The 144,179-nt window shown below is 44.4% G+C and overlaps 1 protein-coding gene across 1 annotated transcript; it reads right to left on the reverse strand.

Moving 5' to 3' along the window:
- Nucleotides 1-30,626: 30,626 nt before the first annotated feature.
- TXLNB (taxilin beta) lies at nt 30,627-100,245 on the reverse strand. The gene is made up of 10 exons (XM_085612474.1): nt 100,009-100,245; nt 93,199-93,630; nt 87,131-87,222; nt 79,875-80,045; nt 77,069-77,263; nt 68,853-68,972; nt 64,207-64,281; nt 62,942-63,034; nt 50,131-50,226; nt 30,627-36,113 (listed from the first exon to the last, which is right to left on the reverse strand). The coding sequence occupies exons 2-10, from the start codon at nt 93,614-93,616 to the stop codon at nt 35,442-35,444; spliced, it is 1,932 nt and encodes a 643-aa protein (XP_085468600.1). The 5' UTR covers nt 93,617-93,630; nt 100,009-100,245; the 3' UTR covers nt 30,627-35,441.
- Nucleotides 100,246-144,179: the final 43,934 nt, after the last annotated feature.

Consider the following 144,179-nt stretch of genomic DNA (forward strand, 5'->3'; position numbering starts at 1 on the left):
TGACCTAACTAGTCTCTAAAGTTGTAATATAAAATATGTGCTGGGGAGTGTAATGTTGCATATGCACTGTGACAAAGATATGGATCCCAGATTGTAATATGTATGGCATAGCACTGTGCATTATAACATAGGGATCGAGGAAGGCACGTTAGATGGGGCAATATAACCCGTGCGAAGGCAAGAGTGGCATGACATATTCACGGGGTGGTGTTACAGTGCACATGGGCTAGAGAGTGTCATAGCATATGCACTAGCTGGTGGAATACAACACAGAGGTGTGTGGCACTCGGCGGGCACTGATGGGTGTAACACAGCATTGGGCTCAGCCAGGAGCGCGCTGTGACTCTCAATTGAGGTTCGTCTCCTTTCCAGAGAGTAAAATAAAAAGTATTACACATCCGGCGGTGGATGTGTGTTTTATTAACCATGAGGGGGGTTATTTGCATAGTTTTGGTAGAATTTTTGTTGAATCCCCTTTGAATGGCTTGGTGTCCGTGTGTATTAAATGTGCCCGTCAATAGCTACCCATGTTTGTATAAATAAACGACAAGGGTGTCTACTTGGAGAGTACCCACCGGCGGGGGCGCCGGGATTAGGCACGGTAGGGCGTCAGACACGTCAGAGCTTCACTAGCGGTGTAAATACATTCCACGTGGATTCATTGTATGCATAGTCGCCTTTTAATGAATATCACGCAAATCGTAATGGTGATAGGTACATACGGTTTGTCCAGCATGTCCTAGGTGTTTCTATAAATATATTAAAAAAAATAATAATAAAAAAAAGGCCGGCCCCGTGGGATGGGGTCCCCAGGGCCATAAGTGGCCTGAGGAGGGGGGCAATGCAGCCCCCCTTCTAAAGAATAAAAAAAAAAAAAGGCCATGCCCCGAGGGTTGTGGTCCCCGGGGCCAATTAAGGCCTTGGAAGGGGGGCCACGCGGTCCCCTTCCAAATTTTAAAAAATAAAAATAAAAATTAGGGGGCAGACCCTGGGGGATGGGGTCCCCAGGGTCAATAATTTAGAAAAAGAAGGGGGGGCACACAGCCCCCCTTCTTAAAAAAATAAAATAAATAAAAGACTGGCATCATGCTGGAGGCCACGCCCCCTCCTTGCAGCACTCTGCAAACACGGCCCCTGGCGAGTTGTAAGTTGGGGAATTAATTCCCCTTCAATACTGAGGGTCCCTGAGGGCCAACTAGCCCAACAGGTATCTCCAGTATGCGCCAGGGAGCTGCGTTGCAGACAGGTGTTCTGAGGCCACACCCCTTTTTACACCTCTCTGCAACGCAGCTCTGTGGCGCTTACTGAAGGTACCTAGTGGGCTAGTTTGACCCTAGGGACCCTTAGGATTCAAGGAGACTTAATCTCTCAACTTAGAACGGCCACAGAGTGCGTTTACACAGTGGTGAAGGGAAGGGACGGGGCCTGAGGTGGCGTGTGCAAACACGCCCTGTGACGCGTTTTAAGTTGGGGAAATAATTCCTTTTCAATCCTGAGGGACCCTGGGGGCCAACTAGCCCACCAGGTGCTTCCAGTAAGCGCCACTGCGCTGCGTTGCAGAGAGGTGGTGCAGGCCGTGCCCCTTTTTACACCTCTCTGCAATGGTGCTTACTGGATGTACCTAGTGGGCTATTTTTCTCCTAGGGACCCTTAAGATTCAAGGGGACTTAATCTCCCAACTTAAAACGGCCATAGGGTGTGTTTACACAGTGGGGAAGGGAGGGGACGGGGCCTGAGGTGACGTGTGCAAACACGTCCTATGGCGCGTTTTAAGTTGGGGAAATAACTCACCTTCAATCCCTAGGGCCCCTGGGGGCTAACTAGCCCACCAGGTGCTTCCAGTAAGCACCACTGAGCTGCGTTGCAGAGAGGTGGTCCAGGCCTGCCACTTTTACACCTCTCTGCAACGCAGCTCTGTGACGCTTACTGGTGGTACCTTGTGGTCTAGTTGGACCCTAGGGACCCTCAGGATTCAAGGGGACTTAATCTCCCAACTTAAAATGGCCACAGGGCGTGTTTACACAGTGGGGAAGGGAGGGGACGGGGCCTGAGGTGACGGGTGCAAACACGCCCTGTGGCGCATTTTAAGAGGTAGTTTTAATCCCCCTGCCCTATTATATACTAGGGGCTTACAGAGGAGGTCATGCTAATCACAGGGGGACCCCAACGCATAGTGTTCCCTAGTGTATGTAGGTGTTTTCACTGTATTCTGAGTATCTTTTAACATACACTGGCTCTAGGACTGGTTAGTCAGACTCAGTTACCACCAGTATCCTTCTGAAAAAGTTGAGGGTAGAGGTTGATTTTGCAACAAGGCTTCATTCTGCTCTTCTGTTTGTTCTCTCTGCACGTTATCCTTCTTCCTGCACTTTTCTTCGTCTTTGAGGTCTTCTGTTGCTTCTTTCTGCATTTCTTTTTTTCTTTCTGTGCATTTTTTCTTCTTCACATGTCCTATCTCTGCAGGCATAGTTAGAAATTAGCATTTAAAAAACCTTTGAAATTCACTGAAAAAACCATAGGTTTCAGGCACGTTATAGTTAGGAATTAGCATGTAAAAAACCTTAGAAATTCACTGAAAAAACCATAGGTTTCAGGGGCGTTATAGTTAGCTGGACTTTTCACTCGTACAAAACCATTGAAATTCCCCCGTTATAGTTAGTTCAGCTAACTATAACTCGCGCGCCCGCAATGCACAGCTGATGATGTCACATATTACATCACTCATGAAATGGTCAGTGATGTCACTCATGACATCACTGATGATATCTCAAATGACATCACTGATGGCATCCCTGATGACATCATCCTTGTGATAGAGTGGCAGACCTCCTCTCACCCTAATATAACCTTTGATACACACATTCAAAAATAGAAACTAACATTTTCAAAACAATGGACATACCAATACCAGTTACAACAACCTATTCAGTAATTCTAAGATCCACATGCACATCCACTCATTCACCAACAGTCCTATACAGTCACTCATACATGTACTCACTCATCATATGTACTCATACACCTATACATCCTGTTACACAATGCCACTCATCCATAGAGTTACTCACACACATAGTCACTCATGCCAATAAAGAATCAAACATCCATTTACTTGCATATACAGTTAATACACACACCACCACACTTACTTCTACAGAAACTTACACATACTTAGTCTTTTAAACAATCACTTATAGAAACACATACTTAATCATACAGGAACTCTTCCAATGTCTCACTCTCACATATACTCACTTATTTACACCAATAGTCACATATACTAGTTTAAAACATATGTAGTTACTCATAAAGACACTATTGAGACAGTCATTCACTCACTAACACACCCATGCACACACTCATCCACCCATACAGTCCTGCACACATGCTGTCTTCAACACATACAAACAGTGAGTCACTCATTCATGCACCTATGCACTACGTAATACCCCCCACCAACCCATGCAGCCACTTATACACAAAGTGAGAGACTGATACAGATATTTACATATTTAAACATTACTCACTAAGCCATGTATTCACTAAGATACACTTAATCAGTCAGTTATACAATCAATTTTTCAAAAACAATTCATCCATTTAGACACTTATATACCCATTTATTCTTCCATCGACCTTGAGATATACATATATAAAACATATTTAATTTCCAGAAAAACACACATTTACTGGATGATGTCATCAGTGATGTCATCAGTGATGTCATCTGTGATGTCACTGACCATGTCATGAGTGATGTAATATGTGACGTCATCAGCAGTGCATTGCGGGCGCGCGAGTTATAGTAAGCTGAACTAACTATAACGGGGGAATTTCAATGGTTTTGTACGAGTGAAAAGTCCAGCTAACTAGAACACCCCTGAAACCTATGGTTTTTTCAGTGAAATTCTAAGGTTTTTTAAATGCTAATTCCTAACTATACCGTGCCTGAAACCTATGTTTTTTTCAATGATATATATATATATATATATATATATATATCAGTACCAGGCACATTCATCCACTTCCAGGCAGGCGAGAAGAAAGCACACGGACACCTAGTCGTGCTTCAAGGAGATTTATTCAAAGTCAGCATCGGCATGACATGCCATTACGCGTTTCGGCCAGCAGGTGGCCTTGATCACATAGAATAACAACCATACTGAACATCCTTATATACACAACACTAAGTGATCACATGGTGAGTGGTGTGGAACGACATAAAAGAAATCTGGATTAATCGTATTCAATTAAAAACAGAAGTTATCACTTGTCATGATAAATTATTGCGCACGTGTGCAAATACATGAATATGAGTTCTTATAAAGTGCAGATGCTTGTTGTGCAAAATTTAGCAGATTAAAGTGCAAATCGCAAGAATTTCTATGTACAAAATACGCAATAAAGTGCACAATATAACTAGTCACATAAGGTATATTCATAAAATGACCATATCTAAATACAGAAATAAATATGATATAATAAAACCCAGACCTAGTTGTTGAGGCACGATTGACAATATAAAATACCACGATATATTAAAGCAAAATATGCAATTGAGATGTCTACATTAGTCTGCAAAGAAAATCTTAACCCTATTCATGATTATTGATAAAATAAGAGTACAAAACATCCTTCTGCTCATGAACCAGAGAAACTACTATACTGGTAACAAGTATGTCGGTCGAATTTGTATTTGTTTTTTTAGTATATAAATACATTTTTAAAGTGAACAAAGTGCAAAAATGTGTGAAAATGATATAATAAAAGGATGAGAAAAAGACTAAAAGCAAAAAGAAGAAAATATTGATAAATGTGAAATAAACAGAATATTGAAATATACTACAAAGAACATCATATATAAATTCAATTACAAAAAACTAATTCAATAAGCAAATGAAATCAACCAGATATTGTGTTAACGTGTCTTCGGTAGCGATGGTCCCAAATACATTGCGGTAGATACTGCAAAAACCAAATTGTATGGGAGTTCAATTGGAAATGCAGAAGACACCAGTTTCAGGAAAGATGTATCTAACAACCAAAAACAGAGAGATAAAAATAGAAAGATAAAAGAGATAAAAGGACTAAAGACAGGGAACAATTGATCACATAAATAGAAATGGAATATCAATGGGCATCATCATGAGTCAAATTGAAAAACTGGTAAATACTAGTATAGCTATTTTCAGATACAGTTATATAAATCTTCGGTATTGTTAAGTCCCGTAGGTGCCTTACTGTCGAACTCAAGGATATACCTTGTTTCGAGTTGTCTTAGGGTTTTTTCTCTGTTGCCCCCTCTGCGTAATGCAGGGACATTATCAACCACAAAGTATTTAAGGCAACCTAAGTCATTGTTGTGGCACCTTTTAAAATGTCGCGCTACGGGATAGCTGGAATCATTATTAACGATGGCTCTCAAGTGCTGGAGGATTCTGACATGGGCTTGGAGTTTCGTACTACCGATGTAATTTAAACCACATGTACAGTTGAGAACATACACCACGAATTCTGATCTACAGGTGTAGTGGCCCTTGATTTGTCTTGCACTGGGACTGAAGGGAACAAAATATTCAGTGGTGTTTTGACCAAACTTGCAGGCCCTACAACTTGTGCACTTAAAAAAACCATTTTTCGGTTTGAGCCATGCACTGTTTGAGGGTTTATCCTTGTTTGATTTCATGAGATCTCCCTTCATGGTCCTGGCCCTTCTGAATGTGATTATAGATTTAGGGGGTAGCATAGGGGCCAGAACACCGTCAGTGAGCAGAATGGGCCAGTTTTTGTTGATAATGGCCCTGATTCTGTGGTGTTGTTTGTTGTAAGTCATGATCAGACGTGGGGCATCCGGAAATGGATCATCTGACCCTGGATCTGGTGTATTCGAAGTGGGGATGCTCGATTTGTCAATTAATAATGCATCTCTAGGCAGACTCTGCACTTTTTTATAAGCATCCCTCAAGATCCTCTCAGTGTACCCTCTTTCCCTCATCCTCATTATAGCTTCTTCTGAGCATCTTATTCTCTCCTCAGGTGAACTGCAAATGCGCTTAATGCGGAGGAGTTCCCCATAGGGGATACTTTTTATGAGATGCTGGGGATGGGCACTGCTGGCGTGCAAGATGGAGTTGCCAGCAGTGGGTTTTCTATAGAGTGTTGTCTCAATTTTGTTGTCAATGATCATATATATATATATATATATATACAACCACAAGAATCCTGTCTGCCAATCCACGGCAGAACCACAAGGCACGGATCACAACCAATCTCAAAAGAAGACTGGAACGTGATGTAGTGGAAAAAGCAGTGCAATTTTAATACCAAATTATCCACAGGAATACACAGGCATAGTGCCTGCCATGACGCGTTTCACTCGACACAGCGATACGCTTCATTTCGGGGGAACTGTTTAAAAACACAGAGTGTGCACAATTGGCTCTAAAAATGGCCACACCAGGTTAGTGAAACTCGAAAACAGACTAACAATCAGTACGGGTGATATGAATAAACATTATTGATATCAGTTCATCAGAATAAAAGGGAAAGGTTTTTAACTTGGTGAGTATTCAAATGTATGAATGTACCGTAAATAGATAGTGCTGCAATAGTGAATACACAGAATAATAAATGCATAGTTATTTCCAAAAGGCATGCAAGTGCATAATTTAAATGCAAAATACAATGATGAAATGGCCATCACAAATACTCATAGCATCACTTACTGTACAAAAATATATACAGGATAATTAGATGTGCAAATAGGCAAGATATAAAAAAGAGCTGCATTATATATGGCAAATCGTGAGAATATATAGCACTTAGCTTCAAGCACACGCACACATCCTGCAGCACATACGGGCCATTGTAAATAACGACCCAGCCTATCCTGTAGCCAGGCACTTCAGGGAAAAACATCGGAACAATCTTGATCATTTGCAATACTCTGTTATTGACTGCATACCGATCTCCAAAAGAGGCGGCAATAGAGAAAAGCTGCTAAGACAGCTTGAGAGTAGATACATCATTGAAGTCAATACCAAGGCACCGGCAGGGCTTAATGCCAGTGAGGACTTACACCACTTCCTATGATACACTGATTACTGGCCTCCTTCTCCCTTCTACTGATTTCTGTGTAAATACTTATGCTGTACCTTACCGCTCTCTGTATTCTTCATTGTATACATATGGATTTGTTCACTATTATGTATTCATCTTAGATACCTGTATATACACCCCATGTGCTGTACCAGCTATACCTCATTTTTGTACCATCTTACAATATTTTTTTGGTTGTTTCTTGAATAGCCATTTTCTCACTAGCGCTGTGATCTCTACTTTAACGCTATTCTGTTCGTTAGCATGGTAGACCTATTTCCATGCTTAATTAAGGGAGACCTATGTCAATTGCAATTATTTGTTAATGCCTCTAATTCCTTTAAGTTCATTGAGATATGTGACACAACCTTGGTCTCACGTGGGGTGAGCCTTATACCCCTTCCTTGGATACATAACGTTTTCTTTATTTCTAAAATCCCCCGCTTTCTTTTTATATTTTTTTATATTTATTTGTTATTTATTATTTCTTGCTGGGTAAGGTTGTTTAACCCAAACTGTAATAGTAAATTCTGGCTTCATTTATCTATAACCCTGACTTTGGTCTTCTTAGGGTTCGTTATCCTGACTTCTTACATTTACATTCACTCATAAATTGAACCACACATAGAGCACCGGTAAACCTGCGCCCACAATATCCAAGCGCCGGTTTTCTTTAAATGAGCGTGTCAGGTTCCCGACTGTCGGCACCACGTTATTTAGCTTCTGGTAAAGTACCACGTGCTTTCCCTTCACCTTCCCTCTCCCCTCTCTCCCTTTACTACACTTATTTAACACATACTGACTTATTTACTAATCACCATCTATGTGTTACATCACATTTGCCAAGCATTAAGTAGACGCTCTTTATTTTCTAAATAATTAATTACAATTATTTTATTTTATAAATCCTTTTTGACCAGCGCTCGCTCACTATTTTTGACAAGCGATTCCCCATACCTTGACACACACGCGCTATACTAAGATCTCCATCTATACTTAGCTTTGGCCATGTCAAATAGTACCCATGTCTGCCTGCTACATATTACACTAATCACCTTAATAGACTGGCTCTCTATTCATAGTGTAAAAGTTCTGAGCTCACCGCAACTGAGCATTATTTTGGCAAATTTGCCTCTGGAGCTCCATAGTCCTTAGTCGCAGGCACATAGCACACCTTGTTGCACTGCCATCAATCGTCCAACTCACACCAGTACTTCCTTTATTAGCCTCTTGTGCCACATGGCACAGTTAGTCTTTTTTCCATATCGCTTGATGAGTCACAATCCTGGACTTACTGTAATTCTGACAGTAAAGCATTTCTTTTGCTGTAAAAACTCACGGTCATGTTGCAAAACGTCTACTCACTGCATGAACATAGTAAAGTTACTATTCTTCTTATGTGTCACCATGTATGTGTATAAATATTACTCACTGCTATGCAGCCCAATGTGTGAAGAAGGCTGCATGTCTGGCGGCCGAAACGCGTCACTTTTGGATATCTTTATGTTGGAATAAAGACACTTGATTCATCATCGCTTGTGGAGTCTGTGCCTTGGTGTTGCACCGGTGTTACTCGACCAGCCCTAGCATTTTCTTTGGAGATATATATATATATATATGTGTGTATATATATTACCTACTGGCGGTCGCCAGTAGGTAGTTATAGTTAGGACCACGTTTCCATAGGAAATCCGCAACATTCTATTTTGAATAACTTTGGCGCCGGTCGACGAATCCTCGCGAATTTTTCAAAATAGGTGGGGGCGCTACGCTACGCTCCTACCCTGAAAGTCTCGGGGTGATTCGTCAAGCGGGGGCTGAGATAAAAGGGGGGTCCCAAAACGCGTTTTTCCCATGCATTTTTCCATAGGACCTTTAGACAGGGCTACAGCCCGAACGGCTGAACAGAATTACTAGAAATTTGGCAGAGAGGTAGTCCTCAGGTCAAGGAAGTGCCTTTTGTAGGTTTGGTGTAAATCTGTTCAGTAGATTCTGAGAAAATAGCCTTTAAATCAATATATATATCTGAGCCAGCTTACGGTGCGCTTACGGTACGCTTACCGTACGCGTACGGTGGCGTGCGCGAGCGCGATTCTGATTGGCTGTTACATCTAAGTAAACATTCGAATCGGTCGAAACCAGGAAGCGGCGGCCGCCATTTTCTCTCTCGCACTCTGAGGGGGGGGCTGTAAACAAAGGCAAAAAACATATAAAGGGGCTGTTTAGACCGCGCCCATGCACATAGCCATGTTAGTTGAGTCCTCAAAGATCCCCCAAGGCCAAAAACGATAAATTTTTATTTTTTGAAAATTTCGCCGATTACGCTTACCGTACGCGTACGGTGCGCTTACGCTAAAAATTTTAATAAAAAAAAAAAACACTCTCTGTGCATGGCATATTATTGTCATCACTTCCAAATTAAATTTAACAGATTACCTATCACAAGGAAGCGCATAATATGTCCTCCATGTGCGCACTGTGCGTAACGTGGGCACGCGGTGCGCGTAGCGCACTGCGTGCCCACCTTGCGTGTATGGCACTAACTGCGTAAAGTGGGCGCGCGGTGCGCGAAGCGCACCGTGCGCGCACGGAACGAACTGCGTTAAGTGGGCGTGCACGCCACGAATGGCGTAAAGTAACTTAGCATTTAAAAAACCGTACAAATTCACTGAAAAAACCATAGGTTTCACACACGTTATAGTTAGGAATTAGCATTTAAAAAACCTTGCTAATTCAATGAAAAAACCATAGGTTTCACACATGTTATAGTTAGCTGGAAATTTTACTGATAAAAAACCAATGAAATTCCCCCGTTATAGTTACTGTAGGCAACTATAACTCACGCGACCGTAATCCTCTGCTGATGACATATGTGTCTTTATGAAAAAAAAAAATTTGTAAAATATGTATGGCTAAAATTTAATGGAAGAAGACATGGGCAAATAAGTGTCTAAATACAGTATTAGCATCAGCAGAGGATTACGGTCACGTGAGTTATAGTTGCCTACAGTAACTATAAGTGAATATATATATATATATATATATATATATATATATATATATATATATATATATATATATATATATATATATATATTTATATCTATACACACTCCAAGGTGTGTTGAGGAATGAGGGGGTGTATCAATGTCTGTATTGATAATTTAGTGGGTGTGTGGCTGACTGTATAAGTGAGTGAGTAAACATGTCTTAGTGAATACATGGGTGAATGACTATTCTGTGTGAATGTCTACATTAGTCTGTCAGTTGGTGTGTAAGTGGCTGCATGGGTTGGTGAGTAGGTGGATGAGTGTCTATATGGGTTATTGATTAGTTGTCTGAGTACCTGTATGGGTGCCCGAGTGTCTGTGTGGGTGGGTGAGGGGGTATGTGACTCACTGCATGGATGAGTGAGTGGGTAATTCACTGGGTGTATGGGTTCATGAGTGCATCTGCAAGGGGCTGTATGGGTGACTGACTGTGCATATGGCTGTGTTGGTGAGTGAATGGATATCTCTGTGGTAAATGTGTAAGTAACTACATATGCGAAAGGCAGTATATGTGAGTGTTGGTGTATATAAGTGACTAAATGTGAGAGTGAGTGATTGTGAGAGTGGCTGTATGGATGAGTGTTTGCTTGTGTCAGAGATTGTAGAAGAGAGTAGCTATGTGTTAGAATCTGCATGAATAAGTGAGGTGGTGTGTGTATAACTGTATCGGTGACTTAATGACAGTGTTATTGATTCTTTAGTTGACTGACTAGGTGTTTGAGTAACTCTGTGGGTGAGTGACGGTGTGTGGGTGTCTGTATGGGTGTATGAATGCATATATCAGTGGCTGTATTGATGAGTGCTTGCGTGTATGAGTGACTAAATGGGTTAGTGAATGGATGTGTGTGTAGACCTATGAATCAGTGAGTGGGTATGTACTAACTGGTATTGATGTGTCTATGGTTTTGAGAATGCTAGTCTGTATTTTAGAGTGGGTGTATCAAATGTTACATTACGGTGTGAGGTGGATGTCATATGTGGCGTCATCAGCAGTGCATTGCGGGGACGCGAGTTATAGTTAGCTCAACTAACTATAACGGCCGAATTTCTCTGGTTTTGTACGAGTTAAATGTCCAACTAACTATAACGTCCCTGAAACTTGTGTTTTTTTCCAGTGAATTTCCAAGGTTTTTTAAATGCTAATTTCTAACTATAATGTCATGTGGTGTCCTGCATTTTGCATTTCTGTGGTTCCTCCTGTTGTGTATATTATGGTATGGAATGTTAGGTTTGTTCTGTGCCTCTATCAAGTGTAATGCTGTATTAGAATGTAGGGCAACAGTGGATTAGACCACCTCCTTCAGTTGGTGCTGATCCTCTGGGCCCGTTAGACCTATGTACTTTTCCTGCAATAAACTACGAGTAGAACTGAGCCTGCTGTGTACCAGATTTCTTCAATTTGGCGACAAGCATGGGATTTGGAGCTGATCTACTGGGCAAGTGTTTTCCTACCCAAACACTACGTCCTTAAGGTACTGTCTATTTCTTTGTTCCTCTACGGGCCCAGGGATTTTTTTTTCTTTTTTCAAGCACTCTGTTTATCTTCTCTTCATTTTATTGTGCTCTTTTGCAGATCTCCCTTATCACCCGCAAGAATTATTTGCCACTTGCCATTCGCTCGCTTTGGTGTTTCACTCTATGGATTGGCATCAACGTTGCTCTCACATGCCAACGTTTTGATTCAAATCATCCTCGCGAGCAGCTTCAAAGACTTTCCCTTTGAGTGCTTGTACACGTGCCTATGCTCACTCCTAAGCTACCCTCGCTGATTGCTGCCTTTACGTCACAAACCTTTGTTGCCTTGGAGACGTGTTCCTTCAATTCAATTTCAATTTCAACTTTATTCGATCATTCTTAGGCATGATCATAAAAGTACAGAAACAACAATACATTTAAAAGGTAAAACAACTCTCATAGATAACATATGGTAACCATTTCATCAGGATTCTTATAAGAAGAAGTTAAAAATCTTACAAAGATTCAGTTTATAAGTACTCAAATCTGCTATATCAAGTATACGTTTAAATGCAGAATATAAATAGTTAAATAAATGTACCTAAAAAGTTTTATAATCCCAAGATCTTCTGCCTTTTCCTACAAGACCATAGAAATGAGGCTAGAGAGAAGCAACTAGATGGTCTGGTAATGATTTTAAAAAGAATAGTGCAACCCTACATTGGACAAAATTATGGCTCTTTAAAATTGGTACAATGTACTTTTTCCTTTCTTTAAGAGACTGACCACAAAAAAACAGTATATGAAGATCTGTTTGGGTGGAGGACTTGTCACAAGGACAGTTGATCAGGTCCGAATGGTTATAAGTTTTCGATGGGAACCCTAGCATTAGTGGGATCAAATGTAAGTGAAATCGGAGTAATATAAATTTGTGTTGTGGTATTGTAACCTCCTCTAGGTAGGAGGATCCACCTGCCCAAGTAGATACGTGTTCCTTCATCTCTGGCAGTGACAGCTGCTTCTTTCCTTCGTGCCGTGCGCTTAGCCATGGGAAACTGCTCTGGCTTTGCTCCACCTACCCCTTCTCCTCTGCATTGGCTCATGACTGTGCTGTCAGCTTCCTTCAATTTCCAAACGTTTCCATAACTATGTCTTTGCTACATCAACCGTGGGAGATCGCTCTGGTCTGTTTCTTCCTTCTATGTCTTTTTGTCACTTCCTGTGTGCCTTTTTCAACTTAATAACGCACAACTGCTAGCACGCTAACTCGTCTTCAACGCATGTGGATTCAATGATCCATACACTTGTTCCTGCGTATGCATGTGGATGCAGCACGCATCTGCTAACACGCTAACTTTCTTTCTCCGCATGTGGATTCAGTGATCCACACACTTGTTCCTGTACATGCATGTGCATTCATTGATTCACACACTTGTTCCTGTGTTTACCCACTCTGACTAAACGTACAACAGATGGCATTATAACCTTGCTGTAGTTTACGTGAATTCAGTGATTCACACACTTGTACTTAGTCTGTATTCTTCCATTTCTCTTCTATTATTTCACTGTTCCTTTCTCATACTTTATATCTTTTTCTCTTTCTTCTCTCAATATTTTAACCACCTGTTGTTACATCATGCAATCTGTCACACCTCCCAGTTACTTCTTGCAAGATCCAGGTGAACCACCACTTAAGTGGCTGCTATGGTTTAGATCCTCTAATGCTTATCTGGGGGCAATTGATGGTATGAAATTCAAGCCTGATAGAAAACGCAGTCTTCTTTATTATTATTTAGGTGTGGAAGGCCAAAATGTCTTTGACCACTTACCAACCTACACTGGTCATGACAATGGTGATATGGACGAATACCAATTAGCACTCAAATAACTTACTGAGGGCAAAGTCAATTCGGTTGTGCATAGAAACACATTTTTCACTCGCGTTCAAAATCCTAATGAATTCATTGATACCTATGTTAGTGCTTTAAAGGTTTTAGCACGTTACTGTGATTTTGAGGATTTTACACCTCAACTAATCAGAGATCAAAGTGTTTGCAGATGCTACTCTAAGAAAATTCAACAGAAACTACTGTCTTGCAAGAATCCCTCTTTAGATGAAACCATTGACATCGCTAAAAGTATTGAACGCTCAGAATTAGATTCCAAACAGCTAGAGTTTAATGCTGTCTCCATTGTTGCTGCTACTAATTCCTGAAGTAACATTCAACAACCTTCCAGCGATGTCAAACCAAAAAAGGATAAAGACCAACCTGACAGAAGTAGTAAAAGTATGGCTCCTGCACGCAATCCTTCTGGTTTCCAGTGCTACAGGTGTGGTTCACCCTCCCAGCTATCTAATTACAGGAATTGCCCTGCCATTGCTCAGGAGTGCTGGAGGTGTAAGAAAACTGGCCATTTTGGAAAAGTCTGTAGGGGTGGTAAACGTTTTCCCATCAGAGGTGTTCAAGGGCATGCAGTTGTTGAGGGTTCTGAACATTTTGAAAAAAGAGTGGAAGAACTATCTTTACCAGTTGTTTCTGTTGAATATTTAGGAATTAACAACGTACAGGCGGAAAAGAAATATGGGGACCCTTTAGTTCATGTGTCTATCCAGGGTCATGAGATTTCCTTACTCATTCACTCTGGAGCTAGAATCACCATTATTTCTATTGATAGATACAAACAAACTTAGCCACACATGGTCTTGTTACCCCCAGATGTCATTACTACTGCATTTGAGGGCAGTAGAATTGACCTAGCTGGTTATTTTTGGGCCGACATATCCTTCCAAGACAAAACCATCCATGGTAGAGTCTATGTAGCGCTTAAAGCTATCAACGTTTTAGGATAGTGGCATCAAGCAGAATTTGGGATGATTATTAGACCAGGTGAGAAGAATCCATTTGCATTAGTTAATTCTGTTTCTGATTGTATCCAATGGAAACAAAAATTTGAAGGAATTTTTGAAAATAAAATTGGTAAAATCAAAGACTTTACCCATTACATCACAGGTCTTCAAACTTGGGGGCGCGCCCCCCTGGGGGGGCGTGGATGGGTTCCCAGGGGGCGCAAAGGCCTCTACAAACACATGTAAATGAAGACGTCTGGAAGTGCAGCAATGTTTATTTGCTGCATTTCCAGGCTGTCTTCATTTATTCCGAAGCCCTCAGAGTGCCGTGGGGCCAGAGGTCAGTGGGTGTGCTGCTGGGGGCTCGGCTGGGCAGTGTCTGGAGTCTTATTAAGACTCCAGCATGCCGAGTTTTTCACCTTTGGAAACTGGGCCCCGACTCTGCCTATTCCTTACATTTGTATTTTAAATTTACTGCTGTAGTGTTAAAATGCATTTAATGAAAAGGAATATAAAAAAGGGTTGCCAATAGAAAAAATGCCAGTCATGTATGTTTAAAGAGCCTGCAAAGACCTTGCTTTGACACTAAATAGGGTCTTAAATAAAGAAGTATGTATTCATTTGTAATTCGACTTTCTGTCTGTTCCTTTTATTTTCAGTCATGAAACATTCAGGCAGCCCTAGAACACATTTAAAAGTGCTTTATATTTGCTTTTCGAAGTGCGCACAGATAAGTGCTGAAAATAGGGCTTTAGGTGACTGTTTATTTTTGTACCGTCTGCAACAACAAAATAATGAGCTGACAACCCTAATCATAAGACTGGAAGTTTGTTGCAGGATCAGCACATTATTTATTTCCTTCACCCTCGATTCCCTGATTAATTCCATAATTGCAATAGTTTAACTTATATCTGAAACCCTACGCGCCGTCAATAACATGCTGATTAATTTCAAGTGTCTAGGAATTCACCCTGCATTCAGACAACTCAATCCTCATTCTCACCCTTCACTTTCAAGATCACCCTGCACTCACAGTGCATGGTTATGGTTTTCCCGCATTTGCCACATAATCCATCGTCTGCTGCATGATTTGCAGATTAAAAAATGCAGCAACACATGTTACTTCACAGTGGAAGGCCTTTTCTAAAGGGTGAATGGTCACCTTTCTGTTGCTTACTGCTATGTGTGGGTGTTAATGTGGTACTTATGCAGGGCAATAAAGGCCAGGACAATGTTAACAAGCGTAAAAATAGCAAAATGGTGCAGTAATGCTATCACAAAATATGCAGCATAATTTGCCTCTGCTTGCTGCAGAATTTAGTCAACCATGCTGCATAATTTGGCCTTCTCCTGCCGCATAATTCCAATGGCCCTGTTTATAGTGCTATGAGGTCCCAGCCTATGACAGAAAGCACTGTGAATATGTAAGTCATTATTTTAAAACAGTATTTACATACTCTAAGCTAGGCTGCTGCAAAATGATGCAGTGATTGAGATAAAACAAGCTCTTACAAAACATACTTTTTAGTAATAAGTAATCAAACTGTATCTAATGCAGACATTTTTGTAAGTGTCTCCACTATTCCAGATCCCAGCTGATAACTCCTTTACATTATATCTTAAAAAGAATAGATTGTTGCCACCATAAAGCTTTAAGCAGATCCACTGGAATTATTCAGCAGAAGAGGACAACATTATGCGGCAGGTTTGACTAAATTATGCAGCAAGAAAAGGTAAATTATGCGGCACAGTGCGCCACATTTTGCGGTTAGCATTACTTCATTATTTTGTCATTTTAACTCACTGTAACTCTGTAAGGGGAAATATTTCACCTCATTAGTACCAGTGTAGCACTCAAATATAGCAGGAAGCAACTACAAGATTACCAGTCAATCTTTGCAAAGGGCCTTCCACTGCTCCGGAACACTTCATCACGCTTTAAGTAACTTTTGTTCCGTTTGAGCTAGAATCACGTTTTTTTGGTTGAAATCTGCAGATTATGTAGCAAATGCAGTAAGCTGATAATTATGTGGCAAACGCTGCTGCTGCAGAAACTCATAATTCCATGGTTTCTTTTTTAACTTTCTGCACTACCACCACACACTTCGATTTGATGCAGAGGAATCTCAAAGTCAGTAATAACCATTCAGGGGCAGTTCTTTTGTGAAAGCTGAGTCCATGGGGTGGCAGGTAGAAGGCCAGCAGGGTTGCATTCAGATGCAGAGCCCTAGTCATCTCGATCCCTGGGACCTCACAGGAATGGTCTAGGAGACAGAGGAAAGAAGCGAGATTCTTAGATATTGTCAAAGAGAAGGCCCAGATTAGGGAGCACTGTATGCGGACTCATTTTTATGTTTACAAATAGTCAGAGACCGCTTCTTCAGAGAGATACCCGAAAGAAGGGGACAATATAAGATTTTGTTTAAAGGGAAATTCATTCGTGAAGCTGGTACTTCTGCCAAGTGTGCTAGTGGCCACTGCTGGTTATCATAAAGGGGCAGATGCAGCAGGACTGGGGCCCAGGGATTTGGTGGGTCCACTGCATCACAATTTTGACTGTCTACCTTTAAAAAAAGGGGCATCAGAGCTTATTGTCCTTTCAAGCATTAGGCCAGAGGTGATGATCCATCATGGTGGGGAAGAGGTAAAAGAGGCAGAGGAGATAGCCTGCTATTCAGGACTGCAGTTATCATTAGTGCAGCAGGTATAGTTGCATTGGGGTCAAAGAGTGTGAGGGGCTCACAACACCCCAATTATGGGGAGCAGTTTTTTTGGGATATCTGTTTTTGTTTGATGCATTTGCTGTTTTATAATCTCATATTTGGTGCAGTTCATAAGCTATACAAAAAGTATTCCTGAAATCATCTCATAAGCCCCGCTCCCTGCACGCAGCCATGTCCCTCCCGCTCCCCCAACCCTTGCCATAAAGAGGGGGGCCCAACCTCATAACATTTTGCTTAGAGGGGGCTCAGAGTAAAAAAGTTTGAAGACCTCTGCATTACATCAAGGTCAAGGAGAACATATCTCCTATTAAACACAAACTTAGGAATGTCCCACACAGTGTAAGGAACGATTTCACTGTTATGTTAAACAAAATGCTCAATGATGGTATAATTGAACATGTTGATGCCACCCATCGTTTTGGCCAAAAAGAGGTCCGGGGCCTATGTGTTGACCTAAGATGTCTCAACAAGGCCGTCTGGGTGGAGAACTTTCCATTACCACGTATTGATGACTTGATCACTGCCGTAGGTCAGTCCAAGTGGTTTTCGAAGTTGGATTTGCGATCAGCGTACCATCAGGTAGTACTAGATGAAACATCTCATCACTTAACAGCTTTCGTAACACCTGCTGGTACATTTCAATTTTGTCGCATGCCATTTGGTCTGGCCTTGGCAACATCTGTTTTTCAGAAAGTAATGACCAGAATGTTTCAGAATGTTCCAAACGTTGTAATCTTCCAGGATGACATTCTAGTTCATACTGATATAGAGTCTGAACACAATCAAGTGCTGGAACTAGTTTTGCCGACTCTTCAGTGTAATGGTGTGACCTTAAGAGAAGACAAATGTATCTTTTCTGTAAATGAGATTGAATATTTAAGTCACGTCATTACCAAGGATGGAGTCAAACTCAAACCTAGCATCGTTGAGGGTATCGTCAATGAACCACATCCTGTGGATAAAGACCAATTACGTTATTTTCTTGGGTTATGTGAATTTTATGCTAAGTTTAAGAACTTCTGGAGTCTTAACAAATGTTTTAGGAATCTGTCAAAAAAAGGTTCAGAGTTTATTTGAACGGCCAGTTGTCAAGAACACTTTGTTCTAATCAAAGAGTGCATTTTGTCTGCCCCAACCCTTCAAGCTTATGTTGAAGGATGAGATACGTTTATTACTGTAGATTCAATTACCTATGGCATGGGTGCTGTGTTATCGCAAATCAATGGTAGCAAGGAAATCACTGTAGGTTTTGCGACAAGGAGAATAAAAGATGTTGAGTTGAGATAAACTATTAGAATTCAACTTTTCTGTGCTTTACATTTCCGGCGGACTTCCTATCCAGGCTTCCTGTTGAGAATACTGAAACAAATCCTGAAATTCCTGAAGATATTGAGGAGTGTATCATTGCTAATGTTGGCGATACTGTCATTTGCTCCAACATGAAAGTCTGACAAGATGCCCTAAAAAACGATGCTACTTTGAAACAAGTCATGAATTTTGTTGTCAAAGGTTGGCCCAAGGAGAGATCTCTACCCATTGAGCTACAACCTTATTGTAAAATGGCACATATTATATATTTTTGGCCCCCGGGAGCCCATCCCCGGGGCCTGGCCAGCCTTTCCATTTTTTTTTTAATTTTGGAGGGGGGCCATGTGGCCTTCTCCTGAGGCCAATTATGGCCCCGGGGACCCCATCCCCCAGGGCCTGGCCTTACGTTGGGGACCACAGGGGGAGCCCCAATGCCCCGCGGTCCCAGCTGGATCCCCACCTCCTGCGGGAACCGACATTGCTTTTGGACAAGGGGAGCTGCTGACATGCAGCTCCCCTTGTCTAAAAGCAATACAGCTTTGCTTCATGGAAGCGAGAGCAGGTTTTCTGCTCTCACTTCCATGAAGCAAAGCAGAGTTTGCAATGACAGGGCGGGAGCAATGGTCCCGCCCTGCCATTGCAAACCACAATGTCCCAGGGGTGGGCACCCTGGGATATTGCCGGAGCCAACCCACCGTGACTCCGGCAGATTTAAAAAAAAAAACAAATTGGGGGGGCCTCTGGTTCCCTGTGGGACCTCCTGAGCAGGCCTAGGGAGGGGGGGGGGGTAAGGGTGTTCTTACCCTGCACCCCTTCCTTGTTTTTTCTTTTTTTTAAACTGTTTTCTTGTCACTCGGTGTTACCGAGTCACAAGATGGCTGCCAACACTTCTTGGTTTGAAGTGTTTGCAGCCAATCATAATGAAGCTTGTGATCAGGAGGGTTCATAAATCCTCCTAGGTCACCAGATATCAATATTTTTTATTTTTACATTTCTCAGGAACTACTGAACAGATTTACACCATTTAAAGCAAAGAGTGCACTCCGGACCAAGGGCTACCTCCCTGCCAAATTTGGTGTAATTCCATTCAGCAGTTCGGGCTGTAGCCGCAACAAAAGTTCCTATGGAAATTAACATGGAGAAAATGCGTTGTGGAACCTCCTTTTTCTCGGCCCCCGCTTGACGATTCACCCCAAAACTTTCAAGACAGGAGCTGACCAGACCGGGCCATTAGTTTTAAAAATTTCACAAAGATTCGTCAAACAGCGTCAAAGATATTGGCAAATCAAAAAACACTGTTCCTATGGAAACTGGGTCCTAACTATAACTACCTACTGGTGACCGCCAGTACGTAATGTGTACATATATATATATATATATATATATATATATATCAGGCTTTTGCTTGCACCAACGAGCAGGAGGAACTCGAACACGGACACAGGCCTCAAGCTGCCGCCCAATCTTCGATCTAGAAGCTGCCTGCTTGTAAATGCTTTTAGCAGTCCCAGTCACCACTGCCTAACGCGTTTCAAACAATCTTCATCAGAGGCTTAGGAGAAGGAGAAAACACGCCTATGCCAGACTTGCGGTATTTAAACTTTATTACTTGCGCGCCGTGAATCAGCTGCTCGTATGAGTCTGCGCATTGCATGTTGGTACCTGCAGTCCGGAGGGATATGAATATCCCCTTTCAAAGTCCGTGAAAATATTCTGCTGGCAATTGAGGCCCTCCGATGGGCCTTAACAAACAGGTAGGTTCCGCATTCATTGTCCGTGGACCACAAACTGAGGCTAGCTGGATGCACACCTCCGTGGCCCCCAGGTTCTTGGGGTGGTTCTCTCCCAGCGGCATGGCGGCCGCTAATAGATCAGGCTCTTGCTTGCACCAACGAGCAGGAGGAACTCGAACACGGACACGGGCCTCAAGCTGCAGCCCAATCTTCGATCTAGAAGCTGCCTGCTTGTAAATGCTTTTAGCAGTCCCAGTCACCACTGCCTAACGCGTTTCAAACAATCTTCATCAGAGGCTTAGGAGAAGGAGAAAACACGCCTATCCCAGACTTGCGGTATTTAAACTTTATTAATTGCGCGCCGTGAATCAGCTGCTCGTATGAGTCTGCGCATTGCATGTTGGTACCTGCAGTCCGGAGGGATATGAATATCCCCTTTCAAAGTCCGTGAAAATATTCTGCTGGCAATTGAGGCCCTCCGTTGGGCCTTAACAAACAGGTAGGTTCCGCATTCATTGTCCGTGGACCACAAACTGAGGCTAGCTGGATGCACACCTCCGTGGCCCCCAGGTTCTTGGGGTGGTTCTCTCCCAGCGGCATGGCGGCCGCTAATAGATCAGGCTCTTGCTTGCACCAACGAGCAGGAGGAACTCGAACACGGACACGGGCCTCAAGCTGCAGCCCAATCTTCGATCTAGAAGCTGCCTGCTTGTAAATGCTTTTAGCAGTCCCAGTCACCACTGCCTAACGCGTTTCAAACAATCTTCATCAGAGGCTTAGGAGAAGGAGAAAACACGCCTATGCCAGACTTGCGGTATTTAAACTTTATTAATTGCGCGCCGTGAATCAGCTGCTCGTATGAGTCTGCGCATTGCATGTTGGTACCTGCAGTCCGGAGGGATATGAATATCCCCTTTCAAAGTCCGTGAAAATATTCTGCCTGCAATTGAGGCCCTCCGATGGGCCTTAACAAACAGGTAGGTTCCGCATTCATTGTCCGTGGACCACAAACTGAGGCTAGCTGGATGCACACCTCCGTGGCCCCCAGGTTCTTGGGGTGGTTCTCTCCCAGCGGCATGGCGGCCGCTAATAGATCAAGCTCTTGCTTGCACCAACGAGCAGGAGGAACTCGAACACGGACACGGGCCTCAAGCTGCAGCCCAATCTTCGATCTAGAAGCTGCCTGCTTGTAAATGCTTTTAGCAGTCCCAGTCACCACTGCCTAACGCGTTTCAAACAATCTTCATCAGAGGCTTAGGAGAAGGAGAAAACACGCCTATGCCAGACTTGCGGTATTTAAACTTTATTAATTGCGCGCCGTGAATCAGCTGCTCGTATGAGTCTGCGCATTGCATGTTGGTACCTGCAGTCCGGAGGGATATGAATATCCCCTTTCAAAGTCCGTGAAAATATTCTGCTGGCAATTGAGGCCCTCCGATGGGCCTTAACAAACAGGTAGGTTCCGCATTCATTGTCCGTGGACCACAAACTGAGGCTAGCTGGATGCACACCTCCGTGGCCCCCAGGTTCTTGGGGTGGTTCTCTCCCAGCGGCATGGCGGCCGCTAATAGATCAGGCTCTTGCTTGCACCAACGAGCAGGAGGAACTCGAACACGGACACGGGCCTCAAGCTGCAGCCCAATCTTCGATCTAGAAGCTGCCTGCTTGTAAATGCTTTTAGCAGTCCCAGTCACCACTGCCTAACGCGTTTCAAACAATCTTCATCAGAGGCTTAGGAGAAGGAGAAAACACGCCTATGCCAGACTTGCGGTATTTAAACTTTATTAATTGCGCGCCGTGAATCAGCTGCTCGTATGAGTCTGCGCATTGCATGTTGGTACCTGCAGTCCGGAGGGATATGAATATCCCCTTTCAAAGTCCGTGAAAATATTCTGCTGGCAATTGAGGCCCTCCGATGGGCCTTAACAAACAGGTAGGTTCCGCATTCATTGTCCGTGGACCACAAACTGAGGCTAGCTGGATGCACACCTCCGTGGCCCCCAGGTTCTTGGGGTGGTTCTCTCCCAGCGGCATGGCGGCCGCTAATAGATCAGGCTCTTGCTTGCACCAACGAGCAGGAGGAACTCGAACACGGACACGGGCCTCAAGCTGCAGCCCAATCTTCGATCTAGAAGCTGCCTGCTTGTAAATGCTTTTAGCAGTCCCAGTCACCACTGCCTAACGCGTTTCAAACAATCTTCATCAGAGGCTTAGGAGAAGGAGAAAACACGCCTATGCCAGACTTGCGGTATTTAAACTTTATTAATTGCGCGCCGTGAATCAGCTGCTCGTATGAGTCTGCGCATTGCATGTTGGTACCTGCAGTCCGGAGGGATATGAATATCCCCTTTCAAAGTCCGTGAAAATATTCTGCTGGCAATTGAGGCCCTCCGATGGGCCTTAACAAACAGGTAGGTTCCGCATACATTGTCCGTGGACCACAAACTGAGGCTAGCTGGATGCACACCTCCGTGGCCCCCAGGTTCTTGGGGTGGTTCTCTCCCAGCGGCATGGCGGCCGCTAATAGATCAGGCTCTTGCTTGCACCAACGAGCAGGAGGAACTCGAACACGGACACGGGCCTCAAGCTGCAGCCCAATCTTCGATCTAGAAGCTGCCTGCTTGTAAATGCTTTTAGCAGTCCCAGTCACCACTGCCTAACGCGTTTCAAACAATCTTCATCAGAGGCTTAGGAGAAGGAGAAAACACGCCTATGCCAGACTTGCGGTATTTAAACTTTATTAATTGCGCGCCGTGAATCAGCTGCTCGTATGAGTCTGCGCATTGCATGTTGGTACCTGCAGTCCGGAGGGATATGAATATCCCCTTTCAAAGTCCGTGAAAATATTCTGCTGGCAATTGAGGCCCTCCGTTGGGCCTTAACAAACAGGTAGGTTCCGCATTCATTGTCCGTGGACCACAAACTGAGGCTAGCTGGATGCACACCTCCGTGGCCCCCAGGTTCTTGGGGTGGTTCTCTCCCAGCGGCATGGCGGCCGCTAATAGATCAGGCTCTTGCTTGCACCAACGAGCAGGAGGAACTCGAACACGGACACGGGCCTCAAGCTGCAGCCCAATCTTCGATCTAGAAGCTGCCTGCTTGTAAATGCTTTTAGCAGTCCCAGTCACCACTGCCTAACGCGTTTCAAACAATCTTCATCAGAGGCTTAGGAGAAGGAGAAAACACGCCTATGCCAGACTTGCGGTATTTAAACTTTATTAATTGCGCGCCGTGAATCAGCTGCTCGTATGAGTCTGCGCATTGCATGTTGGTACCTGCAGTCCGGAGGGATATGAATATCCCCTTTCAAAGTCCGTGAAAATATTCTGCTGGCAATTGAGGCCCTCCGATGGGCCTTAACAAACAGGTAGGTTCCGCATTCATTGTCCGTGGACCACAAACTGAGGCTAGCTGGATGCACACCTCCGTGGCCCCCAGGTTCTTGGGGTGGTTCTCTCCCAGCGGCATGGCGGCCGCTAATAGATCAAGCTCTTGCTTGCACCAACGAGCAGGAGGAACTCGAACACGGACACGGGCCTCAAGCTGCAGCCCAATCTTCGATCTAGAAGCTGCCTGCTTGTAAATGCTTTTAGCAGTCCCAGTCACCACTGCCTAACGCGTTTCAAACAATCTTCATCAGAGGCTTAGGAGAAGGAGAAAACACGCCTATGCCAGACTTGCGGTATTTAAACTTTATTAATTGCGCGCCGTGAATCAGCTGCTCGTATGAGTCTGCGCATTGCATGTTGGTACCTGCAGTCCGGAGGGATATGAAAATATTCTGCTGGCAATTGAGGCCCTCCGATGGGCCTTAACAAACAGGCCGATCTATTAGCGGCCGCCATGCCGCTGGGAGAGAACCACCCCAAGAACCTGGGGGCCACGGAGGTGTGCATCCAGCTAGCCTCAGTTTGTGGTCCACGGACAATGAATGCGGAACCTACCTGTTTGTTAAGGCCCATCGGAGGGCCTCAATTGCCAGCAGAATATTTTCACGGACTTTGAAAGGGGATATTCATATCCCTCCGGACTGCAGGTACCAACATGCAATGCGCAGACTCATACGAGCAGCTGATTCACGGCGCGCAATTAATAAAGTTTAAATACCGCAAGTCTGGCATAGGCGTGTTTTCTCCTTCTCCTAAGCCTCTGATGAAGATTGTTTGAAACACGTTAGGCAGTGGTGACTGGGACTGCTAAAAGCATTTACAAGCAGGCAGCTTCTAGATCGAAGATTGGGCTGCAGCTTGAGGCCCGTGTCCGTGTTCGAGTTCCTCCTGCTCGTTGGTGCAAGCAAGAGCCTGATCTATTAGCGGCCGCCATGCCGCTGGGAGAGAACCACCCCAAGAACCTGGGGGCCACGGAGGTGTGCATCCAGCTAGCCTCAGTTTGTGGTCCACGGACAATGAATGCGGAACCTACCTGTTTGTTAAGGCCCATCGGAGGGCCTCAATTGCCAGCAGAATATTTTCACGGACTTTGAAAGGGGATATTCATATCCCTCCGGACTGCAGGTACCAACATGCAATGCGCAGACTCATACGAGCAGCTGATTCACGGCGCGCAATTAATAAAGTTTAAATACCGCAAGTCTGGCATAGGCGTGTTTTCTCCTTCTCCTAAGCCTCTGATGAAGATTGTTTGAAACGCGTTAGGCAGTGGTGACTGGGACTGCTAAAAGCATTTACAAGCAGGCAGCTTCTAGATCGAAGATTGGGCTGCAGCTTGAGGCCCGTGTCCGTGTTCGAGTTCCTCCTGCTCGTTGGTGCAAGCAAGAGCCTGATCTATTAGCGGCCGCCATGCCGCTGGGAGAGAACCACCCCAAGAACCTGGGGGCCACGGAGGTGTGCATCCAGCTAGCCTCAGTTTGTGGTCCACGGACAATGAATGCGGAACCTACCTGTTTGTTAAGGCCCATCGGAGGGCCTCAATTGCCAGCAGAATATTTTCACAGACTTTGAAAGGGGATATTCATATCCCTCCGGACTGCAGGTACCAACATGCAATGCGCAGACTCATACGAGCAGCTGATTCACGGCGCGCAATTAATAAAGTTTAAATACCGCAAGTCTGGCATAGGCGTGTTTTCTCCTTCTCCTAAGCCTCTGATGAAGATTGTTTGAAACGCGTTAGGCAGTGGTGACTGGGACTGCTGAAAGCATTTACAAGCAGGCAGCTTCTAGATCGAAGATTGGGCTGCAGCTTGAGGCCCGTGTCCGTGTTCGAGTTCCTCCTGCTCGTTGGTGCAAGCAAGAGCCTGATCTATTAGCGGCCGCCATGCCGCTGGGAGAGAACCACCCCAAGAACCTGGGGGCCACGGAGGTGTGCATCCAGCTAGCCTCAGTTTGTGGTCCACGGACAATGAATGCGGAACCTACCTGTTTGTTAAGGCCCATCGGAGGGCCTCAATTGCCAGCAGAATATTTTCACGGACTTTGAAAGGGGATATTCATATCCCTCCGGACTGCAGGTACCAACATGCAATGCGCAGACTCATACGAGCAGCTGATTCACGGCGCGCAATTAATAAAGTTTAAATACCGCAAGTCTGGCATAGGCGTGTTTTCTCCTTCTCCTAAGCCTCTGATGAAGATTGTTTGAAACGCGTTAGGCAGTGGTGACTGGGACTGCTAAAAGCATTTACAAGCAGGCAGCTTCTAGATCGAAGATTGGGCTGCAGCTTGAGGCCCGTGTCCGTGTTCGAGTTCCTCCTGCTCGTTGGTGCAAGCAAGAGCCTGATCTATTAGCGGCCGCCATGCCGCTGGGAGAGAACCACCCCAAGAACCTGGGGGCCACGGAGGTGTGCATCCAGCTAGCCTCAGTTTGTGGTCCACGGACAATGAATGCGGAACCTACCTGTTTGTTAAGGCCCATCGGAGGGCCTCAATTGCCAGCAGAATATTTTCACGGACTTTGAAAGGGGATATTCATATCCCTCCGGACTGCAGGTACCAACATGCAATGCGCAGACTCATACGAGCAGCTGATTCACGGCGCGCAATTAATAAAGTTTAAATACCGCAAGTCTGGCATAGGCGTGTTTTCTCCTTCTCCTAAGCCTCTGATGAAGATTGTTTGAAACGCGTTAGGCAGTGGTGACTGGGACTGCTAAAAGCATTTACAAGCAGGCAGCTTCTAGATCGAAGATTGGGCTGCAGCTTGAGGCCCGTGTCCGTGTTCGAGTTCCTCCTGCTCGTTGGTGCAAGCAAGAGCCTGATATATATATATATATATATATATGTATATATATATATTCAGTCGTTTGTTTATTGAATTTTGGGTGAAGGGCAGAGACAATGTGATATTGCACTGCTACATTGTATAAATGAGGTGTTGAAAATCACACCCACTAAGTTTGAAAAAGGCCGGTTTTACCGCCGAAATATGTAACTAAGCAAACTGTGCTGGTTGAATAAATATGTACCACAGAATTCCATGTAGCTTCGGTCCTGCTCTTTTATATCTGGAGCAGAAATGGGAGGAATATTTACATATGTATGAGTATATATGACTACTGGAAAGCGTGGTGATCAGTAAGCAGAGTGCGCATCAACTCACATGGGAAAATAGACTTCTTTTATTTATGGAAATCGAGATGGACTTACATGAGTTAAACGATCCCACACTCCGAGAACCAGAATGCCATGTGAATGGTTACGCCCACAGGGGCGGGTCCCTTGAATTGAAAAGTGAGGGGAGAAATGCTGTCTTGTTTTTCAAGCAACTAAAGCTATTGAAGAAGGGAATACGGTTCCCGAAACGCGTCTGGCTTGGATTTTGTGCGGATGCTGACACTTTTGCTGCCTGCTCGTTTGCAAGTTGCACCCAATAAATGTTTGAAATACTCACCTGCCAAACGGCACTTTCCATGGGGGCAACCTTTTTTGTTGGGATATTAGCGGCTGAGCCCAGCCGCGGATTGAAGCCCACCGCTGTAGCGGGCCCAAGTTGGCGCCAAGATGGTGTCAGCGTCATTCGGCGGCAGTATTTAACTGGTGACTACTGGAAAGCGTGGCGATCAGTAAGCAGAGTGCGCATCAACCCACATGGGAAAATAGACTGCTTTTATTTATGGAAATCGAGATGGACTCACATGAGTTAAACGATCCCACACTATGAGAACCAGAATGCCATGTGAATGGTTACGCCCACAGGGACGGGTCCCTTGAATTGAAAAGTGAGGGGAGAAATGCTGTCTTGTTATTCAAGCAACTAAAGCTATTGAAGAAGGGAATACGGTTCCTGAAACGCGTCTGGCTTGGATTTTGTGTGGATGCAGACACTTTTGCTGCCTGCTCGTTTGTAAGTTGTACCCAATAAATGTTTGAAATACTCACCTGCCGGATGGCTCTTTCCATGGGGGCAACCTTTTTTGTTGGGATATATATATATTATCTACTGGCGGTCGCCAGTAGATAGTTATAGTTAGGACCGTGTTTCCATAGGAAATCTGCAACATTCTATTTGGAATAACTTTGGCGCCGATTGATGAATCCTCGCGAAATTTTCAAAATAGGTGGGGCGCTCTGCTCCGCTCCTACACTGAAAGTCTCGGGGGGATTCGTCAAGCGGGGACTGAGAAAAAAGGGGGGTCCCAAAACGCATTTTTCCCATGCAATTTTCCATAGGGACCTTTAGTCCAAGTTACAGCCCAAACGGCTGAACAGAATAACTTTAAATTTGGCAAAGAGGTAGTCCTCAGGTCAGGGATGTGCCTTTTGCATAGCTGGAGTCAATCTGTTCATTAGTTAAAAGTACATATATATCTATAAGCGCGCACCGTGCGCGCACGGTGCGCGCATGGTGACGTGCGCGAGCGCAATTCTGATTGGTTGTTAGATGTCAGTAAACATTCGAATCGGTCGAAATCAGGAAGTGTCAGCCGCCATTTTGTCTCTCGCAGTCTGAGGCAGTGAAAAACAAAGTTGGAGAACGTGAAAAGGGGGCATGGTGGACAGTTCCTGACCCCCTAGCCTTGGTCAGGGGGTCACTGAAGGACCCCCAAGGGTGAAAAAAACTTTTTTTTTTTTAAATGCGCGGGGTGCGTGCACCGTGCGCGCACGGCACGGACAACGCATCGTGGGTGCTCGGTGCGCAAAGCACGGTAAAAAATCCTTGAAAAAAAAATATATTAATAAATACATAACTTAGCATTTAAAAAACCGTACAAATTCACTTAAAAAAACCATAGGTTTCACACACGTTATAGTTAGGAATTAGCATTTAAAAAACCTTGCAAATTCACTTAAAAAACCATAGGTTTCACACATGTTATAGTTAGCTGGACATTTCCCTCGTAAAAAACCAATGAAATTCCCCCGTTATAGTTAGTGCAGGCAACTATAACTCACGCGACCGCAATCCTCTGCTGATGACGTCAGATATTTCATCACTGATTACATATGTGTCTTTCTGAAAAATTAATATTTGTAATATATGTATAGCTAAAGATTAATGGAAGAAGACATGGGTAAATAGGTGTCTAAATACAGTGGTGTAATATCTGACGTCATCAGCAGAGGATTGCGGTCGCATGAGTTCTAGTTGCCTGCACTAACTATAACGGGGGAATTTCATTGGTTTTTTACGAGGGAAATGTCCAGCTAACTATAACATGTGTGAAACCTATGGTTTTTTAAGTGAATTTGCAAGGTTTTTTAAATGCTAATTCCTAACTATAACGTGTGTGAAACCTATGGTTTTTTAAGTGAATATATATATAATTACATAAATATTTTATATAGATATACATATATATATATTTTAAATATATGCAAATATATTCACATACACATGCATACACCCTTTACCACCCAAAGATTCATGCCCAACCTAAGCTGTAAAAATACCCTTGCCACTCCAAAACTATCCCTAACCTAAACCCTAAAAACCCATTAGCACCCAAAAAATCCATACCCAACCTAAACCCTAAAAATAACCTTGCTGCCCAAGAACCCATACATGCCCTAAACCTTAAAATTCCCTTGCCACCCAAACCCCCACCCCTAAAAATTCCCTTATCACCCAAACACCCAAACCAACCCTAAACACCAAATATTGTTTTGCCGTACAAAAACCCATACCCACCCTAAACCCTAAAGATTCACTTGTTATCCAACATCCCACACCCACCCTAAAAATTCCTACAAGCCATATACTCTTACCCACACTAAACCCTAAAAAAAACCTTTCCCTTATATATATATATATATATATATATATATATATATATATATATATGAAGGCTCAAGCATGGAGCACTCACGGGACACATTTAAATGAGCAGTTTTAATGAGCAAATGCATTTCGGCGCAATGCCTTCTTCAGTGCTCAGCTACATTTGCACCACAATTTCCGTTGGTTTAAATTGCGTGATTCAAGTATTTTCATTGGAGAATACAACTTTAAACAGCAACAAAGGACTGTCTCAAATCAGTGTCCAAATGCACAAAATATACGGCTGCCATCTTAGCGTGCAATTCACATAACGTTTTTTCATTTGCATAATGTCTTCAAAACGTAAGTATTTATTTTCACTTACACACTGGCAATCCGTGCAGTCCCTTGTAAAATAACTGTATGAATTACTCCAAAGAAGGTGCAAGTTTGATGATCTTTAAGTCCCTCGCCACTGCTGCTGCTTTTCGTTATGGCACAACGCTGCTGGTTGTGCCATAACGAAAAGCAGCAGCAGTGGCGAGGGACTTAAAGATCATCAAACTTGCACCTTCTTCGGAGTAATTCATACAGTTATTTTACAAGGGACTGCACGGATTGCCAGTGTGTAAGTGAAAATAAATACTTACGTTTTGAAGACATTATGCAAATGAAAAAACGTGAGTGCTCCATGCTTGAGCCTTCATTTTGTCCGTGACTTCACCCTGCACGTTTTTTATGGAAACAGAGGCACCCGTCCAGAGTTCGGCAGATAGGGTGTTTTGGAGCTTTAATATATATATATATATATATATATATATATATATATATATATGAGTGTGTGTGTCTGCATGTGTGTGTAAAAAAACGCTTTAAAACTTAATACTCAAAACAAATAATACTTTCATATACTTACCTTGAAACATTTGACAACTGATATGTCTTTAGCCTTAATGCCTTTACAACAAAATTTGTTGTAATGGCATATTTGTTGTAAAAACTTATGTGGTAAAGATTCGCATAGTAGTGTCGCATGCATAGCAAAGCATGCGTGTTAAAAGAATGCGGGGTTCCGGCTTTGTTGTAAAGGCTGTTTCCCATGTAAGAGCAGTGAACAACAGGATGTCGAATCTGGTATTCAGGTTAACAACTTCAAACAGGATTCTAGTAATACAGGCTGTTTATATAATACTATCAGAATGAATATTGTTTACAGCTGAAGGAAAACTTTATTCCATATGAAAAACGTACTATATTTTTTAAAATTCAAACAATATTTTATTTCTCAAAATCAGATTTTTATTTGATTTCCTGCTTCAAAAGACATATCCAAAATAAAAAGCTTAAATAACACTTACAAATATTCAGGAATTTGAGATTCCAGTGTTAAAGAAACCAACACCACCACATAACATATTAGGTGTAGGCATTCAGCATTACAGCAATTTTGATTCTTAATACGTAGGCTGTGCACTAGTTGCAACCCAGGTGCATACTATGAATGAAACAGTCAGTGCAGAGATGTGATATTTTTATTTTGTTTGTTAGCAGTCAGTAGTCTTTAGAAAAATTAAAAATCACTTTTCCAGAATCTGTGGAAATGCCTCTGTGCAATTAAAAGCACAATGCTATCTGCTACAAGTGTGGTGAGTGCAAGAAGTAACTGCTTTTAGCGATGTAACCATTAAGTTCACTTGTATACTTTCTTTTTTGGGTGATATAAACTTCTATGACCAGAATTCTACACCTCACATCATTTTTAGCAAAACACAACCCATAAAGCATAAAGCTTTTCATCGTGACCTGTGTACCGATAATCTCTTTCAAGGAAGCAACCTTGCACCGTTTCACTTATGGAAGCTTTGCTTGTGCCCCCAGCAAGGCTGGAGGAATTTGAAAATGTTTAATCTTTTTCCAAATCACTGTGTGATAAGAGGTTCCAATAGTACTGAAAGGGGACAAGAGATGGGTTGAATTCAATAAGGAGGAAAAGGTTATACCAGGGTTAATTATGAAAACATTTAACAGTGGTATTTGCTTCTAAGTATTCAAATGAAGACTGTGTTAACAGCCCGAAGATTAGAATTCAAAAAGTTAGATTAAAAAGGCAAGATGAAAGATTTTGCAATGGAAAAAGTAAAAAATTATCTGTTTTCTTTGATACAGAAATCAAAATGGAAAATGCATGATTTCAGAAACCATTCCGTGAATGCACATTACAATCAATGGCCAAATATCCAGTGCAGTAAATAAAACAAATTGGGAAAGAGACGAAAATTAATCTACTTAAACTGAAGATGAAAAATATAAATATCAGAATTAAATGGGCTGTGTTAGACAATCATTTCTGAAATGTTATTTTACTTCTGAAACTAGGATATCCTTTCATAAAGATTTCATAATTTGAAACTTCTAATGTCTGTAACCACAACTTTGTTTATTACCATATCAGCAGCTTAAACATCCAAACTGTGCTGAATATAAGCCCTGTGGGTTGTGGTTGCCAAGTAAGTGCTGTACAGCACATTGAAGGCTCTGTACATCTCATTAACAAGAACTTACCCATAATAGGTGACCCAAAGGACCTGCTCACTAATGTATTCCCTGGCTGCTGTCAGCTTACAAAATATCAACTGGATCTTTTTTCCATGGAGGATATGTTAGCATCTGGCATTTTACACTTGGACATATTTAGATTGAAGCTCGGCAAACTGGGGCTAATTCTAAATTTGTAATGTTTGGCTATGTGTTGGTTTAGTTCTTAAAGTGGCCAGTTCTAAATTTTAGACTTTTAGAAGTATTTTTAACTATTGCAGTTAGTGTTAGGTGCTATCATGTACCTATAACTGAGCCCAAAGAAATGGATGGTGAAGGCCTTATTATTAAGAATTAACAATAGAAATGCATTATAAGTGAATCCATGTTAAATCATAAATCCATAGGCTTACAGATGATTATTTGATATGATTCAAAAACAGTCTTCAAGCAATGATTCCCATTTCTTTATCTACATTCAGCAGGGAAGGAATACAGACAATATTGACCATTTCCACAAGACGAACCATGGATTGCTATCTGACCTGAAGGGTTGATCACAGCTTGGAAGCTGATGCCTCTTCGATAGCAGTTACCAAACGTAAATTACATCCAGTCAGTATGTGTACGTATAATAGATTTATAAAAGATTCATTTCTTTGTTTCTTTGTCACTCAGGTGATTCTTCTCTACTCTTGAGGGCTGTGGCCTTCTTTATCTGAGTCAAGCAACACAATTTGTTAACAGATAGTTATCCGCACCCAAATGCTGCATGGCTCTCTTTATAATTATCTTTAATTTCAAAATTAACATTTAATTTTTTAGACTTTGGTCACATATGGATTTGCTATAAAACTGAGACTAGTACACTAAAATAAAAAAAAGTTATCTCCGATTTTCTCCATTGATTGGCCATCTCTGCCACTATCCTTGTAAGTACAATTGCACAACTCTCATATGTTTTGGTTGCCACTTTTGCAATTTCCCTTCATTCTCAGCTCCTATCGTTTTAAGTGGCTTTGATTGATTGTTTCCGTTTATCCCGTTCCATAGACTGTGTGAAGAATCCATGACCCTTAGAGCCACCCCTTTTCATTGTCTGCAAGTGCCCCCCCACAGGTGCTCCAACGTTTCACGTGTATCCAACTTCACCTGGGTTCTTGTGTCACTTTTTAAGTAAATTGATATTTTTTCCTGTATAATTATTTCTGCATTTATTTTTGTAGGTTCCCAATTTTCTACCTGGAATACAAGGTACCTCTCCTATCCCAGTGTGTCTCTTTGGCCATGTTGATTAAACTGAAAAATGCTAATTAATTGATCTTAATTAATTAATTCTTGTTTTATCCACTTACATATACCCTTCCACTGCTCATTCTACCGTTCTTCGACCTGATAGTGGCAAATTCAATTATGTTCTGGTCTCAATGATGTCAATGTACACTGAAATAAAAACATTCTAAATGTGATAAACACAGAGTGCAGGACCTGAACTGTATGGATTCAAATATATATATTTATATACATGCTCCAGAGAATAAGCAAGAGGATGTTTTGATTCCAGTAATGAGCTGTTTGTATAAAAATAAGCTTTGGGAATTTCACATCTTTTGTAGAATATTTTCCCAAATAAAGGAATAGCGTAGAATTGTTGTATGGATGGCAGATGTTTTGAATGACGTGTTTGAGATAAAAAAAAACTGCTACTATGATATGTAAGCCTTCACAAAATGGTATACCAATCAGGCCCATAACACTCTTTATATTCATATTCTCTACTTTTGCCCCTGTGCTAACCATCTAGACTACAAAGAAAACGTGAACAGATGTAAGAAACTGCACAGTTACCAGCTAACTTCTTTTCACCACAAACTGATACAATTCTTTAATGCCTCTCCTTTCTTGACATTTCCTACTCCCAAACACTGTCTTTAGTCTTAATTGTACATTGAAACAAGCATTTGCTAAACTAGACTGTCTTGTCAGTGCTTGTTCGCTGCTCATATTGAACATTGTAGCATTGTGGCACAAGCACTGGTAAAGCCAACAGCGGCGGGAGTCCTGATTGAAATGTTATTTAGTATAAATCTAGGATGTCCCATCACATCTGGATAAAATGTGATAGCCACCCTGAAATTGTAAAGCGATACGTGTACAAAATAACATTGTTACACCATTCCAAGATGGTTACCCACTGCTATTGGTTTTGCCTATGCTTGTGTCTAAATTCAGTAAACATGTCCACAGGTAATACTGGCAGGAGCATGCATAGGGCTTCAGGCAAAGTGTAGGGGATGTAGGGGATGTGGAGGGAGAGTGGCAGAGGAGGGATCAAGAGAGAGACAGCAAGTGGACGCAATGCTCGGTGTTGTCAGCATAGGCGGTGGATGGGGGGAGACACCCATATGGAGGCATTGTGAGAGGAGAGGAAAATTATCTAGAATGACTGGGGAGGTAAGAATGAAGAGAGAGTGAGAGAGGGAGACAGAGAGACACGCATAAACACATGAGGAGAAAGAAAAGTAGCTTGACATGTACTCCCATTGAATGCTAATGGTGAACTGGGACTGAAATATGCATATAAAAAATCATTACTGGACACCAGAAGTGGAAGAATATACTTAGCCAATCAAAAAACAGGCTGAAGCAAAAATGCTTGAGGGCTGGTCAAGTAAAGAATAGGGAAGAAAGCCAGACTCAGGAAATAAATCCAATTATGAGCAGGTGGCAAATATTAAGTATTTTGTGAAAGTACTGGTTACAATGCTATCTGCTACAGCCAGCTTGAGCTGTCTGTAGTGAGACTGCAAAAACTAAAGTTCACTAACAGGTGTCCCATTGTGTGGCATAGTTCGTACATAATCAATCTGCAACCAATAAATCGACTCCAATAAATAAATAACCATTTCAGTTACTGTTAAAATGTATTAGCATTGGTCAGAAACATTCTTCAACTATGTTTACTGTATCAAACCCTATATTCTGAAGGTGATAAGCATTCAAAATGAATACATCTACTGATTTATTTCTCCCTACTTCAAGCTGATTGTGGCTTAGTAGGTGGTCATTTACAAGGTCAAGCTAGAGTGAAGCTTTGATTTTTGGAGTATGATAGATACCATAGCAAAATTACAATTGGAATAGGGCTAGTAGTCTATCATAGCCAATTGTGAACTTTGGACTCTGAAAAAGTGATTGTGGGTGTGGGAGTACAATAGGAATACCAGTTTGTGCCTTGCTATGACACTGAATATTAAAATATACATTGGGTGTTATACAATTAGTTTCTTTCCCTACAATTATCTGAGCGGTTTACATAAGAACTCAATTTCAGGAGGAATAACTTAGATCAAACAACTTGTGAATGTTAAGATGCTCACAGAATGCAAGCTAACCCACACTTTCCATATCAGCATCTTTCACAGACCTGTGGTGTTTATCAAGAGATGGGTGTTTTGGAACAGATCATACAGATCATTTCTATTTGAACCAAAATTTCTGGTTTCTGATTTGTATCTCTTAACTCAGTAAGATGTTATGACTCTTTTAGAGAGGGTGCATTGGGTGCTTGAGGTTTCTCAGTTGCATCACTTAACACAGGAAGATCCTGTGGCTCTTTTGGTGAGAGAGCACTTGGTGCTGGTTTCTCAGTGCCATCTGTTACCACAGGAAGAAGATCCGTCTCTTCTGGTGAGAGGTCAGTTGTTGTAGATTTCTCAGTGGCATCAATAACCACAGGAAGGAGCCCTGGCTCTTTTGGTGAGAGGGCAGTTGGTGCTGGTTTCTCAATGGCATTTGTTACTCCGGGAATCAGCTGAGGCTCTTTCAGAGAAATGGCACCGGTCACTTCATGTTGACATGATGCTGTGGAACTGTCATCCTTCGGTAAGGGCTGTACCTCTTTCTGGCACTGAGGGACAAGAGGTTTTGCTCCTACATCTTTGTTATTGTTTTCTTCAGTAGTGTGTAGCATGGCATTGGTTGCAGTTGTCACAGATTCCCCTGTGGCATTCTCAACTCCTAAGAGCACCTCTTGTTCTATATCATAATCCTCCTCCTCTTCATCTTCCACCACTCCTGGGGTGTCCCGGGCTTCTTTGATTTTTTTGTAGAGCTCAATTCTCTCTTCCTGCAGAGCTCGGCAAAGCCTCTCGAGCCTATCAATTTTCACCACAAAGCATTCATATTCCTTTGCCCTCATTGATTTCTGTAACAACAGAAAAATAAATTAATCCTGATGTCCATGACCTTCATTGTGTGTTATTGTACTTCTTACCATTGTCGTGTTGCCATCATTGCAACAGTTATAGAAGCACCTTACAACTAAATGACTAGTAAGACCCTCAACATCTGTTACCATCCCAAATCCTGCCCACAAGAATATTGCAAAACAAAATGAAATGTCAGTTTTGGCTTCAACTGTACAAGAGCAGTTTTAAAATGAATTTATTTATGTATTTGTTCACTCCAACTAGAGCATTTCAACAACAAATGTTATATAAAACAATAGCAGGTTTGTGCATAGCACATCTAGCAGTTTGTTTGGATAAATAGAGATGGGGGTTGAATTTTAAATCAAATACAGCACTGCGGTAGGGAAAAGGGACTAATACATAACTTACAAAACAAAATGTTATAGGTATTTATTTCAAGAAATAGACCAAAAACTTTCCAGAAACATCTGCAATCCTTGGCATTCAACCATCTAATCTTATGCAATCACCGCACAATTTCCTCCCCATTGTGTGTTGAGGGATAAGCTTGCACCTTTAGGGCTTCATTTATAAGGCCATTGCGCAGCCAGTGCGTCACTGTTTTTGATACACTGGAGGTGCAGTGTGCCTGCACATATTAACACTGCCACATAAAGTCACCCTGTGTGACTTTTCATGACCTTGTAAATTTGGGCTCCTTTCACGCATTGCTCTGCATGAAAGAGGAGTTCCATGGATGTTGCTGTGGGTGTTCCCATACAACATCATGGAACCTGACACATTCCCAGATTTATAACGTTTTGTAAAGCTGGGAATACGTCAGAATACTACGCCTCCCCAGGGGAGACGTAGGAGTGGGACAACAAGGAGAAATACTTTATTTCTCCTTGTTGTTTCCTCTTTCTATTATCCAACATCTTGCAACATTGTCAATCCTTCACAAAAATCTCTACTTCTCGATACATGGCTGGCCATCATAAACAACCCTCAATTTCCTCCTCATACCAGTGATCTCTTAATGTCCTTCATAAGCCAAATTATTCAAAGTGTTTTTTACTGTGATAATAATATATTACCTCTAAACACCAGTTCCATTTGTAAAGAAAACTCACTTTGTTTAATTATGGTTGTGTGCTGCTGCACAATGTTCTTTCTCTTAACTATCCCTTTTATGCAACATAATTTTATTAATTTTCATAATCTAGAAGAGTACAATGTACAACCATATCCGAGGCATAGCGTCCCCTCAGAACATGACGTTCAGCATAGCATGCACATAGAGCCAGAGATAGATACATCTCGCAATGGTGTCAATGTAGTACACATACTGTGAAAATGACCAGTAGCATAGTGCATCTGAGCATGGTAGGTGGAACGTTGACAAAACAGGCCAAAAGTAAATCAATATGAACAATGTATATTAAAACAGGTCTCTTAGCATACCCTTTATAATAAATTTCCTGACCTCAATGTATTTTTCACCATCCTTCAGAACCTGAAACGACTCATTTTCAGCTAAGGCATTCTACATATCTGCCAAGTCAGATTCATCTTCCCATGTATGATACTGGTACTCTTTGGGGCATCTGTACAAGGAAATGGAGCAGTGTGGCGCTGCGGATACTTTCACAGTGCCGCGCTGCATCATTTAAAAAATGCAGAGATGCACCTTATTTACAAGAATATGGCGCACCCCTGTATTTTGCCTTGTGTTTGCGCTAAAAACAGGTGCCTAGCGCCAACACAGAAACTCTTGTGCCATAGTGCACGGGTGCCTGCATAACAAAGATGATTTTTTATGTGCAGGAAGGTGTCCCTTCCTGCACATAAACAATCAATAATGACGATTTGCTCTTTCTATGTGTGCTGCAGAATGCAGCACACATAGAAATAGCAAATCACCATTATTTAATGATTGTTTTTGTGCAGGAAGGTCTTCCTTCCTGCACAGAAACAATAATTAATGGTGTTTTGCGCTTTCTATGTGTGCTGGCAGCACACAGAGAAAAAGCAAAAAGGAGGAGAAATAAAATATTTCTCCTAGTTGCGCCAATCAAACACCTGCTGTTGCATGGCGCTAATTTTTGGCGCTCCCTTAGATTTCCTAAGATTTACACATCCTGGTAAATCTGAGGCAGCGTCGAAAAAGAATGGGCGTTGCGATGGAGTGCCAACAGCAGCACCCATTGCACGTCCTTTCCTGCACAAAAACAATCAATAATGGTGATTTGCTTACTTCTATGTGTACTGCAGAATGTAGCACACATACAAGTAGCAAATCGCCATTATTTAATGATTGTTTTTGTGCAGGAGGGGAAGACCTTCCTGCACAAAAACAATAATTAATGGCATTTTGCTCTTTCTATGTGTGCTGGCAGCACACACAGAAAAAGCAAAAACAAGGAGAAATAAAAGTATTTCACCTTGTTTCACCATTCTAACTCCTGCTCATGCATGGCATTTGTTTTGGGCGCTGCCTCTGATTCACACCTCCTTGTAAACCTGGAGCAGTGTCAAAAGCAATGGGTGTTGCGGTGGAAAGCCCACACCCATTGCACGCCCCTTTCATGCTGAGTGATGCGTGTAAAGGGCCTTATTTAAAAGGTCGTTACAACAAACAAATGATGGACGGAATGCTGACAATGCAGACATTCTCCCCCAGTCAAGAGATCTGGGTTAAATCCATCGTTCTTTTGCCCACTACACCACCCCAGTTTAGACATGGCCATATGCAAATCAGTCTTGACCCTGTGCCTCATGGGAACAGTCCAGCCCGAACTGCCAAGCCATGTCTTTCCTGGACCGGAATCAAGCATCCTAGGACCGGTTTCTGGCTATCAGCCGTCATCAGCCAGGATAGCTTGACTCCAGTGGCGTAGTGAGCACGGGTCCCACGTCTGGGAATACCCATCCCACTTAGGGCGAAAAGCGTTACAACAAACAAATGATGGACGGAATGCTGACAATGCAGACATTCTCCCCCAGTCAAGAGATCTGGGTTAAATCCATCGTTCTTTTGCCCACTACACCACCCCAGTTTAGACATGGCCATATGCAAATCAGTCTTGACCCTGTGCCTCATGGGAACAGTCCAGCCCGAACTGCCAAGCCATGTCTTTCCTGGACCGGAATCAAGCATCCTAGGACCGGTTTCTGGCTATCAGCCGTCATCAGCCAGGATAGCTTGACTCCAGTGGCGTAGTGAGCACGGGTCCCACGTCTGGGAATACCCATCCCACTTAGGGCGAAAAGCGTTACAACAAACAAATGATGGACGGAATGCTGACAATGCAGACATTCTCCCCCAGTCAAGAGATCTGGGTTAAATCCATCGTTCTTTTGCCCACTACACCACCCCAGTTTAGACATGGCCATATGCAAATCAGTCTTGACCCTGTGCCTCATGGGAACAGTCCAGCCCGAACTGCCAAGCCATGTCTTTCCTGGACCGGAATCAAGCATCCTAGGACCGGTTTCTGGCTATCAGCCGTCATCAGCCAGGATAGCTTGACTCCAGTGGCGTAGTGAGCACGGGTCCCACGTCTGGGAATACCCATCCCACTTAGGGCGAAAAGCGTTACAACAAACAAATGATGGACGGAATGCTGACAATGCAGACATTCTCCCCCAGTCAAGAGATCTGGGTTAAATCCATCGTTCTTTTGCCCACTACACCACCCCAGTTTAGACATGGCCATATGCAAATCAGTCTTGACCCTGTGCCTCATGGGAACAGTCCAGCCCGAACTGCCAAGCCATGTCTTTCCTGGACCGGAATCAAGCATCCTAGGACCGGTTTCTGGCTATCAGCCGTCATCAGCCAGGATAGCTTGACTCCAGTGGCGTAGTGAGCACGGGTCCCACGTCTGGGAATACCCATCCCACTTAGGGCGAAAAGCGTTACAACAAACAAATGATGGACGGAATGCTGACAATGCAGACATTCTCCCCCAGTCAAGAGATCTGGGTTAAATCCATCGTTCTTTTGCCCACTACACCACCCCAGTTTAGACATGGCCATATGCAAATCAGTCTTGACCCTGTGCCTCATGGGAACAGTCCAGCCCGAACTGCCAAGCCATGTCTTTCCTGGACCGGAATCAAGCATCCTAGGACCGGTTTCTGGCTATCAGCCGTCATCAGCCAGGATAGCTTGACTCCAGTGGCGTAGTGAGCACGGGTCCCACGTCTGGGAATACCCATCCCACTTAGGGCGAAAAAGCGTTACAACAAACAAATGATGGACGGAATGCTGACAATGCAGACATTCTCCCCCAGTCAAGAGATCTGGGTTAAATCCATCGTTCTTTTGCCCACTACACCACCCCAGTTTAGACATGGCCATATGCAAATCAGTCTTGACCCTGTGCCTCATGGGAACAGTCCAGCCCGAACTGCCAAGCCATGTCTTTCCTGGACCGGAATCAAGCATCCTAGGACCGGTTTCTGGCTATCAGCCGTCATCAGCCAGGATAGCTTGACTCCAGTGGCGTAGTGAGCACGGGTCCCACGTCTGGGAATACCCATCCCACTTAGGGCGAAAAGCGTTACAACAAACAAATGATGGACGGAATGCTGACAATGCAGACATTCTCCCCCAGTCAAGAGATCTGGGTTAAATCCATCGTTCTTTTGCCCACTACACCACCCCAGTTTAGACATGGCCATATGCAAATCAGTCTTGACCCTGTGCCTCATGGGAACAGTCCAGCCCGAACTGCCAAGCCATGTCTTTCCTGGACCGGAATCAAGCATCCTAGGACCGGTTTCTGGCTATCAGCCGTCATCAGCCAGGATAGCTTGACTCCAGTGGCGTAGTGAGCACGGGTCCCACGTCTGGGAATACCCATCCCACTTAGGGCGAAAAGCGTTACAACAAACAAATGATGGACGGAATGCTGACAATGCAGACATTCTCCCCCAGTCAAGAGATCTGGGTTAAATCCATCGTTCTTTTGCCCACTACACCACCCCAGTTTAGACATGGCCATATGCAAATCAGTCTTGACCCTGTGCCTCATGGGAACAGTCCAGCCCGAACTGCCAAGCCATGTCTTTCCTGGACCGGAATCAAGCATCCTAGGACCGGTTTCTGGCTATCAGCCGTCATCAGCCAGGATAGCTTGACTCCAGTGGCGTAGTGAGCACGGGTCCCACGTCTGGGAATACCCATCCCACTTAGGGCGAAAAGCGTTACAACAAACAAATGATGGACGGAATGCTGACAATGCAGACATTCTCCCCCAGTCAAGAGATCTGGGTTAAATCCATCGTTCTTTTGCCCACTACACCACCCCAGTTTAGACATGGCCATATGCAAATCAGTCTTGACCCTGTGCCTCATGGGAACAGTCCAGCCCGAACTGCCAAGCCATGTCTTTCCTGGACCGGAATCAAGCATCCTAGGACCGGTTTCTGGCTATCAGCCGTCATCAGCCAGGATAGCTTGACTCCAGTGGCGTAGTGAGCACGGGTCCCACGTCTGGGAATACCCATCCCACTTAGGGCGAAAAGCGTTACAACAAACAAATGATGGACGGAATGCTGACAATGCAGACATTCTCCCCCAGTCAAGAGATCTGGGTTAAATCCATCGTTCTTTTGCCCACTACACCACCCCAGTTTAGACATGGCCATATGCAAATCAGTCTTGACCCTGTGCCTCATGGGAACAGTCCAGCCCGAACTGCCAAGCCATGTCTTTCCTGGACCGGAATCAAGCATCCTAGGACCGGTTTCTGGCTATCAGCCGTCATCAGCCAGGATAGCTTGACTCCAGTGGCGTAGTGAGCACGGGTCCCACGTCTGGGAATACCCATCCCACTTAGGGCGAAAAGCGTTACAACAAACAAATGATGGACGGAATGCTGACAATGCAGACATTCTCCCCCAGTCAAGAGATCTGGGTTAAATCCATCGTTCTTTTGCCCACTACACCACCCCAGTTTAGACATGGCCATATGCAAATCAGTCTTGACCCTGTGCCTCATGGGAACAGTCCAGCCCGAACTGCCAAGCCATGTCTTTCCTGGACCGGAATCAAGCATCCTAGGACCGGTTTCTGGCTATCAGCCGTCATCAGCCAGGATAGCTTGACTCCAGTGGCGTAGTGAGCACGGGTCCCACGTCTGGGAATACCCATCCCACTTAGGGCGAAAAGCGTTACCGGTCCTAGGATGCTTGTTTCCAGTCCAGGGAGGACCTGACTTGGCAGTTCGGGCTGGACTGTTCCCATGGGGCACAGGGTCAAGACTGATTTGCATATGGCCGGGTTCAAACTGGAATGGCATGGTGAGCAAAAAAACGATGGATTTAGGCCCAGATCTCTGTACTGGGGTGAATGTATGACATTGTTCTGCATTCTGTCCATCAATTGTTGTTTTTGCATTTGTCACCCCGAGTGGGAAGGGTATGCTCAGACGTGAGTCCCTTGCTCTCCATGCCACTGGAATCAAGCTATCCTGGCTGACGAGGGCTGAAAGCCCGAAACCGGTCCTAGGATGCTTGTTTCCAGTCCAGGGAGGACCTGACTTGGCAGTTCGGGCTGGACTGTTCCCATGGGGCACAGGGTCAAGACTGATTTGCATATGGCCGGGTTCAAACTGGAATGGCATGGTGAGCAAAAAAACGATGGATTTAGGCCCAGATCTCTGTACTGGGGTGAATGTATGACATTGTTCTGCATTCTGTCCATCAATTGTTGTTTTTGCATTTGTCACCCCGAGTGGGAAGGGTATGCTCAGACGTGAGTCCCTTGCTCTCCATGCCACTGGAATCAAGCTATCCTGGCTGACGAGGGCTGAAAGCCCGAAACCGGTCCTAGGATGCTTGTTTCCAGTCCAGGGAGGACCTGACTTGGCAGTTCGGGCTGGACTGTTCCCATGGGGCACAGGGTCAAGACTGATTTGCATATGGCCGGGTTCAAACTGGAATGGCATGGTGAGCAAAAAAACGATGGATTTAGGCCCAGATCTCTGTACTGGGGTGAATGTATGACATTGTTCTGCATTCTGTCCATCAATTGTTGTTTTTGCATTTGTCACCCCGAGTGGGAAGGGTATGCTCAGACGTGAGTCCCTTGCTCTCCATGCCACTGGAATCAAGCTATCCTGGCTGACGAGGGCTGAAAGCCCGAAACCGGTCCTAGGATGCTTGTTTCCAGTCCAGGGAGGACCTGACTTGGCAGTTCGGGCTGGACTGTTCCCATGGGGCACAGGGTCAAGACTGATTTGCATATGGCCGGGTTCAAACTGGAATGGCATGGTGAGCAAAAAAACGATGGATTTAGGCCCAGATCTCTGTACTGGGGTGAATGTATGACATTGTTCTGCATTCTGTCCATCAATTGTTGTTTTTGCATTTGTCACCCCGAGTGGGAAGGGTATGCTCAGACGTGAGTCCCTTGCTCTCCATGCCACTGGAATCAAGCTATCCTGGCTGACGAGGGCTGAAAGCCCGAAACCGGTCCTAGGATGCTTGTTTCCAGTCCAGGGAGGACCTGACTTGGCAGTTCGGGCTGGACTGTTCCCATGGGGCACAGGGTCAAGACTGATTTGCATATGGCCGGGTTCAAACTGGAATGGCATGGTGAGCAAAAAAACGATGGATTTAGGCCCAGATCTCTGTACTGGGGTGAATGTATGACATTGTTCTGCATTCTGTCCATCAATTGTTGTTTTTGCATTTGTCACCCCGAGTGGGAAGGGTATGCTCAGACGTGAGTCCCTTGCTCTCCATGCCACTGGAATCAAGCTATCCTGGCTGACGAGGGCTGAAAGCCCGAAACCGGTCCTAGGATGCTTGTTTCCAGTCCAGGGAGGACCTGACTTGGCAGTTCGGGCTGGACTGTTCCCATGGGGCACAGGGTCAAGACTGATTTGCATATGGCCGGGTTCAAACTGGAATGGCATGGTGAGCAAAAAAACGATGGATTTAGGCCCAGATCTCTGTACTGGGGTGAATGTATGACATTGTTCTGCATTCTGTCCATCAATTGTTGTTTTTGCATTTGTCACCCCGAGTGGGAAGGGTATGCTCAGACGTGAGTCCCTTGCTCTCCATGCCACTGGAATCAAGCTATCCTGGCTGACGAGGGCTGAAAGCCCGAAACCGGTCCTAGGATGCTTGTTTCCAGTCCAGGGAGGACCTGACTTGGCAGTTCGGGCTGGACTGTTCCCATGGGGCACAGGGTCAAGACTGATTTGCATATGGCCGGGTTCAAACTGGAATGGCATGGTGAGCAAAAAAACGATGGATTTAGGCCCAGATCTCTGTACTGGGGTGAATGTATGACATTGTTCTGCATTCTGTCCATCAATTGTTGTTTTTGCATTTGTCACCCCGAGTGGGAAGGGTATGCTCAGACGTGAGTCCCTTGCTCTCCATGCCACTGGAATCAAGCTATCCTGGCTGACGAGGGCTGAAAGCCCGAAACCGGTCCTAGGATGCTTGTTTCCAGTCCAGGGAGGACCTGACTTGGCAGTTCGGGCTGGACTGTTCCCATGGGGCACAGGGTCAAGACTGATTTGCATATGGCCGGGTTCAAACTGGAATGGCATGGTGAGCAAAAAAACGATGGATTTAGGCCCAGATCTCTGTACTGGGGTGAATGTATGACATTGTTCTGCATTCTGTCCATCAATTGTTGTTTTTGCATTTGTCACCCCGAGTGGGAAGGGTATGCTCAGACGTGAGTCCCTTGCTCTCCATGCCACTGGAATCAAGCTATCCTGGCTGACGAGGGCTGAAAGCCCGAAACCGGTCCTAGGATGCTTGTTTCCAGTCCAGGGAGGACCTGACTTGGCAGTTCGGGCTGGACTGTTCCCATGGGGCACAGGGTCAAGACTGATTTGCATATGGCCGGGTTCAAACTGGAATGGCATGGTGAGCAAAAAAACGATGGATTTAGGCCCAGATCTCTGTACTGGGGTGAATGTATGACATTGTTCTGCATTCTGTCCATCAATTGTTGTTTTTGCATTTGTCACCCCGAGTGGGAAGGGTATGCTCAGACGTGAGTCCCTTGCTCTCCATGCCACTGGAATCAAGCTATCCTGGCTGACGAGGGCTGAAAGCCCGAAACCGGTCCTAGGATGCTTGTTTCCAGTCCAGGGAGGACCTGACTTGGCAGTTCGGGCTGGACTGTTCCCATGGGGCACAGGGTCAAGACTGATTTGCATATGGCCGGGTTCAAACTGGAATGGCATGGTGAGCAAAAAAACGATGGATTTAGGCCCAGATCTCTGTACTGGGGTGAATGTATGACATTGTTCTGCATTCTGTCCATCAATTGTTGTTTTTGCATTTGTCACCCCGAGTGGGAAGGGTATGCTCAGACGTGAGTCCCTTGCTCTCCATGCCACTGGAATCAAGCTATCCTGGCTGACGAGGGCTGAAAGCCCAAAACCGGTCCTAGGATGCTTGTTTCCAGTCCAGGGAGGACCTGACTTGGCAGTTCGGGCTGGACTGTTCCCATGGGGCACAGGGTCAAGACTGATTTGCATATGGCCGGGTTCAAACTGGAATGGCATGGTGAGCAAAAAAACGATGGATTTAGGCCCAGATCTCTGTACTGGGGTGAATGTATGACATTGTTCTGCATTCTGTCCATCAATTGTTGTTTTTGCATTATTTAAAAGGTCGGCGTTAAGCCACAAAAATTGGTTTAACGCTGCTTTGTAAATATGAAGAGCGGCATATATCACCAACAGAACGCCGCTAAAAGTGACGTTCTGGTGGCAATATCCCCTTGTAAATATATCTCCTAGACCCTTACTAATGGGAATTTGGCATAGGGCAGCGCATAAAGTCACCTTTCTGCGTTGCCCTATGCCAACATTTAAGGGCAGTAATGCACCGTATTTATGAAATAAGGTGCATTCCTGCCCTTTCTCCCTGCGCTGGTGCCTTTTTGTCTGCCTATCGCAAAAGCAGGCACCCTTGCACCACGGTGAAAGGGTGCCTGTGTTGTCGGCAGTATTGTTTTTGTGCATGAAGGGGCACCTTCCTGCACAGAAACAATTCTAAAAGGCATTCTCCTTTTTCTATGTGTGCTGCAAAATGCAGGGATTTGAAGTTAGGGGGCCAATGAGACTGGGGAATCTTGGCAGGTGAGGGGTGGATCATGTGATCTTCATTCTGTCATGTGATACACTGCAAGATGACACTAAAATTATTTATTTCTTGTGATGTGATGTTCGAATTGTTTTTAGTTTCATGTACCTTGAATTGAATACAAGCTGAGAAATATTAACTAGCTAGACGACTGCTGCCAATTCTGCAGCAACAGGTAGCTGGATACAGTGTCACAGCTACCGAGATATCGCTTGCCAAGTGCAGCACCTTCTTTAACCAACTGGTGGCCATTTTATTTGAGGATTAGTCTCGCTGGCGAAGGTCGGGATGTGCATCCCCCGTACGGATGAAATTTGGGGGTCTCTATATCTCCAGTCTTTATTAGATAAATTCTACTCTCTAACACTCATGGCGAGCTGCTATGCGTAACCAGTCCAGTTTTTTTTAGGAGTTTTTTTTTATATAGCACGAACTTGACCCGAAGGTATCGGAACCCTTTACATGAGCACCAGTTATGTTACAGACAGACACATTCATTTTTTGTTAGGCACGGGTAGATTAAGCGATTTGCCCAAAATCACAGGATGTTGAGCGTGCCTGCCGAGACTCGAACCCGGGTACCCAGCTTAGAGGCTGATCGCTTGGCCATTAGGCCACATCCTCTCCAGTTGGCGGCAAGTTTGAAAAATTTAGACCATAGAGGAGAACAGTTTTAATGTATAATATTGATTGACTAATTTATGTGTTTGTTTTGATTGATTATGTGTTCAAAGTGTGGGTTTTTGATTGTAAGAGTAAGTTGAATACAACCCCTTTTCTTTAGTATATTTGAAAAAGAATAGGGAAATTCATGCTTGATGAATTATGATTAGATTGAGAGAATAAACAAGAATATATTTTTTCTAACTGATTGTAATAAGTGTTTCTGGGTAGCACACAGCATATGTGATATTCACCTGTGTTCTCAGTGGGTTTATAAGGCTCAATGGCTTGTGTGACGCTTTCGTTCACTATTACAATGTTAGCAAGTTGCACTTTGCATGCTGGGAGATTCATGAAAATTACTGTATTGGCAAAAGTAAACACAACCAGAATGTAAAGTGATATTGTCTTTAAAAGCCACAAATGGGTAAAGAGGTGCTGCTTGATATTTAGGGCAATGGGTGCAGGCAGCTGTTGTGCCATTTGAGAACTGATGCTGGTGGGCATGCTCAAGAGGCAATAGTTAGGTTGGACCCCAGTGTGAGTGCGTGCATTCCTACTGCTCATTTTATATCTGCTCTCTGTGGTGAAGGGAAATTACATTGCTGCTCCACCTGCTGTGCCTGTGCTGTATTACTGAAGCCTCTGCTGCTACTGCCAATGCTATTCCTGATCTGTGCGTCTGGGTGAACCATCCAATCGTAGTTGTACTTGTTCATTTGCATCTGTGGCTCTAATTGGGCAGCAGAGCTTAACTAATTGACAAGTTATGGCTTCCCAAGGGTATGTGAGGATATGTCAGGGCTGCATCCCTGATATGTCAATGGAATGGCCTAGTTACAGTATGTATAGTAATGAAAATAGACATGTGCCCCCTCTAGAAGCTTTTTATTACTTAATCAGTCTAGAACTTTTTGTATTATTTTACACTTATATTGGTTGTTCTTACTGCAGTGAAGTGAATTCATTTTATGTTATAACAAAGGCCATATGACGTCACTTCCTGTAGTGCCACCAAGGGCATTGTTATGTGATGCCACCTCTTGTGATTTCATTGTGAATCAAAGGGTATGTGATGTCATTCTGGCTACCCCAGGCATTTTGGTGAATCAATGCTTGCAATGCTTGGTTGCCATGGTATCAGAGAATCATACCCATCGCACAGTGCTTAATTTATAAAAAGAATAAGTGCTGGGGCCCGTAGATTTGCTCAGAAGCATACAGCCGGTGCTATAGAATGTCAAAGTTGTTGATTACAAAGACTCATTAGTTTTGATTCCACCTCATGCCTTTCTCAACTCCCTGCCTCTTTCTTTATCTTACTCTTGCAGGTTCCTTTTCATCCCTGCTTTCTCGCTTTGTCACTGTTGTTAAGTCTTTTTCTTCCGCATTCTTTCCCCCTTTCATGTTTTTCTCTCTCTTTTTCTGGGTCAATGTCTGATGAGTTAAAATACACGGTGAACTTGGTAACAACCCAGCGCATGTTTTCACTTGTGAGTACACAGAAATATTATTGCATTTCTTTTACCGCTTATCCTATTTTTTACTAATGGCACACGCTTTACTTCATGATTAGCACTTGCTCTGTAGTTCTTTACGCACATTTTGTTTCACCGGATTTTTGTTTCTTTGTTTCACCTATCATATTCACGCCGTTTTCATCCTGTCACGGGGCATGTTTTCTTTCGGATATTAACGCACACGTTATTTACCACTCCGTTTTTCATGTCAACTTCACACTCCGCTTATGATTATGAAGCACTTTATTCTGTTTTGAAGCACATAACTTTCACTTGCTCTCGATATTGATACGCAGCATTAATACACACATTGCTCCGAGTTCTGCATTATTTTTAGGTTCCTTCATTGTCTGCACTTTTCTGTAATCGTTTATACACGTTGTGTTCTCTTTGGTTTCCTCCTGACTCATTGCTTTACATCTCTCGTAGATCTATGTCCCCTGATGAAGGTCTGTAATGGACCGAAATGCATTGGGCAAGGTTCACTGAAATAATGGATTTATATTTTGGACAACCAATGAAAAATTCTTCATGATATGAATAAAGAATATCAGTGGATCAAAAAATCAATATATAGTCGCACGACTATTTCTTGTTTCAAATAAAAGGACAGTGTACTGGTTTCACAAACACTGATCCCTCACGGGTTTGAAGCTGTGCTCAGGGGGACGACCCCTATTTCAGGAGACGCTACTTACAGTAGAGTTAAAATAAGTGCCGGTCCCCAGACATAAGGCCCTCTCCTTCAACCACAGACTCCAATTTAGCACTTCCTCCATAGTACTGGAATCAATTATCTCTCAAGGATGGTGTGCACTAAAACTCAATCTCCCTTGCTGCTTTCCTCACATACGTGCATCAACACATTTGCTGTATTTGGTTGCAAGGGTGTACAAAACCAGTATGGATGGTACAGGAGTCTCTTTGTGCTAGGTGTGATTGGCAATAGGGTGTCTCTGTAAGTGTGTCGATGTGCTTATGTGAGGAGAGCAGCAAAGGAGAGTTAGGGACAGTTATGCATGTTTTAGTGCACACCATGAATGAGAGTGTGCACTAAAACATATAAAGATAGACACAGCTATCTATCTTTTTATGTGTGGAGTTCTCCACCCCGGGTATAGAGTCTCTGCAGTCGTAAACTTACTATTAACTTGCAGTTTGAGAATACCAAAAAATTACGTAAACTTACACAAAGGTGTAAGTTTACCTTTGTGAATCAGGTTGTCAGATTTCAGATGATATTTCTATGTACCATATTCTGAAATGAAACTGCATGAAGTGCTCTATAAATGCAACTACAATACAATAAATGATTTTTTTCACTAGGAGAGCATCCTAAGCCAATTTCCAAATCAGCCCGAAGTAATGGTTCTAAGTACTAGCAGGTACAGATATATAAAATATTATACAGGCACTGCTTGTACTGATATGCCAGAGGAAAGTGAACTCCAAGAAATCTATACAGGATGGGTTTCACCCTCCCTCAAACTGACACCCACGATTAGGAATCTAAAAGCAAAGTAATTTGAATCCGTAACTGGGCACCCAGACTATAGTGACATCAGGTGTATGTACTCAATGTAGCTTCCTCCCACTTTTCACCCTGTTTTTCTGTCCCTCTCTTTCTCTTACCTTGGAACAATTTACATGAGCACTCAATGAAAGGGCACTAATTATTGGTACTTTGGAATGCAGTGTGAGAATAGTTTGTTACCTCTTCAATCATGTCCAGCATAGCTTTATTGCAGTTCTCAAATCTGGTCTTCCATGTGTGTGTCTCTTTTTCCAGTTTTTTCATTTTCTTTGTCATCTATGAATTAAAGAGAGAGGTTAGATGTTATGCTGTTGATCCGAATCGGTTATGTTTAGCCATTCAAAGCAGACTTGTTACTGATACTAAGCTTCCACAAGTAGTCTAAAGCTAGATCATAATTGGGCAGCAAGTGAGGACTTAAGACTAAACCCAACCACCAACCATCAATCACCACTCTTAACCAACAACACAACATGTGCTATTCTTGACTCCATTGAACATGGGTGGGAGATTCAGGGATTTTTCTTTCATGTACCTTAATGAGTTTTCTGGGAGGTTGAATGAATGTGGCCAAAGAGAAAATGCCAATAACCAGATTTACAAAGACTTTGTGCCAGCCCAAAATGACACAAAGTTTTGCAAGGATATTACCTTTCCAATGCAAAAGATACTGCAAAGCTGCTGTTTTCTCCGTGCATATAGCATTGTGTGCTACTATGCCCCAAGGGGGCATTACTTGGGTGGTACTTGGCCAAATGTGCAAGGACCCATCGTTTTTGACACAAAGCCCTATCTACAAAGCTAGCTGGACTGGGCTTTGTGTTAAGAAACTAACGTACCTTGAAGCAGGCATTAAAAAGGAGAAATGTTTTAATTTATCCAAGAATCTCACACATTGCATATGTGCTGCAACACACAGCACATACACAGGGCCCGATTCACAAAGGTAAACTTACACTTTTGTGTAAACTTATGATTTCTTCCTATTCACAAAGGTATTTTGTGAGTAGTATCCTTACAACTGCGGAGCCTCTGCACTCAAGGTGAAGAGTCTGCAGATAGTTTATCTGTGTGAATCGAGCCCTCAATGTGCGGAAAGTTTCAGAATTTGTCTAGGCACAGGATTTTGAACTGGAAGGGTATGCTATTAGTTCACATCCAATGCTAGACAGCACGCGCACACCTCTGCACCATGGTGCAAGGGTTGAGATAGTACTAGGCAGCCTTCACAGTGCACCAGCACTGCAGATAACAGCAGCAGCAGGCCATTTTTTAATGAATATGTTGTCACTTTGCACAACACAGCACAGTTACTTTGATTTGTGCATGGTGTTGCGCTAAAAAAGTTAATCTGCTTCCAAGTGTTATGTTTAATTAAGGGTCATTGGTCTCAAACAGTATTAGCCTCTATTATTTGCCGTTCAGCACAAGTCAATACAAAACCAAGGGGTTTTGCCCTAATTCCCCCAACACATGTGGGCAAAAGCATACTACAAAGGGATGTGTGGGGATCGATCAAAGAAATTACAAGGTAGGAAAAAAATATATTAGTTCCTCCAAGTGGGAGCCTAGTCCCGAGGTAATTATTTTGAATAATTCAACCACTCACCAAACTTTCTACAATGTTTTCCAACCAGTTTTTGTGTCTTTTTTTTATATATACATTTTTCATACAGCCAAAAACATTGAACAGAAAACATAAGAAACACAGGGCCTCATGTAGGTAGCATACCAGTTACCACTTCTAAAATACCGAACGATACCGAATCGGTATTTTAGAAGTGGTAACTGGAATGTAGGTAATGAGTCGGTATTTTTTACCGAATCGTTACTAGTCGGTAATTACCGAATCGGTATTTACCGATTCGGTAATGGGGGGAACACATACAAGGGTGGCAGGGTGTCACATTGACACCCTGTTGCACCCCTGATTCGGCCATGTGTGCACATGTGGCACACATACATGCCCTAAGGGCATGTATGTATGCCACATTGCACACTGCTACGCGCGTAAAAATGCATTTACACATACATTCATTATTTAACACCAACTATAAGTTGGTGGTAAATACCGACTCTTAAACACACACACACACTCCCCCTACATCTCGATTTTGCTTTCGGAATTTACCGAATCGGTAAAATTACCGATTCGGAAAAGTTACCGATTCGGTAACATTACCGATTCGGTATTTTTACCGAATCGGTAATTTTACCGATTCGGTAAATTCCGAAAGCAAAATTTGTACCCCTACATACCAATGGCCAAAATACCGGTCGGTAACGGTATAATTACCGAAAATCGGCCGTTACCGACCGGTATTTGGCGACCTACATGAGGCCCACAATGTTCAAAAAGTGTCACTAGTTCCTTCCTACCCATCCGTTCTAAACCCGGTTGCAAAACAATACAAATATGTAGGCAATCCGAGGGGAGATAGTCCATTACACACAAATATGAGGGTTGCTTCCACCTCCACTTAGTCCATGTGTTGTGTGTATTATCAACCAATACATATAATTTTTAATCCATTAGACTTCTCCTCTTCTTTTGGTCGACCCATTTTGGTCCACTGATTTGGGCCTCATCAGGACATGGGCAACAAAAAAAAGGGAAAACACAATGTTGCGAAGGAGAGAAGGACAGGCATAGCTTCAATGATGCTCAGCCCTGTTAAACCTTGGCTGGCAGCGATGGCCTCTCTACATATACAGTGAGATGATGCCACTCTGGCACTGTCGCAACTGTCTCGTCTGGAACAGTGTGGGCAAAAGTCCGAACAACGGTCCCGCTTCTAAAAGTCCCTCTGCTCTAGGATGTACTTCAATGCGGACATAATCCGGCGGCCTCAGCTGGCCCACCGGGCCGTTCAAAACCGCAGTGCGGGCTTCTGCATCCACGCCATGGGCACAAGTCAGCACTCACCAATCGGTAACCTTGTTTGTGAACGCATCCTATACAAGGTTCTGCACAAACTTTCTCAGTTCACTTTTCAAAGGTTCTAGACTTCCATCTTTACAACGTTCATAAATTCTAGTCAATATTTCATTAACACACTGGGCATCTAAAATATCATGCCCCATTAGCACCCATTATTGATCACTGAGTCCATGTTGAACCAATCAAAGGACCATACAGATCCTAGATGAATTCAAGGATCTTTTGCAAACTTTTGTCATTGCCAGTTCACAGACTCCACCCAATTACCACACATCACAGGTTAGACTAACGCATTTTAATGCTAGTGTTTGCACCACTACACAAAAATGCCCTAGTTACACATAATTACTAGCGCCTCAATGTGGGAAGAGGCGCTGCAGATGTATCGGGGTTAGATAAACAGCAGCCAGCGTGATTGCTGTACTACCTCAGGCACTTATTCAGCCAGGCACAGGTCGAGGAGAGGTGACTAGTTGCTATGGAAATAGGCATGGGATGGGTTAAGCTGTTTAATTTATGAATAATTGTATCAGTGAGTCTTGCTCCCCCAACCAGGCTGTGAAGTCGATTTGTTTGCTCCTGCTGCCAGTGAGTTAAGGTTCAGGCAGGAGGAGTTAGTTGAAAACGTCACAAAAAGCAGTCTGAAAACTTGGCTGCTATGTATGCCACGGACAGGTAGAGCAGTCAAAGGTGCATGTCATGGCATAAAGAAGGCATAAATATCAATCGATACAACCAAAATGCATAGACATCAGTTGTATTAATCAGTTTAATTTTTTTAGGTTGAGCTTTGACAGTGCTTGCGCTCTCTCTCGATCTTTTGTATATAGTTTGTGGGATAGCAGCCCACCCTTTGGCTTTTTATTGGTTATTATGCTTGTCCATTAAAAAGCCTTGCCTGCAATTGGTTAACATCCCTTCTTTGTCCCTCCTTATCATCCTTTGTTTCCTCCCAAGGAACAGTACCTAACTTCACTATCATTCCGCTTTTGTCATGATCCGTTCGTTTTCAGAGACTTCTTTCTTTACATTTTTCTCCTCCACAAGTTGTTGGCTGCTATTACTTGTTTCTTTTGAGGTTGTGTTATATTTTAATGCAAATTAGACCCCTGTTGCACCCTTCTCCCCCGTGTGCCTGCAGAGGTACTTAATCTCCCCATGTGGATCCATTCCACCCCTGTGTTGATCCCTTTCTTCCCCGGACCCTGTTTTCCCATTTTCTTAAAAAGCGCTTTAAATCAGATCTGTGCTGATCGGGGATGATTCTTCGTTGAGTGCCGGTGTGTTTGCCACACCCTCTTCAGGACTTAAACACCATGATTATGTTTTGTTATTGTTCATTTAAAGTCCAAGATTAAATGTGTGGCTTTTTTTATGAGTGCGCTCTTTTTATTATTTTTTTGGTGGACTTCCAAATAGGAGATTCAATAACTATTTTTTTAATGTTGCTATTGTGCTTTTTCAAGCTTTGAGTAAAGGTTCCTATACATAGATGTGGGGGAAATCACTTTATATTTACATGCCAACAATATCCATATATGCCGGTCACATCAACCTAGCGCCCTTTAGTGCTATGCTGGAACGTAGACCTTCTCCTTTCCCAACACAGCTACAAAGTATTCAACTTTCTCACTTTACTCCAGACTCTTTTTCATTATATTGTTGTTGTTTAGGGGTAAATAAGTTGCTGCAGGTGGCTTCAACAGTTAAATGTGTACTTTTAATCCTTTTGGTTATGTTCATCACAGAAACCGATTTGGATGCGTTTACACCTTTTTTATATTTAAAGAGAAAAGCTTGTGACATGGAGCCTGGAGATGGCAAAAAAAGATTGGATACTTTGTAGTTGTGCCTAAAAAGGAGGAAGCTACACTCTTTGAAAGAGAAAATTGGCATAGCTGTAAAGATCTCGATCAGTGCTGAAACCAGCATATGTGTCTTTTGATGGCAGTAAACTTGAGTGAATTGCCTTGAATTACCTGTTGTAAAGATTCCTACTGACACTGGAACCTAGTTCAGAAGCTGGCAAGTACGCTGGTGTCGCTATCAAGCCACCTCTGCTGTTTTTTATTGTTAATTTATGTTAAAACCTACCGTATGATACAGAAAGAATTACATGATTATTGTGTTTCCTTCAACAATAAAAAATGAAATATATTTATAAATGCTTAAACTTCAAGCGTGAACTACTTTTCACTTTCATAAATTAAATGACACAATGTAACACATATTAAAACCATCTCCCTCGTATAACTAATTAAAGGTATGTTATAGGCCTTTTGCTGGATTTCAACCTTATTGTTTTTATACTGCAAGATAATAAGCAGCGTAACTGTGATGCCACATGCAACACAAGGTCCAAAATTGCCGTTTTCTGACGTGAAAATATATTACACAACAGAAGCACTTTTAGCATGTTTGTTCGCTTTACTTTGATGCCTTATTTTAGAACTTTTTTTCTTGAAGCAGCCCATGTAACAAGCACAGTGTTCTATTGAATCATTCTCAGTTACCTGCCAGGACAGAGGGGTTGTTTGAAACTGACTATTATATTGATTGGTTACCTCAAAGGACAGAAGGGTTGGGTGTAAATAGTGTTACTTCTTATTCTTATGTTTTTGGGTGATTATATGTGAACATTTGAAAACTACTTTAGATTCACGTGCCAACCGAGGAGTGATGGTTGCGTAATAGCTACAGCTGCCGACCTTGGAGCTGGGGAACCAGGTTCGAGTCTCAGCATTGGCTCAGCATCCTGTGATTTGGGGCTAATTTGTTTCTAGCTGCCTCTACTTTCTCCTCCCTTTCTAACTTTCTTTCCCTCCTTTCTTGCAGTCCCTCCTTTCATCCTCTCTTTCTTGCTGTCTTATTTCCAATATGTTTCTTTATTTCTATAATTCATATCTTCTCTCCTTTCCTCACTTTCTCCTTTCTCACTTTCTTTTTCATTCTCTCCTGCCGGAACTCTTTTCTTTCTTTTCTCCTTCTTCTCAACCACATAATTCCACACCATATACTACTACTCCATACCATGCCTCATATTACAGAAACAATCTATGCCACATAAATCCACACAACACCACACAAATCAATGCCACATAATTCTGCACCACACAACGTAACTACACTCCACATAATATCACTAAGCCCCACATAATTACACTACACATAATTACACTCTACTTAAAACAACATAAATACACCCCACATAAATGCACTCTATGTAGATAGTTCACACTTTTGAATATAAGGCTCTCTTAACCATTGACACCAATTCCCTTTTTTTGTTTTTATGTTTCACAGTTAAGGCCATTTCCAGTCCCCGTCCTGAGGAGAACCCAGAATAACTCAGGGTTTGAAACGCGTTGACTCTGAGCTGAAGCCAAGATATTTATGGGGCACTCCAGGGAATTTTTAAAAAGAGATGTATCCCCCTATGGGGTAACAACCCCTTGTATATAGAGTAGCCTTCAGCCCAGTAAACAGGCAGGACCGTTTGAATTAGGATACGTCCGCCTGTTTCCTTTTTTGTTACACAAGGACTGGTGTCCTCTAAAGACTTTTGGAGGCAATCGACATTTCACATGGTGTTCATGTTTTGTATATGTGTTTATTGAGTATTTTGTGTTTGGATTTATATGTATTTTTGGTGATAAATGTGCAAAATTTGTGTCTCTTTGAAGGACATGACAAAATGCTTTCATGCATAAGATTTTGAAATTGCTAAATAATGTAAAATAAACAATGCATGCTTAGGATGTATTGGCTAGGTATTGCAAAATAATTGTTCAACAACCTTTCTGGCCATTTTCTTGTTTTGTACATCATTCAAATAAGCATAATTTCAAACAATTCAACTTTACACATTTCAAATACACCCCACATAATACCACACCAAACCACAAATTTCAACTACACAATTCCACAAAAAACGCATACTTCCAATACACATCACATTTTTCCACATCATCCCACAAAATTTAACAACCCACCACATAAATCAACTACACAACACACAATACCATTCCACATAATTCCACATAATTAACTCCACAACACACATTTTCACTGTACATAATTCTAATACACCTAATACAATTTAATTACTAACCACACAATTCCATGTCACACAGTTCCACAACAAACAATTCCAATACAACACATCGCTCCCTTGTACTTCAACCAACACTGTAATAGCTCCCCCACACCCCCACTGCTCCTATCATCTCTCTTTTTTACACTCCCACTACCCACTCTCATCTCGCAATACCACTGCCCTCTCCCATCCCTACCTCACACTGCCTGTCTCCTCTCCATACTACTTACTCACACATGCTACCTTCCTGTACCTCCTCGTGTTATGTGCTAGTCCCCTTCTCGCCTCTCGCCTCCCACCTCCCTCTGGATCCCCTTTCCACTTGTACCTCTAGCTCTCTCTCTTACTCTCTCTCAACCATCACTCTCACTCTCTCATGCACTATTCCTGCCTCCCTCATGTGGTCAACCTCAGGTCTTCAAGCACAGTTTCTATCTCGTGAATTTTCAAAGTTTCCGTCCCTCAAACCTACGCTCTCCTTCTCTTCTTAGGGTGTCTTCTGCATACACAAAACCTCCCTATTTACTCGTCTATGGCTTGCTCTCCCCGTTTTTCTATCTTTCTCACATACTATTTCTGCTCCTCTGTCTCAAGATCAATAGCCACTTCCTACACAACCTACCTATCCCTCTCATTCCTCCTTTCTATCTATTCTCTGCAACTCTCACCACTATCTATTCACGATTCCACATATTCCACTACATAAATACACTACACAACACACAATCACACCACACAATTCCACAACTAACAATTCCAATACAACCCACATAATTCCACTCCACACCACTTACACCCACTACACTCCAAAACAAAACACATTGGTAAAAAACATTACAAATTATAACACCAATGCTCGTGTTCCTTGCTGTTGATCGTTTTCTCAGTATCAGTAATAAAAAGTGACTGAACTATCTGCTGAGCCTTCGCTCCACGGATATTTACTGTCTAATAAAAGGACTGTGGTAGTTTGGGAACTCGTCTCAATTTGACAAAACATCCTTAAACTTGTCATTAAATGGTGGAAAACTACTTCTAATTGATGCCTATTTAGTAACAAAAGCAACAGTAGCAAATGGAATGTTTTACAACAGTGTCTATGAAAGAGGGATGTTTTAACTGAATGTAAATATTTTCTTAAGTGGTCCCTGCCACTGAGTGCTGGAAGGCTTTTAATCTAAAAAATCTGCTGTATCAAAAACAAAATGAAACTTTATATTCTATCCTGTATTATCTTGTTTAAAACAAAAATGTATTTCCTATCAGAGTTATGTAATTTCCACTGCCCCTAAAAGCCTTTTCCTTTTTGGAAAAGACGTTTTGAGTTACTCTAGGTAGGAGAAGCCACCCCTCCGCAAAAGAGAGAGTGGCGGAGAGCAATCTGAGGGTGTTTTTGAGAGTGTGAGAGTTGTGAGGGTAGAGGAAAATTATGGATAATACTCCTTGACCTGCAGTACCGAGGCAGCAGAACCGACTTACTGTGAAAAGTGTGAGCTCAGAAAATGAATGTCCTCTGAAATCAGCTAGGGAAACTATAAGAATCAATGAGATCAAATTGTTAACATGAAGACTATCCATTTTTATACATATATATATATTTTCACAAAATTCCTCGTATAACGCACTCTCAGGAATCAGGATTATGTAGAACGACATAATGGATATAGACACAGTGAATGAAACCATCATTAATCACTCAAGTAGACAGTTGAGTGATGCAGAAAAAAATTACATTGTGCTGAGAACTATCCTTTTGTCCATCTACGCCCTTTAATTATACTGAGACAAGAATGGACCTGTACAAATTCATAAGAAAATTGAAGCTTAAGAAATGGCATAGCCTCAGATCATCAAGATTTACTAGGGATGAAGGACATTCAGAGAGCACTGCGGAGATAGATCTGAACATTGGGGACATTGAAACCTTCCTGACATTGCATGAGTTACAAACAGAGGAAGAAATTTAAGGGGTCAGAACCAATGTAGACACAGTCCTGGTTGGATTGGGCATCACACATGTTGCCGCCGGTAGGACTACATTCAAACCATGACCCACCTTCTACCCCATGTTGCCACATGATAACATTGACATGTTTCATGAGAATGTAACCACTAGTATGATGACATTCCGCCACAAAAAATGGTTTAAGAACCGTCCACCATAGAATCTCACATACACACCAAGACAGGCTCTCAAATCTTTGTTAGAGGACACAAATATTGTTGTGCGCCCTGAAGGCAAGGGAGGCAATATTGTCCTGCTCAGCAGGGACAGGTATATCACTGAAGCCAATTGTCAACTCAGTGATTAAACATTCTACATCATTGTCCAAAAAGAGACATATACCAACAGTATCGTAGGGATATAGGACGAGTTGGCAGAGTGGAAAGACAAGGGTATTTTAGAATGGGAAGAATACTGTTTTCTAAAGAGAGACTTTCCTAAACTCCCAGTGTTATATCTATTACCCAAAGTACACAAAGACCCTTGTAAGCTGCTGGGTCAGCCCATTGTGCCATCCAGGGGCAGTGCCCTGGAGAATGTCTCTAAATATGTGGATTATTTTCTTAGGGATTTGGTATCCAATCTTCCTTCCCATGTCAGGGATACCAAAGATTTTTCAAGCAAACTTGAAGGTATCCACTGGGAGGGAGATTTTCTGCTTATAGAATTTGATGTCAACTCCCTGTAAACCATAATTGGTCACGAGCAGGGCATACACACGTTGGCATTTCCTCCAAACTAGACACATACGATTTAAGGTCCATACTGACATGATCCTAGACATGCTAGAACACTGTCTCAAAAACAGTATCTTCCTCTTCGATGGCACACGTTATAAGCAGATTCTGGGAACTGCGGTGGGTATGTTCTTTGCCTCCAGCTTTGTCAATATGTTTTTGGGGTTGTGGGAAGAGGAGATATTTAGAAACACTGAGAACTTTCCAGAGATTGAACAGGTCATACTCTGACTCAGACACATCGATGACCGGTTCATTATCTGAAAAGGGACTGAGGCTTAAGCTGATAGGTTCACTCAACATTAATACCCGCTACCTGTGTCTCACATGCACGATCAGTAACAAAACAGTTGATTACCTTGATGTCAGGATTGAAGTCATACAGGACAACATACACAGCAAACTCTTCCACAAAGAGACTGCGGGTTACAGCATCTTGTATACCCTCAGCAGTCACCCGGACACCCTGAAATGGAGTATTCCATTTGGGGAACTGCTAAGGGCCAAATGAAATTGCATCATAGGAGAGACCTTTATAGGTGAGTAGAAGATCATGATCGACAGATTTAGAGAGAGACAAGTTACCCACAGTGGGTGCTCAATAAGGCCATCAACAGAGTAAGCAAAATCAGAAGGAGCAAGATCCTGTTTGATTCAAACACCAACAAGGAGGATGACATTGAGGAAAGCACTAGAATCATCCTGACTTACAATGAAAACTCTAATGATATTAAGAGAATTTTGGTCAAAAGTTGGGATATACTTACGAGTGATCCCACTATAAGCCCTTTGTACAAGAGAGACCAAAAATCACATATGGAAGAGGATGCAACATGAGGGATATTCTTGTCCACAGTGACATTACCATCCCCAAAGTAGGCACAGAGCATAACCTTCAGGGTTTTTTCTCGTGTGGTCACTGCAAATCCCGCAGAAATAGTTACACGCGGAAGGAGTTTTCTATGGATAACCTTAACATCTTAAAACCCATTACTCAATTTCTTACATGCAGCTCCACATTTGTCATATATATTCTTAAGTGTTCCTGCAAATGTTGGTACATTGGCCTTACAACACAGATGGTCAAGAAAAGGGTGTTGGAACACATGAGGGCAACTACCAAAAAGGACCCTCACTACCCTGTAGCATGTCATTTCCAACACAAACATTTCTCAGACAGTTTCCTTCTCTCCAATTTTGCCATTGAGCAGATAATGAACACACCCAGAGGTGGTGATAGGGTTCTGAAGCTGAGAAAGAAGGAATCCAAATATATTACTGACCTTCAGACCAAGAGCCCGGGGGTTTCCCATCAATTTATGGTTCTCTTTTGATGGAGGTAACCTGGCTTACACCATATCTATCAATAATTTTGAAGTAGTTCATTTCATTGCCTAGGGTTTCTTACATCCCTCCTATGGATTTATTTCCTGTGGAGTCCACGAGAATCCTCCCCCATTTTTATTATTAGACATGTTACTCACTTTTCTGATGTCTTTACATTGACATACTGCGGTTGTATTGCATGAAAATTAAGAACCACTTTGGAATTAAGTATGCCTTGTATATGTTATTTATGAATTTCTGTGCGGTGCTAGAGGAAAAGTACCAGTGGTGTGCGATGGTCTGGTTTACAGTATGTCCATAATTGTGTCAAAACATACTACAAGATGGCCGAAACAGAATCGGCTCTGATATTCCCTCTTTGATGTTATTAGTATTATGCTTATATTGCACTTGATTGGTGTTTACTTCACATGTGATCAAGGCTGCGGGGCAGCGGAAACGTGCTATGTAAAAATAAACGTATTCCTGATAGCATCTATACCTGGTCCTGAGAGTGCGTTATACGAGATTTTTGGTGAGAACGTTGGTTTGTCAGAGTGCTCCGCCGATATACACACTACTTCCCAAGGGTCCACAGTCCCGGTAGGAGCACTGTTTGTTTTGATATATTTATATTTATATTCAGTCAAACAACAGTGTTGCAAAAGAATGCATGATTGTCTAGTAGTCTAACGAAAACAGGGAAGGGAAACCTTTGCAAATTATCTTACCTTTCACCATCTTGACATATCTAATCTATCGACCTAACCATCTGCTCTGGTCCTGATGTAAGAACAATCATGTAGAAATATCTATCTTCACTCCACTCCCCCATAGTTCCTCACAGACTCCCACCCATATTCTCAACTGTGCTGCAAAGGAGTAAAAGAAGGCTTTTATGCAGACCCACCTGTTACCCAAGCAGACTCAGAACACCTGAATTCCACTGCTTAAACCATAGGGCCACAGAAAACAACTCATTTGGACAAGACCAAATTAATGGTATTAGAACCAGCTTTTTGGGCATTTCTTGAAGACATTCCCAAGGTCCAGCTACATAGGAGCAGAATGGGTATAGAGGTGCGCTCCCCTAATCAATGGCACTTTTGAGAGCAGTGGTACCACAATGTGCATGTCAGTACAGAACATGTCACATAGGAAACATTTTAGCATTAGAAAAAGTACACTTACAAAAGATACTGCAAGAATATTTTTTCACTGAAATAAAGTGAAGGGAGGGCGTCATTTACCCAAGTCACATCAACATAATACAGGCTTTCTCTGCTATCTGATTTGGTTCATGAATGTAAGAGTAGACTATTACACAGTTCAGTATCATAGCCTTGTTTTAGTGGGGACTACGCTTGAGAATAAAGAAAGGGCTAGGCAAGCGTGTGATATTTACATCTACCTTGAGCAATGCTGAGTCTGGATAAAATCTACCAAATATGTTCTTAATGGGTTTTCAATAGATGTTACCTACTGGCAAATAACTCAATGCTTATATTTCCAATACTATAAACAGGCTTAACCATCCATCCTATCCCACAGGGTAATACACCCCTGGGACAAGTACACTGTCTGCATTGTACATGCTGCAAATATCCGAGAACTTTATAACACCTGCGGAGGCACTTTCTGCAACTCCAACTATTGTCACTGCCACTGCCACTTCCACTTTAAAACGTATACAGGAAATGATGGTCTTGCTTGCTCCACTACATTTTAAAACTATGCATTTCTGAACTTTTGAATTTGCTGACAATATGCATTGTGGCAAGAGATCTCACTCTGTTAGAGAGTATAAATATGACAATAAGGCAGTGAGACGGTTGACCCTCTTAAAAGAACCCATGTGGCAATCAAGCAATGAAAGTAATACTCACTTTGTCCATCTCCTGCTTGAAGGTACTGAAAACCTCGTTACTTTTTGCCAGCGAACCCTGGAATTCTTCAAATTTTTCTGAATAAAGCGTAATCTGAGTGTAGAAAATAAAGTCATTTCCGGTCATATTTCATTTCCATCGTTAACTTGAAATTCAGTTCTTAGTCTGCCAAATGAACAGATATTTTGATGAGCAAATAAATGAATTCAGTGTACATTGTGGTAGATCACTTGTGCTACCCAATACTGTCTTTACTTTCTTTCAAAATAAAACCAGGTTCAACACTGTTGTTGACATAGATGCCCATGTCCAACCAAGGTTATGGGTTGCTCCTGTTTTGTGTTGCCAGTGGAAAATTATGGAACATCAATAGTGTCACTGCACCTACACTTCACACAAATTCTCACCAATTTCATTATAAAACCTGGCCCACAAATATCCACTCTCTTTCTCACCTTGCTTTTGATGTGCATGGGCTAACGGCTCATCTTACCTGCTGGAATCAACCTTGCCCCTCTAAAAGAAAAGTCTATCAATAACTACTAGTTCCTCTATTAATGACCAAAAAGGCTTACAACTCTTACGGAAAATGTTCTTATCCTTCCACTTTCCACTTAGTGATTCAGTTGCCTACCACAGAGTATCACCCCTGTTTAATTCTTCCTTCTATTCTTCCTCACACACCATAGTGATCTCACACACTTTCCCCAAAACACAACTAGACACCAGTTTTGATGAATAATAATCTGTAGTTTGATTTTCCAGTTCACGAAAGGAGATGACCTGCTTCCACAATCCGTGAAAATGTTCGAGTGTTGTGTTTTGGGGTGCCAAATCACTTGTCTCTCTGGGAAGGTTAGGAGGACAAGTGAGGAACTATAAGCTAGTCGGATTCGGGCACATAGGTACTGATGTGGTATGGTGACTAAGTCCTAACAAACTGATGTTTTGTGGTCTAAAGCATACTTCTGTTCCTGAGCAGAATTCCTGCAACAAACCTTCCACATTTTTGTCCTTGCACTTCATCATTCACCCTACGTAGTATTTCTAATAGTGAACCTGTATAATTCCTCCTCTTGGCTGGCAATTGTAACCATTCTAGCAAGGAAGGCAATTAAAACACTTCCTCCTTACATTTGACTATTATCATGCTTTTAAACTCAATGTTGTTCCAAATGGAAGTGTGACATGTGTAGTACTATATAGCTATATTTCATTATATGTAGGATTGATTTATAAATGCAAAAAGGATAATAGAACTCTACCTGTGCCTTTAGTAATGTTTCCTGTTCCTTCATCATTTGTGTCTGTATTTTCCATTCTGCCGCCTGGTTCAGTAACTGTTAAACATTTGATGAAAAAGTAGACATTTGTTAAAGTTTATATTATTAACTACTTGCCTGTTTATTCAGCTCAACTATATGCACGTTTTTGCACTGGAAAAATAAATATTTTTCAACACTTTGTGCCAGTTTGCATCACTTTTAGCAACTTTGCACCAGTGCAAAGTGTTGATAAATTTTACCAAGTGTATGGAATGAATTGCATAAAGGTGGACCTTTTCTATTTATAGCCATACATCAGGTGTACCATGTCTCAACAATCAATTTCTTATACATTTCTTAACAGTATTCATAAGCAAAGGATTTAGACAGTTTTCTTGTCCAGATCAAGAGTCACGCTTTCCCCTCTTGCAGATGATTTGGAGACAGTTTTTGCAAGTCACTTCATTGATTAGAGCTACACCTCATGACTCCTTTGAAGCAATTCCACAATTGGCACACATCTCTATTGGAACTGCTTGCTGACTTCTGGTACGCTTGCCTTGCTTTCCTTCACATATCCTAGGTCTGGGTGACAATTATCTGGTCGATATTCATGGTACTTGGGCAGTCAGAAACCTTTTGAGTGCACCCGGATCACCCACCACGTGAGCTACAAAAACAAGACTGTTTTTTTTAAATTAATCTAGATGGCTAGTTTATGGGAAGTCACTTGCAATCATTTGTTTAAATGCTTTAGAAATAATGAAGTGTCTTTTAATTCTCTTCCCAGAAGGTGCGTTCATAGTACTATACAACTACATCATCAGGTCATCTATTTCGGAAGATCCATGATTCGAAAAGTAAATATGCTTTGATTTGTAGGGTTAATGCTTTGATTCAGTGTTTGTTTAGATGTGGCTGTAGGTGCACAGCTACAAGAAGATGTTCAGAGTAGAGGGTACATTAGGGGGCCTATTACGATGTCACCATCTTGGAAACGGGGACGGCCGACCTCCAGTCGGCGGTCCCGACCATCTCATTATGATGCAACCGAACACTGTTCGCATACTCCCACTCCTCTATGGGAGCTCGTGTTATGGCCGTATACCGGCCGTATCACAAGCTCCCATAGAGGAATGGGAGTCTGTGTTGATCCCTGCACCATGTGGCAGGCACCTCGGGTGCCTGCCTCACAGTGCAGGGATGACCACTGCCCCCAACCAGAGGCCACAGGCCCCATACTCGCTCTCCAAGAGGCTTTTCATGTCGGAAAAGCATGTGGAAATCCTGCTGGAATCCAAGTATTGTAATACCAAGGGCGGAAAGGCCGCCCTTTGGAATTACGGGCTGACCTCCGACTGGCCAATGGGCTCCTTGAGCCCGTCTTAAGCCAGCCGGAATAAGCAGCTGGTTTAATTTCTGACCGCCAGCATTGTAATGCGGCAGTCGGAAATTAAACCGAGATGCGGCCCGGAAAGGCTCCAGCCATCCCGCATCGTAATCTGCCCCTAAATGTCAATGGTAAGTCTGCAGATTGGTTTTACAAATCTATCGCCAGTGTTGAAGAACGTTTACAATTATTTTCTGCCACATACATATAAACAGTGCTATCTATGTAGTTCCCATATTTAGAATCATGGATTTCACAAGTTTCCGATCTAACTGTCTTACATCCACACCTGCATTCTTCAACCACTCGCTGCATGAAACATTCCTTAGTACCATGCTTCTGCTCCCAATGAGGGTGACAGATTACCAAAGGTCCTGGATCTGAGGGAGTATGGATAATCTGCAGGGGCGGAATTGGGTGACTGGCTTATCAATATACGAAAGGCCAAATATGGGCATTGTCAAAGAAAGCCAGTTTTTCTTGTTGGTGGACTATCATCACAATTCTAGTTGCATTGCTATTTCTGTAAATGCCAATATTGTTTTATTGTTTATTTGTATGTATTATTTATTCTACTCTGCGTTCTGGGGTGTGGAGAAGTGTTTTGACCATTTTTCGTAGAGCATTCGGGACCTCTTGTATATAATTTACTATATACTTATATGTGTATGTACATTGTGGGCTCTGGATATCAGCCCTAGGACTTGTCTGCATCCACTTAGGGACTTTTATTTCTGGTCAACTGCCTCTATTTAACTGTCTTGATGGAAAACGACCAGTAGAAGTCAGTAAAATACCAGAATTGCTTTCTGCTTGTTCAACTGCCTCTATTTAACTGTCTTGATAGAAAACGACCAGTAGAGGCCAGTAAAATACCAGAATTGCTTTCTGCTGAGGGACTTCTTTTAAAAAAAAAATCTGGCAACTGCCTCTATTTAACTTTCTTGATAGAAAACGATCAGCAGAGGTCAGTAAAATACCAGAATCACTTTAGCATTCTCTAGATTTCAGTCCATAGAAATTGTCTTCCACGAGCACCCATAGACAATAATATTTTTTTCAAATCCTGTATTTTCAGTGTTATGACCATCGAAGGCCCTGATTTTATATTAAAAACAGCTTTGGACTATACCATTTCGCTCTGAAAGGCAATATTTCTCTCCATGTGTTCCCATACCTGGCGTGTCACGCAGCTTGGTGCTTACTTTCCCTCCATGTTAGAGAACAGCAGATATTCCAGCACCCAGGCTAATGTGCTGCATAGCTAAATACATAGAAGGTCCCAAAGGCGAGACCGATTGCATTGCAATTGCTTGTTATGTTAATTATGGAGATTCCACTCAAATTGAGTTTATGGTGCATATACAATAGAAGGAATATCCTGGTAGATAACCTCTGTCTGATGACTCAACAGGATTTTCTTTGTCTGCACCATGAACCAGCCTTCTAAATCGGCCAAAAATGAATCTGTACATTTTCGGGAGTGATAGCCATGGAATCAACTTAATTTTCCATTGTTTGCAACTAAATACTTTTTTTCTCAATTTGCCCCAGAAAAGATACATTCAACATATGACAGAGGCTATGAATTGTTTCACTGATCCTAAACAGCTGTTTATGTACTTCAGAATCTTGAATGTCATTGTTTTGATGAGGTTTCAAAGATCTGAAACATGTTCCAGTTACTTGGTTTAGAAATCAAAATTAGTTATTTTCATACAAATACTTTAGGAGCCGGGTCGGGCTGGACTACAGGGCCATCAGGCAATGTCCGACTGGCCGGTCTGACAGGTCAGTGTGTGGGCCGTTTTTTTGTGGCTGTTGGTTGACTGGCTTTATGGTCTGCTGGGCCATGCGTTTAATGTTGATTTCCCCGATAATAAAACAAACATTGCCAGCAGCAAGCTCAAAAGTGCCTCAATTTACAAGCATGGGCTACTTTTTTAGCTATCTAATTCCCTAATGGGGTTGCCACTTTTATTTAGTGCCGGGACTATTTTCTGTCCCTGTCTGACACTATTTAGGAATAGTCTCAGCAAACATCTGAAAGGGATATGCCCTCAGTTCCTCTGACATCTGGTGGCACAAGGTTCCAAAGGAGAGGGCATTTCACCATAAAAGTCCCACTGAACAAGATTTATCCTCTGAAACTAGAAACTGCTAGCAATCTTGAGTAAACAGAGCCCCAATCTCTTAAAATGTGCCTTGTGCCAGGTCCTGCTGGCAATAACCAGACCTTTTGCATTAAGGGCTTTGTATGCAGCTCAATAGGAAAGATTAAATAATTAATGACAAGTGAATGAACTAAATATTTCTAACCTATCACCTGAAAGCATCCATATAGTGTGGAATTGTCTGTAGCTATTCTTGTTGATGTGAAAGATATTCTGATAGATAATGCAGAGTTTTACACTGGAACTTTATTTCAGTTTTAAAGACACCCCCCCGCCAAAAGTATATGGGGCAGTCATAAATATTTAAGTCGACTTTCACCAAAGGATTGAGAAGAAGGGTTTATGGATGACCACATTTTACATGTTGGTGCATGGGTAGTTGGTAAGGTTCAGGTTTTTAATCAGCATTTGGGTGCTTTTATCCCTGTCTGTCCCATTACAGCTAAATTTTCAGGTCTACACATACCAGAGTGCAAAAAAACCTGGGTTTGGATGAATTACTCACACATAGATCTCGGACACGTCTGTACACCAGGCTTTAGAAGAAACTGCACATCCCTGTGGTACAACCCTTACAAACCTCACATGCACAACTTATGAACTGACATTGTGTAATAAGTCTGAGACAATACTATGCTTTTGAATACATTTCAGTTCACCCATTTCCACAGTCATCTTTAGTGTGTCTTGTTCTCCTGTTTATGCGGCACCAGTTTTACCACTTAAATAACAGGCAATAGACTAAACTAAAATGTCTATGCTTTGAGTTGCTTTGGTTAATCACTTATTATGCCAGCAACACAAAGGTGCAAAACATGTGTGCTTCATTTTTCATTGGTGTTAAACCTTCTGCCATATGGCAAACTGTCAAACAACCAATGACCAGACTAATTAAATTAATAAATTGTGGAATTCAAACAGTAAACACCTGCTGGAATCCCAACATCAATCAAGTCACATCAGCCTTTAAGTCTTATGGATGGATGGAGCTGCCCAGATTCCTAGAATTCATGAACTCAAAGTTTAAGCAGTAGAATTTTCTGTAAAATTAAATGGACTTTAAAAGTATAGTAGACACTTACATAGTCCTTTTCGCGGGTGTGGCGCTCTTCTGCCTCCTTCAATAACTGCTGCGCTTGCTCCACTCTGGCGTCCACCAGCTTTTGTTGAAGATCACGGTGTTTAAACACCTTTTCGAGATGCTGAAAAAAAGATTTCTCATGAAATGTTTGTGTACCTGCTATATGGTGCACATCCACGAGAGTGGATGTAGAGGCAATAAATGGTATTACTGATGCACATGCTCTCTTAGCCGTTGAATGCAGGTTGGGTTCACTTTTAGGCCTATCCGAGAAGGGAATGTAAAAACTCACTGAACGTTATCTGAATCTCTTGTTTGCAGTTACCCTTCTTCCTTTTCCTCTTCCTTGTCCTAGTGCTAAGTTCCACATTTACTAAGGATCTGAGTGATACAACATGCTGTAAAAGTCTATTTACAGTTGTTAGCGCCGACATGAGCAGCGTTGAACTGTGTTGCATCATATGAGCCTCTGTGAATATTTAAGTAAATGTTGACTATTGTGTATCTGAAGGGCCATCTTGTAATGTGTTTTAATTAAGGTATAAATGACTGTTCCCTCATGCAACTAGTGGTCCACCGCTCCTACGACTTTAACAGTCGTATTACAGCGGAAGGTGGTCCACCTGTGCAAGTCTGGAAGTCGCAAAACCACCAGACTCGTAATCAGGCCCAATATTCTTACCTGTTTCTGTTTGATATTTGCTTGCACAAAATTTGACTCAATATTTGTGTTCTCGTTATTTTTGTCCACAACGTTAAGTGAAACAACCCCTGACAGGTGCATCAATACACTAACTCATATCTTATTCATACTGAGTAAGATTGTTTATATAGTGTATAGTACTACAGGTGACTTAAACCATATCTAGGGGCTTCCAACCCAATAGAGAATCTATTAGCTATTAGTTTTATGATTTTAATAATCTACAACATTCTCAAACTTAAGTGCCATCTCTATAGGAAAAAATTGGTGTGTTCGGACGCCATGCCCAGATCCACCATGTCTGTGCTCACTGCAGATGCGAAACATGGGCAGTGAGGGCAGCTGCCCAGGACCCAACGACTGCTCATCACCAAGAAGCCCGTACCAGTTTGCCACTTTTTTGTAGACTCCAGTGTTATGAGGCCCAGGGCCAGCTTCGACCTTAAGAGTTAACAGCTCTGGTTTAGTGCTGCGAAGCCCAGGGATAGGGTGGTTCCGCTCTCTAGGGCCTCACCGTCGTGGTTCAGCACTGAGGTGCCAGGGCAGAGGGCCGCCCTCCCCTGGGCTTCGGAGGTATTGCTCAGCCATACACCAGAGCTTAGGGTAGTCAACCATCCCACTTTCTGACGGTTTGCCCCACGTTTTGGTTGGCTGTCCCACTTTCCACACTAAGCTGGCGTGGGACACCAAATGTCCTGCACTTTGCTGTTGTCAGGGCAAACCTATGAAAAGCTTATCAACAGCACCCAGGGTTCACCACTCTTAGTTTATCAACACTCTGCAGGCTGTAAAACATCTGCCTGTCAGCAGGAAACTTTTGTTTACTGTAATGCTGGGAGAGAGTAACTCCAGTACAGGAGGGGTCCACCACAATACAGCTTCAGGGATGGTAGTTGTTTTTAGAGGTGCAAATACTGAATGTGGCCAACCTCATTTAAAGGCTCTAAATGAGCCTTGCTGGGAGCATGTCCTGGAAATATGTATTTGGGATTTGCATCTTTCATCAAGCCTGATTCAGAGTGCAAAAATACTGTCAGATTAGGGGATCAAGGCACACGGAGTGTATGATGTGCTGATGGAGCAAGGTTTCGCATAAAAAGAAACTTGCTAGTATGCAATCCTCTCGAATAACCCATAACTCTATAATCAATCTGTCCATGAGTACTATCAGTGCACCACATTCAACATATTGTATCTAGGGGACGCTTTTCTATATGCCTTACTAATGAATAACCCGAGTGTCCTAAAATGGCCACCGAAAAAGCGGTAACTCTTCTGCGCATGCGTCTACTACATCTATGTAGTATGACGTTTCCTGTCGCTTGGGGGGAAATCTTTGCAGCTGCGCAATAGCTTCTAATATGGCCGCTTTAAAGTAACGCACTAACGCACATGCTGAGCTGAAAGTAATCTATGCAAGTTCTACTACGCCATTAATGCGAAAGATTTATTAAGTAAATGGGGTTAAAGTAGAAGTAAGTGGTATACTATGAATTCATTTTGTTTTGTATTCTAACGTGTTCTTCTTTGACTTTATTAATAGTTCACATTTGGGCCTTGGAGGGTGACCACGTCTCTGTTCCCTTGTGACTTCTACACATGCGCAAATGTCTGCCTATTCGGAACAAGTGATGTAAATTGACTGACTGCCAAACCCTAAGCCCAGCAAGGACATGAGAAACCCAACTCTTGACCCTACGAGAGGAAGAAAAAGTAACAATGTATAACAGACCTATCGATCCACATATGAAATGCTTGTGGGAATAAAGCTTGTGGGTATTAAAATTAAGGGGCGGGGAGTTAGATAATAGACTAAAGAAAAATATTGCACTTGGTATGGTGTGATGTCCTCACCCCACCGCTCGGCCCAATCAAATTGCGGGTGAACATGGAATTGAAACATTTGGGGGTGGATCATACACTTGAATTTGGTATAACAGAGGTAAGTTATAGATAGTTAGACACACTTGATGCTGATGCTATGCTGAGATGCTGCCTGATTTTGCTGCAATCTGACTGAAGAATCCAACACTAGGGAAAATTCGCGGAACAACCGAGGAGGCACATCTAGGAAGGGGTCCGGACGAGCCCGAGCTGGAGAGAGTTTCACCAGAAAGGGGTGTAACGCTGGCGTTACACTAGAAGAGGTCAGCTTCCCTGTCCTGAACCTGTCCTGAATCCTTGACTCTCTGATGTCGGGGTCCTCACACCATTCCAGGTAAATATATCTGTAGGGGTAAATGCTCCGTACTTGCTCTCTGTCCTTTCTTTACTCAGGTGCTGTCATTCCAAGAATTTATTAATGCATACTGATTATAAGCTAACTCTGCTATTTTCCTGAGGGAGATTTCTGGTATATTCATGTGTATAGTGATTTTACTCACAAAATCATTAATTCAGATAAACTTTTAAAACTTCTTCTGTCTGTGTTTTTTTTAATTAAAGTTAAATGCATTATTGTAATTTCCTCCCTATTCTAATCTACTACTAGATCTTTTCGACAGTGCATTACTCAGGAGACAGGAATGGTAAGAATACTGGTGTAAAGGTTTCCTAGGGTAAAACAAAATTGATGACCAGTGGATATTTACTAGCTCATTGATCGTATGAATGCATATAGGCCCAAATGAGTGTTGCGTGTATGAATGTGTAGAGCTGGTAAACTCCGCTGCATCAGTGCCCCAGATCAAACAGTTTTGTACAGTAGTGGAACCGAGATTACAAAGCAGTACTACATGGTCCCAAACTATAACTACCACATTACTACATTCTTGTGACTACACAGTGAAACCGGGCACTGTTGAAAATCCCAAGATTTCACCCAATGAAACTGTTTTTACCACACACTTACTCCAAGCTTTAGATTGCCATAAGGGCAACCATTCTTGGAGAAAAATGGTAGCAGAAGAAGATTAAAAAGTGTTTGCCAAAGAGTACAAAATGTGGCCAAATGGGAAGACTAGATTACAAACAATGTCTCCTGGTCTACAATTGGGGTGACAGTGACTCTGATGGCCAGGCCGTGAGTCAACTCCCCTAGGTAAATGCCCCCATATATAATACAGTCTTCATTACCAGCATACTTGGGTAAAGTGGAGAAGCCTAAAACATATAACTAGGTCACATCTACTGGTGGTGTTACATTTCCCAAGCAAATTGCCCATCTAGTTAATGGTCCTGTCAAGTTGTGTTTTACAGCACTTGCTACCTGTAGTGAGCGGTGTTTAATTTCCCCAAATATTTTTATGGTACGGAAAAGAACAAAATAATATTAAAGTATTTGTTTCACTGCAATGTGATAATTCAGCTTTTATTTTAGCATGATATGAAATTGTTTTCCTAGTTATTCTGAAATAATGAACAAGGTTTCATTAAAATTAGATATCTTGATTTTGTCAATTATCCTTTTTAAACAAAAGCAATGTTTTGCAGAATATAAGGAGGTGGAAGACTAAAGGGGCTTCATTAATAATTTGGAAGATGTTCACCAAAAGACAGACAGTATATAACTGAACAAAGCTTTATTAGATAGGTTGATACTTCACTCCAGGGATTCGAGACTGAGAGGCATCTGGTAGCTGTAAACACCTTTTTCTTCTGAGGGCTACAGAGAGGGCACACTGAGTCCTCTGTGTGGCTCGGCTTATCTATCTGCTTGGGGGTATAGCTGCTGAAACACAGAGGCAGAAACAAAAACTGCTCTTTCTTTATTGAACACTACTTCTATTGCTCAGAAAAGGTATCCAGCTTTGAACCAACTATGAACATCAAATAGGCTCAAATTGGTGCTATGTTTGGCTTAGTTAGCCAAGGAAGGAAGGGGTTGGGGACAATGATGCAGAGAAATCCTAAAACACAGACATAATATTACAATATTGTCTGCTGTTCTGCCTGTTGACAAATATTGTGGCCGCGATCATGTTTACTTTTATAATTACTTTTCATATTGTGTGCAGTAGGATAGGATTTTGATTTGAATAAATCTTGATATAATATTCCCAGTGTTCTTAGGTGTGTCTATTCATGATGAAAGATGGTTTGGGTTCCGCTAACTATTCCTATGAGAGTCTCACAGGATCAAGTGTTACCCAATGTGCACCTCACACATGCAATATTCAATCAAAGCTTTATTTCGACACGTTATGTCATAAAAGCACAAGATACATAAAAACAATTACAAATTCATTTTTTAAGACATGTCGTAAGAAAAGATAAAGTTAGGTAATATACAATAAATATCTAAAAAATGTATTAAATTTTTCAGCTTTGGGAGTTAAGAAAGAAAGTTAAAAAGATTTTAACTGGAGCTAATAAATCTCTGCCTAATTAGCCATGCCCAACCTAAAAATTTGGCCACCCCGCAAACTAAAGTAGTGTTAGTAGAGGTTTTAAGGATTCTCATAGCATCAATGTGATCCCTTGTTCCTAGGAGTAAACAAACAGGCCTAAGCCATTTCATCCTAGGTAATAAATAGGCTGGGCATGCAAAGAAGAAATGAGAAATATTCTCAGTAGCGCCAGAACAGAATGGACAATCTGGGAGAGTCTTGTGGGGGGGTTTCCACTTGCTAGTATGATCACGTAATGGGAGTGTCCCGAATCTAAACTGAATAAAAAGCGATCTATCCTTGGGCTTAGTGATAAAATCAAGGTAAGGTTCTAAAAAAAGAGTGGGTTTATGTTGATAAAAAACCTCTGTCAGCCTTCCAATATTAGGATCTCTTTGTTCCGAGGCGTCCACCCATGCCCAGAAGGCTCGTTTGACTTCCACCTTTGGTATTGGTGCCCCCACGGGCCGATCAGATGTAAGACCAGTTGCGACCAAAAGTTTTTTGGGTGTTTGTGAGCCACTCGATTTTATGGGCTCCTTGCATATTCATAACCTCCCTAAGCCCGTCAGCATAGTTAGAGAGCTCAGGGGTGCGCCACAACCGCGCCCAATATAGCAAAGGGCGAAGGGTGGCTAAATCTCTAATTGAACGCCTACCAAAGTCACTAAGGAGTGGTTTGGTTGGGGTACCCCTGGGGAGAGATACAAGTTCTCTAAAGAACTTGTTTTCATTGGTCACAAGTGAATCAACACAGCTGTAGCCCCATAATTCCGCGCCATAAAGTGCACTACCCACCGCCTTTGCGGCATAGATGTTTAATACTGGGGCAATGGGTTTAGAGGTAGAGGCCCGGAATTCCTTTCCCAAAGCGCCAGTTACCCGTTTGAGATTAAGTGCCATTTTATCTATATGGGGCTGCCATCTGAGCCTGTCGGAGATTCTGATTCCCAAGTAATCAAACTCCCCGACACGCTCAAGTGGTTTCCCATCTAGGGTCAGAAAAGAGCCGGAGGATCTTGAAGGATTGAAATAGAGGAGTTTAGTTTTGGCAGTATTGATGACGAGGCCTCTCTGCTCGCAGAACAAAGAGAAGCGCTGTAAAAGCTTCTGTAGGAAGGGGTTGGGGACAATGATGCAGAGAAATCCTAAAACACAGACATAATATTACAATATTGTCTGCTGTTCTGCCTGTTGACAAATATTGTGGCCGCGATCATGTTTACTTTTATAATTACTTTTCATATTGTGTGCAGTAGGATAGGATTTTGATTTGAATAAATCTTGATATAATATTCCCAGTGTTCTTAGGTGTGTCTATTCATGATGAAAGATGGTTTGGGTTCCGCTAACTATTCCTATGAGAGTCTCACAGGATCAAGTGTTACCCAATGTGCACCTCACACATGCAATATTCAGTGGGGTGTAGTATATCTGGTTCTCTGTCTCATATTGGTACATTAACTAAGTCCTTGGTGGCAGAGGGTCTAGAGGACGCTCTCTCTGGCCTTGTTCGGAAGAGAAATCCAGTAACCATATTACTGTGGCTTGGCTTGAGTGACTTGTGGATAATGGACAAAAATCTTGCATTCAATTATCTTTTAACCAAGATTCAATGGATTTACCAGCATGTAGGCATAATTTGGTTATTACATCTTCGGCTTAATATGAGACGACTGACATGGTTCTGTACCCTTTTCAATTCTGCTGTTGTCTCCCTTGATATTAGGGAAATGTGACTTACATTTTTTGAATCTTTAAATCTGGGGTTTTGGTAACCAAATTTTGCATTTGAAGGACCACTGTCCCCCAAATTACCTATTCCACATTGCTGGATTTCTTGTCCTTACATCTGTAAACTTCTAAGAGCTTACTATAGTAAGTATCTTATTTTTTAGTTTTAATTTACTACTTGTCTGTTCAGTGACTAGCTCAATGTAGCTTTTAGCAGGTTTTTCCCCTGGCCACAACGTGTTGCCCCTTTATAGCCAGCTCTTCTTTATCTTTTGCCATTAGTTCATCGCCACCCTTCTCTTAAAAATAGAATCTGAAATTATTTGCAGTGTTTAGGTGCTCAATGTGAGGGAGTGGTCCAGCCTTTGGAGCTTCTGCTTGCCAAAATATCAGCTACCCCACCCCTGTATGAGATCTGTGCTGTCTCTTCTTACCCAGTGGAGTGGTGTGGCTCACTGGTTAGAGGCAGCAGACCCGGAAGCAGAGGTCGGCCCGGGACCAGGGTTCGATTCCTGACGCGGCAGGGTCTTGGGCCAAGGTCAGCGGACTCGATAATTCTCGCCTCGGTGCCTACTCTAACCATGGATCCCACTCAGCAACTCTGGGCAATAGCTTGCTTAATCTCCACTTACGGCCCCATCAGCGCCGGGGATGCTTGTCTTCACCTTGGAGATGCCCAGTAGGGACCATCTCACAGGGAAAGCCAGGATGGGTTCCCCAGCGGTATACAGCGCCGGGACACCCCGTTGCTGGGGCAGCTGTGTGCTTTACTAGTATACAACATTTAACATTTAACCTTTTGTAATCTATGCTTTCTGTTCTTTACTGCCATACTTGCCGGGCACTCACCTGATCCAGCATATATACCTTTTTATTTACCCTCTTGCCTGCTGAAAAACAAATGTCTTACCTTTTGGAGAGTGCTAGGTCTAGCTTTTCCACACAGTTTGATCATTATATTTCCACTTCACTTAATTTAAAAAAAAACCGTGTAAATAGTTTATTAGGGTTCTTGTTTATATATGTTGTCATTTTACTGATATCCGCGTTAGGCAATTCGCTTCTTGCAAAGTTTTTCACGATGCATGGTCAATTGATGTAAATTCCTGTGATGTCACTTCCCGTGATGTTTCAATGTATGCAAATTAGAGGGGCCTAGCGTGTTTCTTTTTAGCCCTGGCCTCCAGAAATCCCTGCCTGGCTGGGCTATGGCAACAGATGGCTCTGGGTGACTGTAAAGTGTATTTCACAATTCCACATAATTAGACAGAATCATAAGGACCTGTGGGGGGTGTTTGCCTGTTCCTTTCCTCCAGGCAAATACATACAATTTCAAAGTAACGTAAAATAAGCATTACAAGGAAAACAAGTACAATTCTGCTGTTCAAAGAAAAGAAAAAGAGAACAATATTTTCAAAATAAATATGATTGACGTGAAAAGGGTAGTCTCACCTCCTCTCTGCCTTCGCACTGCTCAACAATGTTCTTGAGTTTCTCTGCCAGCTCTGCATTTTCCTGGCACAGCTTTGTGTTGCGTGCGCTCTGCTGCTCGATCTGTGCCTGTATGTCCACCAGCGTGGCCTGGAAGTGGTTGGTGATTGTTTTCCTTTTTTCTTCGTCCTCCCGTGCCCTTTGAAGGGTTTCTTCCTGTTGGTTAATCAATTAAAATAAACCTTCAGCCCCAGTCTGCAGTGAGCTTTTCTATTTCCGTATTTTCTGCAAACCAGCTAGCCACAGAGGCTTTTTGAAACGTGCAACACTTTAATAAACCCCTAGTGAATAAGAGTTTCCCAAGTTGAAACGAAAATAGCACTTATCTGAGAAACGGTAGGAATAACACAGGAAACAGTAGTAAAAAAAATGTTTTATAACAAATAAATAATAAAGGACCTACTTTACTCTCACTGAGAAATCTAAAAAAAAGGCAATTTTAGCGCAATAATCCTAACTACGCCATAAAGGCCAGTTATGAGTATAGTGGAGCACTATCCCCTGGCGGGTAGCGCTCTGTCATGCTAGGAGTGGGCTGGTGTTTCTGGACCTGAAGTCATGAGGTCTGCAAACTTCAGCCCAGTTTCACTGGGCGTGATCCCTCACCCAGTGAAAGAAGAGGAGATGTGTTGGCAGCAGCGCAGGTGCTACGGTGAGGGGCACAGCCTTGCCCCATCCCTATAGAAACAGACCCAGTCTGTGGCAGAGGCAAAGGCTGACAGGTGGCTTGACCGCTAACTCTCACCCTGCGGGGAGTAGCGACTTCTCCAAGTACATATAGGCACAGGGCATGCATCCAGCGGCATAGTGTGGGTTGCCAACACCCAGGATAAGGCAAGTATCCTTTCACTTTGCATTTAAAATTTTGCACCCCAAAGAATGTCCCTAAGAATTTTGCGCACGGGGCAACTGCCCCTGTGTCCGCGCCCACGCTACGCCATTGCATGCAAGTGCCCCAAGGAGAGGTATGACTGGATGGGTGGAGCAGCCAATGCTCTCCCCACCTCAGTGCTTAATTTGAGCCGGTGCTTTCCCGGTATTGCACTGCATCTCCCAATCACTCTGCACACCCCACATGCTTACACATTTTTTCCTGCGCCATTATCACCAAGCCTTTTGTTGGTGGTAAACAGACGCACTTCTGTCTATCAATATCAAGTGGAAACTGCATCACAGATATCGAAAGAATATGGTTGCACTCAAAATGTGGGCAAACTATACAATGCATGATACTTGATTACCACACATTGGTGTCATTTTTGCTGTGCTTTAATTGAGCACCAAAGAAAGCAAACTTGAGTCAGGCCATGTGCTTAAGCAATTTTCTGTTGCACTGATTAATGTCAGGACTTTGTGTTGTCTTTGTTGTTTTTGCTGATATATACTTCTGTGAAAACACAAAGAAAGGTATGCAGCTGGGCACAGGCGCGAGGACAGACAGACTTCATGGAGCCGAGGTGAAGCCAAGGCCTGACCCTTCAAGCCTTGGTTTTCACGACTGTGTTCTCCGATCAACAGGTGTCCTGCATGCACCTGTTGGATAGTATTTCTTTTTTAATATCTTGATGTCTCAACGAAACTTATTTGGCTTGAAGTTACAAAAACGTACCTCAAGTAAAGTACTGGAGTGTCCAAATTCGAGTGCTTTCTAGTGTAAAGATATAAGACCCTATTTAAAAAAACATGCCTGTAGAATGTAGATGATGCCTCCAGTCAGAACAAAACATGATATCTCCATTCAAAACTAAACCTTGTTCACAGTACAGGGATTTCCATGTGGAAATCCACTTGTTGCTGCAGAACAGTCTGCCTATTGAGGACTAGGGGGGTTGTTAAGGATCTTTGTGGCTAGGCACATTTACATGTATTTTCCCATCCTGAAATCATAAAGAAATGAGTCCCTTCATAAGGTAGTAGTACGTTTATTTTTTGTGTGGTATGTATCATGTGACATGCCCATATGTAATCATCGAGTTGTGGGTGGAGACTGAAAGGGTTTCTACTCAGGGATCAGGGCCGGCTCTAGGACGATGTGATTGGTGCGACCGCACCAGGCGTTGACTTGGGGTGGGGCGTCATTTTTGAAAATGTGTATCATCATTTTAAAAGCACCTGCTGCCTCGTTCCTGGCCTCCAGCAACTTTCAGACATCAATTAAAATGTCAAGAGAAGTCCCTTGATTAATCCTCTTCATGGAAAGAGAGCACAAGTTTGTCTAGTGGAAATTTTGACTCATCCTAAAGTAGGGCAGAGGGTTAAAATGCTTGCTGCTAAGAAATTTTACCATGCAGATAACAAAGTGTATATAATGTAAATAGGTCAGTGGGTTTCTGCTTCTGTAAGAGAGCTCCTTTTGTTACTTGCCGTTTATAGGTCAAAATCCTACTATAGAACATTGAGCTATTAACTGTCACCCTGGAGCCTATGTTTTTGCAAACTATGATTTTACAACCCATGATGCTCCTTAGAGAATCTCCCTGGTTTGGCTTCATGGTTATCTTGGATACCCCTAGAAATATACAAAAGTCACACATTTCCAGTACTTAGGCCATGGCCATTTGTGAATAGGGGCAAGCAGTCGGAAATCCCACTACGGGGGCTCTCTGCTGGGATTTCTGACTTCTTTGTGAATTAGTCTCATTGCTCTTTGTAGTTGGTCAACCTACCTACCTAGCACATTGTATACCAGTATGTTAACCAATACGGTTGACTTGAACGTTGGTTTGATGACCCTTGGTTTACATCAGCGGAATATTATGACTCTCACCTTGAGTGATTTGTTGTGCCTCTGTAGCTCTCGGCAGAGACTTTCAAGCTTGCTGCGGGCCAGGATGGCGCGGCTGTGCTCGCTCTGCAGCTGGTCTTTCTCCTTCAGGACTTGCGCCTGCCTTTTCTGCAGCAGCTTCAGCTGTTTTTGTTCCGCGCGGTGCTCTTCTACCTAGAGAGACAGAAATCAGAGAAGTAAGTTAGGAAGAGTAGGACAGGGAACTATGCAGACATAACATAATATATATTTAAAAATAATAATTAAAAAAAACATTTATTTTATAGAGTTATGATCACAAAGAATTTTTGTTGTAAAAATGGCTCTTTTTTGCTTTCTATTGCCAGACTCTTTCCCAAGTCTTTTCTGTAATAATACAGGCATTTGTTAGTATGCTGGGTTGATGCTTTATGTCTGCATATACCGTTTCTGATTCTGAAACGTAAATGCTTTGCCCAGAAACATCAATTTGCAATAATACCAGCAGTAATGGAAGGGACACTGCACACCCTTTGACCTCACCCAAGACATCATGGTAAGGGACATCACTTTATTTGTGGCAACCAATGACCTTGAAGGAGATCGGCATGGTTGGGATTCACAGCATCCAGGGTGTGTGATAACCCAGGTGCAGAGCTAGCTGTCCTAGTTTACCTGAATGTGAAAAGCGAATATTGGTATCAGCAGAAGGACTCTGCCCCTTAAAGTCAAACTGCTATTCTGGCAATAGTGCCTGGGAGTAATGACAAGCGGCATCTTAAATTAAGCACAGAATTTAAGACAGATTTGAGAAAATGGAGAGAAAAAGAAAAAATGAGAGTGACAAGTTTGAGAGCAGTGGTCTAAATTTGTCCTAGTCCAGGTAGTTTCCATTGTGCTGTTTGTTTCTTGTCAATTTGGTAATTGCAGTCTTTGCCGGTGCCCAGTGAGCTCTGGACGCAAAACATGATCTCTGGTGATCACTGAGCCCCTCTTCTTCTTCCCCAGATTGTTTTTAGCCTTGGCAAACCTATGTCCAGCATCACTGGTCAACCCACTCCTCAATCCTCGTGCCAAGTGGGTTGAGGGTGGAGTATGTGGCGTTTAGGCATGCTCTTCATCCAGCTCCCCAAATGTTTTTACATCTTTGCATTTATTTCCTCAACTTCTTGCAAACTGGTATGTTCTTGAATAAGGTTTGAGTATGAACTTGACCTCGTTCTTAAATCTTGTGTGTTGATGGTGCAGAAGCATGATCACTGGATTCATAATCTCATTATTTACTGCTATATGCCACAGTAGTGGCAAATAAAAGTTGTAAAAGCTGAAAAGAGTTAGGCTCTTGTCAGCATTTGTTTGGGGATTGCGACTGGAGTTAAGTACGCAGATTCAGCAGAGTGTGATAGGCTGGCAAGCAAAGTTGCTCAATGAAATCTTATCTATGACAAATATTGCAGTGATTATTGGAGTGTAAAAATAAAGCAACCAAAGTGAAATTGATGAAGGCACAGACTGGATTCTTTCAGAAAGTAGGGCAAGTATTGGTGCCTCAAGGAAGTGGTACACAGTTTCAGAGTCCTCTGAGAGGTGTCGAATGTTTTTGAGGTAGAGTTAGAGGTTTTAATAACAATGCTGACAATGGTATGATGAGATTTAGAGCTTGTCACAGATGTGGTAAAGAGGGACATTGGAAGAAAAATTGTACATGTCATGTACAACCATATACTAATGGCACTCAAATGGTGCCTCAAATGAACCCTATGCAACACGATGTGTTGACTTAGTCAATGGTCCCAGCCCCACTGGCAGCTGCGCAGAATACAAAGCAGTTCTACAGAACTATGCCTTTGTTTCCACCTCTTCCACCTCAAATGCAGAATAATACATTAGAATTTCCACAGCTTTTTTAGTTTAAAATTCAGTTCAGACTCAAGTGATAAACTTCATGATCAGTGATTTGATAAAAAATTTGCAGCTAACCTCGGAGTTCCGCAAAGACTGAGTCAGGCATAATTACAGTGACTGAGAGGGGAGGAGGATTGCATGCTTGGTACAGACAGAATGGGCCATTCATAGGAGTGGGTAAGGGACATCCTGTATCATTTTTAGTTGATACTGGTTGATACTGGTGCTACACGTTCCACAGATAGACCGGTCGAAGTTCCTGACTTACCCCTCTCCGGAAAAGAAGTCCAAGTAGTAGACATTTCAAGTAACCCAGGGATTTACAAGCTGTCAGCAAATGTTCCAGGAAAAATATGTTCAGTTAAAAAAACATGAATTTATGATTAGTGAGCCAAGTCCAGTATATATTTTGGGTCGAAATTTGCTATGCAAGTTAAATTGCATAATTTATTGCAAACCAGATGGTGTCTACATTCAAACAAAAGACACAGAGGTAGAGTTCAAACTGAAATCTAGGAAGTGAAAAGTTATATATTTTCATTCTCACAGAAAATAACATACCTCCAGATTTGAGACTAACAGAGGATTGGGATCATTAAAAGTAAAAAGCCAGTGCATATTACTGTAAACCCAGATGTATTGTATCCAAACATTTCCCAACAGAATTTCATGTGACGCTAATGTCGGGTTTACACTTGTGATTGAAAAGATGGTGCAGCAAAGCATCTTGAGGGAAGTTCTGAGAATCCATGGAATTAGGCTTGCGAAAACCTAATGGTCAAATGGAGGATACTTCAAGATCTTAGAAAGATGTATGCATTATTAGTGCCATGCTGTCCCATGGTATTGAATCCAGCAGTGATTTTATTTCAAATTCAAGCAGATTCAGGGTGGCTCACAGTGAATGATTTTTGTTCAGCATTCTTATGCCTTCCTCCCCAGGAAGATAGCCAGTATTTCGTTCTGATCAGATTTAAAGATAAGATATTTGTTTGGAGAATAATTGCAGAGGGTATACAGTCACTTTCTGTGTTCTCGCAAGTGCTTAACAATGAATTGTAATCTTTGGAGTTACCCTGTGAGTCTATTTTGGTAAAGTACATTGATGATTTAATGATTGCAGTGAAAACAAAAGAGGTATGTTAAGTTGGACACCATTGCATTGTTAAATCATTTAGCTGATAATGATCATAAAGTATCACCTACAAAGTTACAGTATTGCCAAACAGAAGTAGATTATCTATGACATCACATTCAAAAAGGAGGTGAGAAGGTTTTCAAAGATTGCATTGCTGCGGTTCTGAGAATGAATGCGCCCATTACAAAGATAGAAGTAAAAGTGTTTCTAACGATGATTGACTACTGTCGTCAGTGGATTCCCAACGTTTCCTTAATTGCAAAGCCATTACAGTGATTGACTCATACGGATGTAGTTGAGTCGGTACACAAGAATGAAGAATGTATGCAAGCCAGCCTGGAGCTGAGATATGCTTTGTGTACAACACCCACTCTAGGAATGCCTAACTGTGAAAAAGAGTTTTATTTATTCTGTCATAAAAAAGAAAGATGCTCACTTTCAGTTGTTGCACAATAGCAAGGCAATGGAAAAGCCCTCTTGCAACTTTCTATTCTAGATCCAGTTGCAGCAGCTTTTCCTTGATGCTTGAGATCAGTGCAACTATTTCTATTGCTTTTAATCAGAGTGATGCAATTGGGTCAAATGTTAATGGCTTAATTGGTAATTGGTTTAATTTATGAGGCCCCATGTGCCACCGGTGCATAATTTTTTGTGCTGGTCCGTGGCGCAGGAACCTGATTCATATTTACCATGCAGCAGTAAGCCACTTTTTTTGGCTTAATGCTGCTTCTTAAATATTGTTCCCTTTAACGCAGTCTTCTGCATTAAAGGGGCATGCAATGGGTGTTGCTGAGGGCGTTCCCAGCAACATCCATGAATTTTTGACACTGCCCCAGATTTACGAGAAATTGTAACTGTGAGGCAGCGCCAAAAACCTACGCCTCCCCAGGAGAGGCATAAGGGAGGCACAACGAGGAGAAATATCTTTATTTCTCCTCTTTTTTCCTTTTTCTATGTGTGCGGCCTGCGTCAATTAAGAAGAATCTATTATTGCAAAGATATCCTGCTTGTTAAACTTCAGGATCGCTGTGTATATGGAGCTGATTTGTATATCCACTCCTATTCATACATACTTTCTGCTTTCTTAATTCTCTTTGGATCCTACAGTACAAGCTAGAATGTTAAATCATTACCTTGCACACTCAAAAGAGGTTTTTTATGAGGTACAATTTTGTTCATACTCCACGTCTGAACATTTTTCAATTTTACAACATTTTTCCCTACTTGAATCACCTTTAAGGGTTTAGAAAACTTGGATCCATTTATCCGTTGTGGTTTGGGCAAATCAATCTGGCTACAATTCCCAACCTTAAATGTAATAGCTTTTGCATGTTTGAGACATCATACCTATTTTTGTACTTGCTGTGATGTGCAATTATTCTCTCTGATGCCTTTTCTCTGTCTATTACCACAGTTGATTTTTTCTTTAACTATGACATGGTTAATTTTGTTCTGAGGTTTCTACCTTCAAGGGATACAAATGGAGATACTTTTGCGACACAATTGGGCATAGTGAGATATGCCCAGATAGATTCTCATACAACCATGTTTGTCAGTACTCTTGTTTATGCTCTGTGAAAACACTCTTTTACCATTCTATTCATCCTTTCTACCAGTCCATTTGGTCTTGGACAATATAATGCTGTTCTGTGGTGTTGGAAGTGAAATTCCTCAAAGCACTCCTTCACAGTGTCCAAGGTACATTGTACCACATTTTCTATGATAAGTATTTCTGGTTTCCCTTCATCATAGAATACACATTTGAGAAATCTAACTATGGTTGCTGTATCAATTTACTGCACGCACTTCAGCGTTATTCAACGTGTGATAGTCTACCAAAACCAGAATTAATCTCTCTTTAAGTGAGTTGAGATTTAAAGGGCCTATTATGTCTAAAGTCAACTTTGTCCAAGGTGAGATTGGGACCTCTACAGGTGATAAAGGAGGCTTCCTCACTTGGTGGGTTTTATTGCTCTTGATATATTAAATGGATACCTTGACCTTTGCTTCTACCTTGGTGTCCATACCTGGCCACCAGTATTCAGAATTTTCCTTTTTTTAATGAGACTGTGACCTAAATGGCAAGATCAATAATATGCTCTCTAATCTGTGCAGTGGGTATTATTTTCTTACCACGGTACATAGTATTTCCCTATATACTTATTTCAAACCTGACCTCCCAAAATGTGTGCAACTCAAAAGGAATACCATTGTGGTGTTCTGGCCAACCGTCCTGAATAAGATTGGAGAGCTTGCTCAATTCCTCATCATTTTTCATACAATTTTCTCATTCAACTTCATCTACACTGAGCAGTTTGAGTACGACTTCTTTGTTTGTCCCTTCACTTTTGGGTATGGGAATATCTACCGTTGCCCTAGAAAGGAAATCTGACACCACATTCTGTGCACCTGTTACATGGTGTACCCTGTAATTGTATCCCTCTAACTCTAATATCCAACAGGATATCCTGGGCGTGGCTTCTCTGAATCCTTGGTTGTAAATGTGTATACTAAGAATTTATGTTCGGTATGATTGTGAAAGGTATACCTCGGAAAAAGAACTTGAAATGTCTGACAGCCCAATAGCAGGAAAGGACCTCCTTCTCCACCACCGAGTATCGTTTTTTTGAGCCTTTAAGGCCCTGGAAAGAAACGATACAACTGCTCATTTCCATCAACTATTTGTGTGAGACCTTTGTTACTGGCATCTGTGGTTAACAAAGTGGGTTTTTTAGGGTCAAACCTTGCTAGTGAATGAGCTTTGGTTATGCTATCTTAACTAATTAAGAAGCAGACTGACAATGCTTGCCCCTATCATATTAAGAGAGTTTTTTCAGTACATTTTGTAGAAGTTCAACAATGATCGCATAATTTTGGACAAATTTGGAGTATTATTGAGATAACCCCTAGAATGACTAATGGTCCGCCAAATTGGTAGGACCTTTTCTTTTCTCAATGGCCTCAACAAGATTAAGTTTAGATTTACTACCATCCTGGGATATAGTATGACCCAGGTACTCAACTGATCCCACTCCAATCTGGCACTTTTCCTTCTTGATGGTGAGACCTGCCACCCTTCGTCTGGACAAAACCTCTCTCATCATGGTATTGTGCTCTTTCTCATCCTTACCATATACTATAATGACATCTTGGAAGCACAATGTGTTTGGTATGTCTCTCAATACATTATTCTCTGGAAAGCTGCTGCCGTGAAGGCAAATTCAAATTGGATGCGCACATACTGATAGGCATCTAAGGGATATACAAATGACGTAAGATGGTGTGAGGAAGTGTGCAGCTCTACCTGGTGGTAGGCAGATGAGAGATTCAACACACTGAAGTAACTTGCATCCTTGATCACGGTTAAAACCTCATGGATCTGGGGAAGAGGGTGTCTGTCAACCCAAATATTTGCATTTATTTCTCTCAAATCCACACATAACCTGATGTATTTTACTGAAGACTTGGTAGCAATTACAACAGGGGCTAACCATTAAGAACGTTCTATGGGTTATATTATTCTTAGCCTTAATAATCTGTCTAACTCTTTTCTCAAAGGATCTTGCATCAGGTGGGGAATCGATCATCTCATTTGGGGGTGACTGGCTTGGCTTTGGGTTTCAATTTTAAGTTGTGCTGGGAATCCTTCAACATACCTAGTCCCTCAGCAAAAACATCAGGGAAGTTATCACACACTGATGGCGCATGTCTTGCTCTAATAAACCTTTTTCCATATGCATTGTCTCATGGACTTCGCTTTATAACAAACACATGCAAATTGTCCTTTTACTTTTGTGAGAAGCATAACTAAAAAGGCATTCTTGGTTCTGAAATTTCAGGAAATTGCAATATGATGAATTTTACTAAATTTCAATGAAAGGCGATATATCAAACATTACAGTTCTTATGAAAATTAAATTTAGGTCAATACTTATATAGCAAGTAATTTTTTGCTAACTTGTTGAAAAGATTAATGAAATAAATGGCACTTTGACTACTAACGTCTTTGCTCTCATTATGTGAATTATGTTTCGGTGTTAACACGTTTTCAGGTACAAGGTACATGAGGGGTACAGATAGGATGGTAGATTTTGTACTCTTGTAAAAGTCAGTAAAATGTACATTGATCTTCGAGACCACAGGTTTTAACAAATGCTTATAGTACTGGCATTAGTATCTTTTTAAATGAATGAAAATGTTTTATATTTGGTATTCTTCAGTTTCATTGTGCACTTACTATTTCAGCGTACTTCTTAATTACAACTTCAAGTTTTTCTTCTGGCGTACTCAGCTTACTCAAGCTTTGCATTAGGAGTGTGGCTTCTTTACCTATGACAAGCAATAAAGAAACAATGTACAGAACACAAATGGAATATGATATATAAGCACAAGATATAACTAACCATGTCTGACTGCTATTACAGTAAACCATCTGTATAATATTATATTCTGGCTTCCAATGCAGCATGTTAGTTAGAATCTGGATTTACTTGTGAGTGGCAGCAGTTGCTATATAATTGCACCAATGTAGACTTTGAGTCAATTTAATTCTGCATGAGGACTCCTTCAATTATTTTTTTAGTGGGCTCATATTATCCTTATTGATAGGCTCCCAGCCAGGCAACACGCTCACAGTACTGCAATTAGATAGCCTAATTGCTGTACCATGAGTGTGCCGCTGGCCAGAACCCTGTCAATAGAATAAACAGTGGTTTAAAAGTGAAGACTCTAGCCTAATAGTATGTTTCGTGAGAGGATCTTATCAACTAGGATAATATGAGCCACTGATAAACTAATTGAAGGAGTTCTCAGAAAGAATAAAATTGACTTGAGAGAAGTGGAGAAATGTAAACTGACAGTACGGCCAATGAAAGCAATATTGTATCAAAAGTATTGAGAGGATCAAGATAATGTTATTTAAGTATCCTTAATAAAGGGATTCTGTGGCTTCTCAAAACAAATTATTAAATTGGAAAAAAGTTGAAGAAAACTCTTCAACATGCCACACCATGCAGGAACAGGGGTGCAATTCCAGGGGAGCACAGCATGTGCCCCCGCGTGCACCTCAGACCCAGATCCGTCCCTGTTACGGCCCCCTTCCCTGCATGTCTGCCACCTTTTCATGGCGGGCTCACCACCATGAAAAAGATTCTGGATATGTAGGTAGTAATATACTCGTCGGTGCTGGCATTGGCACTGCCAGCATATTGAGGCCTGTTGCAGACTGCTGGCACAGTGGGATCCTTGATCCCAGTGGTGCCAGCAGTCTTGTGGTAGTCCGAATGCCACACTCCAAATACGGCGAGCGGACTCGGAGGGGTGACAGTGGTTGGACGGCCACTGCAGACTCTGAATAAGGCCCTAATAAGGCAAACTCAAAATATTCGACCTCCAGAATTTTTCTGTGTGTAAATATAAACTTATTTACCAGGACAACCCGCTCACACTCCAAAGTAAATCAGCCCTGGTCCGTAAGACTCTATAAACTAACATTGATGTTTTACTTCTGATTTTTTCTATTGGAAAGTTTTTTGCCTGCTCAGTAATGTCTGACAATGACATACAAAGTTATTCATTTCTGTAAAATTTTACTAATTAAATGACCCTCTGTTTCATTAACTGGTTTTTAGAAACTTTGTGTTTTTTTTATTTCTTAAGTGCATTGTTGCTTTGGTCTTATTGCTCTTCTAACAGATTCCCTTTTCTCTGTGGAAAATTAGGTTGCGTATGCCAGGCCATCAAGGATGAGCCAGGTATTCCTTATAGAAGTCTGTTTACCTACTAGTAACCAGATTATTCGGGGCATTTTAGGAACTCAGTGGGAAACTCTCAGCAAGATGGCAGCCTCTTTCCTCACTAGTTTAACAATCCAGCTTCCTACAGTTAGTCTTCCTATTCATGTCTCATTGTGTACAGAGTATGTTGAATAGTCTTGGGTTTTAAAAGTGGAATAGGCCACAGCCACAGAGACTACTGTGACAATACAGGTTTTCTCTCCTTTAACAAAATCTCCCTTTTCTGATAGCATAAAGCTACCAATGTTCCATTTTGTCCTACCAAAGGTTTGCTCTCTTTCACAATAACAGATGGCAAATCCAACTTCTGCCTTACTTCATACCTCTCTGTGGCAATTCCTACAAATCTGGGTCCTCTCAGACTGATATTACAATGGGTAACATTTGAAGCTGTGAGTGGTTTATTTGTGCATTGAGAAATGTATTTAAAATAAAGGGTCTGTTTTACTGTTTGGCAGGCAGACATTAGTTTCCGCATCTTGATGGACTACCGCTCACCATATTTTGAGATCAGCGCCTACCCTGCCCCTCCTGTCTTACACCTCCCACTGTGGACCCTCCTGAGAATGCACAGAAAGTTTGGTGAGCGGTTCCCTTGTTTTATGTGGTCGTTCACCAACGTTTTTGTTTTTCTAAAACAAATTCCAAAAGTGGAAGTTTGTTTTGGAAAAACAAAAAATACTAATGACCATGACACCCTGAGAGTTGTCTCCTAGGAAAAGGGGCTATTTGTATTTTCTCTTCTGTTCATGATTGACAAGTATTGGACCGTCCATTCTAAATAGGGCGAGCAATCTACAGTCCACCCAATTTAAAACATGGAAGCGGACTGAGCGTTTTTTAAACAGATTACTCCGCCACATTTGATGAAAAATGCCCTGTCTGCCAAACTATTAATCAAGTCCTACATTTTCATTGAGCTTTTCTCATTGTGCTACCATCTCAACTGTCATGCCTATGTTAAATCTATTGCTGCTTGTATGCATGGTTGCAGCCCATAAAAAGTGTGAGGTAGTGCCTTTTATTTGACATGGGAATGACAGAACAGAACACAGTTTGGGTCCAGTGGTGTGAAGATAATTTTACTGGTGCTGAGATTCAGCAGTGCCTGAATGGTGAGGTGTGTCGTAAGTGGTGGAAGGAAGGGTTGTGGGGGAGAAAATTATTCAGAGCTCATACACCATGAGAGGGATAGTGAATGCCTATAATAGCTGGGGCACCATGCTGCTGCTGCCCAGGTAGGATATGGCTGCTCGAAATACCTCCCCCCAACATCTCAAAGAAACACTGCAGTAGAGTATTACTTTTAGGGTTATTGCTTAACAGACCTATCACCAAGTAATGGATTAGTGCTTTGTTCCTGGGGCTGTCAAGTTTCCCCTTAGACTGCTCCAGAATGCAGCCTGTACATTGATTTTAGATGCACACAAATGTCATCATACTACCCCTCTGCAGACATTCTTGCACTGTAATTGTAATTGAAATTGCATTTAAACAGCTCTTACGACTCCTGATGAGGTGCTGAAGCGCTTTTTGGCGAGTAGCGTGCTACTCCCGAACCCAATTAGTGGTGAATTAGTATAGGGAAATATTACATTAATTTGAGCGGTGAACATGTGAGTCTGTTAGATCGATTGAAAAGGATAGTGGAGGGATAGAAGAGGGAAGGGTCTAGAAAGTGTTTATTTGGAGATCATAGCAGTAGGAGGAAGTTTGGGATAAGTAAAGGAGAGATGGAGGAAGAAAGATTCTCTAGAAGTGGATTAGGGAGAGAGATGAGGTATCAGATGAGTCTAGGAGGGATACATGAGGGAAGGGTTTAGAAAGGCTTGTTTGGGAGATCTGAATAGTAAGAGAGGTTTGAGATGATGCAAGGAGCAGTAGAGGAGGGAAGAGTCTAGAAAGGGTTATTTTGGAGATCACAGTAGTAGAATGGGATTTGGGTGAGTCAGGGAGTGGAGGTTGAGGATATATTGTGAGGGGTATAGGCTGATATATAGGATAGTGCATTGGCGATGCTGAATTATGAGTAAAGTAATACATATAAAGATACATAAGTACATGGAAGGTATATGCAAATCATCACATGCGGAGCACTAAAGGCTTTAAGCATTGAACATCGAAATAGCTATGGTGCATCTCCATTATTTCTGTTGGCCAAGCTCCCCCTGTTACAGCCATCTCAAACATTGAAGTTGGCTTACCAAGTTCAATTAAAAATTCACTGCTTCTGCAAACAAGGCTAAAGTTCTTAGCACCATAAACATGAAGGAGTCTTCCATTGCATATTCAATATATCCAGAACACCTCCAGTTTCGTAGGGCTTTGAAAACTTTGCAGTTCCCGCTACAACATCATAGATATTTTTACTGCTTGCCTAGTCCATGTGCAGTTTAGCCTCATGGGGTGAGATTGTTCTCTAAAAAGACGAATAACATGATATATCTTAAGAGTGATAGCTGGTTTACTGTTGATATTCTAATGCAAGTATTCCTTGTTATATCCAGTGTGAAGCATTGCAGGCTGGCAGCCCTTTCCACAGGTAACACTGTCTGGTCTGTTCTTGGTCTCTGCTAGGCCCATACATTGACTGACCAATGCAAATGCATCCTTGAATTATGTAACCAATACAGGCTGCGTAGAAGGAACTGCTGAAAGGCATGCATGCTGCAACATAGCATCCCTTATCCACAAACCAGTTAGCAATAGGTTTGCTAAAACAAATATTTGTATATTGTTTTGTATCTATACGGGATAGTATGGGCGGTGATCCAATGATCTGCTGCAGCCATAAAGCAGAAGGGGACCAGCCCAAAGGCGATCATGGAACTGGTGGCATTCGGCTCATACTGGGCAATTTGTCACTTTAAATATCACAAAATAGAAGAGACAAGGGATTGAGTCTTCTCTGACTCCCTTACCAATATTTAAGTCTCACACAACAGAGAAAAACTTTATAACAAAAATAGCTCTACTATACACTAGATACGGGAAAATCAAAAGGTGTCTTAATACTGCCCTCACACACTTGGTAGTGTCATGCTTCATCATTGGGCCGCATCATACATCCAGATGCAGACCAACACTCTGGATGGAGCGCAATTTTTTTGAGAAGATGAAGAATAGTGGTGAGGGTAGAGTGTAATAAAGAAAGGCAAAACGAAACACAAAAGTGTCACTCAAAACATAAAGGAAAACAAATCTTCTCCTGGAAGAAGGGACCAAGAGAGGTGCAGATCTTCTCAAAAAAATTGCGCTCCATCCAGAGTGTTGGTCTGCACCTGGATGTATGATGCGGCCCAATGATGAAGCATGACACTACCAAGTGTGTGAGGGCAGTATTAAGACATTTTTGGATTTTCCCGTATCTAGTGTATAGTAGAGCAATTTATCACTTTACCCCACAGTCTGCCCGATCACCCACGTACTCCAGTCAGGAAAATGTTTGCCAAACAGGAACTGAACCCAGTCTAAAGATTTTACACAGGCAAATCCCTGGGGACATAGTATATTGCATGCAGCAGTATACGACGCATTGCAAATTTGTTTCTCCTGAACATTCTGAAAAGCAGATAGGGGAACAACAGTGCAGCTCTGCATGGAAATAGGCCACTGAGCGCTTGCAAGGTATCATGAGGGTCACCTTGAAACCACTCCTTCAGCTGCGGAGCACATCACTGGCTCCTCATAAAAATGAGCTAAAAAGAAGGAAATGCCATCTTTAGGACATCCAGAAAACGCAAAAAAGTGATGGGTGGAATTTTTTCATTAAACCCAGCATTAAACTCAGCCACGGGTAGGTATTCAGGGCCATATTTCAGCCCATTGTTTTTTATTCAGTGAGTGATTGCAGACAGAGACACACCTTATGCAAAGGAGCTTCCAGTAGGAACAGTGGAGCCAGACTTTGGGGGCATCTGCTTAAATGGTTGATGTCTCTCTGCTGATCCTGGGATTTTTCCAGATGACCTTCAGTTGGCTGATCTTGTGAGGTAGCTAATATATACATACAAAACTGTTGTGGTCCAAAAACTGGGATCTTCAGAATAGACAATGAAGTTATTACATTGTGGACGAAGTACTGATGTTACACCTCAAGAGAAAGCAGCTTTTTAAAACCAGCTTTTTGTAAGGCGTGTTTGGGTGTGAATGCGAATTCTCATACAGAAAAAATCAGAAGAAAACACATTTAGAAATGCAAAAATATAAAATGATTAAATCAATGAATAAAATGATATATAAATTAACACAGGTAACACTGCAAACCAAGTAACCACGTTGGGACTATATTAAATAATTATGTTATGCTACATGGCTTATGAATAGCGCAGAGCTCCTGAATTCTTAGCCTCTTGGCACGTTTGGGTGTTTCACTGTTGTCTACTTTATATGTATAATTCTCTCTTGCCCATGGCCCTGCAGCACCCAACTCCTTTCGCACATCTGGTTTCCTACCCCATCTCAAAGACGTGCCAGGGCTGAGTTATGTGTTTTTTAGGTCACTACTTACCTAGTCCTTTCAGAATTTTCTTCTCCAGTTTTTGTTCTTTATTGCTGCCAGCCTCTTTGGGTGCTGAGGCATCTCCAGCACCAGCCTGCTCTTTCTCAGCCTCATCACTTGCCTCTTCACACTCGCCATCCTCCTCCTTCGACTGACATGTTCCTGCACCAATGCTCGCCTGCTCCTCCAGGGTTGTGGCGGGCCCATAACTTTGGATAATATCCTCCAACTGTCGACTCAGTTCATCTGAAAGATCTGAGGCAACACTTGCTTTCTTATCACCTTCTGCATTCTCATGAACCACCGAATCAAGAAGTAGGGCCCCGCTATTTTGTTCCGGAGGGATATTTTGACACGGGTCTTGTTTATCAGTGATGTTTACTGGTGCTTCATGGTTGGGGTCAGGCGACTGGTCAGAGCTGTCCATGCTCGAGAAGGATCCTATCAGAAAAAATAAAGCTATTGATTAGAACATGAGATTGTTAAGGTATTTATTTGAATTAAGCAAGGATACACTCTGAAGCCAATGCTGTGTTTAGCTTAGTTACAAAGATGCCGTTTTATGGCATGAAAAGGACATTTTTCCTTTAGAGTAAAAATAATGTTTAGGGATCCCGGTTTTATAGTATTTTTTTCATTTTTTGACTTTTCTGTCTGTATTTAGCCATATTTCTTTTTCGCTAATTTTATCTGTATTTATCCATATGTATTTTGAGTTAGAATCACTCATAGAACAACCCAATTTCCGTTTGTATGCACATTTAAAAATAAATACAGACAGGAAAATAAATGGGTTTCTGTCTATATCTATCTGTAAAAATAAGTAAAAAGGAAAACAGGGAGCCTTAATTATGTTATTCTGTGTGTCCTTCTGATTCAGGTTATATGCGTAAGATCAGTGCTAAATCTGTGCCGATGGTTGCTGGTCCCAGTGACCAAGAATTAGTTCTCATCATCAGACTTTGATCCAGTGCAAGAGAGAGATGGTAAAGGGAGTAGGAAGGAAGAAACAAAAAATAGGGAAGCAGTGTCAAAGTGAGAAGGCAGGGATGAGAACAAACTTGCAGAAGTAAGATAAACAGAAAATAAGTGTTGTGTGGTGGGAGACAGAGACCCCACCTGTAATGATGGTGCACGTGGAGAGCCAAGATCTTGAATTATAATATATACAGTAGTAAATGGGTAAGATTGAATATTGGTGATGGTTTTCACTGAGGGGTTTTGCGTGACTTAAACAGACAAGAGCAAAGCTTGAGTTGTACATGATGTCACTTAGGACCCCGGGGTGAAAAGCATCCGTGTTATTCACTTTTTTACCTATGTATAGTTTTATGTTATATATGGTTCCCAAAATCATCTGCCCCTATCTTCAGTTGCTACACAGTGGCAAAGGAGTAATGGAAGTAAAACATAACTTGGGTTCTCCCCGTCCAAAATGTAAAAACAACATAACTGTCCTGCAGTCAACCAACCCACAGCCCTCTGTATCATCTTACCCTTAGAATTTTGCATCAAAGATCATGGTTGGTTGCATGTGAACGCTCATGCACCACCCATGGAATGCCCCCTTCACACTAAGTAGTGCAAACCAGCACTAGCTGCTGCTTTGCATTACTTTTAGTCAATTTCTAGGGCAAAACGAAAGTAAACATTTTGAGTTGGTTTATGTTACTTTTGTGATGCAAACCCAGTGCAAAATGTAAATAAATCTGCCCCTTAGAATCTAGTGTTCTCATTAGTGGGTCTCATTGTAAGCCACACATAAGAGGAATTTAGGAGCTAAGTAATAGGAAACTAATCGCTTCTCTACTTATGTGTTTTGTTCCTTGATAGTAATCATTACCCTTCTGAGAGGTAACTGAGTACCAGATTTATGTTTTGAAAAATGTGCATCTCGATTTAGCTTTTTCATCCTCTGAAAGAACATCCATACCTCCATAAAAACACCCAATGAGAAGATCAGAAAGAGTTTGAGAGTGGGCAGTCAGCCAAACCTCCCGCATTTTGATGCTGTTGATATACAGCATTGAGGATATTTGTATATATGTGTTATACTTTTCACGTATATGTGGATGTAAACATAGAAGGAGTGCATATACATTTGTGTGTATATATATATGTATATATTCACTGAAAAAAACAAAGGTTACAGGGACATTATAGTTAGGATATAGAATTTTTTTAAAACCTTAGAAATTCACTGAAAAAACAAAGGTTACAGCGATGTTATAGTTAGGCTGACATTTCACTTGTACAAAACAGGTGAAATTCAGCAGTTATAGTTAGCTGAGCTAACTATAACTCACGCCCCCACAATGCACTACTTATGACCTCACATATTACATCACTCATGATATGGTCAGTGACATCACTGATGACATCACTGATGACATCTCATATGACATGTAGGTGTAACCTTTTTCAGTGAATTTGTAAGGTTTTTTATTCTGTTTCCTAACTATAACGTCTCTGTAACCTTTCGTTCTTCGTGAATTTCTAAAGTTTTTTAAATGCTTATTCCTAACTATAGAGTCCCTGTAACCTTTTGTTTTTTGTGTGAATTTCTATGGTTTTTCAAATAGTAGTCGCGTTTGCGGAGAGGTGGAGGAAGAGGCAGGGCCTTTGACCAGCTCTCAGGAATTCTGCTGTGAAGGACTTACAGGAGGTACCAGGCGGGCTTCTTGGCCCCAAGGTCCCACAGGAATAACGTGGACTTCATACCCCAACCAGTAGTGAATAAGGAGCAGCGTTTGCAGAGTTGTGGAGTGTGGGGGTGTGGCCTCCGAAGACCTCTTAACAATCTCTCTCTGTGGGACTTACTGGAGGAAACAGGAGGGGTATGTCCTCATTATAATGTCCCTGTAACCTTTGTTTTTTTCAGTGAATTTCTACAGTTTTTTAAATGCTAATTCCTAACTATACCGTCCCTGTAACCTTTGTTTTTTTAGTGAATTTCTATTGTTTTTCAACTAGTAGTCGCATTTGCAGAGTGGTGGAGGAAGGGGCAGGGCCTACTTCGGCCCCAGGACCCCATCCCCTGGGACCTGGCCTCTCCGTTGGGAATGCGGGAGGAGTCTGAAGACCCCATGGTCCCTGTCGACTCTGGTCCTGTAGGAGCTGGCATTGCTTTTGGACAGAGGGAGCTGCTAACATGCAGCTCCCTCTGTCCAAAAGCAATTCTGCTCTACTTCGTGGAAGCAAGAGCATTTTTACTGCTCTCGCTTCCACGACGCAGAGCAGTATTTGAAATGGCTTGGCAGGAGCGGTGCTCCCGGCAAACCACAGCAAACTGCAATGTCCATTGCTGGAGCTGGTCCTAGGGGGTGGCAGTTCTCAGGGCCATGTAGAGCTCCTGGAGGGGGACCGCATGGCCCCCCTCCTTTATTCAAATTTGCCCCAGGTAGGTGGTGGTCCCCAGGGCCGGGGGTATACAATGGACCCCTTAATTGTTGTATGTGGGTCCCAGGAAAGTGGTGGTCCCTGGGGCTGCGTGGGGGGCTCATTCTTATTTATTTTCATCCCCAGGAAGTGGTGGTCCCCGGGGATGTGGGGAAGGCATAGGGCCTCCCCGCTTTGTTTAAAAAAAAAAATGTTATGCATTTGAGGTTGTGGCAGTACCCGGGGCAGCGCCCCACCCTATATATATTACATGCCAGCCAGGACCTGGCCCACCTGGGGGTTAAATAAAAGCAAGCGTGGGGGCCCACACTTGCTTTTTTTTAAAAATGTTGACGTGAATTTGCATATATCGCGATTTTGCAGCAATTAAAAAAAATAATGGTTTTATGCTATGGCGGGATCCCAATGGGACTCCAAGACCATGGCTTGGTGGTAAGGGTATTGCTACTTTGCCCCCTTTTCTTTATTTTCACTTTTTGGGGGGGCACTCAGTGAAGCCGAGTCCCAAGATGGCTGCCAACACTTCCTGGTTGAAGTGTTGGCAGCCAATCAGAGCAGTACATTTCCCTGCATGAGCTCGTCTTTTTTGCAAGGGCTTCGCGACTAAAGATACGTCTGTCTTTTTCATCCTAAATTTCACAACAACTACTGTACAGATTTACACCAAATAACAAAAAGAACAATCTGCATAACAACATCTACCTTTCTGACAAATTTGTTGTAATTCCGTCCAGCAGTTTGGGCTGTAGGTTAAGAACTAACATTACAAACGCAACCTTATTTTGCACCATTATTTCTCTGTCCTCGCTGCACGGGTCACCCCCAAAGCACACAGAACCTACTTTGACTCTTTTTTTTGGAAAATGTAATGAAGATTGGTCAAACGACATCAAAGTTATAGGCACGTCAAAAAATGCTTTTCCGATGGAAACTAGGTCCTTACTATAACTACCCATTGGTGACTGCCAATAGGTAATATATATAAATATAGCATAGGAACCGGGTTAACATAATATTTTTAATTAGGGTGATGCAGCCTGCCACAGAGAGAGGGAGGGACTGCCAAAACCCTACTTGAGCACACACTGATGTCAGTGCCCTGGTGAGATTCCTGTCATCAAGGTCAGTAGGCGAATGATAGATGCCAATGCCCAGATATCAAAACATGTGGGGTTGCCAAGGCAAGCGAATATCGTTTAGTGTTGTTTGCTGGGTCTGCCATTGTGGGGTTGAATGGAAAGATGCACGTTTTGGTACAGTTGACCATCAGACCCGATAGTCCCGCAAATATGTTAAAAATGGAGGCTACAATCTCTGGTATCACTGTGACATCCCTAAGGTATAGCAGAAGGTCATCAGTTTACAGAGATACAGGGTGTAGGGCAACTCCAAGCGTGATTCCCCAGGTGTGGTTACCAGTATAGAGTGCCAGCGAGTCTATGGCTAGTGAAAAAAAGAAGAGGGGACAGCTTTGGCGTGTGCCTCTGGCAACTGGAGATTGGTCTTGGTTTTACCTTGTGCAATTCTGCCCATAAAAATGGTGTGAAGCTTTGGTTGCAGCAGTCAAGCCTCTTTCCCTTGTTAGGACGAGCCTGGGCAGCGCATGCGTTACTCTGCGAGGCATGCTGGTTTTGAGTATAGACTTGAAGCCCTGTCCACTCTTCGCTTATATTTGTCATTGGCTTGTGTCAATGTCCTTCGTAAATGCTGGCTTCTAATTTGTTAATAGGCTTGTTAGTCCCTCCTTAGTACTGCCTTGTCTTCATTTGTAACCTTCCATGAGGACTGGCCCTTTTACTTCTGTTGTTACACGGTATGTCTTATTTAGTCTGTACACACTATTTTCTTTCACGAGTTTCTCCTACTGCAGGCACTACATGCTTTCCTGCAACATTCAGTGCGCCATGCATGCTTTCACTTTCCAAGCAGCCCAGGACAATGGCGGCCGCCTCTTTGAAATTAAATATGTCTTGCATTTAGAAGAGTTTGAGCTATTGGCATTGAAAATGACAATGCCTTTTATTTATGTGTAAATTTTCAAAACAGATAAATAAAAGGCATTGTCATTTATAATGCCAATATCTTACACTCTCGCAAATGCGAGACCTATGGAATGGAAATGGAATAACTTATATTTACTGAGGGTGCAGGGGAAATGATGTCGACACTGGTAAAGCCATTTTTCCAATAGGGAAAATGAAAAGGCACTTGTGTCACATATATGTATGCAGAATGTTTCACATGAATTGGCCTTCTCAAGGAAATCTAAATCCCTAAATAATTGGAAATCTTCTCCACATGCATAACTAACCCTGAAGTGAGGAGTTAGGCTATGCACGACTATTAGGCTTCAAACCAAACAGACAAAACAAAAACAAAAACACAGAAAAGTCTGGTCAGTAGCAGTCACCCAGAGGCGGACCAGTTTGCAGTGTAGCAGTTTGAGTCTTATCCATTCACAATCAAGTGAAAGGGTGTGCATGTTTCTGTTTCCCACAGCTTAGTTACATTGTCATTTGCTGGAAACATGTTCGTTTCCAAAAGGCACCGGTTGACTGAACGCAGCTGCCGCACACACAAACATTCCTCACTTCGGCTATCCCAGGAATGGCTCCCTCTCCTTGCAGGAGATTTGAAAAGCTGTCTAAATTTAACCCACGCTGCCTTAACTTCTGTTGGAACGACACATGGCACTTGCTGCCGACCCAGGAGCTATTTTAAGCCCTTTTCTAATGCGTCAGAGGCTCGTTACACCATCAGTGAAAACGGTTGTAATGGAAAAGTCAAACAATATAACAGCCAGGCAGACGAAATATGAACTAAAACGCACACCTCTGCCGGGTCTCCTCGCTCATAGAGACGCACAACGGAGGGCTAGACGCTTTCCAACTTTTGAGGCCTACCACAGGCCTGTCCTCGGGCCAGAACTGCATGCATGTAGTACTCTGGTAAATGTTTTAGGGGTAGAAGGGCATTCGATTCGAATCGTGCTTTTCGGACCTCGCGCGCATAAAGTCAATTTTGTTCATGTTACCGAGACTCTACGTAGTTTCACAGGAAGGTCCTATGTTTTTTATAATTAGTCTCCTGCTTTAAAGTGAACATGTTAGAAAAAACAGTATTTCTTATTTCTAAAAAAAAAAGTCATATCGGCAGATAAGAAACCCGCCATCTCGATCCCGTGCTCGCATCTTTTCAAGTAACACCAACAATTTTAATATTTTAAAGTCTCTCATAAAAAAAAAAGATGTCACTTTTTGCTTTGTCATCTCCGCTATAGTGAGGCTCTTTCTAAGAGAAAGATGGCATTGAAAGATACCGTATGGCGCTCAAGATTTGTCATGCGCTATAAAGCTGAAAATGAGCATTATGCGTACATTGCGGTTCTGTAGAAACACGCTTAAAAACGTCGAAACTTACCGGGCAAAATGACGACCAGACAGCCGGGGAGACGCAGCAAGTTGTCAGGGAGCTGGTGGAAGAGAGGGACACGACTCCTGGTCACACTGCAGTACAGAGGCAGGGAGTGGGGTGGGGTGGGAGGGGTGGTGGAGAAAGACAGGAACAGATGACAGACAGAAAGAGGAGGCCCAGAACAAAATGATGTGACCTCACACAGGGTGTCAGCACTGAAGTACCCTGGATTTTAAAAAGGGAGGCGGACACACGCAGGAGAGGCTGTGTAGGCTGGTGTGCTGAAAACAAACGCTATATTTATTTATACACCTTTTATATCACTGCATTACCACCTCGTGCCAAAAATGTGTATATGATAGTGGGACATTATAAATGTGTGTGTGTGCACGCACATATGTTTATGCATGTATATGTATGTATATTTAGATATAGTACCCACTGCCATCCATTATCAGGATATTGCAAGTCAGCGAGGTGTTTCATTATCATATAAAGGGACAATGCCAAAGGCAGAGTTATCACATGCGGCCGGCCGAGGGTACTTTATTCATTAAAATACATGGTTACACCATCAGCTTTTCCACAAACCACTTACATCCTTGGTGCTTAGCTCTTTCATATGAAAGAGATAGAATGTTTTACAAACATGAAGAATAAAAATAGAACATCCAGTGAAAAATTAAACACATCAAAAAAGCTGTTAGATTTTTTTTTTTTAATAGAAAAAGTTCAATGCAAGTCAGTTAAAGAACAAACATGCAGAAATATTCTAACTTTTCTATAATTACCTGAGGAGTGAAAAAAATAAACATAATGCCATTAATAGTTCCTATCTGCTTGTCACTATACTACTAGAAAAACAGAACAGAAAAAAAAGTCTCACTTTGTTCCTTAAACAGCTGCTTTAGTTATGCTCCTTAACCTGACCTGCATTTCCCCTTCTTTGCTGGCTCTGGCAGCAAGCATTGTGATGTCCGAACTCAACCGTAATAAGTTATTATAGTATTACAGTTGGGCTCTGAAGTAATTTCTTTATAATAGGAGAATGGGTGTATCACAAGCCACCTATTGTAAACATATTATGTTGGAAATGGTGGACCTGGCCCATTTCGAGGGTCACCCCTGAATGTCTGCCTTCTGTTGCTGAATCTATTTTTGTTGGCTTTAGGACTCTGTGCACTTTACCAAACCCCAACTGCCAACTGCACCAAGTCATAGGATCAGAGACAGACTACAGGCACCAAATGGCTACTGCAAGAAAAATGCTAACTTTCTAAGAGTCTGACTGATTTGCAGTTGGCTGGGTCTAAACTGGAATTGCATGGTGACCAAGATAAAATTGAATTTAACCCAGATCTGTGACTGGGGGTGAATGTTTGATTTGTTCAGCATTCCGTCCATCATCTGTTCTTTTAGCATTTCTCGCCCTAAGTGGGAAGGGTATGCCCAGATATGGACCCCATGCTCATATGCCACCAGATTCAAGCTAGCCTCGCTGATAAGGGATGATGCCCCTAAACCGGTCCCAGGATGCTTTTTCTGGTCCAGGTAGGATCTGTCCTGGCAGTTTATGCTGGACTGTTCGCATGGGGAGCAGGGCTGAGACTGATTTGCATATGGGTGGGTTTAAACTGGAATGGCATGGGGAGCATCAAAAACGAGGGATTTAACCAAGATCTTCAACTGTGGGTGTATGTTTGATTTGTTCAGCATTCCATCTATCATCTGCTCTTTTAGCAACTTTCTAAAAGTGCCATTTCCCGAATTGCAATTTAAAATCTCACTTCACCATACTTTTAGATTTTAAATTGTGATTCCAGAGACACCAGACTTGAAGGAGTTATGTCTTCTCAATTAGTAATTACACTTTAAAAACTGTAATAAGGTAATCCCAATGATATCCCATGGGAGATATAGGCCTTGCAGTAGCGAACAATGAATTTGAGAGTTTTTCTCCACCAGAACATGCAAAAGATAACATTACATATCCTGCTTTTTAGATACATTGCACTCTGCCCTCTGGGTTGTCCAGGGCCTACCTCAGGGGTGTTTCTATGTAGAAAAAAGGAAGGTTTGGGCATGGCAAAGGTTTATTTTGCCTGGTCGAAATGACAATGTAAACTGCACACACAGGCTTTGCAATGCCAGGCCTGAGCCTTGGTTCGAGGGCTACTGAGTGGGTGACACAATGAGTCTGTGGCTTGCGGCCAGCGCACAGTACGCAATCCGCACTTCTTGCGGTTACCAAGCAACTCTGCAGCAATTTGGATGAAGGCAAATTATCACCTTTGATTCTGCTTGACCTGAGAGCTGCATTTGATACTGTGTCCCATAAAATCATGCTCCAGCGCTTACAGGGTATCCTTATAGGTGGGTCCGCACTACCCTAGTTTGCCTCTCTTTTATTTGAGTGATCCTTCCATGTAATTTCTCCCACCTTATAGCTCCCAAACACATGCTCTACACATCGGCATATCCCAGCCTTTGGCTCATGTTGTCAAATCCTTTGGGCTTGCGCTGGTGTCGTATGCTGACAATACCCAGCTTGTGCTCTCTTTCTCTGATAATCCTACGTCAGACCTGCCCAATTTTCAAAAGGAAATGCTAGCTGTCACAGAGTGGATGTATGTCAACTGTCTATGCCTGAAAGCAAGCAAAACTGAATACTTCTACTAGGAAAAAATAATCACTCTTGGGGCCACCATTGGTGGCCTTTCTCCCTTGGGCCGCCCAACCCAAGTCCTCTAACAAAAACGTAGGTGCCTAGATGGAGAGCCCAATGACCTTTGAAGTGCCGGGCTAATCAATAGCAGATACTTACTTCGGGCTCTTGGGAGGTCTCAAGTCCATTCTCGGTCTTTTTGACCCTAGCACTCTGCAAACCATAATTCAGGCAGTAATCTTGTTAGACTACTGTAACATTCTGTAACTGGAACCCAACAAGCCAGTTACTAGAAGACTCCATCTGGCCCAAAATGTCACTGCCAAGCTGCTGTTCTCCCTTCCAAAATGTTGCTCTGTTTCTGGTCTTTTTCACCAATTGCTCCCTGTGAACAGGTGTGTTCAATTTAAGATCTTGTGTATTGCTCATAAGATCTTACTTTCCCAGGGGGTCCCCATTCTGTTTAACCTTATATCCCAATGCCGGCCCTCAAGTCCTTTGCATTTGGATGATCTCGATCTGGCCACTGATCCCCAAGTCAGGAGAGTAGGAGTGGGAGGACGCTCTTTCCGTGCCAAGGCCTCATCTTTCTGGAACTCGCTTCCTCTCTCCATCAGGAACATCAAGAACCATTTGCATTTTTGAAATACTTTGAAGACTTGGCTCTCCTCCACCTAGCGTCTCTTCTCTTTTACTTCCTTCTATAGGCCGACAGTTGCAGTTTGTACTTTCACTGGACCAGCCCAGGGAAGCCATGCTGCTGGGGCAGCTACGCGCTTTACAAATTCTATAACATAACATAACATAACAGTGCTGCATGCCCACTAGTAGCATTTAATTTACAGAACCTAGGCACATGAAGTGCATTTTACTAGGGAATTATAAGTAAACTAAATTTGCCAATTGTGTATGAGCCAATTTTACCATGTTTAGGGGAGAAAGCACAAGCACTTTAGCACTGGTTAGCAGTAGTGAAGTGCACAGAATCCTAATACCAGTAAAAATGAGAGCAGAAAAGTGGAGGAGGATGGCAAAAAGTTGGGGGGAAAGACCACCCTAAGACTGTCAGGTCTAACAGCACAGCTAACTATAACTTGCGCCCCACCATGCACTGCTTATGGCCTCACATATGACATCACTCATGACATCTTCTACAACATCATTTATAACATCACTGATGACATATCAAATGACATAATTGATGAAATCACTGATGACATCATCCGATGAGTGTGTTAGTTTATTTTTAAGTTCACATAGTGGCGAGTAACTACCATATTACATTTATACCTCATTTTGTACAGCCTGTGTCCAGCTTATGGGTGTAAGCGTTTATAAAAAACATGTGCTCCTAATGCATCATAGGAGTTATTGAACATGTTATACATCTTTGTATTGAAGAGTAACTTTGGGTGCAGGTGACAGCATGTTCCACAAATGTTTGTTGATACTGCAGGAAAAGTTTCCAACAGGGCAAAGATTATACTTACTACATACTAAGGGGCATCTTTACAAGCCCCTTTTGTTGCTCTTGCACATTGAGAAAAAAAATAGATTTATGAAGCCACAGTAGGGCACCTTGCATGGCCCTGAATGACTTCATAAATCTATAGTAAAGCAACGCAGCGCAAATCGCTGCGTTGGTTTACTCTACGCCAGGGAGGTGTTCCTTGGGTGTTTTGACACATTCCCAGATTTTCAAGAAGTGGTAGACCAGGGAATGTGCCAAAAATCTACACCTCCCCAGTTGAGGCATAACGAGGAGAAATATCTTTATTTTTCCTCATTCTTTCCATGTGTGCTGCATTTTGCAGCACACATGGAAAGAGGAAAATGCCTCAGGGGACTGTTTTTGTGCAGGAACGTGTCCTTCCTGCACAAAAACAATCCACCTTACAACGCAGGCACCCATGTACCATGATGCAAGAATGCCTACGTTGAAGCTAGACAGCCAAAACAACACCAGCAAAGAACAAGGCAGGAATGCATCATATTCTTTTAAATACGGCTCATTCCTGCCCTTTTCCTGTCCTGTCCTGTAGTGCAGCGCAGCAATGTGACTAGCTGCGCTGCACTACGTCACAGTTTTATAAATCTGGCCCTAAGTGTTGTAAGAAGCTTTGAGTTAGTAGACAGTCCAACCTCAGCTTGACAATTTTTACTTTACCTAAAAGACGGTGTGCACTAGGTATTAACCCATGTACATGTGCTTCTTTTTTTTCAGAAGATGGGCTATCTGTAAAGTTTTCATCACAGTATGAAGGCTGCAGGTAGTATTATCTGTAGCACCTTCAGAACTTGGTCATTTTAAGTTAATAGTCGCTCTTTGGACAGGTTTTGCATAGAGTGTACACTGTTCTTAGTAGATACTTGTTAATATTCTTTAATTTATTTCTTATAGGAGTTTTACTGTCTGCAAAAAGTGTGGTACAAAGTAAACTCTCTCCATAGAGTAAACACTGTTCACAGTACCCACTTTCCTACTCATATCCACTTAATTATTCAATGTAGGTTTGGTGACTGGGGTTTGATACAGGTAAAGACTTTCCATAGTAGGGCATTAGTTATGTAACATGGCTTCAGTATCTGGAGGACCTTGGTTTTCTCTGAACAGTTGCATACAGATTGCACTTCCTTCCATAGCTCTAATGGTATATCATGTCCCCCCTCCCCTTTTTGTTACATTTTGTGGTGGTCTTCCCGGGGCCTTTGAGGCTCAGGGAGGGGGGCTGTGTGGCCTGCTCCCCATATAAACTATTTTTGGTCCTGAAAGTAGGCTCCCTGGGGCCTCTGTAGGCTCGAGGAGCTTGACCACGCAGCTTCCCTCCCCTTTACAGTCTTGTGGGATTGCAGCATTTTTTGCTGATTTATTTATCTTTTTAGCTTCAGAGTGTTTCCCTTTGGATCCCACCTTTGGGGCCTAGGAGGTCAGGGTATCCCTACCCTACCCCCGAATATCATTTTTTTACATGTATTTCAGAACAGAAAACTCAGGGATATATTCACAAGAACGTGTGATAACTACCGCAAGAGTAGCGTAACGCAACTTTCAATATTGCAGCCTATTGCGGGAAAATAACCCTGTGTCAACGTGGAATTCACAAGGCGATAGCATGCGCTGAATCTCCGCGTGAAAATCAACGCCAAGCCGCATAAATGCAATACTCAAATGCAAAAAAAATGCAATGAGGCTAACCGCGGTACAAAAAGTAGCGAAAACCAGCCATAGGCCTGCAAATCCCACGCGTCTGGCGGAACAATGCACCATAAAAACCACAGACAAAATACACCAAAAAGAATCCAAAGTGCGTAGCAACATGTATGCACCCTGATATAGTGCAGGGGCCAACTCGAACCCCACAACCCCCACAGACTACCAGCAAGGAACAACGGAGTCGGGGAAGGCCAAGGAGAAGAGGGAGAGGAAGACGGGGTGCAGACCGCAGGAAAACAAGACCAGCATCACGGAGGTGACAGAACACTACCTGCAACTGACCCACTAGCAGACCACCTGGATTGCACTCGGAGTGCCAAGGAGGCCAATCCAGGAGGCCAATAGGCGCCGGCATGACGTGACTACCTAAACCAGGCACAAACCCGCTGCCAACAGGAAGGCAGCAACAGCGACAGGAGGTGGCAGTCCAGCCCCACCGGAGGAGCTGAAGGAAACCCAGGCCACAGTCATCAGTGTGGAGACGGTGCAAGGAGTAGGGAGTACGGACACAGCTCGAGAGGAACTGACACAACATCAACAGCGAGTTCAACGAACAGGGACTGGGGGGACGGGGGGAGTGGGCACAATGGCATACATGCACAACGAGGTGTAGCACACTGCACACCCACAGTCACCCAGGTCCTAGGGCCCGATCCCCTTGGCACACTGCAGCACACACACATAGCACGGACAGCACACCCACATTGACGACAACGAGGAACAACAAGCATAGCCAACTCTGCAGAACAGAGGACACAACTGGCTCCGAACATGCACAGAAACATGCCTTCTACATCTGACAGAGCTGGAAACTGTGAAATGGAAATGTATGCGTACGACCTCACATCCGTCATGTAGACCAAATGTACACTGTCCCGCAGAAGAATCCAGCACCCCCAAACAGTCACAATTTACATTGACATACAGTCTGCATGCAAACCTGCACAATGCGCCAACATATATGTCAACACAAAGTCAATACGCACCTCCCCTTCACATTGCCGAGGGGCACACAACATCTTCAGCAGAGCACAGGATGCAACACATCAGTGATGCCAGAGAGGACCACCACACCGTCGACACTGACGCCCTATAACAGCACATGGATATTCCACGCAACCCCCCCCCCCCCAGGACACGGACAGCCAAGCTACTCAGAGGAGAACACCAAGCCTGCAACAGACCACACAGCAGGAAGCACCCGCTAGCAAGGTTGGCTCACGACACTTCACCCACCCACACATCGCACCCCAATGCCATGTTCCTGCTCGCCAAAAGCAGGTGGCCCAACATGTGTGGGTGGGGGCCGAACCCATGGAATGCGAACCAGGATACATACGTAGGTGTCTAACACTCTTCAGGGGCCACCAACACCCCACTAAGGAGACCCACACTGCCATAGAGACACATGCAGATGCACATTCACAGTACAGAACCACGGGCAGGGGCGCTCAAATAGCAGTCACACACCCATGTTAGCTCTGCGTACGACGGCCCTGGCCACTCCCCTTAAAAATTGAGTGGGTGACAACAAAGCTACATGTCCAAGCTCCAACCCATTGCTTGCGGTGACACGTCTGTATCCGATGTACACAGCACAATGTAATGGCGTAGGGCCCAGGGCCCTCATGCATACAACAAGACCACAGGGACACACGCTGATATCATGTTGAACTGGCTATGGGCACATGCACCCGGCCCCTTTATTGGCAGGGCCACATGTACAGTGACACCTGTGCTGGATGTGTGTGGGGTGAGTGTAAGCCATTCTGCACGGAATGTCTGGTGCTGGCAACCACTTGAACATTAGACACCAGTGCAACGAAAACAGAAAACACATGCATAAAAGAGTCAACTGCTGAGCAACATGGAGGGAGCCAGAGAAAGTCCAGAGGACAGATAACATGCAAACAGAAGTGTCCGTGAGTTGCAGTGCACTGGGGATGGGACACTACAGATGAGCGCGCCCATGTGAAGAAAAAGTCTCGGATTCTGTCCCTCCGACAGATACCTGATGCAGATGCAGTAGGGTGTGTCATACCTGCATCATCTTCCCCATTAATGTCTCAGGGCCCCAACACTGTTTGAGGTGACATAGCTGCGCAACCTCTACACAGCTCAAAACTCAATCAGTAACGGACAATGACTTGCGGTGCACTGAGTCACTGGCACCTGGAGTGCTGAGCAGGGTATCAGGCCGATGACGGCATCCATGACAGGTCTGAGCAACTCTGTTAGTCTGTCAGGACCACCGTGTCGACTGTGGCAGATGGCTGTTTGCGGTGGTGGCGTGTGCCTCCTGCGGCCAGTGATGCCTCGTCTGGGCCGGTCAGGACTCAATTTGCTGTGTGAGCCCTGGTGGGATGCTGTTGGGCCCGGAGGCTGCGTACAGCGCAGGGCCACAGCTAAATGGAGTTGATGACCCCAAGGCCAACGCTTCAGGGGCCATCCAATATCTCAGAAGAAGGGGTCCCGGACCTGAGAAGTACAGAGTTAGTGGCCCTGGATGCACAGCGGCCGCCACAGGCACCAGCCACGGAACGGTGACTTGCGCTGCAGTCAGATGGGCCATGTGACCTGAGCGGGTCACCATCAATGTCCGAGGTGTATGTTGCGGAGGGTTTCGGGGGACAGTGGAAGGTGTCCTCCAGGGCATGACGCCGAAAGGTTTGATTTCATCCGGAAGCAGCAAATGGAGGAGTGGAATGCGACATCCTCGTTGCCACAACCAATTCGGTATCAGCTACATGAGGATGAAAACTGCCCCCTACTCCATAGACTCAGATGCCCCCAAAGTTTGACCAGAGAGTGTCCATGATTGTCAGGGAACAGACTTAGTGGCACCGGGGCTGAGAGGGGATGCTGTCTCCGATGATGCCAAAACGCTGATATGAACTCAGCCATTGCAAAAGGAAGAGTCTGTGACCTACTGGACTGCAGTGTAGGCTGGAGGCAGCGGTCAGCAGTGGCCCACAGCCACGTGTCGTTGGCTGGCGAGGCACAGAGTTAGTGACACAAGGGCAGTTGTTGGTAGTGTTCGATCACCTCTGTAACGATGATCTTGTTCCCTCCGGACTGCAACGCGTCATTCTCTTACGCCTCTCTGTGCATGCGATGACATGTATTCTGCCTTTTGAATAAGGACGTTCAGTTCCAAATCTGTGACCCACTTGTGCGCAGCATAGGCTGAGGGCAGGAGTCTGCGTAGGGCCACAGGCACGTGTGGTTGTGATGCCATGTACAGACTTGTTGTCACCAAATCGAAGTGAGTATAGTGACTTGTCCTATGCCTTAAATGGTGTTCACTGCCATGGTGTAATCAAGACTCAGTTCCAAATGTGTGACCTACCTGACCGTGGTTTAGGCCTGAGGCAGCGCTCAGCACGAGCCATTCACCGAGTGTCGCTGGCATAGGTTGGATGGCCCCACCGGCCTGCGCTGTTCAGGTTCAGTGGCACCACGTGTTCGGACATCTCCGTGTATGTGACCGGAGTTTTTTCCAGACTGAGCCGCATCTTCTTCTTACTCCTCTCTGTGCGACCACTGGTGTGGATTCTGCCATTCGTGATTTGCACTTAGGTGCTGGATGTGGGACCTAGTGGTCTGCAAGGTAGTCCTGGTCCCTCATCCACGTATCACCGGCTGGTGGTGAACAGGGTTAGTGGCACCATGTGTCGTCGGCTGGCATTGAACAGGGTTAGTGGCACCACGTGTCGCAAGAAGCCAATATGGAACTATGCCTTACTGATGGGGTGGGGCCTGGTGCTGTTGCTGCTAGCCCAGATTTGGGGTCACTGCCATTCATGACTCAGTTTCACACATGGGACCTACTGGGTGGAGGAGTAGGCAGTAGAGTACGTCAAAGAAAAAGGACTAAAGCGGGCCTGTGTCGTGGAGGCCGTGATGGTCTGAGGGGGCTGCCAAGGTCACGGGACTCGGGCCTGGAGCTTGTGCCGGAACGTGGTGGGCCCTCCTTGACACACGCAGGTATTCAGTGAGGCCTGGCTGCACAGGGGCGGGCCTGACGGGTTCGTGGTCTAGCGTGCCGGGGTCCGGCAGGAGCACAGCGTCTCAGGCAACTCCGCTCTAGAAGATGGCGTATGCCTTGTGGCGGGGTGAGAGGTGCTGCCCTGGCAGAGACGTTGGGCTTTCCAGAAGAGGACGCCAAGGGCTACGTGCTTCTTATGCACACCCCTACGCTGGCGTGGCGTACGCCAGGCCATCCCACTCTGGTCACTCTTGGGGGGATGTAACAGGCAAGATTTCTGCGAGGTCCCCCACTGGCTGTGGTGAAATGGTTGTGTCCACTACACTCCATACACCAGAGGCACATCTCCGTCACCCTTGGCATTGTGTACTTTCCCGATCATGGTACTACTGCATCCTTCACACATGCATGTTTGCCACCTCTCCCCACATTCGGCTGTTGTTTGGCTGAGGTGCCATGCCGTTGACGGCTCATGTTCACGGCTTGGCTAGGTAACCATTGTGAGTTGTTCTGTCGTGTCTGGTGGGTGGGCATGTTGTTGTGCATGTTAGTTGTGATTTTGTGACGTGTGCATTGCCAGAGTTGTGATTTGCATGGTTGTGGAGTTGAGGTGAGTGGGGTGTTCATTTGGAACTTGCCAAGGGGCTGTGCATTTCCTTTGGTGCCATCCTGGGAACGCTGGTTGCTGATGGACTGTCGGAGGATGGAGGAATCATGGACACTGGCTGTGTATTTTGAAGGCGACATTGTTGGAAGTTCCACGGTGTTCTGTTGTTGCCTAGACATTGGGGTGGGACGTGTGCTTTCTGTTGTGGTGATTGTGTGCTGTGTAACCAGGGGGCACAGGTGGGACATGTGTGCTTTGGATTGCCCCCAACACGTGCGTGCATCCTGCTATGGCGTATGGTCCTTGCTTGGTCTCCAGCGTGACCTGCGCATTGTGTAGGACGTATGGGGACTGGGGTACCAGGGTGATGGTGATGTCCAAGACAGGTGTGAGGGACTTGGATGTGGCTGGCAGTGAGACTCCTCTGAGTCTGGCGCGTGTTGGTTGGGGGTGCCAGGGGCCAACAGGTGCGGCTAAGCCAGCAGCTTGGTGTGGGGTGGGATGTTGGTTTTCCGCTGTGTTGGTGCCGTAGGCCTGTTGGGCGATGATGGTCGGGATGGGTGGGATAGTTGTTCCTTTCAGCCTGTGGTGGACAGTGACATTGTCAGAGGTTGGGTCTGTGCGGCTGGTATGCTTCCTGGGGGTCCGCTGTCTTTGTCTACGTTGTGTCTGTGGTGGTCCGGGGGGTGTTCCTGTGTGGGTTGTGGTCCTGGGGTGGTGTCGGTGGGTGTTGTGGCCCTCTTGGGTGTCCGGGCCGCATGATGGGTGGCTCCATGGAAACTGTTGCCCTTCCGATGTGGCCCTGGGCTGTGCTCCCTTTTGTTGTGCAGGCTGCCATCTGACTTTACACCAGGTCAGAGCAGGTGTAGATTTCCTGGTGCTAATGCACCTTATCACCTGTTTTGTGTTTTTATCGCAGTTCTGTCTGGTCGTTGAGAATGTTGAGGTGTGATGTTATCGCAGCTTTTGGCACAGGAACGCCCACTCTGCATCTCATTAGCGATAGTTGCGGGGGGCCTCTGTGGCGATGTTTTTTGCGGCTGCTATCGCGGGTAAACTGGTGCTGTGGGCTGTTAACACCAACTTGTGAATGGGGCGATAACTTTATCGCAACTTTGGCTGGGATAAAGTGCCGTTGACTTGACAATAGTTCCTTGTGAATATGCCCCTTAGTCTCTGAATCCTGTAAGGGCTGCCAGCAACATTTTTCTCATGTTGCTTGCAGCCAATCACAGCGCTCTCTCCTGTGGCAGTGAGATGGCCCAATGGAAATAAAGCTCCCTGGGCCAATCAGAACGCTCTATTTTTAAATTGGAGCTTCCGCGAAAGTCTCTCGAGACTCTCACAGACCCAACCGTCCAAATACATAAATTTTTTTGTCCCGTAAATTCTCAAAAACTACTGAGCAGATTTACACCAAGTGACAAACAGCACAATCTGCAGACCAAGATCTAGCATCCGGTGTAAATCTGTTCAGTAGTCTTTGAGAAATTAAGGGACAAAAATAATTATATATTTGGACGGTTGGGTCCGACTCCCACGGAAGCGCCAATTTAAAAATAGAGCGGTCTGATTGGCCCATGGAGCTTTATTTCCCTTGGCTCTTCTTGCTCCCGCGGGAGTCAGACTCCCCAGGAGCAAGCACTCTTATTGGCTGCCAGCACCATTTTTCTCATGTACAGAACAGGACTCGGAGACTTAGTCCCCTGTACTGAAAACAAAAAGTATAAGGGGGTAGGGTAGGGATACCCTGACCTGCTAGGCCCCATGGGGGGGGGACACAAAGGGACCTCTAGGGCCAAAAAAAAAACAATCAGCAAAACAATGCAGGACCAAACTAACTAAAAAAGAAAAAAAAATGGTTGCTGGGCTGGATTCATTATGTTTTCGCCCTGGGGAGCCCACCCTCAGGGCTGTATTCATAAAGGGGAAGGGTGCTGCATAGGCTCAGTCCCTGACCCTCCAGAAGCTTTGCGGAGCCCGCCCTCGGGCTGAAATTTGTTTATATGGGGCAGGGGGCCTTGTGGCCCTCCTCCCGAGCCTCCAGAGACCCTAGGGAGCCCACACCCTGGGCCACAAATAGTTTATATGGGGAGCGGTCACAGGGCCCCCTCTCCAAGCCTCTAAAGGTCCCCCCCTGCCTGAGCCATTAATGGCCCTGGAGACCCTATCTCCTCGGGATAGCTCAAAAGATATTTCCCGGGGAGCCAACCCCTGGGACATAGCGGTTTCCCTGCCAACACTGGCGTGGACAGGGAGACCTCTGTTTGCTCTCGTTTTACAAGAGCACTTTTAAAATATTACTCCTGCCCACAGGGAGCAGGATTAGTACCTGCTCCCTGTGAGTGGGAGTATTGCCAGCTCCTGCTGCATGCCTTTGGGGAGGGGGGCTGCATGGTCCCCTTCCTTATAATTAGGGAAAAAAACAGGCCTCGGGGATGGGGCCCCCCAGAAGCTAACAAGTCTTGGGGAAGGGGTTGTGTGACCCCTCCCCTTTATTATTAGTAATGGCCCTGGGGGATGGGGTCCAAAGGGCCTAAAAAGGTTTGGGAAGGAGGGGCTCCGGTGGCCCCCTCCCCTTTAATAAAAAAAACAGCCCGGAGGTATGGGTCCCCAGGGCCTAATAAGGCATGGGAGGGGGCCACGCAGCCCCTCTGCCCTTTTATAAAATAGGTCCTGGGGGATGAGATCCCTAGGGCCTAATAAGGCTTGGGGAAGGGGCCACACAACCCTACTCCCCTGTAAAGAAAAAGGCCCTTGGGGATGGGGTCCTTAATACCTAATTAGGCTCGGTGAGGGGGGCCAGGAAGCCCACCTCCCCTTACATAAATAAAGGCCCTGGGGATGGAGTCCCCAGGGCCTAATAAGGCTTGGGAAGGGGCTACATGGCCCCTCCTCTTAAATAAAAAGACCCTTGGGATGGGGTCCCCAGTGCCTAAAAAGGCTTGGTGGAGTCTACTTGGCCCCCTCCCATTTCAAATGGTAAATGAAGGCCCTGGGATCCATAGAGCCTAATGGGCTTAATTAGGCTCATGTGGCCAAGTTGGCTTTACATACGGTAATAAAGTATTACGTCACTTTAACCCCTTCGATGCTCATGACGGAACGGTTCCGTCATGAGCATCGGTTGAGCTGTGCTCATGACGGAACCGCTCCGTCATGAGCACAGCCCCTGGGGGAAGCGCTGGCGCTCCCCCCCTGGGGCATCGATCGTGCCCCCACAGATGGGGATGGCAGCGGAAGAGTTTCCGCTGCCACCCCCGAGCCCCCCCACGCTTCCTGGTGACGTCAGCGCGCACAGCGCGCGCTGGCGTCATCAGGAAGCGTTGGACGCGCTGGAATTCATTTCTTCCAGCGCGTCCAACGGATCAGGTAGGTGTTTTGCTGCGGTGTGGCGGGGGGGGGGGGCGGAATTCCAGGGCCTTGAGGCATCGGGGGAGAGGAAAGAGTATTTCCTCTCCCCTGATGTCTCAATGCTGGGCATTCCTGTTCCACGATCGCGCACAGCGTCGCGATCGTGGGACAGGAATGCCCCCACTAGACCCCAGGGATGTTGTTTTCGGCCATTTGGGAAGCGACCCCTTGGGCAAGGGTCGCTTCCCTGGGGGACAATTTTTTGACAGACTTTTCTGCCCCCCCTGGGGCAGATCGGTCCACTTTCGGTCCGTTTCTGCCCCCAGGGGGGCAGAAAAGCCCACTAGACACCAGGGATGTCGTAATGGTGAATTGGGAAGCGACCCCTTGGGCAAGGGTCGCTTCCCTGGGGGAGAAATTTGGCAAAGACTCTTCTGCCCCCCCCTGGGGGCAGATCGGTCCACTTCCGGTCCGTTTCTGCCCCCGGGGGGGGCAGAAAAGCCCACTAGACACCAGGGAATTTCGATACATTGATATGGGAAGCGACCCCTTGGGCTAGGGTCGCTTCCCTGGGGGGTGAATTTTTGCAAAGACTCTTCTGCCCCCCCTGGGGGCAGATCAGTCCACTTCCGGTCCGTTTCTGCCCCCAGGGGGGGCAGAAAAGCCCACTAGACACCAGGGATGTCGTAATGATGATATGGGAAGCGACCCCTTGGGCAAGGGTCGCTTCCCTGGGGGAGAATTTTTGCAAAGACTCTTCTGCCCCCCCTGGGGGCAGATCGGTCCACTTCCGGTCCGTTTCTGCCCCCAGGGGGGGCAGAAAAGCCCACTAGACACCAGGGAATTTTGATATATTGATATGGGAAGTGACCCCTTGGGCAAGGGTCGCTTCCCTGGGGCTGAATTTGGGAGAATTTGTGCACAGACTTTTCTGCCCCCCTGGGGGCAGATCGGTCCACTTCCGGTCCGTTTCTGCCCCCAGGGGGGGCAAAAAAGCCCACTAGACACCAGGGAATTTCGCAATTTTGTTATGGGAAGCGACCCCTTGGGCAAGGGTCGCTTCCCTTGGGGAATAATTTTTGCACAGACTTTTCTGCCCCCCCCTGGGGGCAGATCGGTCCACTTTCGCTCCGTGTTCGGCCCCAGGGGGGGGGGCAGAAAAGCCCACTGGACACCAGGGAATTAGTGTAAATAAAAATGGAAGTGACCCCTTTGGCAAGTGTCGCTTCCAGGGGGCAATTTTTATAATATGTATTTGGCCCACCCGCCCCGGGACAGAGTAGCCTCATTTTTCCTGCTGTTTTCTGCCCCACCTGGAACATAACGATTGACCATTTGGGTAGCAACATAGAATGTTGTTATGTTTATTGTTTTTTTTTTGTGAATTGCAATAGTGATGTTTTTTTTTTTTACTTTTTTGTTCTAGGTGAAGGCTTTTGCTCTTTTCAGTTTGCCGTGTTTCTGGCGGTTCTGCTGTTTGTGTAGTTTGGTAAGAGACTCTTTTTTGTACAATGTAAATGTGTTTGATTTCTCTGCATGAATCTTTTTTGCAAATGGTGTAATAATAGCAGTATGTTTGTTTTTTGAGTGTCAAAAACTTTTTGCATTGGTGCTCGATGTGTATTTTGTTGTCTTGTGAGTAATGTGTTTTTTTTTTCTTCTTTCTAGTTTGATATTGTTGGTTTTTGCTGTGTCACTGCAGAGTTAGTTTCTGGTGAGTGCAGCTGTCTCTTGTAATTGGATTGTATAGTTTTTAAGTACATTGATCTTTGTGATAAAGGTACACATTTCTTTACTTACTTGGTTTGCACATTGGTGGTTGTTGTTGACTTGTTTGTGCAGTCTTCTATCTTAGTAAGTATAATGGCTAGCCGCAGGATGACTGCTCAGCAGGTTGTTGGTTTGCTGTTTGAGTCTTCCTCTGATATTGGTTCAGAGACTGACTCTGCATCTGAGGGAAAGGAGGCAGGGGACGATTCTGGCAGTGAGTTGTCTCTCCGTATGGAGTCATCGGATGATGAAGATACTCTTAGTGCGGATGAAGTGCCTGTGTTAGAGGAGGAGACTGATGTGCGGCTAGTGCGGCAAGAGGCATCTGGGTTGCAGGCTGGGGCTGCAAGGCTTCCCGTTGGTGTAGTGCGGCAAGAGGCTTCTGGGCTGCAGGCTGGGGCTGCTAGGCTTCCCTTTGAAAGTGATGACCTCTGTGTTGCCCCTGGCATGGTGCAGCCGGCATTGCTAGAGTTTACTGGTGTTCCAGGGTCTAGAGTGAATACTGAAAACTTTTTGCCGGTCAATTTTTTTCAGTTGTTTATGGATGATTTGTTTATTGCACAGATTGTTGAGCAGACTAATTTGTATGCCGAACAGTTTTTGAGGGACAACTGTGCCAGTCTTAAGCCACACTCTAGAGCTACCCGGTGGACTCCCACAAATGTTGAAGAGATGAAGAAGTTCTTGGGTTTAACTTTTTTGACGGGCTTGCTAAGGAAGCCATCAATGTCTTCATATTGGTCTAGCAGTCCCTTGATGGCAACGTCTATTTTTCCGGCAGTCATGAGTCGTGACAGGTATTTGCTACTGCTTCGGATGATGCATTTTGTTGATAATGGTTTAGCGTTGCCACGAGATCAGCCTGACTGTGACCGTCTTTTTAAGATTAGGCCTGTCCTTGATCACTTTGTTGATCGATTTCCTGAGATCTATGCTCCTGGGAAACAAATTGCAGTGGATGAGTCTTTGGTGTTGTTCAAGGGCCGCTTGGTTTTTAGGCAATACATTCCTAGTAAGAGGGCACGCTATGGAATAAAGCTGTATATGCTGTGTGACAGTAGGACTGGATATGTCTCTAATTTCAGGGTGTACACCGGTAAGGAATCTAGGTTTAACCTCCCTGGTTGTCCGTCCACTTTTGGAGTGACTGAGAAAATTGTTTGGGAACTTGGAAGAGGATTTTTTAACAAAGGCCACCATTTATATGTAGACAACTTCTACACTGGTGTGCGGTTGTTCAGGGAATTGGCCAAAGTGGACACTCTTGCTTGTGGCACAATCCGCTCTAACCGTAAAGGTTTCCCGAAAGAACTTGTGTGTCAAAAGCTTGTGCGGGGACAGTGCAGTGCGTTGCGTTGCCAGGAGCTTCTTGCTGTGAAGTTTACAGACAGGAGAGATGTCTACATGCTGACTACCATCCATGATGAAAGCACTGCACCTGTGACTGTTTGGGGTCAGGTCGCTGAAGCGCGCAAACCTGTGTGCATTTTAGACTATAATAGGCACATGGGTGGTGTTGACAGAGTAGATCAGAGGTTGGAACCTTACACTGCTCTTCGTAAGGCTTACATTTGGTACAAGAAGTTGGCTATCCATCTTTTCCACATGGTAATGTTTAATGCTTTTGTTGTGTTCCAGGATTCTTGCCCTGAGTCAAAGATGACTTTTGCTAAGTTTCAGGAGTCTGTAATAGGCAGCCTTGTTGTAGTGGAACAGGCAAGTGTTCCTAGAGTTGGACTGGTGGAGGATGTTGCTAGATTGAAAGAACGCCACTTTCCAGATCACATTCCTCCCACACCCGCAAAAGATTTTCCCAGTAGGAGATGTAGAGTCTGTTGGCGAAAAGGTTTGCGGAAGGAGAGTCGTATGTACTGCCCCGACTGTCCTTCTCATACTGCACTGTGTCTCTCTGCTTGTTTTAGAGCGTACCACAACCGAAAATTTTTTGGGGAGGATTCTTGAGTGGTAAAGTGAACTGCCTGGTCTGTATTCTTTGGATAATTTGATTCTGTTTCAAGGTTGGTGTTAGTGCAATGTATTTAGTTGCTGATTTTCTGTTAGAAGATTTGTATCTATTTGCAATTTGTTTGTGTTTTTTTTTTTTTTTTTTTTAAATCCTAAATGTGATGGCGGTGTGTGTTGGCTTGCGCTTGGCTGTTGGTGTGTGTGGACTGGCACTTGGTTGGTGGTGTGCGTGGAATGGTGCTTGGCTGGCGGTGTGCATGGACTGGCGGTGTGCGTGGACTGGTGCGTGGCTGGTGGTGTGCGTGGAATGGTGCTTTGCAGGCGGTGTGCGTGGACTGGTACTTGGCTGGCGGTGTGCGTGGACTGGTGGTGTGTGCGGACTGGTGCTTGGCTGGTGGTGTGCGTAGACTGGAGCTTGGCTGGCAGTGTGCGTGGAATGGTGCTTGGCAGGCGGTGTGCGTGTACTGGTACTTGGCTGGCGGTGTGCGTGGACTGGTGGTGTGTGCGGACTGGTGCTTGGCTGGTGGTGTCCGTGGACTGGCGCTTGGCTAGCGGTGTGCGTGGACTGGTGTTTGGCTAGCGGTGTGTGTGGACTGGTGCTCTGCTGGCTGTGTGTGAGTATTGACTTTCTGCTGGTCACTACACACACTGCTAGCTGAGTGCCACTCCACGCAATCCATCAGCCTGTGTAGTTGCTGTGTCTGGATTGTGGGCGTGTGAAAGTGATGGGCCCTTGAATGGCGATGTGTGCTGGTGTGAGTTTTGTTATGTGATGGGACGGCGGCTGGCGGTGTGAATGGTTTTGTATGTCTCACACGTATGAAAGGTGTGTGAATGGCCTGTAAAGAGGTTGGTGCCTTGTCGTGGCTTTACAGCTCACGAGCTGTGAGTCAATGGTTCAGTTTCTCGCCCTTTCAATTATTACCAGTGCATTTCATTTCTGTGAAATCACTTGCTAATACAATTGTATCTACTGAACCATCACTCACCCTCGTGCCAAATCCAACCAGTATGTGTGTGTGCTTGCGGATTAGATGGCTGTGCAGTAATATTTGTCTTTCTGAAGCAGGGTGTACCTTGTCCCTTTTTGGTGAATTTTGTAATGTGTTGCTTTTGTGCCTGGTGGTGCGAATGGTCTTGTTTGTATCACGTATGAAAGGTGTGTGAATGGCCTGTAAAGTGGTTGGTGCCTTGACGTGGCTTTACAGCTCACGAGCTGCGAGTCATTGGTTTGGTTTTTTGAGAATTTAATTATTGACAGTGCATTTCATTTTTGTGAAATCTCTTGTTAATAAAATTTAATACACTGAACCATTACTCGCCCTCGTGCCAAATCCAACCTGTATGTGTGTGTGTTTGAGGAATAGATGGTTGTGCAGGAATCTTTGTCTTTAGTTTCTCTGGCAAGGTACACTTTCCATGCAAGAATAACCCACCAACTGTAGATATTGTCGAAAACCCTTGGGAGTTCATGGTGATGTCTCTCTAGTGAATTGAAAAATATTTTTTATCCCCATTGTCCTGTAAACCTCAAACTGTCTGCCACATTTTCTTTGCAGTATTATTTCAAAATTCTCACGCTGTAGTAACAATAGTTAATCTGGTTTTGCAAGGGGGGTTACTTTGGTTTTTTGCCCGGTGCTCGGCGGCCATCTAGGGAAACCTACCAAACCCACACATTTCTGAAAACTAGACACCCGGCGGCTTCCAGGGAGGTATGGCTTGCGTGGATCCCCCAACGTTTCCTTACCCAGAATCCCCTGCAAACCTCAGTTTTTGCTCAAAAAATCACTTTTTTCACACATTTTGGGGTGGGAAAGTAGTGGCATCACCGGGCTCACACAAATTTACCACCACCCAGCGTTCCCCCAGGTCTCCCGGTAAAAATGGTGCCTCACTTGTGTGGGAGGCCAAAGTACCCGCGGCAGGCAAGGGCCCAAAACGTAGTGAGGCGACATCAAAATGGCCTATCGCAAAACCACCTGGTTTTGCAAGGGGGGGTCACTTTGGTTTTTGGCCCGGTGCTCGGCGGCCATCAAGGTAAACCTACCAAACCCATGCATTTCTGAAAACTAGACACCCGGCGGCTTCCAGGGAGGTATGGCTTGCGTGGATCCCCCAATGTTTCCTTACCCAGAATCCCCTGCAAACCTCAATTTTTGCTCAAAAAATCACTTTTTTCACACATTTTGGGGTGGGAAAGTAGTGGCATCACTGGGCTCACACAAATTTACCACCACCCAGCGTTCCCCCAGGTCTCCCGGTAAAAATGGTGCCTCACTTGTGTGGGAGGCCCAAGTACCCGCGGCAGGCAAGGGCCCAAAACGTAGTGAGGCGACATCAAAATGGCCTATCGCAAAACCACCTGGTTTTGCAAGGGGGGTCACTTTGGTTTTTGGCCCGGTGCTCGGCGGCCATCTAGGGAAACCTACCAAACCCACACATTTCTGAAAACTAGACACCCGGCGGCTTCCAGGGAGGTATGGCTTGCGTGGATCCCCCAACGTTTCCTTACCCAGAATCCCCTGCAAACCTCAGTTTTTGCTCAAAAAATCACTTTTTTCACACATTTTGGGGTGGGAAAGTAGTGGCATCACCGGGCTCACACAAATTTACCACCACCCAGCGTTCCCCCAGGTCTCCCGGTAAAAATGGTGCCTCACTTGTGTGGGAGGCCCAAGTACCCGCGGCAGGCAAGGGCCCAAAACGTAGTGAGGCGACATCAAAATGGCCTATCGCAAAACCACCTGGTTTTGCAAGGGGGGTCACTTTGGTTTTGGCCCGGTGCTCGGCGGCCATCTAGGGAAACCTACCAAACCCATGCATTTCTGAAAACTAGACACCCGGCGGCTTCCAGGGAGGTATGGCTTGCGTGGATCCCCCAATGTTTCCTTACCCAGAATCCCCTGCAAACCTCAATTTTTGCTCAAAAAATCACTTTTTTCACACATTTTGGGGTGGGAAAGTAGTGGCATCACCGGGCTCACACAAATTTACCACCACCCAGCGTTCCCCCAGGTCTCCCGGTAAAAATGGTGCCTCACTTGTGTGGGAGGCCCAAGTACCCGTGGCAGGCAAGGGCCCAAAACGTAGTGAGGCGACATCAAAATGGCCTATCGCAAAACCACCTGGTTTTGCAAGGGGGGTCACTTTGGTTTTTGGCCCGGTGCTCGGCGGCCATCTAGGGAAACCTACCAAACCCACGCATTTCTGAAAACTAGACACCCGGCGGCTTCCAGGGAGGTATGGCTTGCGTGGATCCCCCAACGTTTCCTTACCCAGAATCCCCTGCAAACCTCAATTTTTGCTCAAAAAATCACTTTTTTCACACATTTTGTGGTGGGAAAGTAGTGGCATCACCGGGCTCACACAAATTTACCACCACCCAGCGTTCCCCCAGGTCTCCCGGTAAAATTGGTGCCTCACTTGTGTGGGAGGCCCAAGTACCCGCGGCAGGCAAGGGCCCAAAACGTAGTGAGGCGACATCAAAATGGCCTATCGCTAAACCACCTGGTTTTGCAAGGGGGGTCACTTTGGTTTTTGGCCCGGTGCTCGGCGGCCATCTAGGGAAACCTACCAAACCCACGCATTTCTGAAAACTAGACACCCGGCGGCTTCCAGGGAGGTATGGCTTGCGTGGATCCCCCAATGTTTCCTTACCCAGAATCCCCTGCAAACCTCAATTTTTGCTCAAAAAATCACTTTTTTCACACATTTTGGGGTGGGAAAGTAGTGGCATCACCGGGCTCACACAAATTTACCACCACCCAGCGTTCCCCCAGGTCTCCCGGTAAAAATGGTGCCTCACTTGTGTGGGAGGCCCAAGTACCCGCGGCAGGCAAGGGCCCAAAACGTGGTGAGGCGACATCAAAATGGCCTATCGCTAAACCACCTGGTTTTGCAAGGGGGGGTCACTTTGGTTTTTGGCCCGGTGCTCGGCGGCCATCTAGGGAAACCTACCAAACCCACGCATTTCTGAAAACTAGACACCCGGCGGCTTCCAGGGAGGTATGGCTTGCGTGGATACCCCAACGTTTCCTTACCCAGAATCCCCTGCAAACCTCAGTTTTTGCTCAAAAAATCACTTTTTTCACACATTTTGGGGTGGGAAAGTAGTGGCATCACCGGGCTCACACAAATTTACCACCACCCAGCGTTCCCCCAGGTCTCCCGGTAAAAATGGTGCCTCACTTGTGTGGGAGGCCCAAGTACCCGCGGTAGGCAAGGGCCCAAAACGTAGTGAGGCGACATCAAAATGGCCTATCGCAAAACCACCTGGTTTTGCAAGGGGGGTCACTTTGGTTTTTGGCCCGGTGCTCTGCGGCCATCTAGGGAAACCTACCAAACCCATGCATTTCTGAAAACTAGACACCCGGCGGCTTCCAGGGAGGTATGGCTTGCGTGGATCCCCCAATGTTTCCTTACCCAGAATCCCCTGCAAACCTCAATTTTTGCTCAAAAAATCACTTTTTTCACACATTTTGGGGTGGGAAAGTAGTGGCATCACTGGGCTCACACAAATTTACCACCACCCAGCGTTCCCCCAGGTCTCCCGGTAAAAATGGTGCCTCACTTGTGTGGGAGGCCCAAGTACCCGCGGCAGGCAAGGGCCCAAAACGTAGTGAGGCGACATCAAAATGGCCTATCGCAAAACCACCTGGTTTTGCAAGGGGGGACACTTTGGTTTTTGGCCCGGTGCTCGGCGGCCATCTAGGGAAACCTACCAAACCCACACATTTCTGAAAACTAGACACCCGGCGGCTTCCAGGGAGGTATGGCTTGCGTGGATCCCCCAACGTTTCCTTACCCAGAATCCCCTGCAAACCTCAGTTTTTGCTCAAAAAATCACTTTTTTCACACATTTTGGGGTGGGAAAGTAGTGGCATCACCGGGCTCACACAAATTTACCACCACCCAGCGTTCCCCCAGGTCTCCCGGTAAAAATGGTGCCTCACTTGTGTGGGAGGCCCAAGTACCCGCGGCAGGCAAGGGCCCAAAACGTAGTGAGGCGACATCAAAATGGCCTATCGCAAAACCACCTGGTTTTGCAAGGGGGGTCACTTTGGTTTTGGCCCGGTGCTCGGCGGCCATCTAGGGAAACCTACCAAACCCATGCATTTCTGAAAACTAGACACCCGGCGGCTTCCAGGGAGGTATGGCTTGCGTGGATCCCCCAATGTTTCCTTACCCAGAATCCCCTGCAAACCTCAATTTTTGCTCAAAAAATCACTTTTTTCACACATTTTGGGGTGGGAAAGTAGTGGCATCACCGGGCTCACACAAATTTACCACCACCCAGCGTTCCCCCAGGTCTCCCGGTAAAAATGGTGCCTCACTTGTGTGGGAGGCCCAAGTACCCGTGGCAGGCAAGGGCCCAAAACGTAGTGAGGCGACATCAAAATGGCCTATCGCAAAACCACCTTGTTTTGCAAGGGGGGTCACTTTGGTTTTTGGCCCGGTGCTCGGCGGCCATCTAGGGAAACCTACCAAACCCACGCATTTCTGAAAACTAGACACCCGGCGGCTTCCAGGGAGGTATGGCTTGCGTGGATCCCCCAACGTTTCCTTACCCAGAATCCCCTGCAAACCTCAATTTTTGCTCAAAAAATCACTTTTTTCACACATTTTGTGGTGGGAAAGTAGTGGCATCACCGGGCTCACACAAATTTACCACCACCCAGCGTTCCCCCAGGTCTCCCGGTAAAATTGGTGCCTCACTTGTGTGGGAGGCCCAAGTACCCGCGGCAGGCAAGGGCCCAAAACGTAGTGAGGCGACATCAAAATGGCCTATCGCTAAACCACCTGGTTTTGCAAGGGGGGTCACTTTGGTTTTTGGCCCGGTGCTCGGCGGCCATCTAGGGAAACCTACCAAACCCACGCATTTCTGAAAACTAGACACCCGGCGGCTTCCAGGGAGGTATGGCTTGCGTGGATCCCCCAATGTTTCCTTACCCAGAATCCCCTGCAAACCTCAATTTTTGCTCAAAAAATCACTTTTTTCACACATTTTGGGGTGGGAAAGTAGTGGCATCACCGGGCTCACACAAATTTACCACCACCCAGCGTTCCCCCAGGTCTCCCGGTAAAAATGGTGCCTCACTTGTGTGGGAGGCCCAAGTACCCGCGGCAGGCAAGGGCCCAAAACGTGGTGAGGCGACATCAAAATGGCCTATCGCTAAACCACCTGGTTTTGCAAGGGGGGGTCAGTTTGGTTTTTGGCCCGGTGCTCGGCGGCCATCTAGGGAAACCTACCAAACCCACGCATTTCTGAAAACTAGACACCCGGCGGCTTCCAGGGAGGTATGGCTTGCGTGGATACCCCAAAGTTTCCTTACCCAGAATCCCCTGCAAACCTCAGTTTTTGCTCAAAAAATCACTTTTTTCACACATTTTGGGGTGGGAAAGTAGTGGCATCACCGGGCTCACACAAATTTACCACCACCCAGCGTTCCCCCAGGTCTCCCGGTAAAAATGGTGCCTCACTTGTGTGGGAGGCCCAAGTACCCGCGGTAGGCAAGGGCCCAAAACGTAGTGAGGCGACATCAAAATGGCCTATCGCAAAACCACCTGGTTTTGCAAGGGGGGTCACTTTGGTTTTTGGCCCGGTGCTCTGCGGCCATCTAGGGAAACCTACCAAACCCATGCATTTCTGAAAACTAGACACCCGGCGGCTTCCAGGGAGGTATGGCTTGCGTGGATCCCCCAATGTTTCCTTACCCAGAATCCCCTGCAAACCTCAATTTTTGCTCAAAAAATCACTTTTTTCACACATTTTGGGGTGGGAAAGTAGTGGCATCACCGGGCTCACACAAATTTACCACCACCCAGCGTTCCCCCAGGTCTCCCGGTAAAAATGGTGCCTCACTTGTGTGGGAGGCCCAAGTACCCGCGGCAGGCAAGGGCCCAAAACGTAGTGAGGCGACATCAAAATGGCCTATCGCTAAACCACCTGGTTTTGCAAGGGGGGTCACTTTGGTTTTTGGCCCGGTGCTCGGCGGCCATCTAGGGAAACCTACCAAACCCATGCATTTCTGAAAACTAGACACCCGGCGGCTTCCAGGGAGGTATGGCTTGCATGGATCCCCCAACGTTTCCTTACCCAGAATCCCCTGCAAACCTCAATTTTTGCTCAAAAAATCACTTTTTTCACACATTTTGGGGTGGGAAAGTAGTGGCATCACCGGGCTCACACAAATTTAGCACCACCCAGTGTTCCCCCAGGTCTCCCGGTAAAAATGGTGCCTCACTTGTGTGGGAGGCCCAAGTACCGGCGGCAGGCAAGGGCCCAAAACGTGGTGAGGCGATATCAAAATGGCCTATCGCAAAACCACCTGGTTTTGCAAGGGGGTCACTTTGGTTTTTGGCCCGGTGCTCGGCGGCCATCTAGGGAAACCTACCAAACCCACGCATTTCTGAAAACTAGACACCCGGCGGCTTCCAGGGAGGTATGGCTTGCGTGGATCCCCCAATGTTTCCTTACCCAGAATCCCCTGCAAACCTCAATTTTTGCTCAAAAAATCACTTTTTTCACACATTCTGGGGTGGGAAAGTAATGGCATCACCGGGCTCACACAAATTTACCACCACCCAGCGTTCCCCCAGGTCTCCCGATAAAAATGGTGCCTCACTTGTGTGGGAGGCCCAAGTACCCGCGGCAGGCAAGGGCCCAAAACGTAGTGAGGCGACATCAAAATGGCCTATCGCTAAACCACCTGGTTTTGCAAGGGGGGTCACTTTGGTTTTTGGCCCGGTGCTCGGCGGCCATCTAGGGAAACCTACCAAACCCACACATTTCTGAAAACTAGACACCCGGCGGCTTCCGGGGAGGTATGGCTTGCGTGGATCCCCCAATGTTTCCTTACCCAGAATCCCCTGCAAACCTCAATTTTTGCTCAAAAAATCACTTTTTTCACACATTTTGGGGTGGGAAAGTAGTGGCATCACCGGGCTCACACAAATTTACCACCACCCAGCGTTCCCCCAGGTCTCCCGGTAAAAATGGTGCCTCACTTGTGTGGGAGGCCCAAGTACCCGCGGCAGGAAAGGGCCCAAAACGTAGTGAGGCGACATCAAAATGGCCTATCGCAAAACCACCTGGTTTTGCAAGGGGGGTCACTTTGGTTTTTGGCCCGGTGCTCGGCGGCCATCTAGGGAAACCTACCAAACCCACGCATTTCTGAAAACTAGACACCCGGCGGCTTCCAGGGAGGTATGGCTTGCGTGGATCCCCCAACGTTTCCTTACCCAGAATCCCCTGCAAACCTCAATTTTTGCTCAAAAAATCACTTTTTTCACACATTTTGGGGTGGGAAAGTAGTGGCATCACTGGGCTCACACAAATTTAGCACCACCCAGCGTTCCTCCAGGTCTCCCGGTAAAAATGGTGCCTCACTTGTTTGGGAGGCCCAAGTACCCGCGGCAGGCAAGGGCCCAAAACGTAGTGAGGCGACATGTCGCCTCACTACGTTTTGGGCCCTTGCCTGCCGCGGGTACTTGGGCCTCCCACACAAGTGAGGCACCATTTTTACCGGGAGACCTGGGGGAACGCTGGGTGGTGGTAAATTTGTGTGAGCCCGGTGATGCCACTACTTTCCCACCCCAAAATGTGTGAAAAAAGTGATTTTTTGAGCAAAAATTGAGGTTTGCAGGGGATTCTGGGTAAGGAAACATTGGGGGATCCACGCAAGCCATACCTCCCCGGAAGCCGCCGGGTGTCTAGTTTTCAGAAATGTGTGGGTTTGGTAGGTTTCCCTAGATGGCCGCCGAGCACCGGGCCAAAAACCAAAGTGACCCCCCTTGCAAAACCAGGTGGTTTAGCGATAGGCCATTTTGATGTCGCCTCACTACGTTTTGGGCCCTTGCCTGCCGCGGGTACTTGGGCCTCCCACACAAGTGAGGCACCATTTTTATCGGGAGACCTGGGGGAACGCTGGGTGGTGGTAAATTTGTGTGAGCCCGGTGATGCCATTACTTTCCCACCCCAAAATGTGTGAAAAAAGTGATTTTTTGAGCAAAAATTGAGGTTTGCAGGGGATTCTGGGTAAGGAAACATTGGGGGATCCACGCAAGCCATACCTCCCTGGAAGCCGCCGGGTGTCTAGTTTTCAGAAATGCGTGGGTTTGGTAGGTTTCCCTAGATGGCCGCCGAGCACCGGGCCAAAAACCAAAGTGACCCCCTTGCAAAACCAGGTGGTTTTGCGATAGGCCATTTTGATATCGCCTCACCACGTTTTGGGCCCTTGCCTGCCGCCGGTACTTGGGCCTCCCACACAAGTGAGGCACCATTTTTACCGGGAGACCTGGGGGAACACTGGGTGGTGCTAAATTTGTGTGAGCCCGGTGATGCCACTACTTTCCCACCCCAAAATGTGTGAAAAAAGTGATTTTTTGAGCAAAAATTGAGGTTTGCAGGGGATTCTGGGTAAGGAAACGTTGGGGGATCCACGCAAGCCATACCTCCCTGGAAGCCGCCGGGTGTCTAGTTTTCAGAAATGCATGGGTTTGGTAGGTTTCCCTAGATGGCCGCCGAGCACCGGGCCAAAAACCAAAGTGACCCCCCTTGCAAAACCAGGTGGTTTAGCGATAGGCCATTTTGATGTCGCCTCACTACGTTTTGGGCCCTTGCCTGCCGCGGGTACTTGGGCCTCCCACACAAGTGAGGCACCATTTTTACCGGGAGACCTGGGGGAACGCTGGGTGGTGGTAAATTTGTGTGAGCCCGGTGATGCCACTACTTTCCCACCCCAAAATGTGTGAAAAAAGTGATTTTTTGAGCAAAAATTGAGGTTTGCAGGGGATTCTGGGTAAGGAAACATTGGGGGATCCACGCAAGCCATACCTCCCTGGAAGCCGCCGGGTGTCTAGTTTTCAGAAATGCATGGGTTTGGTAGGTTTCCCTAGATGGCCGCAGAGCACCGGGCCAAAAACCAAAGTGACCCCCCTTGCAAAACCAGGTGGTTTTGCGATAGGCCATTTTGATGTCGCCTCACTACGTTTTGGGCCCTTGCCTACCGCGGGTACTTGGGCCTCCCACACAAGTGAGGCACCATTTTTACCGGGAGACCTGGGGGAACGCTGGGTGGTGGTAAATTTGTGTGAGCCCGGTGATGCCACTACTTTCCCACCCCAAAATGTGTGAAAAAAGTGATTTTTTGAGCAAAAATTGAGGTTTGCAGGGGATTCTGGGTAAGGAAACGTTGGGGGATCCACGCAAGCCATACCTCCCCGGAAGCCACCGGTTGTCTAGTTTTCAAAAATGTGTGGGTTTGGTAGGTTTCCCTCGGTGACGGCAGGGCTAGGGTTCAAAATCTACAGCTAGTCACTTTGCCAAAAAAAGGGTCATTTTTCACTGCAAAACCACGTTGCGTTTTGCGCCGTTTGCTGTCGCGGGCACTAGGCCGACCCGCACAAGTGAGGTACCATTTTTCTCATAGGACTTTGGGGAACGCGGGGTGGGTGGAAATTTGTGGATCCACGCAGATTCCAGAACTTTCCATCACAGAAATGTGGGGAAAATGTGTTTTTTTGTCAATTTTTTACGTTTGCAAGGGATTCTGGGTAACAGACCATGGTGGGAGGCAGTCAAGTCACCCCATCCTGGATTCCCCTGCGTGTCTAGTTTTCAAAAATGTATAGGTTTGCCAGGTTTCCCTAGGTGCCGGCAGGGCTAGGGTTCAAAATCTACAGCTAGTCACTTTGCCAAAAAAAGGGTCATTTTTCACTGCAAAACCACGTTGCTTTTTGCGCCGTTTCCTGTCGCGGGCACTAGGCCGACCCGCACAAGTGAGGTACCATTTTTCTCGTAGGACTTTGGGGAACGCGGGGTGGGTGGAAATTTGTGGATCCACGCAGATTCCAGAACTTTCCATCACAGAAATGTGGGGAAAATGTGTTTTTTTTGTCAATTTTTTACGTTTGCAAGGGATTCTGGGTAACAGACCATGTTGGGAGGCAGTCAAGTCACCCTATCCTGGATTCCCCTGGGTGTCTAGTTTTCAAAAATGTATAGGTTTGCTAGGTTTCCCTAGGTGCCGGCAGGGCTAGGGTTCAAAATCTACAGCTAGTCACTTTGCCAAAAAAAGGGTCATTTTTCGCTGCAAAACCACGTTACGTTTTGCGCCGTTTCCTGTCGCGGGCACTAGGCCGACCCGCACAAGTGAGGTACCATTTTTCTCGTAGGACTTTGGGGAACGCGGGGTGGGTGGAAATTTGTGGATCCACGCAGATTCCAGAACTTTCCATCACAGAAATGTGGGGAAAATGTGTTTTTTTTGTCAATTGTTTACGTTTGCAAGGGATTCTGGGTAACAGACCATGGTGGGAGGCAGTCAATTCACCCCATCCTGGATTCCCCTGGGTGTCTAGTTTTCAAAAATGTATAGGTTTGCTAGGTTTCCCTAGGTGCCGGCAGGGCTAGGGTTCAAAATCTACAGCTAGTCACTTTGCCAAAAAAAGGGTCATTTCTCACTGCAAAACCACGTTGCGTTTTGCGCCATTTCCTGTCGCGGGCACTAGGCCGACCCGCACAAGTGAGGTACCATTTTTCTCGTAGGACTTTGGGGAACGCGGGGTGGGTGGAAATTTGTGGATCCACGCAGATTCCAGAACTTTCCATCACAGAAATGTGGGGAAAATGTGTTTTGTTTGTCAATTTTTTACGTTTGCAAGGGATTCTGGGTAACAGACCATGGTGGGAGGCAGTCAAGTCACCCCATCCTGGATTCACCTGGGTGTCTAGTTTTCAAAAATGTATAGGTTTGGTAGGTTTCCCTAGGTGCCGGCAGGGATAGGGTTCAAAATCTATAGCTAGTCACTTTGCCAAAAAAAGGGTCATTTTTCGCTGCAAAACCACGTTGCGTTTTGCGCCATTTCCTGTCGCGGGCACTAGGCCGACCCGCACAAGTGAGGTACCATTTTTCTCGTAGGACTTTGGGGAACGCGGGGTGGGTGGAAATGTGTGGATCCACGCAGATTCCAGAACTTTCCATCACAGAAATGTGGGGAAAATGTGTTTTTTTTGTCAATTTTTTACGTTTGCAAGGGATTCTGGGTAACAGACCATGGTGGGAGGCAGTCAAGTCACCCCATCCTGGATTCCCCTGGGTGTCTAGTTTTCAAAAATGTATAGGTTTGCTTGGTTTCCCTAGGTGCCGGCAGGGCTAGGGTTCAAAATCTACAGCTAGTCACTTTGCCAAAAAAAGGGTCATTTTTCACTGCAAAACCACGTTGCTTTTTGCGCCGTTTCCTGTCGCGGGCACTAGGCCGACCCGCACAAGTGAGGTACCATTTTTCTCGTAGGACTTTGGGGAACGCGGGGTGGGTGGAAATTTGTGGATCCACGCAGATTCCAGAACTTTCCATCACAGAAATGTGGGGAAAATGTGTTTTTTTTGTCAATTTTTTACGTTTGCAAGGGATTCTGGGTAACAGACCATGTTGGGAGGCAGTCAAGTCACCCCATCCTGGATTCCCCTGGGTGTCTAGTTTTCAAAAATGTATAGGTTTGCTAGGTTTCCCTAGGTGCCGGCAGGGCTAGGGTTCAAAATCTACAGCTAGTCACTTTGCCAAAAAAAGGGTCATTTTTCACTGCAAAACCACGTTGCGTTTTGCGCCGTTTCCTGTCGCGGGCACTAGGCCGACCCGCTCAAGTGAGGTACCATTTTTCTCGTAGGACTTTGGGGAACGCGGGGTGGGTGGAAATTTGTGGATCCACGCAGATTCCAGAACTTTCCATCACAGAAATGTGGGGAAAATGTGTTTTTTTTGTCAATTTTTTACGTTTGCAAGGGATTCTGGGTAACAGACCATGGTGGGAGGCAGTCAAGTTACCCCATCCTGGATTCCCCTGTGTGTCTAGTTTTCAAAAATGTATAGGTTTGCTAGGTTTCCTTAGGTGCCGGCAGGGCTAGGGTTCAAAATCTACAGCTAGTCACTTTGCCAAAAAAAGGGTCATTTTTCACTGCAAAACCACGTTGCGTTTTGCACCGTTTCCTGTCGCGGGCACTATGCCGACCCGCACAAGTGAGGTACCATTTTTCTTGTAGGACTTTGGGGAACGCGGGGTGGGTGGAAATTTGTGGATCCACGCAGATTCCAGAACTTTCCATCACAGAAATGTGGGGAAAATGTGTTTTTTTTGTCAATTGTTTACGTTTGCAAGGGATTCTGGGTAACAGACCATGGTGGGAGGCAGTCAATTCACCCCATCCTGGATTCCCCTGGGTGTCTAGTTTTCAAAAATGTATAGGTTTGCTAGGTTTCCCTAGGTGCCGGCAGGGCTAGGGTTCAAAATCTACAGCTAGTCACTTTGCCAAAAAAAGGGTCATTTCTCACTGCAAAACCACGTTGCGTTTTGCGCCGTTTCCTGCCGCGGGCACTAGGCCGACCCGCACAAGTGAGGTACCATTTTTCTCGTAGGACTTTGGGGAACGCGGGGTGGGTGGAAATTTGTGGATCCACACAGATTCCAGAACTTTCCATCACAGAAATGTGGGGAAAATGTGTTTTTTTTGTCAATTTTTTACGTTTGCAAGGGATTCTGGGTAACAGACCATGTTGGGAGGCAGTCAGTTCACCCCATCCTGGATTCCCCTGGGTGTCTAGTTTTCAAAAATGTATAGGTTTGCTAGGTTTCCCTAGGTGCCGGCAGGGCTAGGGTTCAAAAACTACAGCTAGACTCTTCGCAAATAAAGTGTAAATTTTCAGTGTGAAAATGTGGTGCGTTCACCTTAGGTTTTGAGCCACTTCCTGTCGTGGGCACTATGCCTACCCACACAAGTGAGGTACCATTTGTATCGGGAGACTTAGGGTAGTTCAAATTTGTAAAGCAACTGTTATTACCTATTGATTTTTGATGCATTTCTCCCTTCCAAATGAAAGACATTGTGTAAAAAAAAAGTCATTTTGAAAAATGACCAATAATTGTCATGCAAATATGAGTATTCCCAATTTCAAAAATGTGCAAATATGCACTGTTTCTAAACTCTGTAATTTGTTCCCATTTCAGAAATACATAGGTGACTTTCATACCGATTTTTCCATGTATACATTTTCCCACAATAATTGCTATATACCCCGAACAAAAAAAAAAAACATTACAAAATGCTGCTCAGTTTTCTACTCTGGGTTCGTTGGGCTCTTGGTGAACCTACAAGTCCTATATGTCCCCACAACCAGGAAGGTCTACCGGATGTAACGGTACATTGCTTTCAAAGAGATGTCATAATTCGAAGAAGTTACAGGTGAAAACGTTGACTCAAAAGGCTGCTTTTTTCAACAAATTTTTAATTTTTCCTATATTTACCTGTAAATTTCTATAAAGAAACCTTGATGGATCTACACAAATGACCCCTTGCTGAATTCAGAATTTTGTCTACTTTTCAAAAATGTATAGCTTTCCAGGATCCATTATTGTGTTTGTACCCATTTCTACCGTTAACTGGAAGGAGGTTGAAAGCACAAAAAATAGCAAAAATAGGGTATGTCCCAGAAAAATGCCAAAACTGTGTAAAAAATGTTGGTTTTCTAACAAAATTCTGTCATTCCCTAAAAGCTGGAGAAATGGTGATTTCAGCCCCACAAACCCTTTTTTGATACCATTTGCAGAGAAAAACCCAGAAGCTTTCATTTGCAGCCCGTTTTTCCCATTTTTCACAAAAAAAACAAAATTTTGCTGTATTTTGACTAATTTCTGGGAACCCTCTAGGAGAATCCACAAACCCTGGGTACCTTTAGAATCCCCAAGATGTTGGAAGAAAAGGACGCAAATTTGGCGTGGATACCTAATGTGGTCAAAAAGTTACAGAGGCCTAAGCGCGCACTACCCCAAATAGCCCAAAAAAGGCTTAGCACAGGAGGGGAAAAGGCCTAGCAGCGAAGGGGTTAAAAAAAGTACAACTTTAGTGAAAAGATCAAAGGTTATGGTAAAGTTATAGTTAGGTGTAATAAAAAAAGCTGGTATCGTTTTTTTTTTTTAAAGGCCTTAGAAATTGACTTAAAAAACTAAAGAATGTCCTCAATGATGTAAACTGAGATGCCATCAGTGATGTTATAAATTATGTCATAGAGCATGTCATGAGTGATGTAATATGTGAGGTCATAAGCAGAGCATGGCGAGGGTGCAAGCTATAGTTAGCTCTGCTAACTATAACTGGTGAATTTCTGTGTTTTTTTAGTTCAAAACCTTAAAGTTGTCACTGATATATTCACCTAACTATAACGTTACTTTAACCTTTGTTTCTTTCAGAGAATATATATGTATATATATGTGACATAGTGGTGGTTGCCACTGGGAAGTTATAGGTAGAACCACTTTTTCAACGGAAATGGATTTTTAGGTTTGCTTATAATTTTGTCTTCATTTGACAAATCAAGTAACAAAATAACTGACATTTACCATTTATACTTACCTCAAGTAACTAAGACTCGTGCCCTAAAGTAACTATAACTCACCTCATCACTATGCACTCCTTTTACCTCCACATATTACATAAATCATGACTTGTTCATTGACTGCATGGATAACATTCCTAAAAACATCTGATATAAAATCATTGATAACAACACTGTGCACTGCATGGTGAATTTCAGTGGTTTTGTCGGTTTAAAATGTTTTGCTTTAACTGAAACAATAACGTCCCTTTAACCTTTGTCTGTCTGTCTGTCTATCTATCTATCTATCTATCTATCTATCTATCTATCTATCTATCTATCTATCTATCTATCTATCTATCTATCTATCTATCTATCTATCTATCTATCTATCTATCTATCTATCTATCTATCTATCTATCTATCTATCTATCTATCTATCTATCTATCTATCTGTCTGTCTGTCTGTCTGTCTGTCTATCTATCTATCTATCTATTCATCCATCTATCTAAATGTTTAAGATAAAACAAAGATAAGTTATAGTTAGGAAAACTTAATTTATTAATTATATACGAAATCAACTTAAACTACACAAATCTTACAAGTTCAAATGTCATAGTTGTAACTTAAAGTTGAATTTGTGCCCTACCCAAAACATACTATAATTGCCCACCTACACACAGTTTTGTCAACTCGCTAGCCACACTACAGTTTATTACATGCAACCCATGCAAAAAAGTTCTTTCCTGTGGGAACGTTAAACAAAACTTGTTCTGTACCACAGAAATGAGATAACTCCTGCAGCCAATTCATTACACCAGATTGATGCATGCGGAAATAAGGTGTGAGTATTAGATAGAAGAGGCCCTAGCAGGGAGATTTTCCGTGGCCACTTCTTCATTTACTGCAACACCTTCTACTTCTTCTGGTTCATTTGCACCTCCACCAACACCCACTGCATCTATCTCTCCAGTAGCACCTTCTAATTCTTCTGCTCCATAAGCACCTCCACCCAGTGCAGCTGTTCCTCCACCAGTACCTGCTCCTGGTTCAGTGTTAATAAGTCAGTAGTTACACAACATTAAATATAAGTCGTGCAATGTCCATGCATTGCTTATACCCTTTCATATAACATCACTCATAGCAAGTTAACTTATACTATTCATAACAACAGCTACAATAGCTATAATGAAATCATTTATAAGAACAGTGTGCATGGTAGAGTGCTGCGTTACACTTAATGTTGTTTGATTACTGATTTAATACCACTATGGGGTTGATTATAATGGTGGGTGGATCGCCACCGCCTGGCCGGTGGTGGCAATATTCCCGCCATCACAACCACATTTACCCCCGCCACGTTACCATGGCGGGTGGTACCGCGCCGGATGGAAAGTCCGTCCGCCGCTCGGTAATTATCACGATTCCCAGCCGGGCGGAACTCGGGCATAATATGGTGGCGTTGCCTGGATGGCACCGTCATCCATATTATGATGCCTGGCGGTTCAGGCCTTTCCATGGCGGCGATGCCCCCATGGAAGGGCTGGCTGGAATTGCTTTGGGGGCCTGTTGCGGGCCCCCGGGGGGGTGGAGGGGTAGGGGCTGCGGGTGGTACCTATTGTACCCCCATACATTGCCATGCTCAAGATGGCAGGCACCGCGCAGTGCCTGTCACGTTATGCATGGCAATGCACGACATGCCTCTTTAGCATTGCGGCAGGTGCTGCTTATAGCAGCACACGCCACAATGTTGAAGATGCAAGATGCGACCGCCAGGGTGGCGGTTGCATCCTAATTGGCGGTGCGAGACCACCGCACCCCTGGCGGCCGGTCCCAGCACCGCTAGGGTGGCGGGCGGACTTCAGTCCGCCCGCCATCCTAATGGGGCCCTATCGGAGGTGTGTAACTTACAGTATTTTTTTCAGGGGGCTGGCGATATAAATGAAGTTATAGCTACAACTTTGAAATTTCCAAGGTTTGCATAGTTTAAGTGTTTTTGTATTGTGACAAATAATATATTTCTGACTATAACTAAGCTTTAACCTTTGGTTTTTTTCACTGAATTTGTATGGTTTTTGTTATGTTTCTAACATATATTTTTAGCATAACACAGATGCATATTTTAATTTTAAAATAGTTATACTGAATTATATATGAATTTAACAGTTTACTATATAAAGATATGTCGTGTATGAAATGAGGTATAAATAGTTAGTTATATATAATTTTTCTATGGGAGGAACAAAGTTTAGCCAGCACAATGTCTATGATTGTTGCTGTAATGTAGTAATATTGGACTGTGTTTATAGCCCATTTATTGTTACTTTCTACCAGTAACCATAGTCTCTATGCTTTATGGCTACTTTATAGGAGTATTGGGCTGTGTTTATAGCCCACATTAAAGAATGCTTTTAGTAATAGTATTTTGGGGTGGTAAAATGTAATAAGGTATTAAAAAAACACAAAGGATGTTGTAACAACCTGCCTAGATTCTGTGCATGTAAAGTTTGAGAGCCTTCTTTTTAAAAAAAAGTTTGTAGGTACCACGGTACCTCCTAGATAGTACTTTGCGATTGTAAAATAGCAAAAATAATTGGCTTAAACTGTGTCAATTACACGAAGCAGGAAGTAGACACCTGTTTTTTTAAATCATTTTCCCTGAGAGTTTGTAAAGATAATGTGGTGTTCTTTACCTTTTAGAGAGCTGTATTGTTTGGAGGTAGCTTTGAGATTTGCTTTTACTGCAAAACGGCTGAGCAACAAGATTGTGCCCTGCAGCAACAGAAAGACTAAGACCGGTAGGAGCTGCTCACGGTGCAGGAAGAAGAAGAGTTGGATAGGCATAGGCAGCTGAAGGAGTCTGTGGTGTGGCAATTGTTTTCCTTGTCACCAGGGAAGAAGAAGGTAACGCAAAGCTGGTGAGCTGTAACCTGTTTAAGAAAGTCCTATCATGTGACACTCTCCTGCAGTACTCCTTCAGAACAACTATGATGCATTACTACCTAGAGGCGATCTCCTTCAGAAGGTTCACGTGGACAGAAAGGAGGCGTGAACAGGAGTAGGAGACTGCCGCAGCAGAACATCATCAACAGCCCCAGCTCTAGAGCCTACAACACATTCTACCTCTGCAGCATTGGCTGGACCTCCACCACCACCCACTCCATCTGTTCTCCCCGGTGTACTTGCTCCTGGCACTGTGGCACCTGTCCACCTGTTGAGTCAGGATCACAATATTGTGGACCAGTGAGAAAGACATTAACTTTCACCTGCAACTTGGTATTGCCCACCAGTGTCCTCTCTTCTGCCTCCTGTATCCACTCCACTTTGTTTTTGTTCTGTTGGTTACATTGACCTTTTAGGGAAAACAAAACACTCCCAGAAAAGAAATTAGAAAAAAATGGGTCTTTTAAGAACAATCCAAATATTTCCAACAATAAAGAGGGTGTGTTAATATTAAACATATTTTTTACAGGTAACAGAAAAATATAATTGAATTTAATATACTAATGAAAGGTAAGTGAAACATGTGGGGTTAAGTTGAGTGGGCTGCCATACACTACAGTGGAGTGTCGTACAGTGAAGTGTTGTTTAATGATGTCTTGTTCATAGGTGTGTCGTTGATCCGAATCTTGTTGATCAGAGTCTGTTTGGGTATATTGCAAATAGTGAAATACAGTCAATACTGCGTGGAGTGACATACAGCAGAATGTCATGTACTTTAGTGGGGTGTTGTAAATTGTGTTACAGTGGAGGAGCGGAGAGTGGAGTGCGGTACATTGGAGTTGGATGTGGTACACCAGAGTGGAGTGTGGTACAGAAAAGTGACGTGTCATACAGTTGAGCATGATGTAATACAGTGGAATAGAGTGAAGTGTCATATAGTGTGACAATATGGACTGAACGGGCATACAGTGGAGGGGCATACCAACTTTACCTTTTGTAAAACTTAATTTGTTTTTATTTGTTGATTTTAAAAACAGTATTTTAAAAGCTTAGAACTATCCAAGTTCTGCAAAACTGGATTTTTACATCTCTTATTCAGAAATGTTTTAAATTTGTGAAGTGTAAGGTAGGGTACCTTGGAAGTAAAAAAATATTTGTTTTCTGAAACTACCTTACAACTAACACACACCTGCAGTGGTTGAAAATGGTTAGTTTATGCCATAGTACTACAGTCATATCTGAATGTATGTACTAAACAGAACATCAGGTGAATACATTTTTGGCTTTCTTTTTGTGTGTTTCTCCGATATAAGTAACATTTTTGTTACAGAACTATGTCATCATTTCGAATATTTGCAGTTCAAGATGATCATATTTTAGTAGTCTTCATATAAACACTGGGGAAAAACATCTATTGGACTGCGGAAAAAGAAATCATAAATTATGTGCAGTCCAACTGTTGACCTATCTACCTAAGTAATGTGACATATGCAAAACCATATAAGACACTACTACTTAGGGGTCGATTTCGATCCGGGTCGGACAGCTCTCCGAGAGCAGCTTGTAGCCTTACCTTGCGACCGACACGTTCCGGGAGCCGGTGCATCTGGGCAGTGAAGTACGATGCGCATAACTGACACAATTCCGACCGACACGTAGGCTGCGAATCCAGCAGCATTTCCCGTATGAGCCGTACCTCCGATCGCCGATTCGAGTCGCCTGGAAGCACTTCCCACAGCAGTTTCTAGCCGAACAAGTACGATGCGCAAATCATACGCGCCGGATGGGTCGCAACGTACATCACGTCACAGCATCTGGGAAAGCAGCATATCAGGCACGATTCGCGCCAGAACACAATCCACGGCTACGAGACGGACCAGCTAGCAACGGTTACGAGACGGAGCACCAAGCAGCGTGTACGAGACGAACACATCATGAATCCCATCGCACAGGGCATACCAGTACTGTACATCTATGACCGGATCAGGAACAGATACGGAAGGTGCAGATGGTAAGTCAGACACCCACCACACAAACAAATGACACGTACCCGCCAAATGTCACACACACCCAGGGGATCCATATCCTGGCCACCAGCAACAGGCCACCATAGGGGTTGCATGGCTATCACTGCTGCCACCCCCACTCATAGGGGGTATGTTGCCCATCACTACTGCCACCCCACTCATAGGTGGTATGTTGCCCATCACTACTGCCACCTCCACTCACAGGGGGTATGTTGCCCATCACTACTGCCACCCCCACTAAAAGGGGACCTGTTTCCCATCACTACTGCCACCCCCACTCATAGGGGACCTGTTGCTCATTACTACTGCCACCCCCACTCACAGGGGACCTGTTGCCCATCACTACTGCCACCCACACTCATACGGGACTTGTTGCCTATCACTTCTGCCACCCCCACTAACAGGGGACCTGTTGCCCACCACTACTGCCACCCCCACTCACAGGGGACTTGTTGCCTATCACTACTGCCACCACCACTAACAGGGGACCTGTTGCCCATCACTACTGCCACCCCCACTCACAGGGGACTTGTTGCCTATCACTACTGCCACCCCCACTAACAGGGGACATGTTGCCTATCACTACTGCCACCCCCACTCACAGGCGACCTGTTGCCCATCACTATTGCCACCCCCACTCACAGGGGGTATGTTGCCCATCACTATTGCCACCCCCACTAACAGGGGACCTGTTGCCCATCACTACTGCCACCCTCACTCATAGGAGACCTGTTGCCCATTACTACTGCCACCCCCACTCACAGGGGACCTGTTTCCCATCACTACTGCCACCCCCACTCATAGGGGACTTGTTGCCTATCACTACTGCCACCCCCACTAACAGGGGACCTGTTCCCCACCACTACTGCCACCCCCACTCACAGGGGACTTGTTGCCTATCACTACTGCCACCTCCACTCACAGGGGGTATGTTGCCCATCACTACTGCCCCCCCACTCATAGGGGACATGTTGCCTATCACTACTGCCACGCCCACTCACAGGGGACCTATTGCCCATGAATACTGCCACCTCCACTAACAGGGGACCTGTTGCCCATCACTACTGCCACCCCCACTCATAGGGGACCTGTTGTCCATCCCTACTACCACCCCCACTCACAGGGGACCTGTTGCCCATCACTAATGCCACCCCCACTCATAGGGGACTTGTTGCCTATCACTACTGCCCCCCCACTCATAGGGGACATGTTGCCTATCACTACTGCCACGCCCACTCACAGGGGACCTATTGCCCATGAATACTGCCACCTCCACTCACAGGGGGTATGTTGCCCATCACTACTGCCACGCCCACTCATAGGGGACTTATTGCCTATCACTACTGCCCCCCACTCATAGGGGACATGTTGCCTATCACTACTGCCACCCCTACTCACAGGGGACCTGTTGCCCATCGCTACTGCCACCCCCACTCACAGAGGACCTGTTGCCCATGAATACTGCCACCCCCACATATAGGGGGTATGTTGCCCATCACTACTGCCACCTCCACTCACAGGGGGTATGTTGCCCATCACTACTGCCACACCCACTAACAGGGGACCTGTTGCCCATCACTATTGCCACCCCCAATTACAGGGGACTTGTTGCCTATCACTACTGCCACCCCCACTAACAGGGGACCTGTTGCCCACCACTACTGCCACCCCCACTCACAGGGGACTTGTTGCCTATCACTACTGCCACCACCACTAACAGGGGACCTGTTGCCCATCACTACTGCCACCCCCACTCGCATGGGACTTGTTGCCTATCACTACTGCCACCCCCACTAACAGGGGACATGTTGCCTATCACTACTGCCACCCCCACTCACAGGCGACCTGTTGCCCATCACTATTGCCACCCCCACTCACAGGGGGTATGTTGCCCATCACTACTGCCACCCCCACTAACAGAGGACCTGTTGCCCATCACTACTGCCACCCTCACTCATAGGAGACCTGTTGCCCATTACTACTGCCACCCCCACTCACAGGGGACCTGTTGCCCATCACTACTGCCACCCCCACTCATAGGGGACTTGTTGCCTATCACTACTGCCACCCCCACTAACAGGGGACCTGTTGCCCACCACTACTGCCACCCCCACTCACAGTTGACTTGTTGCCTATCACTACTGCCACCTCTACTCACAGGGGGTATGTTGCCCATCACTACTGCCACCCCCACTAACAGGGGACCTGTTGCCCATCACTACTGCCACCCCCACTCATAGGGGACCTGTTGTCCATCCCTACTACCACCCCCACTCACAGGGGACCTGTTGCCCATCACTACTGCCACCCCCACTCATAGGGGACTTGTTGCCTATCACTACTGCCCCCCCCACTCATAGGGGACATGTTGCCTATCACTACTGCCACGCCCACTCACAGGGGACTTGTTGCCCATGAATACTGCCACCCCCACTCACAGGAGGTATGTTGCCCTTCACCACTGCCACCCCCACTAACAGGGGACTTGTTGCCCATCACTACTGCCACCCCCACTCATAGGGGACCTGTTGCCCATCACTACTGCCACCCCCACTCACAGGGGACCTGTTGCCCATCACTACTGCCACCCCCACTCATAGGGGACTTGTTGCCTATCACTACTGCCCCCCCCACTCATAGGGGACATGTTGCCTATCACTACTGCCACCCCTACTCACAGGGGACCTGTTGCCCATCGCTACTGCCACCCCCACTCACAGAGGACCTGTTGCCCATGAATACTGCCACCCCCACATATAGGGGGTATGTTGCCCATCACTACTGCCACCTCCACTCACAGGGGGTATGTTGCCCATCACTACTGCCACACCCACTAACAGGGGACCTGTTGCCCATCACTACTGCCACCCCCACTCACAGGGGACTTCTTGCCTATCACTACTGCCACCCCCACTAACAGGGGACCTGTTGCCCATCACTACTGCCACCCCCACTCACAGGGGACTTGTTGCCTATCACTACTGCCACCCCCACTCACAGGGGTTATATTGCCCATCCCTACTGCCACCCCCACTAACAGGGGACCTGTTGCCCATCACTACTGCCACCCCCACTCATAGGGGACCTGTTGCCCATCACTACTGCCACCCCCACTCATAGGGGACTTGTTGCCTATCACTACTGCTACCCCCACTAACAGGGGACCTGTTGCCCATCACTACTGCCACCCCCACTCACAGGGGACGTGTTGCCAATCACTACTGCCAGCCCCACTAACAAGGGACCTGTTGCCCATGAATACTGCCACCCCCACTCATAGGAGACTTGTTGCCTTCCACTACTGCCACCTCCACTCATAGGTTGCTGTGTGACTATCAATATCAACACCCACACCCATAGGATGGCTGATGCGCCACACATCCATCATACACCAACATTAGGTATGTCAGCAAAATACACCCCCCTAACATCATGACAACAGTGTGTAGTCTGTGACAAACGCCCACAACTGTGAAAATGACTTCGAACATACAATGTAACTCCCATCACATGTGTGACCAAAAACTGAGTGTGGCCTACACAAGTCAAGCATCACAATAGCACTGTGTCAATGTGCTCTAACCCCCCCCTCACTGTGTAGAACAAAAGTTAAGTGTGGGGTTCCAAACTGCAGCAAATGTTGAGCATTGTGGTAATGGGGTCTAAACCCACCATCTTCACAGTGACCATAAGGTAAGTGTCATCATGGTAAAATCTGCAAATGACAAACCACATGTATGATCCCGGTCCCAACACATGAAACACTTTTGTGGCAAAGTAGTGCTTGTGTCTCATACCCACAGAAATGTGGTGTGGCTAACAGTGCTGTGAAAATCAAACATACTCTCAGCCATGTGCAGATAAGCACCACACATGGGGGCTGACATTGCATACAGTGTACAATGACACAAAAGCAGGAGTGTGATGAACAGTGACATCTCCTACAAAGGAGATGACCTCCTTTGTAGGAGATGCCACTGTTCATCAAGTTTCAAACCAACACTTTTTGGATCAGAAAGTGAAGCCCCAGGAGCACGCGACACTTTGCAACTTTGGAATATTGTGGTAGTGCGTGTTCCCATTATTTAATACAAAAGCAGAAGTGACCATCATAATGCATACACACATCTCGAAAATAGAAACACAAATCAATACATCCTGTGTAGACTGTAGGTGTCAGGTCACAAACTCCCTTCCATGGCATCAATGGGACCTAACAACCAGGATGAATGTGCAGAATGATGAGATATGACTCACAGGGACAGCAGGGAGAATCACCCAAACAACATACAGCCAATGGCCCACAACAGCAATACCGATGCACTGATGCAGATGCACAAACACAAACAGGCAACCTCACACTGCACATCTGACACAACATGTGTGTGTGTGTCTCAGTATCCCCATGCAACTACACAACACATGAGGGGGGCTGAACCACAATGACACAGATGTGGTCACAGTGCCATACAAAAGCAACCCATTAATTGGGCACTCCTCAGTGGGCAATCAAGCGTTGTGAGATGAGAGGGATCCCAACAGACACAAGCTGGAATGAACAGCAACTAAAACAGCAAGAGACTGACATACAACAGCACTATCCACAGGGACCATATATTGGGGTAACAAAAGCCTGCATGATACGTCCACTGTGATGACAAAGGTAGATGTCGTACAAACTGTGAAACTCAGACATGTGTCCTGTGCCACAAACGCACAGCACACCTACACAAACACAAATCACTCAGCATGGCCCGTCATCCAGGGACAAACGTGAGGTAGGGGCCGAGCCATGCAAACATTCACATCTGTCCACCCTCAACACCACACACCCTGAACTGCACCAAGGTGCATCAGTGAAGCCCACATGAACTGGTGACATTGCACATGCACCCATGACAAACACAGTAATGTTGGGAGGATCTAAGGTGCACAGACTCATCACACAAGGACAGTCTACAACCCTGGTGAATGACAGACATACTGCACAGTATGCGGTACATAGCCATGACGTCAAAGCTCCTGTAACCTTCTGAATCCCTGCCACAGTCCCAGGACAATGCAGATGGCAAGGAGAACCACAAGGCACACATGCTGCCACCTGCCACCATTGCACCTCAGAACCTGACGAGTCACACACACATACACATGTCTCAATCACCGAAAGGTACCACCTAGGGACAACTACATGATATTGCAAACAAACAAGTACCATGGGGGCCCCTGACTGTGTCCCTTCTGCGTCTGACCACATCATCACCACTCAGAACTGACAAATCCCAATGATGACACACCAATGAACAGTAGTGTGTCATGCACCCACATATCTGCTAGCCCAGGAAAAAGATGTGGGATGAACACAGGACAACTCTACAAGCATCAACAACAGGACCATATCAAGGGAACACAGCCTGTGTCGAAAAAGGTATGTGGACACACACACACACATGCTCACACAACACACACCATGTGCCCAGGCAATGTCACGGAACAACACACTTACTTGAGGGGACTCAATTCCTGTGGAAGCTCAGCTGTGCCAAACATAGTCCCAGCAGATCTCAGTCATGTCAGCAGAACACTTGGTCAGTCAGCCATCAGTTACCACACAATGAAGGCTTTGGTCACATCAGCCTGGGTATGGGAGTGTCCCTTAAGTCATCTGCACATACTCAATACATATGTCTAGCAAGTTGCACAGAGGACCCAGTTGCTCCTACACCAATGATGCCCACACCTGCATGTCCAGTGGAGATGTGCCCACAGTCAGGGAAATAGACACATTGGACAAAGGGAAGCACATCATATGTGCATGGGTGCAAGTCACAGATGTGACCATGCAAATGAAATCTTTACAAATATGTGCCAAAATTGTTAATCATGACACACCCAGTTTGCTGCAAAGGATGACATGAATACCGACCTGAATAGAGTACATATCTCATGGAACACATGGAGTACATCACATCGACACCTCAGTATTCAAACTTGAAAGTTCAGCATTATAACAACAAGGTCATGGTAAACATCATTAACATAATGTACAGCTAAATCAAATTCACAAGGATAACTACAAATGCTTTATTCAGCAAATTTGAAATTCAAATGCAAAGTCCATGCAAAACAAAGGCCAATGGCCAGTCCATATCCAAAGTCCAAATAGGGTGTGAGTGACAACTGTCACACGTTGCTTGCCTGCACTGCTTAGGACAGGGGACATCCACTCGGAGGGGCATACTTGGGGGCAGGCCAGGCACCGCAGGGACAGGATTAG

Source organism: Triturus cristatus, chromosome 6, assembly GCF_964204655.1.
Source record: "Triturus cristatus chromosome 6, aTriCri1.1, whole genome shotgun sequence".
Lineage (NCBI taxonomy): Eukaryota > Metazoa > Chordata > Amphibia > Caudata > Salamandridae > Triturus > Triturus cristatus.

What these genes read in the sequence shown, in the direction of transcription:
- TXLNB (XM_085612474.1), bottom strand. Translation starts at nt 93,616, where the DNA reads ATGGACAGCTCTGACCAGTCGCCTGACCCCAACCATGAAGCACCAGTA. An exon ending in ACACCCGCGAAAAGGACTAT is followed by an intron (nt 64,282 to 68,852) that starts GTAAGTGTCTAC and finishes AATGTTTAACAG; the next exon opens with TTACTGAACCAGGCGGCAGA. An exon ending in AAACATTACTAAAGGCACAG is followed by an intron (nt 63,035 to 64,206) that starts GTAGAGTTCTAT and finishes TTCTACACTCAG; the next exon opens with ATTACGCTTTATTCAGAAAA.